This window comes from Lepisosteus oculatus, chromosome 4 (genome assembly GCF_040954835.1).
Source record: "Lepisosteus oculatus isolate fLepOcu1 chromosome 4, fLepOcu1.hap2, whole genome shotgun sequence".
NCBI lineage: Eukaryota > Metazoa > Chordata > Actinopteri > Semionotiformes > Lepisosteidae > Lepisosteus > Lepisosteus oculatus.
The window spans coordinates 32,541,715-32,674,098 of record NC_090699.1 but is presented as its reverse complement, the minus strand read 5'-3'; the positions used below and the strand labels follow the sequence as shown (position 1 = coordinate 32,674,098).

At 35.9% G+C, this 132,384-nt stretch overlaps 1 protein-coding gene and 1 long non-coding RNA gene across 3 annotated transcripts; one reads left to right on the top strand and one right to left on the bottom strand.

The window, feature by feature from the left end:
* Window positions 1-23,030: 23,030 nt before the first annotated feature.
* On the bottom strand, window positions 23,031-91,232 carry LOC107077343 (uncharacterized). The gene is made up of 4 exons (XR_001478391.2): window positions 91,144-91,232; window positions 35,748-35,823; window positions 26,771-26,864; window positions 23,031-23,771 (listed from the first exon to the last, which is right to left on the bottom strand). It is a non-coding gene; the product is annotated as an uncharacterized lncRNA (long non-coding RNA).
* A 104-nt stretch (window positions 91,233-91,336) lies between these two features.
* Window positions 91,337-129,869, top strand: LOC102682903 (rab11 family-interacting protein 2). 2 transcript variants are annotated; one of them, XM_069189086.1, is made up of 7 exons: window positions 91,337-91,502; window positions 92,056-92,455; window positions 109,315-109,709; window positions 112,103-112,493; window positions 115,847-115,937; window positions 120,743-120,963; window positions 126,818-129,869. In XM_069189086.1, the coding sequence occupies exons 2-7, from the start codon at window positions 92,103-92,105 to the stop codon at window positions 126,864-126,866; spliced, it is 1,500 nt and encodes a 499-aa protein (XP_069045187.1). In that variant the 5' UTR covers window positions 91,337-91,502; window positions 92,056-92,102; the 3' UTR covers window positions 126,867-129,869. The 2 variants fall into 2 exon arrangements, with proteins under 2 accessions (XP_069045187.1, XP_069045188.1); XM_069189087.1 differs by having other exon boundaries at window positions 91,337-92,455; window positions 126,818-126,909; window positions 128,651-129,869.
* Window positions 129,870-132,384: the final 2,515 nt, after the last annotated feature.

Here is a 132,384-nt window from a genome sequence, read left to right as displayed (position 1 = left end):
TGGATTATTTTAATTAGTAGTCAGAATGAAAAAAATATAGTATTTTAGATCATTTGTTTCCTGTTCTGCATTGGGCTAGTCCAGAGGGAAAACAGTTACAGTATGTAATCCTCACCAGGATAAGTGGCTGATAATGTATAATGAATGGATGAATCTTTCCTCCACTCCACTTCCATTTTTGCTGAGTTTAAAATGGCAGTCTTCATAAAAATATTACTATTTAACACTGCTTCCAAGACAAAAGCACAACAAACAAAAAAAACAAACAAATTCTCTATAAGGTAAAATCCAGTAGCCATTGCTTATGTTTTATTCAATGTGGACATATAAAATATCTGTGATGGACTGACTTCCATTCAGGGTGTATCCCACCTTGTGCCCATTGCTTGCTGGGTTCCCTGTCACCCTGTATTGGATGAAATGGTTAGAAAATGGGTGGATGGATACATACAACATGTAGTGTACTTGTATTTAATAAGCAAAACCAAGGATTGTTGAAAGAACATTTCACGGCAATATCTTAAGCCCTGTCCTGACCCTATAACTAAATGACCCTATCAAGGTTTTCTCTACCTAAGGACATAGTAGTGGTTCCTGAGCTGATGGCATGCCATGAGCATAATTCTGTGATTGGAAAGGGCCCTAGACTACTGGTGGCTAATTTCTAAAGTTTATCAATAGCTACCAGGTAGTGGCCTGAAGCTATGGAAGTCAACAGTGTTCCAAATCAAATCACAGAGGGAGAACTAATGTGGTACTGTAGCTGTCAATGAATAGCTGATCAGATGAAAAAATGTAATGTTTAGTTTTGTGTGCATTCATGTTCAGTCCTTGTTATTGTGGTTGTATGCTGCTAGTTAAGGCTTTCGTAGAAGGTTAGTACATCAAGGGACTCATTAGTTAAAAATTATCCATCTAAAATTAAGATATCCAATGTAACTCTAGACAGTACTTAAAATAACATTTCATATGGTAAATGAATAAGAGAATTGCACTTATAGCTTGATCTAATCAAAATATAGAAGATAAGTGGGGTCAGGCCTAATTTATACTGGGATAGGAGACCTCTAAGGCAATATAGGTTTGGACGACCAGTAGGTGGCACACTTCCCTTTGTCAAGAATTTGCCCATGAACACCCTTTTGTGGTGACTGGAGACAGTGTGCAATGGGATGTGAAGTCCTTTTGATGAGATGTTAAACTGAGGTCGCACTGCTTAGTCGTTAAAGTTCCCATGATACTGTTCAGAAGTTTAAAGGTTTGATCTCAAGCTAAATTCCATGTCTTGCTCACACAGTCAGGCCATCCTAAATCCACACTTTATATAATATATAATTTATAATGGGAAATTACACTCTGGATGGGCTGTACTCCTCTGCAGGGGGTTCCCGGAAACACACAGGGATGATGCAGCTATTAATTGATGCTTAAACGCGTCTTTAAATCTTTGAAAACATGTATTGGAAGGCGGAAGGAAACAGTAGGACCTGGAGGAACCCCACATGGAAACGGAGAGAACCTACAGTGAGAACATCATTTAAGGCATTCCAGTCCAAAATCAAATCTGGGCCCCAGGAGCAGTGAGGAGGCAGAGCTCACTACCACACACTACACTACTGTGCTGTCTATGTAAATTTCCCCTTTAGATCAATTGGTGATGGGTGCTGAAGCATTATCTACTTGCAAATAATTGTTCAAATATGTTATGTAATATAATGATGATAAAGCTAAAATGCTTGTGCACTAAAAAATACCAATCCAGAATGGTAATCCCTTAGGTAAAAAATAGTACATTACATAGTACCCACTGGTAGCAGGGAAAGCTGTCTATCTGGTTAAGAGATGGTAAGTGATCCTTGATGATCACTGAAGTGGTTTTCACTCCTGGTTCTCGTTTTTATTTTACCTCAGTACTCAGAGACTTAGAATTGAGTTAATTATTGACTTAACTGTTCCTAGCTGCAGCTTTTTCCACCTCTTTAAGCCGGCGTCACACTACACTACGTTTCCTAGTATTTTCAATTGTGGGCTTCTTTAACATAATTGTAAGAAAATCACAGAGTTTCAGAGAGTCGCAGCATGCACCAGTTACCATCAGTTGTGTAGTGAGACATCCCCACCAACACAGTTTTAGTGCTTTTAATAGCCCCTACAACGTTCCCCAACTCGCTACGAAAATATCAAACAGGTATGATTTTCTCATAGCCAGTCGCAAGTCTTAGGGGTGGGCTCTTGTGGCTGCAACAGTCAACAGCCAACAAGCGCTCAACCGGAAGTAGAATGCATACAATGCTACTGCAAGGAAAGAAGGAAAGCAAGTGTTCTAGACTGCAAGTGGAGGAGAGGCTCGTCGAACTCTGGAGCCAGCACAGATGTCTGTTCCATGTTTTGTGTTTGTCGTTTGTTTACATTCGTGCGGTGCTCCTCCTCTTATTCCAGTGTTCTCCACATTGATTGGCTGCCAAAGTGAGGTGACCTTACAGTACTTTTGCGGTGCAAAATGACATTTGGAACTGTGATAAGTCGTGAGGTAATCGTGTAATTAGTCACCCCCTGCGATTCCTAGTCGTATAATTTGACACCCTCTAGGACAGAAAAGGCAGCGAGATTCGGCAACTGCAGTCATTAAATTTGACATGCTCTCCGACTAGAAGTCATGTCGAGTCCTGCAGCGTGATGCCGGCTTTAGCCATTGGGAATTGGGAGTTTCCCATAAAACCGCGGACAGCGTTTGATGATCCACTAATGTAGAAGAACTGGAATGAAAGTCTAGCTGAACAAAGGAAAAAGAAACATTCACAATTTTTAATTTTTTAAATTGTGGTATAACATTTGCACGTCCTTATGAGTATCAAAATTATCAATGAGGAACATATATCAGTCTGTAACTGTGTAGTTTTTTTATTAGAGAAATATAAAACCTCTTTGCATATTTGACTATACCACACTTCTACTTCCAGCCTTGTATTGGTCCTGTATGTTTTAACAAATATGCTAAGATTAATTCTTCATTACTGTACACACCAGGTCCCTGGAGGCCACATCCAGACTATTCCACCTTTTCCATTTCTCTTCTTCAGTTAAATGGTAAAACACAAACATCCACAGGTTTCCTTACAATTATGCACCTTTAAAATTAAAAACAATAGGCACCTGCTTGCTTTCCTTTGCTTCAGTGATATTAATGCACACGAAGGGCCTTTTTTTTTAAATGGCAAGGTGATCAGCATTCGTTCAGGAGTCCCACTTCCTTTTTATTCTTGCCACATCTCCACTCCATTCATTTAAGCTCATTTGAATTAATTGCAGCCGACACTCTTGATGAAATACAGTGCTGAATGCCAATGCTAGCAAACAGTGTGCAAACATATGGTTCTTTAGAGAAGGGCTAAAAGTAAATTAAAGGTGTATTACCTCCCTTTGGAGAGCCTGAATTGACCCTCTTTGTCACCTCCTAATCTATTGTGAAAAGAAGAGTCCAGAATGCTAATTATATTTTAATTTGTTTTAGATTCTGTAGAATCTTGGATTGGCAAAAATGCCAACAGTTAAAATTAATGCTAATATTGCTAATTTTATTTTTATTTCTAGGAAATTTAAAAGTTACACCATTCTAATAAATACTACATTTTTACTGCATAAAATAATTGCCATTTTCTTTGAATTGTGACCATGTTTGAAGCAGAACTGTCCAGTTGGAACATTGACTAAATAATAATAATAATAATAATTGCTTACACTTATATAGCGTTTTTCTGGACACTCCACTCAAAGCGCTTTACAGGGGTTGGGTTCTCCCCTCCACTACCACCAATGTGCAGCATCCACCCGGATGATGCGACGGCAGCCATAGTGCGCCAGAACGCTCACCACACATCAGCTACAGTATCAGTGGGGAGGAGAGCACAGTAATGAAGGAAATTCATAGATTGGGATTATTAGGAAGCCATGATGGGTAAGGGCCAATGGGAAATTTGGCCAGGACGCCGGGGTTACACCCCTACACTTTTTGAGAAACAGCCTGGGATTTTTAATGACCACAGAGAGTCAGGACCTCTGTTTTACATCTCATCCGCAGGATGGCGCCTGTTTACAGTATAGTGTCCCTGTCACTATACTGGGGCATTAGGACCCACATTGACTGCAGGGTGAGCGCCCCCTGCTGGCCCCACTAACACCTCTTCCGGCAGTAACCTTATTTTTTCCCAGGACGTCTCTTATCCAGGTACTGACCAGGCTCATACCTACTTAGCTTCAGTGGGTTGCCAGTTGTGAGTTGCAGGGTGATATGGCTGATGAGCAAAAACACCTTTCTATGAAGGTCAAGTATAAAGTTCAGTTCTTGGTTACACTAACCAGGAAATGCACAAGGGTTGTGAGAGAATGAGTTTCATATTTTGAAAATAATGTATTGACAGAATAGTTTTCCAAAAAATATTTAATCAGTGTGACAATTGTTAATTGAGAGTCAAATCAAAATGATTGAATATGATAAAATATCATCTCACCTGAAGAAGGCTCCATGGCCGAAACGTTGTTTTCTTTCTTTGCTTTTCAGTGTGGAATAAACCTATTACTTGTTCCTTTATGTATGTTGTAGCCAATTGTAGACTTCTGAGTGATGAAACAATCTACCACTCAATGGTCCAAGCAGCATGTACAGTACAGCACAGTATTCACAAAGTGCAACAATGACATCAAATCAACACCACAACAGCATATGAAAATAACAGAATTAAAAGAATAAAGTAAGTCCTAGAACCTTGATTTTCATCGCCTAATTAAAATTATGCAAAAATGTACCCTTTACTCTCACATCATCTTATGAAATAATTACAATTTCCCAAGAGCTTTCACATGAGAAGCACCCTTCCACTAATGCAGGACCAGCTCTGAGAACTTTCATAATTAGTGTAAATTGCTTTTGCAAAATAACAGCAGAGGGAGTGAATTTTGACATGCTAATGTCTTGGTTCTACATATAAAATTTCATTAGAGTGATGGGGGGGAAGGAAACTATAAGCATTGAGCCATTGTGTGGAGAGTCTGAGCAGAAAAGAAAGTCAAAGAGTCTCCACCCAGCCCTGGGATGCGGGATTAGAATAGGGTTTTTTAAATAAATATTTTCTGAACAGGGTTTTCAAATTGATTGGGGTTTGCAGGGGATTTCACACGATGGTGTTTTCTTAACCCTGACCCCCCCCTTTTGACAAACCTGGCTCACAGTTGCTTACTAATTAGATAAAGAACTAGGGAGTGGATTATTCGGAAAAAAGAAAGATGCCAGTTCTCCTGACCATGCTAGCAATTTCAAGTCATCATTTAAATTATTTCATGGTTATCACTCTTTTCCCCCCTCTACATTTTGAAATGGCAGACATAATGACAAATACCATTGATGTGTAGTTCACTGCCAATACATTACAAAGGGGGTAGGCAGAATTTTGATCCTACACACTAAACAATCAGCAATTGCTGATTCCTTCTCAAAGACGGTGGGATAACCACCCCATTAATAAAATATTAAGATTATTGTAAGTGCTTTAGACTAAAATTAAATTTCATAATATATTGTAGTGTAATTAAGATACATGTTCAAACTGAATTTGATGAAGCAATTTGATCACTTAGTGTAGAATTGTCTATATTGTGTGTATAATGTTTACTGTGTGAATTTGTCGAAATGTACATATTTATAATGATCAGGTTTTTATGAAAGTAATCTGTTATTATGGATGCTGCACATTGGTGGTGGTGGAGGGGATCCCCATTACCTGTAAAGCGCTTTGAGTGGACTGTTCAGAAAAGTGCTTTATAAGTGTAAGCAATTAATTAATTATCCAATGACATTGTTACTGTGTTCACTTTATTTTAGCACGGTCAACTAAACATTCATGACAGTTCTAGCATAATATCACTTGAAAAATGCAGCTAATCATGCATTTTTTGAATATGCAAGCAAAATCACCATGACATGTTTTACTGCAAACTGTTTTGTGCCAGGATTACAGGAGCATGAAAACATTAAACACCTCAGGACATGGCTTTGCCTGGTATCTTATTGACCGTTCTGAAGAGGCCCCAGTTGGCACTTTGCTGTGACAAAACAGCCAAGCTGTACAACTAATCAATCCAAGTTTTTAGAAATTGTTGAGTTAGCGGTTATCTCTAAAATCTGCTTTAATTGGTCCCTCAAGAGACTAGGACTAGGGTTGTGGAGGCCTCTGCTGTATACATTCTGATGTAACTTTGAACAATGTGATGTGCATTTGCATTAGGCCATGACTGAACGCTGAATGTTGAAATTCCTTCAATAAACAGTTTGTTCTGATGTATGTATGCTGAGGGCAGTGAAATAAAAATACAAATGTTGTCAGTACCTGAGTTCAGTTCAGGAAGTAGAGTTCAATTATAAAAGTTATGGAAAAGATAAGTTGATACATATGATTGAAAGATAGCAATAGTAAAATCTAGTATTTGCAAAAGGGCATTACTTCAAATCCTAGTATTAGTACATAAAATTCAACTTTATTCAATGTGTGTGAAAATCTTAAAAAAGCTGAAGGGAATATTAAAAATGCATCTAAATCAAGCCTATAATTGTCACGCCCTCTGCAGCCAGAGGGCACTCCTTCTCTGTCCTGTCCCTAGTTTCCGGTCTGCTGTCCTTCCTGTCCCTCTCTTTCCCTTGGGCTATATATTTCCGGGTCTTGCACTCTGTCCTCGCTCAGCATTGACGTTCGGATGTCCTGAGACCCGCCTAGCACCAGGGCGCCCCACGTCCGCTCGTTAGTCCCTTTGGACGTCCATGACAATAATATTGAAAAGTGTTGTGTAACTGTTTGTTTCACTCATACATTTCAGGTCAAATGGGTTAAGTGACATCACCTACCCCACCTCTCTGATATAAGTAATTTAAGTGCATTTACTCCTTTGCGGTACATCTAATATGATTAAGTGGAATTGTGAATTTTGTTTTGGCCAAAAAACCCTTTCCCTCTTCTTTTGTATCAGTTTAATCTGAAGGACAGAACTGAAAGATAACATAATCAGTCATTTTTAATGAGCAAAGGCATACAAGCCTCTACATCTCTTCAGAGCAGATTAATTAATTATAGTAAAATATGAGCACTCCTTGGTATAAAAGACCAAGTTGACTATGTTCTTTTTGTAAATTTGATTACAGCATACTTTCACTAAGGAAGTATTGCAGTGATATACTGTATTCCATCTTTCAATACAGAAATAGATTAGATTCCTTCTGTATAGGAGAATGAGGTGATTTAAGAACTATGCTCTTTGAATCCTTCTTAGTATGTTTTGCAAAATGTATTACATACAGTAAATATAACATCTACTTCACTGGGCTGGGGAATATTAGCACAGGACTTATTTCACCACATAGAAACAGCTCTTGCTGCTAACAGGCTTTCACAGAGCCTTGAGTTCTGCTTGCCGTTTAATGCTGATTAAGCAGTACAGGTTTACAGCAAGGTTGTAACTAGTCACAAAAAATGAGTCACGTCTTCAACATGAAGTTGTGGAGCTAATTCTATTTGAGTTTAAACCTACTGTATGTAGTTTGAATGTTTACTCCTTACTTTGATTTTATCAGATTTTATTTCTTGGAAATTAGAATTATAATTCTAGATTATAGAATTACAACCTATCCATTTAGAATACAATACTGAGATGCACAATAATCTGTTTTTCTCTGACTTTTGTGTTTTCTCTCCATGGTAAATGAATTACATCCCTTGGCCTATTATAAGCAGAATTTGTCATTGAGAAATCCCCATTCCTCTATGCTGATTTTTTTTGGGATGTACAGAAAATAATGCCTGAGCCTGGTCAATACCTGGATGGAGACCTCCTGAGAAAAACTAAGGTTGCTGCCGGAAGAGATGTTAGTGGGGCCAGTAGGGGGTGCTCATCCTGCGATCTGTGTGCGGTCTATACTATACTATAAAAAGGTGCCATCCTTCGGATGAGATGTAAAATCGAGGTCCTGACTCTCTGTGGTCATCAAAAATTCCATATCTTATTTAGGCATTAAGATTACCCCAGAGGTCAGCAATATAATCCCAGAAAATTATATCCTGAGAAGTTATATCTTGTCAAAGCAGAATCACTCATTGGACCAACCTCCGTTATCAACCTTAGAGGTTATCCATCATCATTGTAATCTTTAATCTTGGAAGACAGATATACAAGAAGACATATCTGAGGAAGAGTGGAGGGAAACGTGTTTGAAAGCTCAGACTCAGACTGTTAATGCTAGTTTAAAACTCTTACAGTATAAGTGGATAGGAAGATTATATATCACATCACATAAACTTCATCAATTCAATCCAAATATTCCTGACTTATGTAATAAATGCAAAGATATCAAAGGCACGCTATTTCACCGCATGTGGGAATGTCCGAAAGTTCAGGGTTTTTGGAAGTAGGTATTGCATATAGTTTCACAGATTATCGGTAAGAAATTGCCTCCTAACCCTAAATTATGCATTCTTAATATATATCCAGAAGAGCTTAGGATGACTAAAAAGGAGTGTTCATTTGTAACCACCTGCCTTTTGGAAGCAAAACGAGTGTTTGGAGACAGGAAGAAAGTCACAATGGTTGAAGGGGATGACTTCATGCCTTGCACTGGAAAAGATTACTTACCTCCTTAAATCAAAAATGGGAGAATTCAGAGAGATGGTATTAATTTTAAAACTTTCTAGAGAATCATAGGGGTAACATCTAGAGAGAGGAGGAGTAAAGTCTTAAATTAGGGGAATTACATTATGAAAGGTAATACATTTAAGCCTTGTATACAACATGTATCTATGTTAAAACAAACACCTATGTGACTTATCTTTTTAATCAGTGCCATTGTATAAGCTATTTGTAAATATGAAAACTGTCTGGATGTTTTCCTTTTTATTGTTGTTTTCTTTTGTTGTTGTTGTTGTTTGTACATAGTTCATATTTTCTAATTTCATATTTAATATGGAAAAACCATAAAGATATTGTTTTAAAGAGAAAATTCCATGGCGTTTCTTGAAAAGAGTAAGGGTGTTACCCCAGCGTCCTTGCCTTTACCAGTCATGGCCTCCTAATAATTCCCATCTATGAATTGGCTTCATCACTCTGTTCACCACTGATATAACGTGTGTGTGGTGAGTGTCCTGTGCGCACTATGGCTGGTGTCACATCATCCAGGTGGGTTCTACACATTGGTGATGGTGGGAATGACTTGTAAGCACTTTGAGTGGAGTGTCCAATACATAGTACATTCCTGGACCCAATCCTAGTCATCAGTGGGCACAAGGAAGGATTCATCCTGGACAGGATGCCAATCCATCACTAGACACACAAACAGGCACACACCAGGGCCAGTTTTCTTATAATAATAATAGCTTACATTTATATAGGGCTTTTCTGGACACTCCACTCAAAGCGCTTAACAGGTAATGGGGACTCTCCTCCACCACCAATGTGCAGCATCCACCTGGATGATGCAACAGCAGCTATAGTGCACCAGTATGCTCACCACACATCAGCTATCAGTGGGGAGGAGAGCAGAGTAATAAAGCCAATTCATAGATGGGGACTATTGAGGCCATGATTAGTAAAGGCCAATGGGAAGATGCCAGGGTTACACCCCCTACTCTTTTCAAGAATTGCCCTGGGATTTTTAATGACCACAGAGAGTCAGGACCTCGGTTTTACATCTCATCCAAAGGACAGCTAGTTTTTAGGACCCACATGTACCGCAGGGTGAGCACCCCCTACTGGCCCCACTAACACCTCTTCCAGCACCAACCTTGCTTTTTCCCAGGAGGTCTCCCATCCAGGTACTGACCAGGCTCACACCTGCTGAGCTTCAGTGGGTTGCTAGTTGTGAGTTGCAGGGTGATATGGCTAATATGGTAATAGATGCCCTTTAACCTACTAGTATGTCTTTTAAACTGTGGGAGGAAACCAGAGCACCTGGTAGAAACCTACAGTGCATGAACACAGGAAGAGTGTAAAAACTCCACACAGATAACATCCATGGAATTGAACCCGGGGGCCCAGCTCTTTTATTTTTTACATGTCTTAACCATATGAAATGATTGTTCTGGCATTTAATATTGCTATTGAGATACTGCATAAAGATATTAAGATATTTAAAAAAACAAATAATTGAGACAATATAAATCAGGAGATGATTTTATTTGTAACCTGTGAATACATTTTATTGTGAATGTTATTTTATTAGAATCTGTATCATCTGTGCCTGTATTTTACTTGAGGTTGACCACTACATTGAGTAGAGGGCCATGCTGTCTCATCCACATTCCTCCTCAGCTGAAGATGCGTTCCACTGTTGCACTAAATCAGGAGTCGGTAGCCTTTCAGAAAGGGTGTGCCAAGATTTGCTTATACACTTGTTTATATGGATTTACATGCCATTGATACATTTTTAATGTCAATAATAGCCCTACTTACATTTTGCTTAAGAAACCTCGATACAACACCCCTGTAACAGTACCTTAAACATTGTCCTGCAAGTGCAAATATTTAAATTATTTAAGTGGATTGACTTAACACGCCAAATCCTTTTATTTAGCTGGAATTCTAGACAGATTATCAATCTACAGTTTCACTGCATAAGCTTACTAATCAAATGGTTATATTCTTGAACTAGCTTACACCCATCCATTTTCTAACCACTTTATCTCATAGAGAGTCATGGGGGAGCCCTAACCTATCCCTGCAATTAATGGATACAAGGCTCAAGGCAAGGTACACCCTGGATGGGACTCCAGTCTATTGTAGGGAAACAGACACAAACACAGACAGGCACACAATTACAAGGCCAATTTTTCCCCAAAGCCAATAAACCTACCAGTATGACTTTGGACTGTGGGAGGAAACCCACACAAGTATGGGGAGAACATACAAACTCCATGCAAAATAGCTCACAGTTAAGCTAATAATATCCTTAAAGTTACAAATATCCTGAGAAAGCTGCCATTGTGCTTCATGTTTAAATGTTCACAGAAGTATGATGTCTGAAGTCTTTTCTTCATTGTTAGTATTATATGGCTGGCAGAACACAGACTCCCCCCCTCCTCCCCCAAAATACACACATCTGCATTATAGGTCTTGAAAGGAGCTCAACATCAATGGTTTTGTCTTGGATTGTGATGTTATGACTTGCTTAGTTTGTGCTCAATAAAGATTATAACTATTTTTGGACAGGACTTCAGCTAAGTAAAGATTTGTGAGTCAGGGCAAGTAATTCGATGACAATGACTCTAATTGAGTCAAGTCTCCGCAAATTGTGGCTCATGTCTAATGTCATTGTTTAAGTAATGTAATTACAGCTATGTCAGAACTGTAATCTCTTAACAGCTCTGTTTTATAGTGCAGAAAAGGGAAGCTTTTTTTTTTTGTTTGAGGTAGTAAAATATTCGGACTGAAAATTGTCATGCATAATTTGGGGTAAGAAGTGTCAGAATTTCGTCAAGTGTTGAAGAAAAAACATTGCATAATATTTTCTGAAAAGGTATCTCTCATTGGGAGAAAGCTTAATGAAGAAGAAGATTAGTAATGCACATTGCTCTGAACCCCAGTGGTGAAGCTTTGCACATTGACACCTGCATGCACAAAAAAATTCACCTCTCCACCTCATTTCCTCTCATTGAGCCTTGAGGAAACTTTTCCTGGGAAATGGGTTGTGTAATAGCTCATTAGACCCGCAAATAAGAATTAAGTAGAAAACAACACCACGGATCCAGTAAGCACATAGCTTTATGTGTCTTTTTTTTTTTTCCACTGTAGGATTTTCAGATATGTAGTTATTGCATGTTACCCAGTTCTGAAAACCGGTTGTAGCATCCAATGTAAACAGAGTGAAAAAGGCAAGCTTGCTCTCGAGGGCTGCTTTTTGTTACTATGATTAACAAAAAGATTCGGATTGAGTTTTATTGCAACTATTTTGCAGCACTTGGCACTTAACACTCATTGGGCCATATTTAGAAAAAAATTGTTGTTACCTTTGTTTATAACATCTTTTACAAAACGAGAAAAGGGCAGCACTCTTGAATTAGGGAGTGCTTAAAATGTGAGAGTTGCTAACATGCGAAGCAGTTCTCCCTTTCAAATAAACAAATCTCACAGATACTTGAAGAAGATGGTTTGTTAACACACTGGACATGTATTTAGCAGAAAACAAAACTTCTTAAACTTGTAGTTTTGGGTTTGCAGTTACTGTGGTTTAAAATGTTGATTTGACTCACTCTATCCAGGTTGTCGTTGTCTCTCTGTGAGACTCTCCGAAGATCCCTGTGCCTTATTTGCCATAAAACACCCCTGTTAAATGTTCTTATCTTAAAGTTTGTGATATATAAAGGTGAAAACGAATGAAATTATAGGTGGTGGAGCAAAACATAGCATACAAGGTCCCCAGCCTTCTACAACTTCTACTTTGGTACCCAGATCTACAAACAACTCCCTCTGTCAAAATGTGCCTTGGGCAGGTGAGATTTGCTGTCTAAAAACCAGGTGTTCACCTGTAATTATTTACTTATTGGCAGACTCCGATTGCTAAAACATCCGCTGTTGCCATTTAACAATGATTTACTCACCAGGGCATATTTCTCCTCCCACTGCCAGCTGCTTTGTGCCTGCAGCGGCTGCCTTTCACAGGCTCCTGAGACTGCCGGGGGTGGCTCTTTGTCATTACTTGATTTGTTGGCTGGCTCTGTGGAAACTGCACTTGCTGCTTCCTGTGTCAGTGTACTGAAGGGCCTGAGCTCGGATGATGCAGGAGCCTGAGCTCCCCACACGAGCTGTTGGCCCTGTGATGGTCTTTACAGTAGAGAAACAATGTGGACGGAGGGGTTCAGTGTTCCCCGTGTTTAGTTTGCTGTTAATCCCCAGCTCTCAGTGGGCAAGTGTCCTTTTGTGTTCACATAAACCAAAAGGTAAATATTAAAGTTTATTCTTGAGCTCGTCTTTTAGCAAGCTTCTTTTGTGTATTTTGAAACATTTTGTGTTCTTCACAGAGATCTAATTAGTGTAATTACAATCATTTGCTCGAGAACATTCCGCTCATCCACCAGCTGGCACAGCAGGTATAATATAAAATTTCACTTAATGGTGTATTTTACTTACTCCTTTACTTACTTTTGAGTCCTCTGAGGATCTGAAATTTTCATACAATACAAAGATAATTACTGCTATCTATGCACTATGTGGGCAATATCTATAACATTTGTTGAGATCAGTTCTGTTATTGAAATAAGCATGATTTTAATAATTAACAGCTTTTTATATTCTACAAGACCAAGAGACCAGAGAGATTTGTCCCAGAATAACCAGAACTTATCTGATTTAGCTAACCAAGTTTTGTTACAGTATGTTAGTCAAAGTTTAGTCGCAAGACAATGTGTAGTCTTCTTTCCCACCCGAGGAATATTTGATTTGACTGTACAATATTTCACTAATGAGCATCTCAAATAGTCCCCCATATGTATGAGTGTGTGGGCCCTGCAGTGGACTGATGTCCCATCCAGCATGTACAGTATCTTGTCTTGTTTCCCAGCCTGACCTGAACCTCAACCCTATATTGGACTAGATGGTTATTAAAAATGAGGGGATGTCTTAAATAGATCTGAAAAGGACTCTTGAAAAGACATTTCATTGCAACATAAAAATTATTGTTAACAAGAGGAAGCCATGTTGTTTATGCAGTTCTATGTTAGTAGAAACTAACTGCATTATAGTCTACATTGAATTATTTCTGGTGCTATAAATGTACATTGTGGTAAAAGTACAATTAAATACACCTTTTTCTTTTTAGTGCTTTCTAAAATTTAATGAAACGCAACATACTAGTTCAATTTTAATTTTTCTAATTATTTTGAAATGTAAGCTAAATTCCTGGGTGATTACAGCATTAACAAATGCTGAGTATAAGGGATCTTTTCTAGTCTCTGCAGAGACAACAGCTGACAATTCAAGTTTGGGCATGTTCTCTATTACTTGATGGACCTAGAATGAGACCTCAGCAAAACAGTCAGTAATTTAATTAACTCTTTCTTTCCCTGAAGGCTGCAGAGAACAGACTTGATGCCTAGGGGCATGCACATGGTTGGCTGTGCGATTGTTACTTGTTCTGCTGGTGCCAGGGCCTCAGCATCAGGTAAAGATCACCTGTGGGCCCTTGTACACACACATGCTTTGAAAACCAATAGCATAATTTCCTGGTGTGCATCCTTCTCCCACAAGGCAAAGGTAACACAAGTCATGTGGACTAATCCAAAAATAGAACTTCATCAGATGGCAGCTCCCAGAGACTCCAAAGGGGGCAAGAGGGAAATCATGTCTGTCTTTTTCTTGGCAATGAGAGATAGGCTGCACCTCAGTAGAACAAGAGGATGGGTTAACTACAGTAGGAAAACTAACCCTTATTTTACCTGCTTGTTTAGGTTTTTCGTTGGTGGCTGTTTCTGCTTTGTTGTCGCTAAAAGCTCAAGGCCTTGTACCTTCTAACATTTATTCAAAGTTATAAAGTGGAATTTGCTGACCTAGGTGAAATGTTTTGCCATTCTCCCTGTGCTTTTTGAACTGTACAACATTATTTGCCTATATTCATTTGCAGTTCATGAAGATATTTCATTCTATATCACAGAACGTACCTTGCCTTCTTGTAATGTTGCACACCACAGGGTTAATCTGATGTAATAGTTCATAATGAGAAGAAACTCATTTAAGCCAATCCATTATTAATCAGGTCCACTTCACTTAATTTTGAATGATTGACATTTATTGCAACACCCTGCATGAACTTTACATTGCATATACAGTACATAGGTCTTGGTTATTGTCTGTTACAACCAGGCTATACACTTTTTCATGTTGCTTATAATTGGCTTCTTTTTGCAAGACTTCTCCTGGACAGCTGACGTTTTAAAAATATAAATACATGTGCATACTATTTCAGTTAAAAATTGTGCTTAATCAAAAATCAAAAATCAGGCTTAAAACAAGATTTGTAATCAATGGTAAAAGAAAGCAGTGAATATATAATAACCGCAATCTGGTAAAAAAATCCTATGAGTTACATGAGAACAACACAACACGCAAGTACTGTATATGACTAAGAATAAATTTCCAAAGATCAATGACCACTGTCCCCCAGTGTGCAATGTTACAGGTTTGTTTTTCTGAACAGTATTTACTGTACATACACTTGTTCTGCGTGTGTGTATATATATAATGTGTCAACTAAATAAATGTATTCAATTCCATAAAATATATGAATTCTGAAACTTACATGAGTTTCCATTGTTGAATCTTTCATTTGAAATCGAGAGCTTAACATTATTTTTTGAAAAACATTCCTTGTAATACAAAAAAAATCATAAACAAATTGACATCTTAGCAAGCTATAAACAGCTGTCCTCGTATCTGGCAGTTTTGCAGACGCTTGAGTGACTAAAAATCACAATGTTTTTCCAAAGCTACTTCATTAATTTGTGGTCTGGTATTCATTAGAACAACAAGCCCTAGGGGAGTTCTTACAGCTTAGCTTGCATTGTAACAGCGTGAGTTTGGGGCTGAATTTAATGTGGGTGCATTTCTGGAGTAGCGTCGTCAGGCAATTATTGCCAACCTGGACAACGAAAACGCACAGCTTGAACACAACTCAAAACAAAGTTAGATCTTCAGTTTTCTTTGGCGATTTGTGATAACCATTTGTCTTGTATGGTTCCAACACTTTCCCATCGGGAATTTCCATAAAGGCTTTTTTTGACCTGGAATCAACGAACAAATAGAGATCTCTCTTGGGAAATCAAGAAACAAGCAGATACATGTTCAGACCTGGAGAGACTTCTCAAGATGGTTAAAAGCAGCATTGTACACGCAGCACTGATGGAACTACACACCGCACACAACACAAACAAGTCTGGGGACCTAAAAGAAATAATGAAGCAATTAGGTGGACAATTATAAGCACCTGTGACACTGATTGCTCTATGCTTGCTTCATGTGTGTTTTTTAAATCTGACACTAAAGATGTCCTAATGTTGCTACGTTCTTTTCTAAAAAGGCCTATTATGAAGAAGAGTTGCTAAATGTAGTATTGATGTGGAGGCAGTTCATATTAGGGATACAAGTCCGTTGCACAGAGTGAATTGCGTCATGTATTATTGAAGTCTGTGCTTGTATAAACACAACTTTTTAAAATTAGGGTCTCCCTTTTTCCAATCCATTAAGGTTAATGCTGTTTTAATTAGTACTTGATTTGAGGCCTATTAGATGCAATTTATTAGGCCTTTTTAAGACCTGCAAACTACAACATTGCATGGGATTAATAAGACAAATGACTCAACAAGAATTAGCAGCTGCTGTCTTAGACATAAACCTGGTCTCCATCTTTATCAAGTGTAACCCGCTGTTTATTTTTACAAGTGCTTTGAGTCACATTAAACTGTCTAATTGCTAGAGTTCTTCCTTTCTGAGATTGCATCACTAGTCTTTCTGATTAAAAAATATACTCTTCAGCTTGTTTGAATTATTTATTGAATAGAGAGCCATTTGTAAAATGTCAGTGACCATCCCAAAAATATGAATCCTAAGTTACACATACTGTAGTATTAATCAAATTGCGATCAGGAAATATATCAATATTAATTACTTAAAACTATCAATTCTAGTTAGTTACTTTCTGTTAAAGTGGAGCTTTTGCTTTTTGAGCAATAAACATAATTTATTTAAATTGTGATACATAAAAATATACTTGATCTTGAAATAAATGCTTTTGAGTACAACTTAACACTATCAGTAATCAGGAATTTTGACAATGGTATGTATAAACAGCCATTGATTTTTTTTTTCACATTTGCTTTAGTGCTAATTTTGACATGATATTGAAGCTTTCTGATATACGGAAGTATAAATTCCAGTGCAAATTTGGAAGACTTATTCTATAACTTCTACTTGATGGTCATATGTTTAGCTTATTAATATCCATACTGAGTAAGACATTTTATTGTGTTGGTATTTATGCTTGGGGAAACAGATGTGTTCAACCAAAAAGCACTTATCAACAGACAATGATTTGTACCATTTATATCCATAGTGACTTATTTCTATTAATATCTTTTTGGAAATTTTAAAAAGTAAAACACATTTTCTTCCATTATTATTAAAATCCATTATTTTCCAGTAAGTTGTTTACCTGTTTAGCATCCACATACGTGCTTTCTCATTGTTTTGGAAATGTTTGGCAATTTGAAAAATGTGACTCTTCTCACATTCTTAAGAATGACAGAATCATATATTTATTTCTTTGTTTTCAGTTTTGTGCTTTCTGTGCTACAGTACTGACTTCTTGGTCATGTCATTATTGTACATTTGAAAATTTGTTTTTCCATTGTCTTATCTGGCTGCTTACAGGGCTAAGTTAAAAGTAACATAATATAATTTCAGTATATTAAACTTAACATCTTCAACCTCTGTCTGTCTACCTACAGGAGATACTTCAGGAGTTACTTTTTTACCCTTAAGGTTATTTCTTTGTTGTCAAAGCCGATACCCCAACTTCTTTCATGAAAACGGCTGGATGAGATCCCCAGATCACATAAGCACTAGCAATCAAACAAGGCAGACTGGCCAAATGACTTTTCATTTGTAACAGTTTTTATGTCCTTATGGAATCTGGATTTAGATTTGCCCCATCTACCCTTTTTTGGCAGTAATTAGCTACAAACCACATAACAGACTACATGGATCTAATTAACTTCCTTTATTATGTTTTTATTCTCACTATTTGTTGGAGATGTGGTATGAAGGCATTTCAGAGTACCGTTTCTAATACTGACAGCATCATTTGAGGTATCTGACCAAACAAGAACAGAAGTACAAATAAAAAACGGACACTAGGCAATATAATAAAAACGTATTTAATTAAAATTTAGACACAGAAATGTCATAAAATAAATATATTATGACTTAAATCCTTCCTATCTTGGCAGCAGCACAGTTTTGAGATTAACCCCAAACATTCCATTTCCTTATTGGTGTTGAGCCATTTTAAGAGATATAAAACTTCTCAATTTACTAGACCTTTGATGAACATGGTCAATTAATGTTGCTTCCAACCCTAAGTCCTTCTTACACTAATGAGAGTTTTCAAAGGTTTTGGAATGAGATAACTGTGATGGACAATGGGACCATAGGAATTGCTTACAGACAAACTACACTGGATACATTTGATTTTGTCTGGTGTCTGCAGCTTAATAGGGGTGGTCTTGGTTAGCAGGTGGATGGGAAGTCACCATAAAATACCAGGTGCTGTATGTTGGTGGGAGAATTGCCTTTAAGACTGAGCACAGGAAGCATTTCTTTATGCCACTAGTTGTGAAATCTGGAAAAAACTGCCGAGCCATGTTAACAAGAATCAGTTGGATGAAACTTTTGATAGTAGTACCAAGACAAATGTTCTAGTAAAAGTACTATAAATCTTATTAAAGTGAATGTTTGGCATAAAATTGGCATTGCTTGTTTTCTAGGACATACATCACTTTGAAGAAATTGTTCCTGAATAAACCCCAGTAAAGTAACAGCTCTAGTAAGTTTCAACAAAAAAGTAAAATATCAAAATGTATATAATAATAATAATTGCTTACACTTATATAGTGCTTTTCTGGACACTCCACAAAGCGCTTTACAGGTAATGGGGACTCCCCTCCACCACCACCAATGTGCAGCATCCACCTGGATGATATATATATCAGATAGACTCTCTTTCTTTAAGAAGGAAAGCTGTTTGTGGAACCTGGTCTTATCTCTGACTCAGAATTCTGTATTCCAAATATTAATTTATAATTGTATTTGCGCTTTGAGAGAACAGAAATCATTGAGAGAGAGTATTTGACCTTGGGATCCGACTTTGATTTACGGTGATCATTTGGGATGTTTTCTTGGGTTTCATGTGATCAGTGGGTTGAATCATCGGAAAGTATTCTAAGACTAGAATGTAGGCCTTGCTAAGCCTCGAATAGGTAGCCCTTCCAGTACACAACCACTGTGCCTTAAAGAAAATGTAGTTCAATCTTTCTTTCTATTGTAGTAAGCATGTACTGTTAATATCAGGTTTATTTCCATGAATTGAGAAATGGCACTGATAGCTGTGCCTTGGGGATTTAGTTAAAACAAATTTATGAATCATTATCAGCATTATTAGAACTGTTTCCAAAACTTTTAAAAACTAAACGTTACTAAGGTTGCTAGATGTTGAATCGAATTCATGATTAAAAAATCATGAAGCCTTTTTTTCCTCATGGCTTGTCCATAACCATCATTATTATTAACCTTATTCTTCTACTACTACTTCTACTAACAATACTTCTGTTTCTACTGAACAAATAAATTCAACCATCTACATTCTTTCCACAACTCTAAAATTCTGTATTTTAAAATTATATTTTCCAATGATAATTGCCAAAAGGAACTGCAAAAGGAAGAATGTTCATCATTTTATGTCATATTAGATTTCTCTCTGCAAAAGCAAATAAAAGACATGCACATAATGTAGTTTAAAGCCAAAATGTTTCATAAAAACATATTGAAATAAGATCTAGTTCTCCGTTTTTCCCTGCTTGAATCTTAATTGACTTAATGTGCATGTGACTTTCTTGTGTGGTTTGCATTTTCTATGGATAATCTTAGAGAAATGTGAACCAGTCTAGTACAGAGACAGATACCTGCTATGGTTTTTCATCCGGAAGGAATCACTTGTGAAGTCCTGCACCATGTCACCCTCAGCATTCTGTAAATCATCCTGAGCAGAAATGCCTCCAGAAGGGAGATGTTTAACATGAAAATACTACTTTGTTCTTTCTTGGGGGGAAAAACTCATTTAAACTTGTAACCCCCTGCAATATTTCATAGTTGGACAAGTCCCAATAATTTCCAGAACTGTGCATTCTGGTGCAGACCTTGACCTATACTACAGTTTCCCCAAACAAAGTATAATTGGAAATAAATTAAACCATAAGAGAGCACTCAGAGAAAATCCACATTTGTGGAGCTGCATTAAGAAATTGCTTGTAAGGCTAGGAGAGCTAAAGAAAATGCACCCATGAGAAATAAAACTGACATTTAAGACAGGTTATCTTTATGGATTATCCAATTGTTTGGTAATTTTGAAGTTCTTTTGCATAAAACTTTCTCCCTTATTAGTCTGGGAGAGTAATCATGAATGACAGGCCCAGATGATAATTTTGTAATAAAGGCATTCTGCAATATTGTCACAAAGCAAAATGTAAAGAAACAGTTATGAAAAAAGGAAATGGTAAATGGCTTTATATAAAAACTGAAGTATGTCTAAGGTACAGTATAAACATGACCATTTCTATTACTCAAGAATAATTTCTATTTTATTACAGAAATAAATCACTTGATGATGTCTGGACTCTCAGTCCATGATGTAATTTATTATGGTCATTAAAAAAGAAGATATCCTCGTACCAAACAGAATATTTTTCTCTGGATCCAGGATGTATAATTCTTTACCAATTTCTTAGTGTTTTCATTTTAAATTTGTTCTGAAATTCATCAATTAAGAAATGATGTGAAACAGTATTATCCAGATGTTTGTCCCCCTGGCAGATATTTTCTTTTGTTGATGAAAATCTGTCAGCCAGATGACGTGTAGTTTGTATATCAATAACATCTCAATTTAGGACACTAATCAGTGGCTTGGTACCCTGCACAATCTAAGTGTGTATTGAAAACTTTGTTTTTATACCTATTCAGTAATGGCACTGTGAACGTGTCGGGAGCAATGACACCTTTTTAGGACAAAGGGGGCTACTAAAGACATTCGTACCAGGTCCTTTAACCCACCATTACCACTAGATGGTGTGTGATAACCACATGTACTTGTAAATCTGGAGGAAGCCCTATCCCAAACAAGGCTGTGTATACAGTAGATTGCCCCACTAGTATCTGAAGTTTATCAATTGCACGAACAGAGAAATGCATTTGCTTTTGTTGTCTGTATGTAATTATTTATGCAAATACAACTCAAAGATGTGTGTATACATACTCCTTTAAAAAGTATTTAACTTCAGTCAGTATAATTTGCTGTAGACTGAGTCATCATAATATAAAATGTATGTTTGAATACATATATTCAAGGGACTTTTGCCCCTTTTTAAAAGCAATTCAAACACCTATAAATATGTGCTGTGACAAACAGATACGTCTGTCTAGGAAATATTTCCACAAGTTATTTTTTGCATTTGTATTTTACTCAAAGTTGGGATTTTTTACTGTGTATTGTGGCACAAAACATGTTTTTACATTCTAATATTAAATTAGAATTTTATTGTCAATGTTGTGGACAAAATGTGAATTGCTTTCTTTTCAAACTTAATATTGATTAATAATCTGTTTAGAATAATAAGATTACAGTATTTTCAACTGCCTGAAATATACTGCCTGTGATTTTTTTTCTAAATAATTGGATATTGAAATTACAACAATTTAGTAAAAGCAACTCAGTTATCCTTAAGAACATTTGAAATGGCTTATTTAGCTGGAAAAAAATATTTGGAGAGTTAAAATGTTAAAAAAATGTTTTTCCAATTTCAATACATAGTTTTTTGTACAGCTCTGAATACACAAATACACAGATATTGTCAGTTTCACATTGTCTGTGTTACAGTAAATATTTTGCAACTCTTTCATTCTGCCTAAGTGTTTTAACAGAAAGCAATACTTTAAATGGAATCTGATGACTAAAGGGGATGTCAAAAAGCTGGACAGCAAAAGAAAAAAAATCATATCATGACAGTGATTAAAACATTGGAATATGGATATGTTTTGCACTCTCTCCCTTTTGAGTATTTTGCTTGCTGCATTTGGGCTTCTACCCAAACCTGGATAACAGTGATCTCTCTGAGAAACACCTGGACGACATTTCAGATGAGATTATGCATATGGTAATTATGTTCTAAAAAAGTTTTAAAAGTCTGCATGCTTTTTATACAGAAATAATTTTCTGCATTGGAAAAATTGAAAACGTGCTTATCATCATTCCCTGTGTAGTTATTATTTAAGATCTGTGTACTTGGGTATTACAATGTATAAGATACATCACTTTTATTGCCTATTTATTATAATAAATTTGCTTCAGCAGCTATTACATGATCTAAATTCAAATTACACACTAAAAAAATTCTGAATTTAAGTACTTCTGATTGCATTTGTGAGTCATTTTTGATAAACTAAATTATGGAACAAAATACATTATTTTAAAGGCAATAAATATGCCCAAAAATATTGAATAGTGAAACTAATCATGCTTTTAATTCCCCAGGATATAAGTACACAATATTCCTATTGTATTTTTTCTTCTATTTCAGTGTTCACTACTAATAATTTGTTTGTCCAAAGAAATAAAACAAACTGAAGAATGTTTGAATGTCCCACTTTATTCACACAGATTTAACATTTTTAATAATAGATATACCTTTAATGGGTATTCCTCACTTTTATTCAGAATCTAATCTTTATTCACAAAACCTTTTCTAATGCAGCATTTGAAATATGTATGAATAAAAAGAATTATGTACAGTTGTTGCTCCTTTAATTTTCTTATATGAATGAATGTTGTATGAATTTACTGTATCAAAATGAGTGTTGCAAAAAGCAAAGAAAAATTAAATGTGGAACTAAGATGAAAGATCAGATTTGAACTCAGAATAACTTAGGCACTATTTAGATATCACTGTAAATTCCTAGCTCCAAAATTGAAAGATTACAATATTTAATTTATCAAAAATCATATGAATTACTGTACAATAAACTGCATTTCACATAACATCAGAATTTTTTAAAGCACATATAGTTTTCATTTTAACAGATGTATTTCTAATTAAAAAATAAAACAACAATTTCAAGTTTCTTTGAATTCATTTATATCTTTATTAACTTTATCCAATTACAGTATATTCTTTAAAATTAACCACCACTGTGACATTTAACAAGCATTCATTGTATGATGTTTGTGGATGGACTATAATCATCTGTTTTTGTTTATTAAATGTATCTTTAATAAGTAATTTATTAATTGCTCACTGGTGGGACAAATTAGACAAGTCATTTGAGTTAAAAAGCAATTACTAAAACACTTAAAGGAACATTGAAGGTTTTGGACTTTAAAGTGAGAAGTGCATTTTGAAATCCATTCTAACATAAATGTTTTTATGTACTAAAATTTTTAAATACTAAAATGATAAGAAAAAAACCCCACAAATTCTCTGGATATATTTCTTGCCTGTGCAGATGAATAAGGTGAAAAGATCTAACCCAGAGTACTGTTTGTTCCTCAGTTGTCAAATATTTTTTGCCATGGACAAATGACAAAATTCTCAATAAGAAAGCTCATAGTTTTGAATCCTGCAACCCCTGCGTTAAGGTGAGAGCTACAGGTTGCATGAAATCAAGAAAGCTCATGATGTTACGTAAAATCAAATATCACTTCACTCCCTTCCATTTCCACAGTTTAAACAAGATATTTTGGATAGAAATTCACAGGCTTACCATGCGTGGAAGAGAGAAACCTTAATCCCTTGTCAATTGTAACTCACCTCCCCGATCCTCACATTTTTTCAGTATAATGAATGCCTTCAAACTATTTTAAAAATAAGACCTTACATGCAGTCTGGAGCACTGGAATGACATATCAGGAAAATCACCAATCAGCCATTGAGCTGAAAGGTAAACAGAGAATACAGAATGGTGTCAGCCTGCTGATCTTAAAACACTAGTAGGGAAGGCATGCCTGATGTCAATGTAATATACTGGCTTATGAAGTGTAAATAACAAGATGGTTAATGGCACTCTCATCGATGCTCAGTACTTTCATTGCTTTTTTCCCCATTCGCTCTCTGCTGGTTCAAATACCATTTAAATCACAAATCAGCAGGCACCATCCAGATGCACTGTCTTTAATACCTTTGCATTGCTTTATACTTTAATCTCATTGACCTTCAAAGCAGCAGGTACTAATGCGTAAGATACAGTACAACACACTCCTTCAGAAGACATCCTTTGAATACATTACTGTATGCATCGTAAGGGGGCAAAATCCCTCCAAATAGAGCCACTTTACTGGGGGCTTGATTGAATTAATATTTGTACTACTGGAGTGGGTTGATTTGCAGTGAGAAGAGGAGGCAGTTGGTATTCTAAGACATTTGATGAATGTTCTAGTTAATATTACCTATTTTGCTGTATGTTTTTTTTTACGACTCGATGTATTTTTGACTTTGAATCAATGGTAAAAAAATCAGCCAAAAAAGCAAATACAATTTTTTTTACACACCACATCCTCAGTTGCTGTGTAGCAATCGGGTTCTCCAGTTGTCATTTCAATAATTACGATTAGGTTTTTAATAGCAGTACAATAAATCTAGATTTCCTCTTTTAAATATATATACACGTTGACTATTCAAATATTTATGGATAAATCATTACCAAGTTTAAGAAATTCTCACGGGTTTTGAAAACCACAGATAAATTGTTAGATTTGAGTTAGTACAAATTGATGCTGAGTTAATACAGGAATTTGGGTTCTTTCTCTATAATGCAAATTGCTTGTCAAGTGTGAGTTTGTAATAGAAACATTTTAATCCATGGGTAATGACATTAAAACAATAAAATATTTTCCATTGTAATCATAATTATGCAATAATTAATTTAGCAAAAGTTCTGGATTTTTTTGAATTTAGAGTATACTGTGTTTTTGTTGTCTTTCTTCAAAAAAATGTCCTTGGATTATGAAGCCGATACTAACAGTACCTTACATAGCATTTTATAGTCAACATACAGAATATAGAATGCAACACCACTGTAATTGTAAGCAAAATATTTTAAATCATTCTTTCTGCTATTTTTTAAATAACATTCCATTTTTTTTAAGTGAAACATTTAACATTACATAATGTAATATATTCAGAAGGACAATTATTATTAAAAGCATTAGCTAAGGCTATATTTAATAATAGAATTATTATTGCAATTGTACAAAATACAGAATTGTTAGACACATTAAGATGCTACTTGTATATTAAAAATTGTTGAATATTGTAGTATGGTCAAATTTAGTTAAATAGAACACTATTAATTTTTGGCAGATCAATGCAAAATCACAGGGTTATGGTATTAAAGACAATGGAAAGAGTAAAAAAAGTTAAGAAGAGGCATGGAACGAATAAGAAACATTTGGTTTGTAGTTTAGAGAGTTTGAAGCGTTGTTCTAAGAAGTTTCTTGTGATCCTTGTATCATTAAAACCGTTCTATTCAATTTCAGACAATGTGCTTTCCAATTGTAGTAAAAGTAAGGTCTGAGGGCTTCAACAGGCTTGAGAGGGCTCTTGTCTATTTAAAAGCAGTACCAATCCTTTTTTGTCCTCCCAAAGCTTTCAATAAAATACTAAAGCATGGTAATTTCAAGCACAAATTTGGAGGGAGTGAATCAAAAAAACTTCAAAGGTAGGAATTGGAAGCAAGCTAATAATGGAAATTCTGCTTTCTGTAGCTGAGCTGTAAAGAGTTAAATTGGTTAATCACAAATCAGGGCTAGAATGTTTCCTTTTGGACTCTTCCTTATTGGAAGGTTCTCACTTCATTTTTTTTAAATACATTTGGGAGCTCCTCAATAAGAAGTAAAATATTTTGTCATGTGCTATGGTTTCAGGAAAGTTTGGAAAACCTTTTCAAGGTTACACACTTAGTGAAACCTATTTGAGCTAAAATGAAACATGGTCTACAACAGCAAAACAGAAATCCACAGTGAACACACCACTATATACATTTGAGAAGTTTTATAATTGCAGATAGTTACACTGTCTTAAAAAGTGCTCGAGCTTGATTCTAAATGAGGCTCATTACTGTTTGCTAGTGAATACGTTTAGTTATTCTGCACTTAATGTATGCATCTAAGAGATATAGAGCAAAAAAAGTGATGTCTGAGACTTTTTAAAATAATCTTTTAACACAAACGTGTGTTTGTTGATGTTGCTTAAAAATATTATCCTCTTAACATGTATGAATTATCTGTAAACCAAAAACACAGGTGACATAATTCTAAGCACTATGTAAATGGTTGGATTACTTACAATATTGTTTTTTGTGATCATTTGATTTTTTTGTCAAACTATCCCTTAATGTTGGAGTGTTTTCCCCATTTAGGAATAGTATTACTGTAGAAATCTGAATGGATCTGTCAAGCTGAATAGGTTACAGGTTTCATTACTCATGTTACTAGATGAGAATTCAATTTCTGCTCCCAATATATGATTCAGATTAGCTTCCATCCATTGACTAAATGGAGATATTCGATACTGTCTGCTTGTCAGAACTAGATGGTCTCTTTTAAACTTTTCTTTTTGATTTTGACTTTTTACAGCCAAAACTTGTCTTTGATTTTTTTTTACTTCAGCCGGAACAGACTTTAGACTCTCACGTCAAATGACCTTGAAGTCTCTTTTGAACTTGTTCCCTTCCCAATTTGTCTGAGCTCAAGGTTGCTTTGAATTTGTGTTTTCCTTTAGTTGCATCACCAAACTCTGCCATAAAGACCACACTTGAAGAATAACATCTGTTTTTTTTTTTGCCAGGCCAGAGAGATTTTCTGCAGGAGGGAAGGGGGGGGGGGAGAAAAATTAGGCTGAAAAATCAAAGCTGATGGATAAAAATATAATTTTACCTCTTTCTAATCCTGGGCTTCCAGAAGTGACCTTTGATCCGAGAGCATGTGTGGTATGCTGAGCAGATTTGGTCTAACTTTCATTTCCTTGATCCTGTAAGGCAATAATGAAAACACTGCTATCAGTACCCCAGTTGGAAACATTCTTAGCCTTATTTTGAAGCAAGTGCAGTGGTGAAAGCAGATGCATGATGTATGGGGCTGAAAGAATAGCAAAGTGCAGCCAACCACAGTCAGGGAATGATGGCCCACAGCACAGCATGATAAAACATTACAGAACAGTCAAGAGTATTTGCAGTGCAATTTCATTATTCTAGCATGAAAAAAATAGGTTAGCCTACATATTTGCTGTATTAAATTATCGTTATCTTTTTTTTTTTCATTTTATTACTTTAAGTATTTCTTTGGCTTAGTGAAAGATGGCACATGTAGCCAAGATTTAAAGAAAATCAGCCAAACCTGAAATACAGATATTGACGTATTTAAATCTTGGCAAGCAATGGAAAGAAAACAGGAACAATCAAAATGTTTTTTTTTTTGTTGAAATCAAGAGAATTATGAAAGTAATGTAATTTACAGAATGAGATTATAATTACTGCATCCTGAATGTGCAAAACATATGAAGTCAATACAAGAAGAAAGGCTTGGCCAATTTGCCTCTCATTTTCTTTTAAAATTAAAGAACACTCATATTTTTTAAACCAAAAAAACCTTCATTTTGTTTTCCGTTCCTGGATTTTACTTTGCATTCCAGATGAACTAGTTAAAATTCCAATGACCATCATAACAAATTATCACATTAAGCAGCACAAACAGATGGACTAATATGGCAATTAACAGATTACCACATTTTGCTTAAAACACCTTGTAAATCCTATCAGTACATCATTAGTGCCTGAGTTATTGTTCTTTGTTTTTTTGTGGCATGTGATTGGAACAGTATGCAACTTTGGCTTACCCTTGTGTTTAAATCAGCCTGCAGCATGAGGGAACAGTATATTAATTCATTGTAAGTGAAAATAATTTACTTGCACTATTAATACCACTACATATTTCCTTCACTTTTATAAATATGTAAATCTTTAGGGACTCACATCTATACAGTATATAGAATTACTGATATATTTCTGGCTTCTTTTTTAATGTTTTATACGAGATTGTATCAAAACCCCAATAAGGTTCCTTACATCTAAACAGGATTAAGTACTAAATCGTCTAAAAGTTTGTTCCTTTCATTGTAACTGTGGTACATTTCTAGTTTTTCATAATCCATACAAACTAATAATAAATATAGCAAATTATATCTTATCCATAATAAAGGCTGTGATGCATACAGTGCCTAATGTAATGCTGTTTTCCTTATTTGTCTTTCATTTATTCATTTGTATTAAAGAAGAAACTGTGTATTTTGCATTTTTCTGAAAGGAATTCCAATATACAACCTGCTTTGACATTTATGGAACCTGAAGCCTCTTTTTTGCATTGAACAGGTATTGCACAGGTCAACTTGGGCAAGGGAATGGAAATGAGAAACAAGCCCAGCTTGATTTTTAGGGAGATTAGGAAGGAACCCTACAAATTGGGAAAAAAATGTGCATATGTTTTTGTATTATATTTGCCAACACTCTTTTTGAAATACGTGTTGATATAAGAAAATATTCAGACAGTGGATTTTTAAAATCTCATACACCAGTGAAGAGAATCCTGTGCATGTGTGCTTATTTTATTGTTTACAAGCCTTTTCCACGACCAAAGCATTAAAACACAGTGAGCTGGCTTGTAGTAATTAGGAGGTTAAATGGCAGTCGGTGAAGGGAAAGTGGCCACACAGAAGGATACACCGGCTCTATAAGTCCTTTGGTAGTCAATCAAGGTCACTGGTCAGGGTACTTTTCAGGAAAAGTCAATTTCTCAAGTACCAAAAGCAGGTGGTGTGCCACTCTGCAACTATTTACTGAAACTAAATCAAGGAAGTTAAAAAAGCAAAGGTCATAACCCACAGGAAGAACTGAGGAAAGAATATCCCCTTGTCTGTGTTTTTAACCCCTTTCACCAGCCGCCTGTTTTCAATGTATATTGATAGAAAAGTTCAGGCAGTAAATTTCAGAGGGGAACGTGTCAAAAGCAGTCACTACAGTCTTGAATATTAAACATTCGGTTAAAGCAATTAGAGGTGGTCAACAAGTGAAATTTCTATATGTGATTTTGTGTTTTGTAAATTTTCTCTTTGATATGCATGAACCCTTTTATTAATTTGGTTCTATTCGTATCTTCATTGATATTTAATGGAAAGCAAACTTATTATCCAACCTTATCCATTATTGACTTGAGAATTTGTAGTATTCTCTTTTTTTACTGTTGTACCACAACTAATCATGTACCCAATTTTTTTTTAATGAAATGAAAATCATAGTTTCAGAATTAGCTTGAATCCAATCTGATTTAAATATACTTTACACTGATGTATTCTGAGTAGTTGAATGATATATTTTGGGTTATTACTGGCTTCAGTGACCCAAACCATGATATATTTTCATAACACTGATTACTTAAAATATTTAAGTAAAACATTGTGACCCTTTTATAATGAAATACCCTGATTGAAAAGGCAAAATGTAAAATGTGAAAGGATTTTTTGGAAGATGGGGGGGAAAAAAAGGCTTTAGGTTTATCTGACGAAGAAATATGTAAAAAAGCAGCATAAAATGTGTTTTGGAGATAAAAAACACATACTTTTAAATAAATCATTTTGTGGCTACATTGGCTGTGAACACTGCCTCCTATATGATACTAATTACCTTCTTCTTCTTCTTTTTCACAGCCTTAGTCCCAGACTGTCCTGGGGTCAGCTGCTTTGGTTGCTCTTCTCCATTTGTCTCTGTCGAGCACATCTTCCTCACTCACTTCACATACCTCCATATCTTTTCTCACACAATCTATCCATCTCTTTCTAGGCCTGCCTCTTCCTCTGTTACCTTCCACCTCAAATTCCATTACCCTCTTTGTTACTTCCTCAACGTCCCTCCTCATGATATGTCCATACCACCGTAACCTCGCTTCTCGCATCTTCTCAACCACATCCACCACCCTACATCGTCTACGGATTTCTTCATTTCTGATCTTATCCTTCATTGAAATCTGCAGAATCCATCTCAACATCCTCATTTCAGTTCTTCTCATCAAGTTCTCTTCCCTCTTTCCAACTGCCAAGCATTCAGCTCCATATAGTAATACAGGTCTAATCACAGTCTTGTACATTTTGCACTTTAACTTTCTGGGAATTTTCCTGTCACAGATTATTCCAGTTATTTCTCTCCACTTGTTCCATCCAGCTTTCACTCTTTGTTTTACTGCCTCCAGTGTTTCTCCTCCCTTTACCAGTTTTGATCCAAGGTATTTAAAGTCATCAACTTGTTTCAGTTTTCCTCCATTTGTCTCCTCAACATTGGTCATAGTATCTCCTCTTCTCTCCATTACCATTATTTCAGATTTTTCTGCTAATTACCTGTATGATACTAATTACCTGTATCTTAAAAAAGAGAGGAATTTGAGCAACAGGATTATTTGATTTCTTATACTCTTTCAGAGTCATTGCCTAATTTGTGCCGTGCACAGTTCTGGGGTCTATTGATCTATATAAGTGTACTTGTCTTCTTGACAAAACAGAAAAAAATATGAATGTTATGTGTATAATAAGGATTTATAAAATTAATGTATAGCATTTAAGGCAAGGCAGGCTTGGTCATGGAAGAATGTTAGAATCCTAGACAATGCGTTCAAATGCTTATAAATTCATTTAGTTGTTTCATGACCTGCTGCTTTATGATCTTACAATAAAAATTAGTTCACATATTGAAGAGGTCCTCACATCCTCTCTCAATCCAATAACAAGAAAGCTCTCACCTCTTTGTGTTTGCTCATGTTATGAAATGTCGTAAAGCTACTTCTTAGCTACTTAATTTTGATAGACTCCCACTCAAAAGTGAACCCATTGAGAAGAGTTAAATCTTTTGGCTTAGGAGTCTGGAAAAGACTAAAATGGGAAACAAAAAAAAAAGATGATCATTGAACCCCCTCAGGTCAGATTCTGCAGAGGTCGAGTGACAAGCCTGAAGTGTTTAGCCTCAAAAATAAACAAACAGGGGGAAGCACATAAACAATGGCCGCCGCACCTGCAGGAATGTCAGTTATGTTAAAACGTGTTTTATCCCTAGGCAAGCCACACTGGTTCACTTTTCACCACCACTGACCACGTTAACCAAGGCAGCTGCTGAGGCTGTCTGGCCTGGAGCAAGGTCACGGAACAGACCAAAGGAGACAGAGAAAGGATTGTTTTCGGTCTTGTAGCAAAAACATCGTCAGAGAACCTCTTTGAATCCCAGCTGCAGCTATGTCCTTTTAGCTGATGACTTGACCTGAAATTAACACTATAGAGGGCTGCTCTCCCAGTGATTAGTGGCCTTGCTGTTTAGTTTACTACCTTCATCCACATCTCTACAGAACTCTGTACTTCTAGCACTCAGCCTTACAGGTTGTACGCTAAGAATACTTTTTGGGGAAAACATATTCTTGGTACAAATTAAACTTGATTATGTGGAGGATAAGTAAAGGAAATTGTATAACATCTTCTTAATGGTTCATTTGTAAAACATGTTTCTCATGAAATAAAAAGCGGATTATTTGTACCTATTACTAATTATAGTCAAAGACCTTTAAATACTATCGATTTTATAGAAGCATTGCAAACAAGTGATATCTCTGGGAAATTCACATTCACTCAAACTTCAAATTGCTTGCACACTAAGCTAACTTAAATCATAACATAAATCAGACTGTACCTGAGAAATCATGATATTCTTTCAGCTGACAAGCCAACCTTTTTACAGGGATTCATTTATAGCTAAAGCGACTGATATAAATTTATTCATATCAAATAAAGATATTGTAGTCAATTAAGTGTGAACGTATTCCTGAAGAGTCCCCGTAATAAGATGAATATGCAAATATGCATATTAAACTTTTAAAAGCTTTTTTTTGTTTCGATGAGAACAATTTTTTGATTGCAGCTGTTGGAATGTTTTACCAAGTACAATCTGTGGCAAATTAATTTCTAACTGTATGTGAAACTCTCAATTTATGGCCAAAAGCAGTTTGTATTTTGGAATTGGAGATCAAATATTTTTTTGGAGAAGCTGTTTCCAAAAACAGGACATAAATGTATGAAAAAAGAAATGTTTTTGAAATAATTACCTTGCAAAAACTGTTTGTGAAGAGTTTCTCTATTAATTTTGTATCAAGTAAGGTATATGCAAATATTATCTGAATAAAAACTGAAACAGATTTCAAGCTGTTATAAATGCATGCCTAAATCTGTAGAATAACATCAATCAAGACACAGCAGAGCTTTTTTTAGGTGTTTGAATAATTTCCAAATTGTTTGTTTTCCGAACAAGAAGTCCTCTTTACCTTCACAGTGTTTAACATATGTCTTCATCAGATTGTGCTTTGTAACACAGTGACATTGTCTGTATGCATACAACAGTCTTTTACATATTCTTTTTTTAGTTAGGAAAAAATCCATGTCAATTTTATTTAGACTTGTATCAGTCCCAAAGTGACTACTTCCTTTTGTGTTTAACAAGATCTTTCCTTTTACTGTTCTTTTGAAATTGCCAAAGATTATAAGAAAAACAGACCTACTGTCACTCAAGAACTTTATTGCTCTTTGACAGCTTCACTGTTAAACTAATCAAAGGATACTTTTCTTTTTCTTTTCTGTTCACCACAAAGCCAAGAGAGCTGAAAAAATGCCCTGTACCTGAGACAAATTTTAGAATAGGAATCCCTGAAATTAAAAAGAAATGCCTCCCAGGCTAGTGGGCTTGGATTTTCACATCAAAGGAGAGTCTTTTTTCATTTTATCTACAAATAATTTGTTGGTGCCAGTACCATATTCATGCAGTGCTGGTCATTTCTTATTCACATCTTCAATAAAATGTAATGTCTAGAGCAGTTCATCTGAATTACAGTATGCACCTTTTAGAAGAAATGTGTCAAGTACATCAATTTGACATGAAGAGTTATGAGCAGATGACCTGCATAGTGGTTTCTGATTATTATGTATCAAGCCAAATTCCTTTTCATGCTATAGGAGGAAAATATCTAAAAGTCAAATAATTAGTGAGTATATAGGTCAGATTGTATTGCGTACCAATGTTTTCCTCATTTTTATTAGGGAGGAAGGGATTCCTTTATGATACACAGTGTGCTAAAAAGATGAGACGAATATAAATTCTGTTATGTGCTCAAAATATCCTAAGCTGAAATGTAAAATGGGAAATTGAAAAAAAAATTGAAAAATTAATCAATTGATTAATCGTATACCAACAAGGAAACCTGACAAAATACTGTAAGAAAGAGCCTGCCGCCCTTTAGATTATTGACATGCTTGTAGAAGTTGTCGGAGATGAACTTGGGTAAACAGCTGGAACTGAGCAATTACTTTTTTCAAAGGCAATAACATCTTTAGAATCTGTTCTGGGAACAACCACAAAAAGCTTCAATCATTAATCATTCATAGACAATCATTTTTTTTAACTTAGATTCTGAATTGTGTGAAGTTTCCCTTAAAATTGACCTTTATGTGGTGAATCATGAGACATCGGAGTATGTCACTGAGCTCCTTATTTTATTCCTGCTATTGTCATTCTTGTTTTTTTCCATCATGACCCCACTGCATAGAGACATTGGGGAAGAATGACAGTTAGATGACAGTGACTGAATGAGCTATAGCATCCCAGAGCAATGCCATCTGCAGTATGGTAACAGGAATGCTGACCGAGGCTATGGGTCTCAAACCAATTAAAAATCTTAAACAGGAGTTTACCATTCACACCAAGGAAATGGAAAAGCTCATTATGTGTGTCTTGTCTTCATCTAGTTGACAAGCAGAATGACCTGAATGACTTTGAGAGCAGGTCATGCCACAGCAATATCCAAATGGTTAACTTACCTGAAGGCATGGAAGTTACCTACAGAAATCTAGCTGGATCTTTTGTGTTTCCTAACTTCCTTTATGTCCTATTAAGATCAGCAGATCTCATTGCATCTATGCCTGCCTGGATCTAATAGGCCCTGGACCTTGCTGTTCAAACCTCTTTATTTTACCAATCAGTAGGCTAAACTACAAGCTACTGTACATGTCTGGAACACCTGGACAATAGAAATTGCTGGCCATTGTTTTTACAGAGTGTATTAAACTAAAGCTTTCTCTGTGGTCTGACTCCGGAAGGAATTGATACCTTTCTGATTTATCCTATGAAACTCAGCATTTTACAAGGTGGAAAAAAATCATTTTAGTCTTCCTCTCAAGCAGAGTCTTTTCTGTCCTGTCTGTCCTGCCATAGGTCCAGAATACCAATGAAGGAGGCTCTTCGGTTTTATCTAACTTACTTGGATGACACTGGTTAAAAATGGTCGTTAAAAATCTACCTCCCCACAGATACATGGTTTATGATATATCTATGAAACAGTCAGTGATCTTTAAGGGCTATAAGATGTCTAGAGTTGATGGCCTCTTAATACTTTAATATCTTTTTAAACAAAGTTTTAAAATTTAATATGGTGAAACAGCAGGATACAATACTTCTATTAAATTGCAGAAAATGCCCAAAATATTTTGCACAGCTAATCTAAAACTGTTATCTTTTAGTTTTCCATTGGATTCTTATTTGAAGGAGCACTGTTCCATCAATTTTCCCCTGTTATTGCTTTGTATTGCTTATCGAGATCATGTGGTTAACAAAGGAATTGGAAGAAAGTAAAAAAATGTACAGCTAAATCTTTGGCTTCTTTGTCTGCTTCCAAAATGAGTAATTGTCAAACTGGGGTGCTTAATGGAAGTCTGAGGGTTTAACAAAAGAGCATACTAGAAATAAGCTGTTGTGCAATTTTTCATTAACCAGATACTTTTAATTAACTATTTTACACTCATCAGTAGATATGCTACAGCAAACAAGTAAAATGTAATGTTAAATGCCATATACTGTAGATGACCTTTAGAACAAGTATATCATGAATAGTAATTGAATACTTTAAATAGTTTTATAAGATGAAAAGGAAATGGCAACATGTTCCAGGAGAAAGGAAGCCTAAATTTACTTTTGAATTGTATCAGCATAAGAAATTCTAGAAGATAGGCAATGTGGATTTAGAAAAGGTAGATCTTTTACATTTTTGAAAAAGCATGGAGAGCATACAAGAAAAGCATATGGTTTGCCATAAAAGATGAATAAACTGAAGAGTACACACATCCGTGTTTGTGAACACATTTGGATTAAGAATTGATTGGTTAATAAGAAAGAGATGAGGAGTGATTGTTAAAACTGGAGTGGAGTTAATAGTGTATTACAGGGATCAGTGCTGCGTTTCCTAATTTAAATCAATAATAACAATGTAATAAGAATGAAATGAAAGCAGCAAAAACTGTGAAAACAAACAAAAACTAATCTTATACATAATATTTAATGTAGGTATTTGCAGAGTATTTTATGTAGCTGGAAAAAGCCTGAACTATAAATATAAGTTAGACACAGAGCCTAGAGAAGCTACCCATATGTAGAGGAGTCAGCCTGCCACTAGAGGCCAAGGAGGGCATCTATAATGTGTAAATAGATACACTGGGTGTAAAAGAGCTCTCATGGTCTTAGAGGTGATTGCGTCTTTTATGCAGGCAATAGTTTATTCCTTTTACACTTGAACAGATTAAACTATGAAGAGACTTGATTCAAATACTCAACATTCTCAAGGTACTGTATGGATACAGTGGGCTTTTTAAGGATTAACAATGAAACATTGTTAGAACACATACATTTAAGACTGATATCCAGACATGTTGTTGGGGCTCAAATTGAGTGTTGGATATCTAAGATACTTAGCAGCTAAATGGGGAACCTTACAAAATGTAGCAAGTACTTACCAAAGGAGCCAGGTGGACCCAACACCATCCCTTTGTTTGTTTTCTTAGGATCTCAGGATAGTTTTCTCGGGATAATCTAAATCAGGAAAATGAGTATTAAAATGTATTGCTGAGAACAATTGCTGAAACTTGAAAAATGTAAAATTGCTACTTGAAATTAGATATTGTTCATTACTTTTTGTTAAAATCGTCTTGTGAAACATATGCAGTGTTCTTCAAAATACTCGAAGAATAGGGAAATTTACCCTTTTAATAACAGACTTTTGTCAACCTGCAAGGAATAAGGAATCCATTTGAATTTGTAGCTTTAAGCTGAGTCAGCTGTAAGATATTACTGAAGCTAATTCAGTATCCTTTCCCAAGTGCACTGTTCACCTCAGAATGTCTAATAACAAGCTTAGGTCATAAGCAGTGTGTGGGGAAAAAACAACACTGCACTTCCTTGTCATGTTTGTGTATGTAAAACTGAATATTGGCCATCTATGTTTAACTAGAGGTCATCAATATGTCCAGGGCCAGCAGCACATGATCCAAACAATTAAACATGATTCAATGAAGAATGAACATATTTAGAAATCAGCATCCTGCCATTCTTGAATGCAAATATGTGGCACACAGATGCCCTAGTCTGTGGTGTGGCTTTTCTCTAGAGAGAGCAAGCTGTTGCAGTGGAGGATAGAAACACAGGCCGTGACACTGTTTTGTACCCCCTTGCACATGAGAAACAAAGTGTAAGAAATAATAAAATGAAAGAGTCGATCCTGCGTATTCTGATCTCTCCATTTTCTTTCACAAGTGGGAGTCAGGGCCTGCCCAGAGTGCTTCAGAACCAGGCAGAGCTCTGGTTTGCAAACACCAAAATTGAAACTCACATTAAGTAATGGAAATAACAGTTCTGAAAAAAATGTATTCACAAACTATTGGTGTTATTTTAATTATCGAGAAACAATTACTGCCAATACTGGGATCTAGGCTGCAGTCACAGTGATTTGATTTTGTATCACATTAAGCCGTTCAATTGATACAATTCAAGCCATCTGGACAAAACAAGATTAATGAGAGCAACTCCCACTTCCAAATGAGAAAATCCCAGTTATATTAAAAATAATAATGATACTAATAATGAGTACCAGGTCAGCAAAACAATCATCACTCAATGAATTATGCTATCAAGGTCTTTAGAGAGGATTCCTTCAGAACTGTGCTATTTAGACAAGACTATATGTGAAACACAGGCCTTCTCTTGCACTTCTTCCTTCCCTTTGAAAACAACTGTTCATTTGAGTTTATTTAGCCAAAGAATAACAACACAAAAATGAGTTTAGAGTAGGCCACTTCAACTTCAGAATAGTTATTTCCCCAGGATGTTTTTACACAAGATCATTATGTCTATGAGATTGCAGGATAAGAAAAGGACATTATTTTTTGATTATCACAAATCATTTCTGTACAATCTGCAACCTCTTTAATAATAATAACAACCTCATTTTCTTAATCTATTTTCATTACAATTCCTAGTTAGAAATGGAAATAAAAACACGAAGAATAATACCACTTTCCAAGTTCCAAAGGAATCATAATGATGTTAAATTTTCCTGGACATCATGACAGAATGTAAAAGAAGGCGGCAATGTACTGTATGTGCTTACCAGGCTTGTTTCTGATTTTTACACAGCAGCTACAAGATAGAGCAGCTCGAGTGCTGGCCAAGGGACAGACAGAACCCCATCATCACTGCTCAAGGAGTCACTCTGTGTTCTGGACTTGGGAGCCACACACCAGCTCTGCCGTACTTGCTGAAGTACTCCGCCAGTTAAAAACCACCCTTGAGGACTCCAGAAGTAACTGGTAATTGACACAGCCTTGATTCAAACCAGTGGTATCCTTGTCAGGCACTTCTGTCGCTCATTGCGATGAAGGATATGGTAGGTGAGCCACTAATTTTTCAAACTCAGTAAAATAATTTTGTTGACTAGTTCTCCTATATTTGAGCATATACTAAAATGAAATGTTGAACAGTGTTTAGCCAAAGCACAATTTATTTATTCAAGTAGTCACAGCATACTGTAATAATAATTATTATTGCTTACACGTATATAGTGCTTTTCTGGACACTCCACTCAAAGCGCTTTACAGGTAATGGGGACTCCCCTCCTCCACCACCAATGTGCAGCCCCACCTGGATGATGCGACGGCAGCCATAGTGCGCCAGAACGCTCACTACCCATCAGCTGACAGTGGGGGGGGAGAGCAGAGTAATGAAGCCAGTTTATTGATGGGGATTATTAGGAGGCCATGATTGGTAAGGGCCAATGGGAAATTTAGCCAGGACGCCGGGGTTACAACCCTACTCTTTTCGAGAAACGCCCTGGGATTTTTAATGACCACAGAGAGTCAAGACCTCGGTTTTATGTCTCACCCAAAGGACAGCGCCTGTTTACAGTATAGTGTCCCCGTCACTATATTGGGGCATTAGGAACCACATGGACCACAGGGTGAGCGCCCCCTGCTGGCCCCACTAACACGTCTTCCAGCAGCAACCTTAGTTTTTCCCAGGAGGTGTCTCATCCAGGTACTGACCAGGCTCACACCTTCGTTGGGTTGCCAGTTGTGAGCTGCAGAGTGATATGGCAGCTGGCATGCATCTTCATTATGCTTACTGATATCAGTCCCAATTATAAAGTTACATTTGTTGATTATTATGTAATATACTATAGGTCTTAGTTCTGAGTTACCAGGAATGTTCTCATGGAAATTATATTGCCCCAGAAACATCAATCTGGTTACCAAGCCTCAAATTGTGTATTTTCTGTCTGACCTATTTTTACAGCAAAGCAAATAACTACTATTAACAGCACACAAAACTGATTTCTTGCCACTGTTGAGCAACTGCTATAGATGTTCATTTTTTAACATGTAAAAATCGTCATTATTTTGATACCTTGTCTTCTTCTTACATGCCATGATGCTTTTTTGCTATTTCATATCAGGAATAGGCATGTTATGAGAACTTGCTTTCACTCTTTATTTAAAGTTTTAGCCACTGTCTTCCTCTCCTGTCCACACTGTGTCTTGACACATCCACTAAAGACCAAGAAATGTATACTGTGTCTGCATTTAGACACCACTTGTCAGTATGCCTATCCCAGGCATAATTATTATGCTTTCACTCTGCCAATGATAAAAAAAAATGCTGCGTATCAAGTTTTCAGGGTGTCAATGCAAATGTAATATGAATAAGAATCATTAGCTATATGCATCAGATTGAAAATGACTTGCAAATGTATATGATTGTAATTGCCAAGGACAGGCAAAAAGTTAATACAGTGCTGAATCAAGATTCTAAGATACTCTTCATGCAGTGACTTTGTGAGCCATTAGACCAGAGGATGTGCATATATAAAGAGGTTTCATCTATGTCATTGGGAAGGGCTACGCTCAACTAAAATAACTCCTGTGAGGTGAGTTTTCTAAGGAGCGTGTGAGGGGTCAGGTGTCTGAGGTTAGAGTCTGCCAGGTCTTACTGAAGCTGTGGAGAACCCTTTGAGCAAGATTCAGCTGTAGCACAGCCAATCAGTCCTGGTACAGAAACACACACAGGTGGTGACCTTTTTTGCCTTAAAACATCTTGAAACCACTAACATTCAACGGAATGTGAAGAGAAGCAGACTGTACAAATCCAAACTAACACTTGCAAAAATACCAATCAATACCAGCATTTTTTTCTTTCTTTTCCTGACCTAAAAGGGTTTAGCATTTCAAAATACTTTTTATATATTTAACGATGTATGCATCCGTGTTGATAAAGGTTTCTGGAATGTCAGTTCAGTTTAATTTGTTTTTCAGAACGTTATTCCTCCAAAAGTATTGAAACTGTTTATTATAGAGCTTGGGAAATGAACAAGTCTGATTATTCCAACCAGCCTGGATGGAATTTTATTTATGTAACTTTATTTAATTTGGCAATTGCTGTGGCTTTCTCAAAAACATTTCTTAGCACCTGCATGAACCTTATGTGTGTATTTAAAAGCAAAAACAAAAGCACAGATGAAAAATATTTTTCTTTCTCCCTGATGGGTTTTTCACAGTGTCATCTGTTTATTTTGACACGTAGGAATGACTACATATATTGTAAGGTTGGGATGGATGGCACAGTGGTTTGTGAAATTTATGAAGGGGTAAAGGGTTCTGCATAAATATTGATTTTGGCCTTTTGTTCAAATGCTATCCTTTTCCCCAAGGAAATCATACTATCCAAACTAGCATCTAGCAATACAAACCACCAGCAAGAACTTCTTGTTTTTTTGCAGAGGATTGACTACGTTTCTGAAACAAAGTTTACATTTAAATCGGACAGGGTATGTAGTAGCATAGCCTTCTAATTATGCAGAAGAGTGACTAAATGAAGTGGCCAAGTCACTAAATAAATTTTTGTATTTCAAAATTTCTAGATATATTGATCTAATGGTTTATACATTTTCTCTCTCTGAATATTAAATACAACCAGAATTTCTACTAACTGCTTAAAAAGACCTATAAAAGACATTGAAGTAAAATAGTTATACAATGTCAATTTAATTTATTATATCAGTGATAAACTGCAAACAATTTGAAGTTGAAACATATACACCATCTATCCTTGAACCAGGTTACATATTTTTAAATTGAGGCATAATTAAATAATGATGCAGTTCAATTTAATTGACGTCTAGAGTTTGCACGTTTCTATACATGGAGACCCATAGAAGCCTGAATGTGTACTGCTGTTTAATTTATGATTTCATTCCAACTAATTATGAATTGAATTCCAGGGGTTTACCTGTATGATAGACACTTTGACAGCAATGCATGTTCCATCAGTGCAGTTTTTTTTTTTTTATTGGTGTAGAGAAGAGACACAAAGCCTGATATTAGTAACAGTTTCTATAGGAGACTCGTAAATATTGCAAGGGATTGGGCTAAAGAGAGTAACCTAAACCTTCCACAGACAAATGAAGATTAATGAGTACATTTAAAAAAAGAGCCTCATTACAGAACAATTATTGTTACACTTGCTTTGGAAATCTTTCAGCAAAATACATTTTAATACGTTTTTAAAGGTTTAAAGGTTTTCCTCCCTTTGCAAGCTCATGCAGATGTTGAAGTGTTTGCCTTTGGGTGAATCATATCCATCGTAGCTGACATGTTTACTTCTTCTTCCTGTTCTTTGTCATTCTTTTATCAATTAAGTATAATTTCAGAACAGTAAGACAATATGGAACCCTTCCTTCATTGTACAGTACCACCCATCTGTGTTCATAGTTGTGGCTGTGGTCATAAGTAATTACAAAACTTGAGAATAATTAGAAAAACAGTGATTACAAAAGGGGACACTTTATTCTAAATAGAAAAAGCTCTGTATTATACAGTATTTTGTCTTAGTTTCCCTGACCACTCTAACAATTTTATAATACTTTTTTCTTTCTTTTTATTTTTTGTGGAACTTATGAAAAACCCTTAAAAATAAATTCAGAATATACTCATTTTTTCCTAAAATGTCACACTTTTTTCCTTCAAGGTTTAATTTTCTATGTATTTCGTGAATCTTCAGTCGTAAATTTCACTGAGAAATGCACCATATGGGATTTACAAAGAGCAATAGAAATAACAAGTGGCCTGCAAACGTATTGCACTTTCCACAAAATAGTGTTTCATACTCACACAAAAGTGTGTGCTGTTCTCCTAAATGTACCCTAGTCACTATCATACAATTCTAAATATAACTGACAGTGGCTCTCCTTTTCAAAACATCACCTATGTGCCAGGCTTCTCATTTTACAGGCATTTTGTTAACTGGAGTTGTGAAATCAAATTAATGAACCCTACATGTTAAGAAAAACAAGACATAGGCAAGGCACTCATTTTTGCAGGGTATCCCCACCCAGAAGTAGTCAACAAGTCACAGTGCTAGCCTTGTGTAAAGCTGAGTGATTATTCCCAAAGAATACTCAAGCATAATGCTATGGAGGATTCAGACACCAGACGGCGAAAATAGACACTTAGTGTGTGAAAGCAAAAGGACCTCCTGAGTGTGAAACAAGCTGAATTTAGATGTGTAAATCTGACAGCATGCAGTCTCGTGGCTTTTAAAATGTTATTATTAGATTAGACTATTAGACTGCTTGTAAAAAATATTTCCCTTTTCTTTTAACAGTTTATATTTTGTTGTCATTGTTTTATTGTTATTCAATTTTACACATTAGATAACAGTTAATGAATAAAACATTAGAATATTTAAAAATCTATCAAGATTTTGCAAATCAGCATGTTAAAAAAATATTTTAAGTTTATCGACTGTTTTTAGATATTATACTTTACAAGAACAAGTGACAGTTTTCTGCTTAATATATACCTAGAAATGTTCTTGAATCATTTTTACAACATTTAAAGTATGTGAATATTTTTGTGCATTTTATTTTTTCCTAAAACATTTACAAAGGGCACTATAAACCTTCACCTATTTCTAGCTTTCTAAGTGGTCTTGGAGCCTGTGTGTGATCTGAGGGATGGAACTTATAAATACTTAAAATACTCCAAGATTGTTCAGGCCTTGTACCGCTCTTTAGAATTCCATTTTAAATACAATCATAATCACATCAGTCTAAATATTTCAGAACAAATGGTAAATGTGAAATAACACAGAATAAAACCAAAACCCTGTGATTTAGTATGAAGTTGTTATAGTTTTCCATAGACACACAAAACAACTAAAGGAAAATAAAAAAATAAGATAAAAATAATCCACTTTAATATTTTTGATCCATGTAATGATATATAAAACTGAATCATCATTGTTGATGTGCTAAAAGCCTGAATGTTTTTAAAATAGGAATGAAAGTGCTCATGTCACTAGCAATTTATGACTTACTGTGCTGTTACAGTTAAACTCTGAAAGTCAATATCTTACATTCTGAAAAAAAAAACCTATTAATGTAAATATTTTAGGAATATTGCACAGAAATTTTGGAGGGCAAGAATACTGTATGCAATTTTTCTACAATATGCTTGTGATTTTCCATCTGTCCACTTTCTAACGGCTTCATCCAGTTCACGGTCATGCAGGAACTGGAGCCTATCTGGGCAAAGGCAGGATACACACTGGACAGGAAGTCAGTTCATCACAGGGCACACACAGACACGGGTACGTGCACCCTCACACCTAGGCCAGTTTTCCCATATGTCAGTTAACCTACCAGCATGTCTTTGGACTCTGGAAGGAAACCAACACAAACACGGGAAAACACACAGCCTCCACACAGATAGCACCCCAGGCCCAGAATTAAACCCAGTTCCCCAGTGCTTTGAGGTAGCAATGCTAATCACTGCTCTACCCCTTGTGTTTTTATCATATACTATACAGCAGAATAACTTTGTCAATCATTTAATTTGTACTTCATCTGAACACCAGGAGCTTCGTTGTCTTGATTTGATCTATTGTGCTTTTCTAGCTTTTGGCTTCTGTTTTTTCCAACACGTTTTAGCTCATTATAGGTGACAGAATTAGAAACGCTCCCTCGTTGTGTGATTGTAAATGCACAGTTTAAGAGAATACAAAAGAATTTGCAAACCTATTTTTAACCAAATGTCATTGACATTTCATTTTGTAAAACATCACTTCCAAAGGGAATATTTGACAGCATCACCTGCAAGTGGGGGAAATGCTTCTCACCATTCAAAAGGCAAAACAATTGACAAAAATTGACTGCTAAATCCACACCTTCAAACCCTGCAGAGTATTTCGAAACAAAGATAGTGTTTAGAGACAGTTCAACAAAGTCTAATCAAACAACATGTTTAATTTAAGAGATCAATGAGCCACAGTTAAAAAGAGTCAATTTAAAACAACTGTCTCAGACTCAGCAGTCAGATAAATAATTAAATTAATTAAGGTCTTTTACAGTTGATTATACAATACAATCACAACATTAAAGGTTACCTATAACCAACCTTGGAGTCAGCTTAGAAGTATTACAACTATGTAAGTAATAGGGTTAAAAAAAACAGTTATCTAGTCCTAAACCTTTGTTTGGGATACAAATACCCTTCAGAAGTAGTTAGTTTCTTTGACTATCCATGTCTAGTTATCCCAGTTGCAACAAAATAAACATCGGCATTTGCATTGTGTTCGTACAGTATATCAGGAACTAATTGTAAATGCATGTGGAACTAAGTGTGAGATGGTGGAGGGGAGTCCCCATTACCTGTAAAGCACTTTGAGTGAAGTGTACAGAAAAGCACTATACAAGTGTAAGGAGTTATTAAATATTGTGGATGCACAACTGTTAAACGCTTAAATCTCCAAAATAGAAATTAAAATATAGCAGTGTAATTTCACTAATGTTGCAGTGTAATTTCACTACTGTTTCTAAATGTACAGTTTATGTAAACAAGTAAACATTTGGTTTATTGTATGTTTTAATCAACATTGAATTTTAATCATCTTTGAAAATGATTGTGTATTTCTTCCTTTTGGGTGAGTAAAAGTTTATTTAATCAATTTCAAGTTGTGATAATCCATACACTTCGGTAAAATGCAAAATCGTGAGGTCAGTGTAGCAGACGAAAAGCCATCTTCCAGATAGCTACTGTACATACTGTGCTACTTGTCTTTATGTATGATGGATTGTGTTGCTAAGAAAAAAGTGTACAGGAAAGTTTATTTTTCTCTAATAGACTTTAACAGAACACCTGAAAAGAAGATGGCCTTATCTTAGTCTTCGTATCTTGTCCTTTACTGGTTTATCTTTCTGTCCTCACTGTAACTGCAATCTGGCACTACAAAACAAGATCACTCCACCCCTTTCAACAAGTCTATGATAACAACACCCAAGAATTGAATGTACTGTACTGAAAAGGTTTATTGGATGTTTAGTCATAGTAAATTTGGCTCAACCTTCTTCTCTTGCCAAAAGCCTGCCCCCTGGCTGTAGGACAAGGAGGCTGGGACTCTCGTGCAGAGTGAGATGTGAAGAAAGCAGTCGTTACAAAGGTGGAGATGGAGTGGAGGAGGGATGCAAAAGAGAAATGTGAAGGACAAAGGGCTTAAGTATAATTTTTATAGTTTTTTCTAATTTAGGAAATTATATCAGAAATTATTACAATTTATCACAAAAGAAGCACACTGAACTTGGCCCTGGTCATCCCTCCCATGCTTTCATTGTAAAATCCATTAATAATATGTTGGTATTTTTGGCAAGAGACAAAGGAACACTCAAAGTACTATACATGAGATTAAAAGCCTTTATTGCCTTTTTAAAAAGAATATTCAAAAATTGACTTAGTAGTCAGCTAAAATGAGTAGGATAAATGTGTAAGGGTAAAAATAAAGAAAATAATTTGGATGTTATTTCTCTCTGTGGACATTTCTTCACTTTGCCAAGAAGGGAGGTGATGGAGTTTGGTCTTTGTTTCCCTACAACTTATTCTACTACAGCAATAGCAAACACCTTTGCTACTGATTAATAATACTCCAATTTTCTTACGTTTAGAAGCTTGAGCCAGATTCCAGAAGAGCCAGGGGCCTCCCTTCAGGTCAGACCAGCTAAGCAGATAGGTTCTGGCTCTTCTGCATTTCCAAACTGGGTAGCAACATGAATGATGGAAGCAGAAGAATACCAGACACAGCACAGAAACAATCCCAATCTCTGCAAATAAAAACACAGTCCTTCTTTTAGCATTCCTATTCGAAACGCCAACTAGATGGGCAATCCCAATTGGCATGTTTTCGAAGGATTACTACCAAGAACCCTCACCTCCATTCTTCAAATACATTTTTTGCTTTTTCAGACATGTATCATAACATGTTAGTGTTTGAGCAGTCTCTTTGTACATATGTCATATATTCAGGTATCCATTCTATGAAGACAATAATTGTAAGCATCATTTTTATAAAGCACCTTAAATACAAATTAACTTCAGCTGTACAAATCAGGAACAGAGGTACCGGTTATCAGAATTATAGATACCATTTTCATTTCAGTGTCATTGTACAATATTAAACATTACCCTTAGTGCCCTTATTTAAATTACCTGAATATTTGAATGACCATTTTTCTTCTATTAAGCACCGCCATCCTTGCTCCATAAATCAATTTTTACCTTCCGTAGTTGATGGATGCCATGTAGAAAGTGGTTAACTTTGCTTTTTTGTTTTTTCTGTTCATGATGCAATACCAGTGAACATTATTTTATTGTTGTTGTTAATGTTATTTTTCTCAAAGCGATGTCACTGGCATCACTCGCTGTTTCTCTCATTGCTGTACAGTCACATATGAATTACTCACTCATGTCTGGTGCTGATGCACTTTCAGTTTATGGGGCTTGAATGATAAATATAAACATGAATTCTGAAAGTGCTAACGTCTTAAGATAACTTCCTTGATTATTATAAGACTTTGAAACCATACCGTTCCAATATTGAAAAAGAATAGTTAGAATTTTAAGTAGCTACAAATTTATTATATGCAGATCAGTAATGATTATGGCAAATAAAATTCCAGTTCTGGCTTTAGAGAAAATGGCACCATGAGCAAACCTTTGCTTTGTATACTTGCTTCAAAAGATTATTTCAGAAAGGGAGCTTATTTACCATTTCTCTTAAACAGCCCTTGCAATTGATACACAAAACCAAATTAGCTGAGATAAGATAACCTTTACCCAAGACGTTTATTTACTGAACACCCTCTTGGCCAAGGCCTTGCAGACCTAACCTTGGTGCCCACCCATAGGGGTCAGCCTTGTCAAATGCAAACTTATTTGTAACACTGTTATTTGTTTGTAGGCACTGAATTTGTCATTTTAGCCCATGTATGACTTGCATACACCACCTCAAAATTAATCACTTTTTCAACAACAGCCCAACACCTACTTCTTTCAGGAAATGGCTGGATGAGATCCTTGGACCAATTAAGTACTAACTACTGGACAGGCTACATGGGTCAGATAGCCTCTTCACGTTTGTAACTTATTTGTTCTTTGTACATACATACATATATATATTGCATGCCTTTAAAATCTGTTCTGAAAGTTGAAAGTGATTTTTCCAGGGACTGCTGTGAGCGTGTTTAAAGATCACCATTGAATTCAATAGATTTTAACTAAATTGGATCCACACTTGCATCATTAACTAAAATGACAGGAGCTGCTTATGACTTTGTGGCACACTCTGACAAGCCTGTTTTTAATGATTGTCTGTCAGAACAAAGTGAAGCAGAATGAAGTCCCAATAAATGACTTTGCTTAAAAAGTGGGTCAGAAATGTTTCATCTGTAAAGCTTGGCTAGGCCAGTTCAGTGATTTTGACTGGTGCCTGGAAATATTGTTGGGTAAGGGTGAACAACCCTCCGCTTGTTTGAACAAGTCCTTCACAGCCATTTGTTAAAGAGATTTTCTTGTTCTCCCTCTCATTTTTTATTTTTTAGAATTTGCAACGGCTTAACTGGTGGCCTTTATTCTACAGTACTTAATAACAAATTAAAACCCAACTCTTTTTTTTAAATGAGAAAGCCGAGGAATACTGACAAACGTGATTGTACCAGAAAAGAAATTAAATGCATTAAGGATACTGTACATCACATAGAACCTGCTCCACAATTGGTGCTAATTGGCAGATAATCCGGCACTTTCAGCTGCTTAATTCAGAGAGGAGGAAAGTGTGGGGAATAAGCCTGAGATGCTGCCTACAGTGGCTGAGGTCAAATCGCATTGGCAGTGAAGGATAAGCCCCGCATTGTTGCAGCTTCCGCTCAACATGACCTTGATTGTGCCTTATTCTCTGGTTTCCAATCCCTGTCACCATGCGTGTTAATAGGCACAAAATTAAAGCTTTAAAGATGGAAAGCCCCTCACAACTTGACAGACATTGGAAAGGCTCTGCGAAGGTCATTGTAGATGAAGTTGTTTTGGAAAATGTTTCTTGAAAAATGTAAAAGTCACGGTCGGTGTTTAACTTTACATGGGCTCTGCTGGTTTTATCAACATATGTTTATTTTTGTGCAAGTCTCAGGTGATTTCTTGTTTTCACATGCTGGCCTGTGAGGTTATGGCTGTAAAATTGCTTAAGTAAATTTTTGTAAAAGAGGTGCATGAGATAAATAATTTCGTTCTTTGATGTTTTCTTAAAGTTTGGTATCTGAACCTGATCCATGCTTGACGTGTGACACAGGCCTTCTATTTTGAGATGACACTTGCATAACATCTGTTTAGTTTAGCAGAATTAATTTCTTCCTGTGCTTACATTGTTCACAAACCATTTAATAATTCTTCAGGTAAAATTCTTCAGTAAAAAGTAAAGAAAATGCCTAACAGCTTAAGAATACAAAACGTGGTAAATTAAACTGCGCATATTCAGCATCAGGAATTTAGATATGTCTTTCTGACTTGGTGGGTGAAACTTTAATGCTAGTCTTGTTGTAGTGAACCAAAACAATAATTTTCAATTTGGAAAATAATTGGGAAATTATTTAGCTAATATAAATACTGTATATTTAGAAGAATTTTAAATGTTTTTAGAAGCAAACAACATTATTTGTACTTGTAAATGCAGTGTCATCGGGTTATCTTACTAACTGGCTTAATTAAATAATGAATTCTCTAAGGTCAGTTAGCAGTCATAATTAGTTCAATTAAACTTTAACCTTTGTAATAAAGACAAGCAGATTATTTTTGTTTTTACACGGCTGTGTAGAATAGGCCCCATTTTTATCTAATTTTATCTGATTATTGTTTCTTATTTTCTTGTTTTTTTCTCATCAACATAAAAACCCTCTCTGAAGAAACTCACTTTTATAACCCTTATACAGTATCACTTCTGAAAGTGATATGAATAATCCCACAACCAATGAAAAATGGGTTTGAAAACATTGAAGAACAGATAGCTTTCATGGTACAACTAATTAGGTGCATGTCTGGCTTGCAAAGGGAAATATGCCAAGTACAGACACTTCTAAAAACAATTCCATATACAGTAAATGCTTCAGAACATAAATCATGATTTTCTTCATAAAGAACTGAGCCTTGATCTCTGATGTGTGGTTACCCAAAAGAACAAATTATGTGTTTTTATTTTAATTTTAAGAAAGTATTTTCTTCAAAGTGGTTGCCTTTGCGTGTTTTCAGTTGGAGAAAAATAAAAAGTCCAGAAGAATGCAAACGTTCAACAGCCTACACCTGTATAGGCAGCCAGTTTTTCAATAGTCTGAGGGGACTCTCAGCCTCGTACTTGCCACTATCATTTCCCACGATGGGAGCGCGCCCCCTTATAGACCTACAAGAAAGAGACGTTTCGGCATCATGTTTGATGGCGACTGATTTGCATTAGAAAGGTCTGGACAAACTGTAACTTGTGAACTGATCAAAAGACCGTGGATATCTTTAAATACATTGCTTTCCCTTTGACACTAAAAAAGGCTCTTTCAGCTGGTCCTCACAGAGGTGGCCTCTGGGGCTTTTGAGAAATAAGGTTAGGAAAACCCAGCTTCTCTAATGATATGCTGGAGTCTGCTTTGGGGTGGAAAACTTTAACACTTTAATGTGTTTCCAGAAGAATGCAGACTGTTGTGGTCTGTGCTTGGAAGAGGTGCTGTAACATTGTATATTTACCATTATAATATTGTGCACAAGGATTCAATAACAGAAACAATTGCAAGGAAGGAGAAATAGATCAAATCTCCGCACAAGTGATTGCTTTAAATCCCCATATCAAGCTGTATTTGGAAAAAGTTAGAAAATAGTGTGTTACAGGTAAATACTGAAATTCTATAGTCTCATATCCATGTCCGGGCTAATTTGGGTCATAGAGTCCCAAGACCTATGTGTGATAAGAGGGGATCTAATTTGTTATTGTTTTGAATCTGCTGCTTGTATTTTGACTGGACTGTGAGAAAGTATTAAGCCAGGAGAATGTATTTTGCAAATTCTGTGTTCTCAGTAGGAATTCTCAACTTAGACAACCAATCAAGTGTTAAACTACAGAGTGAGTATTTTGTGAAGTTGGCTGCACATCTGCCGAGATCATATTTCTGGTAACAGGCAGAAAGAGAAGGGGCAGGAGTGGGGGGAAGCTTACTTTTTTGTTTTCTCTCAGCTGGTTTCATTTAAAGAACACGGGGGTCAGGGGGTCATATCATGACCTCATCAAATTAGCCCCAACTGAGCGAGGTGTTTAGCACAAGTTAAAGGAAGTAATCTGAAGGACATTAAATGCAAATGCGATTGCCATGTGCTTACTTCAAACATGCGGGCTCAATCCCCACACATTCATCCCAAAATTAGTTGCATGTCCAAGTTGGTCGGTAAAAAATGACAAAGATTTAATCTTGCCTGCTTTGTGCCGAATATTAACCATGTGAAATAAAATCTAATTAAAATATATATACAAAAGCATAAAGGTTCTCTGCAATTAAAGTTTTTCATTTGTGGAGATACCACAAATATTTGCCAAACACTAGCTGATATCAGTAGTCCTCATCTGTAGAGTCGGGTTATATTTTTCAGATGATACATTCTACAGGTGAATGAAATTGCCCAATTTGAAAGGAGATATGCAGTATATGGCCAGGCAATTTTGTGCCACAAAGCCTGCAAGCAACACACGCGTCTCTTTTTGTGGTTCAGAGGTCTCCTGGAGCATCAGCACACAGATTGTATTCATCCCCCTGGGCTGAGGTGCTGGCAGGACCATATGGTTGTACAGAGGTGCTAATCAGTGTCTGTCTGTGGAGCACTGCCAGTGGCTCTCTCCACCTTTCAGGGCAGCAGTGTGAAGCACCTGCATGGAGTTGCAAAGCGCCTCAGCCTGATTTAGGTGGCTTTTATCAGATTTAGATCTTAAAACATTCTCATTCTTACCAGCTAATCGTATAATTTAATGATGAATAATTAGTGATCATGATAATAGGAATAATCATTGGTAGTATCGACATTCCTAAATTGTTGTAATCAGCCATGTTTAAAAATAAAATACAGATCAATAAAATTGAGTAAAAACCATTAATTAAATTGAAGCTTTATTTTATTGCCCTTTATGATAATCTGTAGAATCACTTGAAAAATCATCTAGTTATGAGTTCTTCATAGTGCCAACTCTTCAGAGGTCTTGAGAACTAAAACACAGTCTGCCTTGTATATAAAGAATGTCATGTACATATTTCCTTGAATGAGCAACAGGCATACTTTTCTCAGAAAAAGGTATATTTTGAATGCAAAGCATTTCCATTATATATCACATTTTTATAACAGTGTTATTCCATATAAATTGAGAAAATGTAGCCTACAGATCTTATACATTACTGAACAGAATATCAAAACCTTATCTGTAATTATGACAAATCTGTTTTTTTATGATTGTGGTAGTTTGTGTTCTTGTTACATATAGGTGTATTAACTGTAGTATTCTAAAATAATTTTGACAATAGCTCAGCAAATGTTTATCAGTAACCATGTGCTGTATTAACATTTTGAGTGATTTTACAGAATTTCCTCTATTTGTATTGAAAATTGTTTAAAAATTATTATAATTATTAAATTTTATCATTTATGTAACTTTGGATGGGAGACTACAACATTATTTGATTTCTATAATAAATTCATGAAAAGATGCTTTATTCCATATTTCCCTTAATGTTAACTAAAATAGAGAATTGATCTGCAAGATTCAATATTAGGCATTATTATTTTTATTATTATTATTATTATTATTATTATTATTGTAAGCACTAGTGTACATGGAGAATATAGATCAAGGTACATATTGATTTTAGTGTTAAAATACTCCCTGCTGTGGTTATTAAGTCACCATGACAGCACTGGGAAGCTGAGAACACATGTAGGCATGTGTTAGAGACACACTAATACCTAATGTCTACTTAAAATATAGGACACAAGTCTTTCTGGCTTATTAGGCACATTCTGCAGGGTTCTCAATTCCAAGTGCACTGTAGACCACATTTAAAAAAGGCATTATTTAGAAGAGAGAAAATATGCAGGCCTGTAATCTTTAAAAATCTGTTTAGAGCCATGAGTGATGTCCTGGTACATTTTTCAACACAGAAATGTATAGCAATATCATCCTGAATAATTTATGGGCTTTAATTTTTTAACATCTGGTTTAAATCTTTGAGTCATGTGATATATAGTGGTCCGATTTGCCAACCTTTTCTTTTTGATATAACATGGCCCGACACAGGAGCCTTCAACTTACAGAATAGGAGATTTTTAAAATAAAGCCAAGTTCGACATGTACAGTATATAGCAGGTTACCCTAATGTAAATATTTTGTTGTCTGCCTAGAATAATAGATAATTATTAAATAATTTCTTGTTACACTTTTATGAAAGAACACAATAAAAAGTGTAGATGCTCAATGTCTTTTTAAAACAACTTACAAGTACTTACAATATTTCTTATGAAATTCTATTATATTATTATTGCATGTAACTTTGAATGATTGAAAGTAATCCATCCAAACAAAATGGACAATTATCTTTTGCTCTTAGCTGACCTAGTTATTGACCTAAAGGATCTAAATAGTCAACAAACCAGGAGGTGATCAATAAAGCTATACAGCACTTCATTTCAGTTTTCCCTGTAATGGAGGGAACTTTTTGATACCACATCTCTCCTGTAGGGGAATGTGAAAAGGTCTTGGTTGATTTATAATTAATTAATGCACTCTATACAAATAAGAAGCAAACCTCTTTTGGATTTAAACTTGTATTTGTGCATCAATTATGAACATATGGAGACCACACAGATGTATGGATTATGGATCCAATAAACAGTACATTATAGAATCATACCTATTGTTATGGTAGTATTAGCATGAAATTTTAAGAAAAGAATAGGCACTCCCAGAAGCTCTAAGAAACAAAGATTTTACTTGTTAATTTAATATAGCTGCAATTATTTTCTGTCCCCAAAAACATTCACTGCTCCACTAAAGGACCATATTATGAGCTGTGCATTATATCAGTTTTTGTTGCATCTAGTCTTAACAACTCATTTCAATAAAAACAACTGGTTCAGCTTGCTGCTCCTTAACTTGCACTGAAATAGTTAACTAGCCATGTCTTTTTAGTTTTACATAAATTTGATTAAAAATCAATGTAAATCAATAATGATGGGTCATTTTAGAAGAAATGCATGGATACTGTAAAGCATTTGAGCTGTTGACTTCAAAATGCAAAAAAAAAAAAGCTTAGGTTTGTACCACTAAAACAATAAGATTTATACAGATTACACACTTAACATAAATACTGATGAATCAATCATATTAAAATGAGCAGGTATTCACAAAAGGGAGAATAGACACAAACACACCAGAATTATATCTAGTTCACAAATGTAATTGGTAAAAACATCTTGATGGGGTAATTAACATTTATATGGTTCATATTGAACCACGGACTAAACATAAACTAAGGAAGAAGAAGGTTTCCTAAATTGCATAATAAAGGCTTGACATTTATACAAGGTTTGTGCACACTTCAGAATTTGCATGTTTTTTCTGAAGTTACCTATAAGTATAATACAAAAGAATACATGCCTTTGATTTCTAAAATAAACAGTGCATTTATTTTGTTAAAAAGTACTTATCCATGTTGTGTGTGAAATTGTATAAATGACGACTAAGTTTTAAATCCCCCCCTTTTTAAATCCGGCTCTGTCAATGACAAACTAATCAAGCGAGCAGTGCTGGCACCTTGTTCATAAGGCTGAATGAATAATTGTAATGAAATAGAAATATTCATTAATTTAATTACAAATGTATGTTCTTACTGAAATGAAACCGAATCACTGGATGAATCTGTTTTTTAATCACAGTAAGGACTTAATTGTTTGCACATTTTTTAAGCAAGAAAGAACTTAAAACTCTTTGCATATTAAAACACAGCCCTGTAGTACATGCCATGCATTAGTGGGTGGTATTTTTTCTTCATCATTTAAAGGCTTCTGGTGGTTAAAGAACATGATGCTATTCTCTAGATTATCATTCCTTTTGACCTCACATTACAGAGTATGGATGTGGCATTTGCCAGCACATATGCAAATAAATGTCATTTCTAATTCCAGCAAATAAAGTATGCAAATTACAGTACTAAGGTTGCTAATTTATTTATTTTTTTAGTCTTGTCATGATTATTAATCACTGAGAATTTTTAAATGCTTGTCCTCAAAATATAACTTTTGAAAGGCTAGTTGTTTCTATGTTTTTCAGTGCTTATTTCACGTCAGTTCATTGCTCGCAATAAAAAAAGAGATGACTCCAGAAGTGTCAGCTCTTTCAGTCTGGTTCCATATCTCATTATCCCATGTTATATACCAAAACTGGTGTTCTATTAGCTTAACAAATGTTCAGCATCTGTGCATATCGAACAGCTGCAGACACCAAATAGACTTGTCAAAGCTTTTGACAAACTTTTTTAATATTCTCACATTAGCATAATTTATGCAATTACAAAACATGAACAATAGGTGACAGTATACTGAAGCTGGAGCAGCTGCAGCAACTGGCCACTGGTGACCCTGAAAAAAGAGGGTCTGAATAATCTAAACCAAATATTAGTGTACCGAATAGTTTGCTAATGTTAATTGTTGGTCAGCTTTTTCTTTTTACCCAGTGCCATCTTTACATGGTAGGAAATGCAAAATTACAATGTGAAAACCTATTTCAGCACAGTATAAGAAACAAGATTTTAAAGTATTGAGTCATTCCACTCCATCATTTTTTCTGTGTTGTGAGCACTTGCAGGATAGTTTAATGATTGTTTTCTATTCGCAATAGTTATTAGCCAGAATGTTTTATGACACAAAGGCCCTCATTTTGATAACTAGGGTGCAAGGCCGAGGGCATCATGTATGTAAAGTCAGTGTCCCAGTGCTGGAAGGAGTGAGTTGCACCAGGAGGGTGATTTTGCAAAGACGTAAAGCCTGTCAAAAATTAAATGTAGTGAAAAAAGCTTGTATTAAGTCAATCAATATAGAATAAAAGGCAGAATTTGATGGTCAGCCACAAGTCACTAGTCCACACTTTAACTACAGGGCATTTACTACTGCAATTATATGATACACATAGAATATACAAAACCAACACGAAGGTTTTACTTTGTCTTGTACAAACAAACAATGTATGAGTTTTAGGTGTCTCTGCAATTAACCCTATACTGTATATACTGATTTTATGACATTACAAAACATTCATTAAGAAGTGAGGTAAAATATAATTAAATAAACACTTTGGCTGCAGTTTTTAAACTATAAGCATTTAATGTTGAAATCTTTGTCTTATTTAACATAACACCATTCTGATACTAGTACACATTTTAACAGAATTGATGCTCTGACAAATAACGTATGGCTTCAAATGCGAATGTGAATCAGTGCTTGTACAGTATGTGCAAGGAATACTGACAAGATATTTATTCAACACTTCATACATGTATGTCTTCAGAAAAATAGATTTTAGATGTTGATTAAATGTTCTTGACATTATTTTGATTACATGATCATGAATGACTGTGATGCATTTAATGTGATGTGTTTCATACACACTTAATCACTGCATGAGGGGATTGGGCAAAGTTAATGTATTCTGTTGAATGTTAAAATAAATAAAGAAAAATACAAAAAGGAATCAATACACCTTGCTTATCAGAAGAGCACTGCCTTAATTCCTTAATTCCTTGTGTGATAGTCTGGGCAATAGTCACTACAGACTTCTATTTGTATTTGGAGTATGTTGACTGCACATTACAGTATCTGTCATGCCAATGAAGATCTTTTAATTATAGCTTCTGACATCAACCTTGTCACATTTCTCACAGCATGTACAGTACTAACTCCTGGACCTCACTTGCTGCCCTTTGTTGGAAACATCCAGAACTAAAAGAATTCCAGCTGGAGAATGCATGTCCTTATTCTGATCATTCGAGATGAACGTGAAACTTATGCAGTGCATGCCTTACTCTCCAGACTTGAGCCGCATTGAACATTTATGAGTATGCTCATGCTTGTCTAGGGTCACAAAGAGGAATAGGACAGAATCTCACAAGACAAAGTACGGAATCTACAGTCTGGTAAAAAGCATGTGTCGCATATGTGCAGTTTGAAATGGTGGCCCCACACACTACTAGTCTGAGAAATAACTGAAGGTCCACTATTGATCAGCTTGTGATCAGCTACTGATCAGTGCAATACTTTTATTGCTAGAGCTCTAGCTGATGAGCCCTGAATGCTATGCATCTCCTTCAAGTCTACCAAGCCAAGCTTGGGAACCCCAACACCAATTGATGGTTGTGACTTCTTCTAGATGGTGAAGACCTCCACTGGGGGGTTACTAGTAGGACACTGATGGCCATTAGTTTCAGAAGTCAGCACGTTTGGCAGAAACTGGCCCTCTGTCACTATCCTATATCGTGAGAAAGTATCTCGATTAGACTTATATCTGGGATTTATTTTCAGAGTAGTAATTGATAACAAATGAGAAAATAAGGAGGTTGCTAAATGGTTTCCAAAAGGAGTGAACATGGCCAACTCCTGGGGATGTGGTGCTGTCTATTGCAGCTTCAGTACTAGTGTCTGGGGATTTCTGGGATTGCCTTTTGCCACTCCACGACACTGATATTCACAGAGATCATTATGCGAGCTCCCTCAACCTGATAAACAAAGGTGTGCCACAACTGACCATATTGCACCTTCATCACCTCCTTCAGCTTTCTCCCACAGCATTCCATCCAACCAAATTACGCCGCCGCCTAACCCAGTCCACCTAGTCTGCATTCACTTGCAATTCTTTCTGAAATCCCTTTTGTAATGTAACAGGGCTCAGTGGCCCACAGTATGTATTTTTGGTTCATCTTCCAAAGGAATATAATATATATTGCATGCTCCCGACGGGTCTCCACATTTTCCACGTGCATGAACAATTTCCCCTCCCCACTAAGGGTTTTGAGTGGCACTAAGGGTTTTGAGTTATTTGGGGCAACAGGTTTTCCAGGGAGCTGGATACATCACAGACAACACCTATTACAGACCTGTTACAGACAGAACTTGGAGAAAAGACAACTGATGCTGGATTAGTAGACTAAATTTGTGGTTCTCTAAATAAACTTTGGGTCTCAAAATAAAATGACATGATGAAAATAGCACTGCCTCACTGTTTCAACACAGAATTCTTTCTCTTGTCACAGACCTTCAGGTCCATGCTGTGTCTGAGGTGGCAAGACAGTTCAGCACCCTTGGATTAATCTTGGATTCCTCCACTGCATGTTGGGATGTAGTATAGAAGAGTCTGTGCAGCCTTCGGAGAGGCCATTCCCAGTTCGTGCACAACATTGCCCTGAGCTCAGATGTTTCTAGACTCTAGCAAATGTATTCAGTGCCAATCATTGGTATCATTGGACATTGGACAACTTGATATCTGACTCTCAACTGTGGATGCAACCTCACCTCTCATCTATTTGGGAAGGTAATCTGTCAAGAACCCTTAGTCAGGCATCACCATCCATCCTCAGGTGGTAGTCATGTTTATTGCCTGCTTTGTTTTATGATAATGGTTAGAGAGTCCACTGGATGTCAACACCATGGCACACATCGTTGGATATATACAGTATGTTCAGCTTTCCATTATCTATTGTGCTGTTATTTAGAGTGCTTAGGCACTACAACACAGCCCTATTCTTATAGGAAACAGTTACTCTAGCAGTGGAATCTGGACTGTGGTCAGGATCTGTGGCACAAATTAGAGAAGGTTTTGATTGTGGTCATCATGAATACACATATAGATTTGGTTACGCATGATGACAGTAATCACTGCACTATGAAGGTGTTAGGCTTATAAGACCACATTCAAATGTGCATGCATGGACATACAATTCAATTGTTTATTATAAAAAGATTACATTTTTGTGGAGTAATGACACCATTTTTGTGGAATATTTTAAAGTAAAATGTGTCTTATTTGCCCTAGTCCATGATATCTATCTGCAATTAATGGTAAGACACCGATGGAATTGCATGATGTTTGTTTTCAAATACAATGCTCTATGAGACCCTGCTGAAACCACAGAACAGATATTGCTGTATTATAAAATTGTAAAGTAAGGTTGAAATTTTTAAGATTTCCTCAATGTTTACGGTATGTACACTGCCCAGACTCTGTTTTCATATATTCATTTATCGTAAAGTTGATATATCATAAAGTTTACTGCCCAGTTTAAATTGAGAAGGAACTTAAGCAACACTTGGTTAGATGGAAAGTGGACTGTTGGCTCTTAGTTCCCAATGTATGAGAATGTTAAGGTAAAACATTTTCAATGGAACAAACTGTATTGGCTTACTGTATACGAGACATATTTATTTCCAAACCCTGATTAAGGCAGCTTTGTAGACATTTGAAAATCCCAGGGTACTTATTGAACAGCAGGGACTGTTGATCCCTGAGCCCTTGTCAAACTTCCCCTCAAGGCATTGCCTTTGCCCCCATGAGGGAGTAGGCCTCTTTGTAATTGAGCATGCATTTTAAAAGAGCTGCCCCCCTTGGATAAATATCTTCAAAAAGCAAAGGGATCAACTCTCTGAGGCACTGCTACCAGAGCAATAACATTAGATCAATACACATTTTATTCCTGCTTCAATGAATAGCTGCTTCTCTGGTTTTTTCCTGCTGGACAATACATTACAAGCTCAACAAGAAACACTGTTGAGATTAAGGAGAAACCCTTTAACATGTGCAACAAGTGACAAAGGAAAGAATGAGTGGCTAACCTGCTGTTTGGATAAACAGGCTACTTTATCAGCTCATATAATTGCTAACCCCCTTTATTCATTGTCCACCATTGAAGGGTGCTTTGCCTCCTCAGATCCTACTAATTGCTGACAGATTTGATTTCTCAGTGACAGCAGGAGCTCTGTTCTTGGCCTTTACATCAAGTAATTGCTTTCTTTTCCCCTCTTCTTCTCCTAAAACGGAATTCCCTTCTCCCTGCTTGAACCCCTTTAATGGTTTCCTTCTATGTTATTAAATCCTCACCATTTAAATCACATTTAGAGATGTTTTGAATAACTGATTCCAATTACCTAGGCCTTTGCTCAGAGGCAGCTGAAAACGCAAGTCATTACTTGCCCAGACACTGAGAGATACACCTTGTCTGCAGGTCCCAAGTGGCCTTACACTGCACTTTAACAGAACAAGGTGCTATCTGGAGTTGCTGGAGGTAGATGTACAGCTTCTCTCCAACCTTTCCAGCTTGTAATTGGTGTAGGACTGTTGGGCCCTGAACCTCAGGGACCTCTAATGTGCATGTTACTCACATGGATTTTATTATTTTTCTCACAATTTCAAAACGTGCAACACAATCCTTTGCAAGGCATTGAATAGTTTTGTAATCAAAAGGCTATATTAATTTACAAAAGAATAAACAATTGGACAAAGTACAACAAAATAAAAAACCAAGAGTGACACACACTGGCAAACCATGGTATGATGAATAAGACCATCTATGACAAAACACTGGGGAGTTTGGTTAATTGGAATGAATGCCGTAGCACGCCAGAATAAACCACAGTGATGGAATAAATGGGAGAAGTTAAACGATATCAACAGTGTTGTAAAGACTGAAAACAAAAGAATGGGATTCCAAAGGGGCTGTCTGGTAGAAATCTCCATGTACTGCCTGAAGATTCTAGGTCTGACCCTGCAAGACTTTGTTGCATAGTTACTGTAGCCAGTGGGCCAGACTGGGTTACAGTGTTATATGAGTCGCACTGGGACTGAGACAAGTCTCTTGTGCATCATTGACTCCTGAAGCTGCCCAGGCCTCTGCAGGCCAGTAGTATCGGTCTCTCTGCTATCTCTGACTTATAATGCCTATGTTTTAGAAATGTGTTATAAATAAATTCTATAACAGTCTAATTTAACAATCTCTATCAACTTCTCTGACACAGTTATGCAGAAGTACATCTAATGTTTTTAAGCTACAGAAGGATGGATTATTTACCTATTACAGACCCTAATCTGGCATCAATTCCCTAAGGCTCATTGCAGTATCGTTTTACCTGTCAGGGTGTTCAATGTGAATCTGGAACTACATGCAAGATAATGACATACAGTATATCCTTGTTCACTCATTACGAAATATTAATTTGGATTAAACTACATCAAAATGTCACGCATTTCAAATATTGTTGGAGAACATTTTGCCAGGTTGTATATTATACATTTTTCTCTAAAAAATGCTGAGGAAGCCCTACTGTAAACAAAAGATACAGCCCAGGATACTGAGAATGCCCAGGATATGTTGTGTTGTTCAAAATGCTGAAGCAAGTATCCTAACAAACTCTGTCTACATTACTCAGCTATTGACATCTCTAGACTGGCTCCCAATACATTACTGGATTGATATCAGTCATGCTTATAAATGACCAAGTCTTAAGGAGACTAACCCCATCTTTTCTGACTAATTTATTGGCTCCATATATTCAAGGTTGATCTCTCCGGTCTTAGATGGCAGTTATCTTGGACTGAAAATTTCGAAGAAGAACTTTAGTGATGGAGCTCTATGATGGCACAGTGGGTGGCACTGTTGCTTTCATGGACCTGCATTTGAATCAGTGTAGTGCAGTCTTTCCATGTCTGCATGCATTTTCTCCACCATCCACCATTTCTTCCTATCACCATCCAGTTTAATTAGCAACTCTACATTATTCCCTCTACATGTATGAGTGAAAGAATGTGTAAGTGTAATAGACTGGCATCCCAGTAGAGTATAGTCCTACTTTGTGACCTGCCAGGCTAGGCTGTGGGTCGCCATGACCCCCTGAGAATAAAGTGGTAATTGATCGTGAATGTTTGGTGTTAGAGCATTCTGTTATAGGGCCCCTGAACTGGAACACTAGAATGACTGCTATCTTATGAAAAGAAGCTTCCAACTGTGTTATGGTTTGTAAAATCAAGCTGATGATATATTTTAGCTTAGCATATACTGCCTTTTATTGTATACTTTACTGTTTTATACCATTATTGCATTTATGTATTTTACTTCATGGATTGTTTATTATTTCATTATACAGTACATGCTTTGTACAGTTCCATTTTTGCTGGTTTGTCATGTGTTCACGTGAAGTGCTCTGTACTGTAGCAACCTGTTGCAAAGGGTGCAATGATAAAAACTGCAAATGCTGTCAATATGTACTGTAGAATATATATAAAGCCTCTACTAATAGACAAAACATAAACCTAGTGTATAGTTCTAGAGCTTTAGGGATTTTTAGTGTTTTTATTAAATTAGTTGTATCAGTCCGTATTAATGAAAATATTATTGAAGAAGAGAGGACTGTTATCAGCAAAACACAGAGTTATTACAATGAGCCCCAGTTGGAACAGCTCCTGCAGGTGTTAATGAATTTTGAAAGGCCGACTCTTCCTTTGACACACACTGCAAGGTTACTAAATATTCCTTCAGTCCTAAGAATCACTGTGCCTGTACTCCAGTGCAATTCCCTCACTCTTGTACCCATGTCTTTGTGGTGTTCTGTTCTATGGAACCTATGCTACCATTTATTTTAGCTAGAGGGCTCACTAGAATAGCTCAACAGCAGAAACAGGATTTCCCAATCACTAGGAACAATAAAAACTAATTATCCTTGCAACAAAAGTGCAGTTTATTTTCACTTAACACAATTAGCCATAAACTGAATTTGAGTCTGTTCCCGGTCTAAGTGCTTCAAACATGTTCAATTTCTGTGCCAATTATTCATAGCTACTTCCAATGATCTTGTTTTTGGAAGAAAAAAATGTTTTTTTTTTCTTTTTAGAGGAGCTTTGGTATATTCAACATAGAGGTTTAAGGATATGTCACAAATATGTTGCAGAGCATTCGTTATAGACAGATGGATGGGGAGATATTTATACGACACTTAAAATAATTCAGGTAAATTTCCTCTAGAAAAGACAGCACTGGATGGACTTGGCAATAATTCATGCTGATTTGCTATGCAGCATGCTACACAAATAGCTGTTGTGGGTAAAGTGTGAAATAATTTTAATAGGCTAAATCCATACAAATAGGAGAAGGAATGTAATTGAATGCTTTTTAATAAAATCTGGAAATTTACCCTAATTTCCTCTTAGCATTTTAAATGAAGGTTGGCAATTCACTCTCAGTTACCAAGAATTTATTTTTCAGGCCTGAATTTGATTACAAATTGGCTTCCAATTTAAGGTTTTTCATTACATGTACAGCATTTTTTGATCTTACAACATATTAAGCGTGGCCAATTAGCCCAATAGTTACCCTCCAATTAATCATAAGTTTGATTAAATATTTGTTTCCTTACTGAGGTTGTTTATGCTTTTTACAACCTTGGCTTTTTTTGTGTATTTTGGAAATTGTTTAAATTTACTTCATTTTACGTTCTGTACTGTATGTCATTATTTTATGGACAAAGTGAATGACAGGATACCATATTTAAGATATATATATATAACTGATTAGGAAGAAAATTGAAGTATATTTTTCTAATTCTATTTACAATGTTACTAACATATTGGAAAACATTTGTCATTCAGTTTTACAGTTAGATTTCCCTAGAGGAAAGTTTGTAAAGAAAAGGCAAATTGCTAAAAACATTAATTCTAGAACTTTCATTAAATAATTACATTATTGATATAATAACATTATAAATATATATGTAATCCGGTATTGAAGAACATCTAATACATACTGTGTATACAGTACAAGCCAAGGTATTCCTCATGTGGGGCTGGATTTTGTTTATAGTATATCTAAAATGAAAAAAACTATCTGGCTTAAAAGTGTTTAATAGTTCTAATAAATTTAAAATTGCCTACGAAATGGGCAACAGTACATTAAAAATTAGGAATCAAGATTAAAAACATTTTTGAGTCATCCTAAGCCTGAGCATAATGTGGTTCTGTTCTTTAACATGGAGCACTTACAATCACAAATCGAAACTGGCTCTTTGAGTCACAGCCCAATTTATTGGAGAAAGATACAGTTCCAGAAAGAGGAAAAGAAAAATGTACAAAAAGCTGCCAAATTCCTCTGTCATTATAACTCAATTTTAATAATTTGCTCAAACTAATGTCTGATAAGAATCACTAAAATTCCACAGCTGGCAAAACTTCAAAACCTGGCAGTTCTTACTGCTGTGTACATAAACTGTTTCACATGTTCACGTATCTCAACAATAAAAAACGTAGACCTTTTTAATGAGTATTTGTAAAATGAAACAGGAACGTGTTTTAATGCTTATGGCTGCAAATTCTGATGTAAAAGAACAGAGTCGTGAAACAAAAGAAACTGCATTTAACATTGGCACATTGGTAGTTTCAGAATGATTGTATATTTTCCTTATTCTGGAAGTTAGTTGTAAAATATGAACTCCAAGATTCCTGTAACTGCCAAACATATTCAATTATTATTCTTATTAATTATTGTTATTATTATTTTTATTTTTTCTTCATTTTCAGGAAGGAGCATTTTCTGGAAGCAGGCACACGTGCCTACGCTTTACACAGACCACTCCTCATACTGTAGTCAGCATGTCTTTTACAACTGGAAGAAAACCTGGCCAGGTTTGTCATGCAGTGCTGTATTTGCAAAGTTATTAATTACAAAGTAATTTAACTTCATAAACACAATATTGTACCTAACTTTCAGAATCCAGTGGGTAGATAGTACATAAAACATTTTTTTCATTAATTTAGTGTTGTGAAATGAACCTGCAGGCATATGTATTCTTATTCTTATTTGGGAGCTCCAGCAAAAAGAAAGCTCCCTTATTAAACACCTGACCAGTGTGTTTTATGTCATATAGCATTATTGTGTAACTGATTATAAATCCAACTTTTTCATGTAATCAAAATTACAGGTTTCTGTTATGTGTTCTGCTATGCTAACAAAGTATCATGAAAGTGTGTGTTTTCCACACTTTCTCAGTTGTCTGAATCAGATGCTGAATGTGGAAATCACCTTTGCCATATATATCGCACTAGAAAAATGCTGTGTCTGTTTGGCACCAGGCCACAACAAAATCTCTTTAAAGATGTTTAATAATGCAACATGCTTTAAATGAGCTGTTGCACAAAAATTGATTCCTTAAAACAGAAAGGTGCTTAATATGCTTTTGCTTAAGTTCTTGTGTTTTAAGCTTCTTTAGCAATCACCATTTATCAAATAGTTTGAGTTTTTTTATTGTTTTACTGTCATTTTTTAAAATTGTTGTAAACCTCTAGACATGCCTGAACTTCATTGTACAAACATTTTGGCTCATTGATTTTTTTTTCTCCTATCGCTGGTGTAAGGGACTCTGAGCTTTATTTCAAGTGGCTTCTTAGAGGTTTAAGACTTCCTTTGATGTTTTTAAATCTGGTGAGAGATTGAGGGGATCCCCAATTCCTCTAGTTTCCTTTAGTTGAGTTCCTGTAGTTTCAAAAATAAAGAGGTCTGCTCAGACATGACTCATAAAGAACTAAGGAAAGTATAGAAATGCATCTATAACAATTGTGTCAGATCACTACTATTTCATTGCTTGGGTTCAGAGACAACAGAAGGTAAAAAAATATAGGAGATGTATATGATAAGGCTTAGTGCAGACCTTTGAATGGTGAATGGTAAATTGCTAAAGGAAGATATCATCAAAAAGTTGGAACGTAATGCTAAAAAATGCAACAGAACATATAATGATCAGGTCTGAAACAGCTGAGAATGAAAATCTAAATGCTTAACCCCCAAAACAAAACAAAATTCTTGAATTTTTTGTAGGTTCACATGTCCTTTGTAATTTCATTACCTGTTAGCAACAGGTATTTTCTTGCAGTTATTATTGAGTTTTACAATGTGCGATATTTTAAAAAGGAATATTAAACTCAGAATTACAGAGGCTCAGTTTTTTTCGTTGTAATTAGCAGTAACATACTTGAATCATACACGTATTTTGTTTCTTTTGTCCCCTAGTATTGAAGTGTGGTAGAAAGACCACAGACTCCTCAGAACTTTAGTTCTAGTAATTTGCTGGATGTCTGTCTTTTGGGAGTCTCTTTGACTATAGCTTTGACGTGTGCTGTAAATGTGAATTACACTTTGGTGGCTCAATTAGTCAAATGCCTTCCTCTGGGCAGAAACCCATACATTGCAATGAAATTGAAACTTTTTGTGCTTTGTTGTGTTTTTATCTCAAAGTAGTGCAGTGAAATTAATTTAAACAATCTGGAATTCCAGGAGATGTTAATGTCTTTGTTGTTAAGGATAAACAATATTTTTATTTTCATTGCTGGCAGGTTTAACCGCCTCCAAGAAATCTTACAATGTTGGGTGAAAAGGCAGATGCTCTTAGATCCCACCGGGGTGTCGTCATTTCCAAAAGTGTTCTGCAGTTAAGTTACACTTTGCTAGTGCAAAAACTGTGACAGCATTTCTTTCTGTATTTTTTATTTCTAAATACAATGGCTCAAATTCTATTTAAATATTTGTATTGACATACAGTATCTTTGTTATCTTCACCCTTTTGAAAATAATACATTATTTCAATCAGTAGCTTTTACAACAGAATTATTATTTTTTTTATTTTTTTCTGAATATTTCTCATTTGCTTCAGTCTTTTGACACTGTGAAAGGTCAGGCATATTCATTTTTGTCCATCAAACAAGTGACGGATTGCTAATGTCATCTAGGTAACCTTTTTTGGCTTAATACCTGATAACCTGAACATGGTGTGATGCAGAACTTTGCATTACAACAGCTGCAGAAGGTATCTCCTTCATGATAAGAGCTGCCCTTTTTGTTTTCTTTCTGCCCTACTATTAAAAGTGATGGCAATACTTTTTGTCCTTTTGTCCTTTAAACCAGTTACTATTTCGCTAGATGATCACCACAGAATTGTTTTTTTAAAAAAAGGAGGAAAAACACTGAGTGTAAAGAGTCAGTGCAAAATAAGACTTTTGCCTAATAGTTTATGATTTTTGTCAGAATGTTTTGTTTTTATTCCCAACAATTTCTTGAATTTTTAACTTAAATGTACCAAAAGAAATAGGTTACTTTCAATTCATGCCTAGTTTTCTTTTAAGCCTTCTGTTTCTGTGATTGAATATTTAGATGGTATAGGTAAGCAAGCCTTATTCATTTCACTGCTTAGTATCTGTAATGAATAGAACTTGATATGACTCCTGAAACTGTAGTTTTAATAGTCCTCATTAGATTAATACAAATAATTAGGATTTGTGGTTTGTTTGGTAAAGTACTTTACATGGAACAGTTACAAGGAAGATACAAGATGCTTTAGTGTGTCACAAAGAGCACGGATTATTTGTACAACGACCAAAAAGCCCATGTCTGGTAAATAAATGCTTTAGAGAAGGTCAAGAGAAGAAAACCTCAGTTCGTTCCTGAGCTGAAATACATGTGCTCAAATGATGAATTGAAAGACCTGAAACTTTCTTATTCATATAGACGCTTCTAAACAGTTATGTCTTGATTGTACTGTGGCTCAATTGAAAAATATAGTTCAATATGATGACACCTCAATATACTGTAGTTAATACACATTTAAAGGGATTTTAATTGAAAATCCATAGGACACAGGATTTACACCAGTGAAAGGGCTTAACAATTACAGTAGTCGTCATGGAGAATTCTCTTTTACACTTGTCATTGACTAAAAGAGATCTGGTCATGTTTATCTAAATTTCAACTCGCATCTGCCCCTTTGTAATCATATTGTTTTGTGTATGCTTTTCCTAACTAATACTGTGTGTTTGGGATTTTGAAGATAGGTCATCAATGATTTTTTCAGAGTCTTCCGAAACCACAAGTTTTTGAATATTAAACAAATCCCAGCAACAGAAAACCCATATTTCTGGTAAAGTGATATCTTGCACTACACTTTCCTTATTCAGTATACTATAAGATATTTTCCAAGATGAAAACCTTCTTAAGGTTTATTGATATCAAGAAGCTCTCTGGTGCTTCTATAAATGCCATTCTGGTCATGCATCTTTCATGAATTCTTACTAATACACTTCTAGAAAGTCTTAATCAGTGTTTAACTGCAAATGGGAATTTGTGTTTGGAACAAAGTATGTGGATAGCTGTCATAGTGATGCAGAGCCCTCTGGAGCCCCTTCAATAAGTTTTTGAGTTTACAACATACTGAGCTAAACAAGAGGATAAAAAAAAGCAAAAAGGATCCTGAAGCAAATTGCTTTCAGAAAAGGGGACTGTTGAAGTTATCTGTACCTACTATGCCTTTAAAAAATAATAAGTTACCTTTAACACCAGATGGTTTGAATAGCTGTGATTATCTAGCTATTTGAACTCTAACGAACAAATCAACATACTGCAAGGTCATTTTCAAGGATATTTGAAAGCACACATTCTATTATTTTACATTTCACATTACAATGTCAATTTTTTAGCATTTCTCTGGCTCTTTTCCCCTCAGCTTTGAAAACTGATATTGAGTCAATGCAGGGTGATGTCATGCAGAAACATATTTGCTCATATTACATGCACAGATTTTTTTCATTCTTATTTGTTACCATATTAAGCACAGAATATGCACCTATACTCGGACTCAAGAGTGAAACATTAACACAGTAAAACTAATGACAGAAGAAATTTCAGAAGAAAGTTGATCACCTTGTAGAACATGCTGAATATTATATATCTAAAATACAAGGTGAAAATTATAGATATTAAGAGGGAAATTACTAGTACATGTACATTTTGTCCCATTTATTTTTGAATAAAAGATTAGGCATATACATCTTCAACAAATTGCATTGCTTTTCTTATGTATAGTCTAAATGTGTCTTTTTGAAGATACTCCCAAAGGCACCCCTATACAATGCAGAACCCATGAATTTATATCCAATAACATCTGCGTGCATTCTGCTCTACCAGCACTCATTTTTCAAGTTACAGCAATGTATTTGTCGTTCCTTTCTGTAGACCTTGGAATTAACACATCTGTCCCAAATTGTTTCTCTCTGTTAAACAATTTTTCAACATTTCAATCTATTATTACTATGTGCTTTTATGTTGACTTTTCTAATGCAAATTTATAGGCATGGCATCACTAGTTGAAATTAATCAGTGAGAGTGCTGCGTAGGTTCAGTCCACTCTGTTGTTTCCAGCAATAAATTATAAATCATTTCCCGCCCACTTAAATTCTCAGTATACCACAACAATGTATAGGTTTGAGTACCCGCATATGTTTCTCTGAGGCCACATGCAAAAATGTGAGAGTCAAATGAGAAATTTTTCTCAACACTGAATTTAGGGCTATTATAAAAATATAATTGTTATTATATAATTTAGGGATCTCATGCCAGAAAATGAAATGGCACATGTAGACTAAAGTAGAATTGGATAGGAAATGACAGCTCTTTACTTCATGTGGCATTAATAAGACTTTCAGTGAATTGCACTAAGTGATATATAATATTTTCTTTCTCATTTTTAAGAGACAATCCTGTCTAGCTCTGACCTGCAACACGGTTATAATTTTTTCCACATAGTCAGTGACACTGACATATACAGACTACATACAGTACGAACCATTTTAATCATCACATCTATCCCTAAAATCTTCTGGTGTTTCACTGGCTGTCGCCTGGTGCAAGAGCTCTTAAGGAGTATGTGTGTTAACTTGTTAACTGTTTTACTATAATATCCTCTTAAGGTCCAGAGAATTCCTCTGAAAACAGATATACTGAAGGGAAGGATAGCCAAGCATTTTCAAGAACCATCAGCATGGATTAGATCCATCTAACCAGTCGCAGGAAATCAATATAAAGTAAAAGCTGATAGGATACAAAAAGGATTTAATGAACATAAAATGAATGACACACTAACCTACTGTACCTCTACACTAAAATATCCCTTTAAGATGTACTGTAGGAAGTGATGGAAAACAGTATATTTGTGAGGGTTGTGAATAGAAAACTGAGCAAAAGGACCCTAAATTAACTAATTATGTATTTGACCTTCACTAAAAATGTGCTTCGCTTTTCTGGTTGCCAAAATTGTCACAGAAACATCATGTTTATTGACTGTGCCTGATCTGCTGCCGTTCTTTCTTCACTGTGGTGGAATACAAAGCTGTGCAGAAGGCTTTGAACTGCGGATATTTGACTTGGATAGCAGAAAACCCAGCTACTTCTCTTTTGTTAATCCCTTACGTTTTTTAAATGAAAGATTAAATTTAACTGGTGATTAATAAGGGATAAATAAAACGTGGGATAATCCACTTGCATGTAATGCAAACCAGAATTACAAAATTCTACAAACATACTGATTTTAATACAGGCATCAACAGATAAAAATAAGGCTGTCTTATTTAAGATTTATCCTGTGGAACAGCGGTTCCTTATAATTCTGGATATTACATGAGGTTCTTTTTGCTTGGTGGTTTCCACAATGCCTTGAAGCATACCTCCAGTATTTGATAAAATTTCCAGTATAGCATATGGCGGCTAATAGAACCATTTTCAGAAAATAAACATTTCAGTTTTGGTCTTGCTTGATATCGGACACTGGCATCAGTCACTGTAACCAGAAACTGATATTAACTGGGAAAGTGCACCTTAATGGGAGTATCATGGGCTCAAAATTTGCCCACATACTCAAATTGATTATTCTTTCCCTTTACAGTAGAAATAACTGTGTCCTGAAATATTTCATTGAGAAACTGTGAAAATTGTATTTGTTAGTAAAAATTAAATAAATGTATGGGAGGTGGTGGACAGGTGAAATATAATTAGGAAAGGAAAATTTAGAATTACTCTATCACTATGTGTTATCTGACTTCTCAGTTCAGTTCAGCTTATTCTCTTCTAACTATAGGACTTCTCTGAGCCTTTTTCATTGCTGTGCTCGAACAGCCCCTTGTTAGAATAATCGTAACGTGCGTGTGTTCTGATCTTGTCCACCAATGGCTCAAATATGGTTAATTATTGCCTTCCAAGGAGTTCTTCTATATTGGTTTTACATTTTTATTAGTATTTTTCCTGATTGTTTTCTGATGTTTCCTGATTTTCTTTTTATATTTCAAAATTTATTTTTTTTATTTTTAGTTTTAGCTTCTTCATTGGAAGAACAGGATCAGTTTCAGTAAATTATTAAAGCTATAGTCAATGCAAAGTATCATGGACTGCACAGAGATCATTTATTTGTATAGGCCTCAACTAGAACTGAAATACTGTACTTGCTTATCCTAATGCAATTTTCCCTGAAATAAGTAGGGATGGGAAACTGGGTAAAAAATTATACATCATTTTCAAATACAAATTTGTCTAAATTTAGTTCTTGTGATGGACAATTCATCCTGTTTTTGTTGTTTCTTTTTTATTTTAGGGAACTGAAACTTAATTAAATTAACATAGCCATTAATGTATCTAGCTCTAAATAGGTTTATTAAAAGATTGAAATAATATTTAATTATCCACTTTTTATTTCCTGTACAAAAATAAGTCTTTTTTCACATCTTATATTATTCCCTTCAAAAGTTGCAGATATAAATGCTCACTGATACATATTTTATTCTCGACAGTTCATATTTTGATATACTGATGTAAAATTATTTACAGTGCTTATAAATATGTGTCCAAATTGTGTTTAAGACATATAAAATTAAGTAAATTACTAAAGAAATAAATTACAAACTCTGTTTTATTAAAATCTGAAATAATTTTAATTATCTGTACTTTTGAAGGTATAAAATAGGCAACAAAATCAACAAAGGGATAATAATAGTTAATAATTGTAAAGTGCTTTTCATCCCAGATGAACCCAAAGTTTCACTTCATAGCAGGGAATAAACTTGTATCTATGTTACCTAAGCGATGTGCTGTAATCCAGGGCTCCGCCTCCACACTGAACACTCCCCCACGCAATGCCACAGTGTGGCAGTATGCTCACCACACATCAGCTAGCAGGGGGGAGGAGAACAGAGTGACGGAGCCAATTCATAAATGGAGGATTATTAGGAGCCCATGATTTGTAAGGGCCGGGTGAAAGTTGGACAGGACACCAGGATAACACCCCTACTCTTTTTGAGAAATTCCCTGGGAGTTTTAATGACCACAGAGAGTCAGGACCTAGATTTTAGATCTCATTTGAAGGATGGTGCCTTTTTTACAGTATACTGTCTTAGAGATCTTAGGGAGACTAGAATGTGCAAGCCCAAAGTGGAATTGAGCCAGTAACAGTACTAGAGCAAACAAAACCATTTAGTGACTGAGTAGTCAGGACGCTGGTTCAGCGTCTTTCCAAAAGGAAAACACGCCTTACAATACAGTGTCTCCCATTACTGGGCTAGAACACTGGATTGGAAATTCTGGTCCAGGATATGGAGTCTGGGAACAAGGGCCAATGGCTTATTGCTCTCGTCAGCCTCGGAGCAGATTCCTGCAGCCAGGCTCACAGGGCAAAAGGGTCACACGAAAGAGGACGGGTGGCACTCTGGGGAGGAAGGAGGAGGATGATGAGGGAGGGGATGAGCCACCAAAGTCTGGAGATGTGCTTCCTTCAAAGGCACAGTCGAGGACTAAGGGGACTGGCACTGATGCCAGGCAGGTAACTCCCAGACGGGACGGTCGTCCTCAAGGTGCATCTGTTTCCGGGCTGATCGAGGAGTGCACTCCTCTCTAGGGAACTGGCCATGGTGTGCCATCGGGGCGGAGTGTAGAGATATGTCAGTGACCGGGCCGAGAGATTAATCTGCTGAGATCTGCAACGGTCTCCTGACCTCCAGTGCACACTCAGCAGACCGAAGAGGTACTGGAAAGCAGAGCACAACGAAACTGGAAATCAGGAACAAAAAGGGGCTCCGGAGTGGGGTGAAGATGTCAATGCCAGATCACCAAGGAGCAACTAAAGAGGGTTTAAATACCCTCAGAGCAGTTGCTACTGTGAGAGCTCTTACTAAAGCCAGGTGCTCTGCAGCAGCTGTCTCCATAGCGATCAGGGCAGAGCAGAGGCCTGGCTGCTGGCCACTGAAACTGCGACACGCTCTGCTGGAGAACAACATGAAAGTGCGCTCTGAAGACTGCAGGCAACTGGTCATTGACCCCCACAAGCAGATTCATGGTCAGAAAAGATTTGATTCTACAATCTGGCTTCCTAATAATCCCCATCTATGAATTGGCTTCATTACTCTCCTCTCCTCCCCACTTGTAGCTGATGTGTGGTGAGCGTTCTGGCACACTATGGCTGCCGTCACATCATCAAGGTGGGGCTGCACATTGGTGGTGGTGGAGGGGAGTCCCCATTACCTGTAAAGTGCTTTGAGTGGAGTGTCCAGAAAAGCGCTATATAAGTGTAAGCAATTATTAATTATAATACTTTTTTCAGGGTAGTATCATCATTAAGAAATTTAAGGGTAATATTTTGACAGTCTTGCCACGGAGAAGAGGCAAGTATATCTTGTCACCACAAGTGGTTCGGGAAGCCGCTATGAAGCCAAAGATATCAACTGGAGATTTTCAACACAAACTGGTGTCTTTAGCATTCAAATTGTTGAAAACCACTATTTACTGTATGGCACCTGCATTCTCGGTTGAAGAAGAAGACTTTTCTGAAGTGGAAACACAAAGATTACTCTTAATTTGCCAAAGTACATCTGCAGGTCTTATAATCATATGAAACAAAAATTTAGCTTTTTGGACATAATAATGTTTAAAAAAGGTGAAGTTCATTACTGAGAAAACAATCATACCCCTTGTAAAATGCCTGTCATGTTTTGGGGTTGGTTTATATGTACAGGTCCCTTGATAAGACAGGGATTTATAAACTCCAATACATAACAGGAAATTTTGGCCAAGCATCTGGTTTCCTCTGCCAAACCCAGGAAGCTGAAGCTTGTCCAAACATGGACATTTCAGCATGAGAATGATCCAAAACATACATCCAAATTGTGAAATTTCAAAACTCCCCCCTCCAGAAGTGCTTGAATCTCATAGCACACAATAGGACAGACTTTGTCAATGCAATTCAAGTAGAATTTACTACAGGTGTGAGATTAAATGTGACCCATTTTTTTTCTGGAACTAAATTAAGATTACTTTTTTATGTGCAGGACACAATATCCAGTCCCTTAGGGGAGTTTTTGTACTTATTTTGCCTAGTATATACAGTACATAAATTTGGAGGGCACTGTATTGTGTTTTTTATGATGCGATTGTGATTTTTAATTTTTTTTACAAAATAATGACAGTTGGGATGTTTCAACTTGTTCTTACATCATTACTTATTGTCACAGCTGTTTTTTGTGCAGAAATTACTAATTTCTGTATTTTATCTCTAATGGGTAAGATACTGTTAAATGTATACTTCTCATGGGAACCATCGTGGATGCATGTATCACTCTAATCTAGTGATACAGGGAAACCAGACATATCTTCTGGTCTTATCCTTGAAGAAAGACAGTTTTCTTGGAGTGAAAACCTTTCACTTCTCTTCTGCCCTTTGGTACACACGGAACACAAAGGGCAGCTCTTATCATTAAGCTGCTTTGTGCCATGGGTGTAATAAAGGAGTCTGGATCACATCTCTGTGGGCTAATCTGTTATCTGACAATGAAAGGTAACCTAAATGACATTAGGAATACCAAGTGCTATTTGATGGACAAGAACATTTATGAACTTCTAGGGTTCCAGTAAACTGGAGTCAAGATGGTATTCTGGGATATACAGAGATGATAATAGACTAATAATTACCTCTGCTTCTCCCAAATTTTATAATAGAAAGTAAAAAATTAAAAATAAATATGCAGATAGTATTACTCAATTTGAAAATGATCAGTTCCATCATCTATCTGTTCTATCATTATCTATACACTCTAACAGTCTATCAGTATCTTTTTAAGAATAAAAACTTCAAGCTGATTCTTCCTGACGCATAAAGTATAAACATACAAACCACCTACTGTATGAATACATTAATTTAAACTCTGCTTAATACACAATCTTTGTTTTCAATGCCTTAAACTAAGTCGTTATCAATAGCTCCACTATAATTGAGATCATTTTAATTTTTAAAAAATGTTTTCAATCTGAAAGACAAATTCACATTATATCATTTTGACATAAATTATTATGCTATGATGCCTTCTGAATACTTTAATTGAAGTTAACGTGCTGCTTAATATACCAAACTTAACAGTATGGGACCTTTCATAATACAGGAACACACTAAAATGTGAGTAGGTTAAAGAAAGGCACATCTACACAGTGCTTCATAATAAGATTATTGGGTTTAGCTTTAATTCTTTGATGGAAGAGGGACTTAATGGTTTTATTCTTCTTTTTTGCAGGAAGGCATAATACTTTCCCCCTCTTTCTATATTCCAGACTTTTAGATGCATGCTTGTGTTTCCCTTAATATTTTTACATGAATTACATTTGCATGTAATTCAGCTCAACTCTTGTCTCAGAAAGCAAGTATACTTTTACATTCATATTTTTGTAAATGTACATCTTATGAAAATATTAATTTAATATTTTAAAAATGTCGCTTCAGTGTTATACAGCCTTCCTGACAAGAGTTTTTTTCTATACTTAAGCTAACTTTTTTTGTAAAAAAATCATCAGATGGGCTAATGCTAACTGAATTAAATTTAGTTTTAATTAATAGCCATCACTGTAATTTATGAACTGAAGGGCTAAAAGCAATCCTTAATGAATTATTTATCTGTATGTAGTTATTATTAATATTATTTTTGTTTCCAAGGAAAGTTAAAGGTTTGCAATTTCTGTCTAATGTACTTGAGTAATTTAAAGTAATCTCAAATGTATTTAATTAAATCAGATTGAGATTTTATTGTTCATTTTAATCAGTAACACCTAGAATCAGTTAACTAGCATGACTTATTCCTATACTTAGAGGATTGCCATTTGCAGACAGGTTAAAAGAACTAACTGAAAGAAGATTTATTCCAATGTGCAGATTACCATAGGAATCTAAATGATGGTCACTGTTCTTCCTAATTAATGTTAAAAAGAATCTAGTTGAGATAGTAATCAAGTGATGTCCAACAAGAGATACCAAAGTGGGGATTATCAAATAATTATCAAACAAGTGGCAAGAAAACTGTGCAATCACACTTGCAAATTACATTTAATATCATGTAGGTAGCAAAAACCTTAAAATGTTAATGTATGAAGGGAAACACACAAACTTTAAGAAATTCTATGAAAAAAAGACTTGGGTGTTCATTATCACATCTTCTAGACAATGGGGAAGAGCAATGAAAAATCAGAACCACATCAACATAAACTGTGTTTAGGATTTGTAAATATTGGTCTCTTTTAATCTGTCCCAATATTGTTACAACTATTATAAGTCCCTATTGAAGTGTCTTGAAGCTTCTATTACACCTGGCTAGTATTAACATTGCCACTGTCAAAGCAAGAACACTAGATCAGTGATTCTCAAACTATGGTACGCGTACCCGAGCGCCTCCAGGTGGTACGGCATATGACCCTGGAAATTTGTTGTGTGTCCTGAAAAATTGGGACGGGTTTTCATATTTTCTATTTTAATCAAATTAGTTTGTATCGAATATGCAGCCTACGTACTACGATACAGCACACACTAATATTTGAGTGGACACAAGAGCTACTATGTAATACTATGTATACCATTGTATAGGAATGAGTGCTACGACCATAAGTGACCAATTTTATTTTTCAAAAGTTATCTCCAGGAAATAGGGAGGTAGGAAAATGTGTGTGCTTTTTTGAACAATGCCAACCTTGTAAGCACAGGAAAGCATAGAAATGCGTACTACGAACGTAAATGACTAATTGTATTTAAAAAAGTTATCTCCAGCAAATAGGGAGGTAGGAGAATGTGCATGGTTTTGGAACACTGGCAATCTTGTAAGCTCAGGAAAGCGTGATAGATAACAGAAAAACATTTAAGGACTGTTCTAGGTAAATCTGAAAAAAATACACCAAGCGTATCTGTGTTTTGCTCCCATGCTCATGTAAAAAAACTTCTTTTAACTTCTGAGACGGACTTCTGAAATGGAAATTTGGAAAAATGCAAGCTTGCAGATTGTTAAAGCAGGTAAACCCCACACTACTTGGCAAAAGAGCTGACACATTATGTGTGGAGAAAAGGCTGCTAAACAGCTCGACCTGCAGCCCCCTTCGAAAGTCACAGTTACTCGTAGAATTATTGATATGGCGGATGATGTCAAAATACACTGATAGAGCTGGTTAAGATGAGCAGATGCTTTACACTGCAATTAGATGAGTCTGTAGATGCCTTTGATTTGGCCAATTTGCTCGTTTACGTTAGATACATGGGTATGTTCCATGAGGACTTTCTGTTCTGTAAGCTGCTACCAACAGGAACAACAGGAGAGCACATATTTCAGCTTCTGAATGAATGTATCGAAGAGAATGGCATCAACTGAGAACAAATGCTTCAGAGTTTGTACAAACGGTGCTAAAGCGATGACAGGCCGACACAGAGGTGTACTTGCACGAATTAGAGAGGTTGCTCCAGATATGAAGTGGACGCACTGCAGTATCCATCGCGAGGCCTTGGCCATCAAGAAAATGTATGCAGATTTAAAATCTGTTAGAATCTGTTGTGAATTGTATCAAGGCTCGACCAAAGAATTCACTGCTTTGCTTGACTAAACAGGCTCACCCCTCTCACTGGAATGGTGCTTTTTTATTTTTAATTGTTGTTGTTCCTGTTGTTATTCTGTAAAGCACTTTGAGAAGCCACCTTTAAAGGCACTATATCAAATAAAGTTTATTATAATAGTTTATTATAATATTTATTGTATTTGTGAGTGTGTGCACGCACGGGCACTCATGTTGGTCAGTGAGATTTTCTGGGGTTCCTATGAGAGTATGACTTGTGGGTTGTAATTGGATGCTTTGGTTTGATCAGGGGTGGTACTTGGTCCAAAAAGTAGAACCACTGCAGTAGTCAATCAGTAGCTGTTGATCAGCTTTTCAGCCACAGTAACTGATAACATAGGGAGTAGTCTGGCGATATTTCTGAGGTGAAAAAAGATGTTTTGACAATATGCTGCACATGTGGGTCGAATGTTAAGCCAGAATCGAATATCACCCCAAGGTTTTTCAATTTAGACTCAAGCTCAAGTACAGAACCATCTTCAGATAGGGTTACAGGATTGGCTTTACAAAGTTGATCAGGGGGGAGCCAATAAGCATGACTTCAGTCTTATCACAGTTAAGATGAAGGAAATTTTGAGTCATCCAAGTTTATATGTCAGAGATGCAATTAGATAGAATAGAGACAGCCACATCAGTGTCAGGTTTGGTATGGATGTAGATTTGAGTATCATCAGCGTAGAAATTATAGCTGAAGCCATGTGATCTTAAAAGCTGACCAAGTGGAAACATGTAAATGCTGAAAAGCAAGGGGCCCAATATTGAGCCCTGAGGAACACCAGATTTAACAAGACCAATTTCAGACCTATACCCATTAAGATAGACAAAGTGACAGCGATTAGTGAGGTCAGACTTAACCTTTTGAGAGCAATGTCAGAAACTGCTAACAGTCTCAAGACAAGAAAGTAAGATGTCATGGTCAACAGTGTCAGAAGCAGCACTGAGATCAAGAAGGATGAGTATAAAAAGAGAACCAGAATCAGAAGCTATTAGAAGATTGTTAGTGACTTTGACCAGGGCAATTTTTGTGCTATGAAGTTGACAGAAGCCAGATTGGAGGGGTTCGAAAAGGTTATTTGCCATGAGGTGGTTATGTAACTGAAATGTGACAGCACGTTCTAGAATTTTTGCAAGAAAGAGTAAGTTGGAGATGGAGTGAAAATTATTTAAATTGTCCAGACCCATGTTAAGCTTTTTTGGCACGGGGGTAATGACAGCAGTTTTTAAGGATCGTTGGTACAACGGCAGTGCTCAGGGATTCATTTATAATGTTGAGGACAATGGTACAAAGAGAAGAGAAACAAGACTGAAATAAAGTGGTGGGAATGGGATCCCACCACTTTACAGGTCCCACCACTTAACATCTGTAAACATAAGAAGGAAGGCAAAAAACAATTCAAATATTGTAAAAAGAATAAAAAGTAGTTTTCCTATTTCAAAATACCACTAGAGGCTTAATTTTCCTTAGAAAATAAATATTCAGTTAAATAAGTTATTACAGGGGCAGCACAGTGGTCAGCATTGCTGCCTCATAGCACTGGGGCCCTGGGTTCAATTCCTGGAGTGCCATCTGTGAGGAGTTTGTATGCTCTCCCCGTGTTCGTGTGGGTTTCCTCTAGGAGTTCTGCATGCTCCCACAGCCCAAAGACATGCTGGTAAGTTAACTGGCTTCTGTAAAACTGGCCCTGTTGTGAATGTGGGCGTATTTACGTTTGTGCCCAGCGATGGACTGGCATCCCAGCCGGGGTGTATTCCGCATTGCGCCATATCTGCTAGGATAGGCTTCAGCTGCATCCCTGACCATGTACTAGATAAAGCAGTTAGAAACTGGATGGATAAGTCACTGGTGAATCTTACGTGTGGCTTTTTATACAACCCATCATCATGGCAGCTCCACAATGAAACCTTTCAGAAGAAAAGAGATCAGGGCAGGTGTGATGTTTGATAGGCTTCACAAGTGACATTAGTCAGAGCCTTGCCATTCTCTTACCAACAAACTCCATTTCATGTTGTCGATTTTATTATTTGCTTAGATAATATTTTAGTATCTGTTACATTTGTTAGAGCTACAGCTATTACATAGGTTCTCTACATTAAGGTGGACTAATTGTTTCTGTTCAGTTATTTACCGATTAAATGTTATTTTAAGATAATAAGTAAGGCACCGGGAAAACAATGTAAAATGTGAAGCCACTGTGATCGTACATTGGTGTTTTAAAATATACATTTGTGTCAGTCAACAAATTAGTGATACCCAAAAAAGAAAAACGATAAAAATATAAAATCTTGTGGACATCACAATTTCCCCTAATTATAAATATTATATAAATACTGCAATCATTCATTTTCATTTAATTTGTGTCAATTAGCTGTTCAAGCAATTTTACATTGTAGTTCATTATAAACATCACAACATTTATTCAACAATAAAGCAGTCCTTCAGATCTGTTTAACTCAGTTTCAGGTGAGAAGTTATTTGATTCGTGAATCTCAAGTTTTGACTGAGATTCACAAATCCCTCTCTAACCTGGAACAACTGTTATAGTTGTTTAGTAAAAAAATAAGGCTTTAAATCTGAAAGTGTTAGAGATTTTTTTTTTCATGTCTTCAAACAACTAGACTTACATTTCAATAAAAAATGATATTTGTTTTAAGAACACGAGCACTGGATAGAGTTACAGTTTTGGTTAGAGCTTTAATGTGCTTCTGCTACCACATAAAACAAGAACCTCTAATGTTTCCATGGGGAAATGTATTTCCCGTTATCAACTGTAGTCTCCATGTTTGCTGCCTCTGCTTTCTTTTATTCGTGTTGTAAAATTCTTATTTTAATGCACTCTCCCGTGAGCCAGCACTCAATAAAAATCTATATCAAGAAAGGCCATATTGTTCTACCTTGCCAGAATTCTGCAATCTAACCTCTCTCTTTGCTGCTGTAAGCATTAAGATTTTGCCACAGTCGCTGCCAGAAACTATATTAAAAACAAAGTGTGTGCTTGGGAAAATTTCTGCCTACAGCCAAATCAAAAGGTGAACACCTGGAAAGTCAGAATTGCAGTCGGAGTAAAGAGTAAATCAATCCTGTCCTTCACCCAACTCACTAATTTATTCCTTTTAACACTACTTGAAGTGCTAAGATATAAATCCATCAAATTCCTATTGTTAATATTTACTTTATTTTCTCCAAACCTCACAAGTTAGAAGCCAACAGTAATTCAGACGTAGTTTTATGTCTGTAGTAAGACAAATATGTGGGCCTTCACTGGTACAGGGTTTCAGTAAGGTTAAAAAGATGAAGCTGTTGGATCTCCTTAGGGGACTGAAGGACCTACCACAACAGAGAATGGAAATGGATTCCTGGAAAAAATATTTATGTTCCAGTTGGTAGATTAGGAGAGAAATTTTTAAGAAACCTTCTTGACCCAAATACCATTAAGTTGTCTAAATATATATATATATAAGGGGAAGACAAATACAACATAATGTTTGATTTCAATGTACAGTACAGTGGTTAATTATTATTTTCAACACACATTTTGAATGGCTGGAGTCTGCAAAGGTTATTAAGATAGTCTCTGCTCCTTCTAAATTGTGAGTGGATCAAAATAGCTGTTGTCCGACTACATTAGGGAAGACTTCTTCAAACAAATTTAGGATTACTTCACCATAAAAGGTGTTGGATATACAGTAAATACCGCACTTAAGTCAAAAAGACAAGTATCCTCAACAGCTTGGGTATATCAACTCTAAATCTCATTGTAGAAATTAGAATTTTGTAAAAAGGTACAATGTGCCTTACTTTGGTTTGGGGATAAAATCTTTTAGTTACATTTATACAGTACCAGAACCTAGTCAGTACACAGTACACAGTAGGTGTAGTCCAGAAAACTAGAATTGCCTTGCACTTAAAAATGTAATCTCTGAAGTCATTACCATATTGGGTATCGGGTGATAATTGTCAAAAATGTTTTAACTGACTACTTTATGATGCTTAAAAGTATCAATAATCTTATAGTTTCCCAGAATGTTAGAATGCAACATTACCATCAATTTGCCATTAATTAGCAGTGTTTGTTAATAGATACAACTATAGAAGGAAATTGTTTAAAAATAAGCCCAACTGTCTGAACTTGTTTTTGCGATCCATGTTTGGTGCACACACTGAATGGGATAAGCACAGCTGTAAGTGTCCCTGTACATTTTTTTTTGTTCTGCACTCAGTAATTTGTAGAAGTAATTTCAATGCTGCCCAAGTATCAACAGCTTTAAATTTGATATACAACTAGAAGTATCACTATAGTATTAATTTGCAGTTCATGTCTGACAACTGAAAATTTATCGCTTTTACCCAGAAACTGCCTTACGTGCCAGCACATTATAATGATCAGTTGATATGTATAAAACATTGATAATGTATTTTAAATAATATTGAGTCTGTTAATTTTAAGGTTTCTCCTTATAAAATACTCTTTTCAGCATTTATTATGCATACAGTACATCTTTTATTGAATGGAGTGATCAGACATTCCACATTCTTCCCAGATTGGCACAAAGCACCAATTTGTTAGAAAGCAAATATACTTTTACATTCATATTTTTGTATATGGACACCTTATGAAAATATTAATTTAATATTTTAAAACTCATTTCAGTGTGATACAGCCTTCCTGACGAGTTTTTTTCTATATTTTAGCTAACTTTTTTTTGTAAAAAAATCATCATATGGGTTAATTCTAACTGAATTAAATGGAGTTTGAATTAATACCCATCACTATAACTAGGGCTAAAAGCAAGTACTTTGTGGACCCTAGAACACGGAGCCCAAATAACCAATATAAGCACAGAACTTTACAGGTTTGGCTTAGCATGTTGCATGTGTATTAGCACAGTAAATGCAGCTCACAACAAAGGCTTTTATCTTTACTGATTATAAAACAGTTTCCTGGCTAAAAGGTTAAAATGTTGTATGATGTCCTCTAATCAAGATACTCCTTTCCTATACTCAAATTAACTTCTGATAAATGATGATAATTAGCATGTTATTTGCTTTTAAACTCTCATGACAACTATGGCAGAAAAATGTTTTATCGGTGTATTATTTTTAAAACAGCAGATGAACTTTCTTCCTCTTTGGAAATCTCTGCAGTGCATCTGATAATCCTTCTATTACATCACCACACCTGAATGGCACGTACGCATTTATTCTTTAGCACTTTTCATTAACATACCTCTAAACTACCCCCCCACACACACACATACTACCACCATCATATATCCTTTCAACACTTTTAAAAAGGTTAATTTAGATCCTGAATTTGATGTGAAATCCCTCTAGGGGAAGCACATGTGGGCTGTACTATGTTGTAGACCTCTAGATTTCCTTAAACTAGTTCAGGAAGGACACCTGTTCTTTAACTCCCTCCAGCAATGACCTCACTTTGCTGATGTCAATTCCATAGCATCTGGACTGCTTACTTATTCGCATAGGCTTCTGTTCCAGACTTCGAACAAAGTGCACACACAATGCGATATGGCCTTTTAAAACCCTTTTATCTCAGAATTTGTTTTGAAGCCAGGCTTTTCCCTTGACATCTTAACTAGAAGGGCTTATGTGGTGCAATTTTCTGTTTCTTGACATATGGTTTCACAACAATATTAATAATATTAATAATAATAATAATAATAATGTAATAAAAAGCAATAATGAACAAATTTAACTGTTTAGACTGTCTCACAATAATGGGCATTTATATGTAATATCTTGATTTTGTATTTATTATAGAAATATTTTAGTTTTTATTTAAATGCTGGATTTAAATTAGTCATAAGATCTCCTCCAAAGGCTGATTTTCATATGGAAAACCTTTTTTTTTCCAGCTGTATATTTTGTTTGCTGTACCAAACAATTAAATAAGACTAGTTAGATAAGTTAGTATACAGTGGTGTAAACTGTGAGCTACATAATTCATATTTCGATCTTCACTTAAAAGGGGACTCCTTGTGTTGCAGGAAGATTTTATGACTTTAATTCATTTCTTTATTTGGGAACAAAATTGCATTAAAAACATGATTCAATATATTTTTTCCTTCTAAACAAGCTAATTAAAAAGCCACACTTTTATGAGTACTGAATTTAACTTGACATTTAGAATTTAAAGAGGAAAAATTCCATCTGTATGTTTCAATTTTTTTTGCTCCAGTTTCCAATAAAAATAGCAGAAATACATTTTTTACAAGTTAAAACTGTAAAATTTTGCTGTGGGTTATTAAAGTCAAGAAGTTGGAATTTTTGCTGAACCCTATTGCTATTTTTGTCTGGAGCCTAGTGCTCCTGGAGGGATCCCCTTTAGAGAAAAGGTATGAAGCAAGGTCCCAAACAAAAACCGATCCACTCAAAGACTCTCATGATGGTTCCAAGAGAGATCAGGAGAACTTCACCAAGACCAAGAATGTCAGGACCAAGTGGTATTTGCTGGCGAGTTCTCTGTCACCAGGACACATATTTTCTCTGAAATGGCTGATTGAACCTGCCATTTTGGGATCGCCACCTGCAGGGTGAAGGGTGAGGGTCAGGTGCCAGTATGGTTAAAAGAGGGATGGGTTATGAAGAAATGGACTCCAGCAATGGAGACCGGCTTTTGGGACATGCATTGTCAATTCTATTGCAGGGAAGGAGGTGGGGCTGCTGGAAGAGGTGGAAATGTACCAGGTAGATGTGGTCAGTCTCAGCTTCACTGGCCATGGATACAAACTTCAGAATGGGGGTCTTTCCTACCTTGAAGTCATACCAGTGGTGCAGCCTCAGGTGCCAGTGGAGACATACTCCAGCTCTTTGCTCTTTCACAAGATTTCTTTCAATACATTAATATGATGGATGTATTTGCTAAAATGTTTTAGGAGTTTGCCAATCTGGTCTATCTTCACTAAGATTACATCACTAACTAAATACTTCATGTTTAGTAGCTGAAGCTGTAGTTAGGATGATTGTCCCTCATTCCACATTTAGTAGGACTGCCTAATAGAGTGGTTCATTGAGTGTCAATGTGGGATCAGGTTGCTCAAAAAACATCACTTAAGGAATTCAGACAAAAGTTACTTCCTAAAACTAAATTTAAAACATTAACTTTATGTAGACTGTATCAGCTTATTCTAGTCTTTTGACAAAGATCTATCCAGGGTCAAAAGCATTTACCGTTTACTAATAACAAATATACTAAATAGTAAATACATTTACTTATGATAAATATTAGTTTTATTAGATTATGTAAAAATGTTTAGAGAAACCACAGTATAGCCTATGTAGTTGTCTAATTCCCTTATTTTAGTTTTTTTTACACTTGCAATGTTCTGTATGATTAATTGTCACAGCAAATTGGAAATGTATTTGAAAGAGTTTAAGTGCAATGATTGCACTGATATCTTTATGAAATTTCAGCTGTGATCTGTACACATCAAGATCAACAGACACTTAAACATTCAGAAATGGCTGAAAAGCAATTTAAAAATAATGCTGAGATAATTTTGCAATCTTTTAATAGATATTTTGACAAACGATGGACTTTCTTTGGCCCTTGTGTTTTCCAGAGATATTAAGTGTTCAGTTAATGTAATACCACCTGTACTGCGTTACAGATAAAGTATAAACCAAAAGCATATGCACAGATTCAGTGAGAAGCCCTTCTGAAATGTTACAGGTTAAGACAATGGATAAGACTCCTCAGCAGGTCTCCTGCTGCTATGCAATACTTTTTCTTTCCGTTTTTGACATTTTATGGGCTTTACTTTTGTTCCTTTGGAGAGTTTAGTCATACGTTATATATAGAGATTTATGACAATATATGGGACAGTGTTTTTATATATGTTCTATCAGGAATAAGCAATAAATGGATACAGATGACTTTGGAATGTGAAGCCTTTTATGTTTTAATCCTGTGCTAAAGATAAGCCTATTATTAAGGTCTTAAAGTGCAATATATAAGTGTGGTATACAAATTGTTAAATTAAACAATGGCCTTGTGACCTCCATTCTATTTTTTTAAATAGGCAAGCTGATACTTCAGTAGGTATATACCTGATAATGTTTTTTGCTGTTAGAGTGTATAATATATACTTAACAAAGACACAGTCAGATACAAAAGTTATTGAACTTTTGCATAAGCTTTTCAAAATATGCACTATCCTGTGTATTAACTTGGGTCAAATTTATTTAATAGAATCAATTTCTGTATATAGGATTATCAAACAAAAAAATATAATTTGCACATTATACATTTTAATCATGCACACAAATAATGTATATAATTACAGCTGAATTATCTATTAAAAGTGAATAAATTAGTTGGGCAATTGACATACTGTATATTGAAAGGTGTCCACGCAGAAAAGCTGTAATAAGAAAAAATATTTTATTCTGAAAATGTCTAACTGGAATTTTGTTACATACTGTAGTTAGGTTTCTGAGTGGTGGCCACATGGGCCATGTTGGGGGAAAAAAAATATTTCTGATTATAAGTCACACCTCACTGAATAACTATGAAAGAGATGCTGGTGTTTAAACAGCTGTCACTCATGACTTGCTGGGCAAATTCCATCATAACCTGGTGATGCTCCATCATAAAATGAGCTGCAATAAAATGTTTACCAGCAGTCTTGAAGGCACTTGTCAAAATGTTGTTACTTGTCACAGCACCTTTTTATTGAATATGACACATTTAAAAAAAGTGCTTTGTATAGTATATCACAACTTATGGCTTTTTTAATTAGTGGACACTAGCTCAATAGATTAAGAGCATTTTAATATGATGGATGTATTTGCTATGTTCCTGTAGCTGGTGATATACATATTGTATAGCCATGCCAGGGTGCTTCCAAGTGTCTTGGAAGCAAATGTGTTTGGTTAAGAAATACTTGTGAAGTGGGGTGTCATGTATAACTATATATATTCAAATGTACACCTTATCTATACCCTGCAGCCCCTGACAACAAACATTGATGACACCAGTAGGGGATACCTAAAGTTCTGTGCTCTACCTCTTGCAAGTACTAGCAGAAGTAGACCACTGCACCTTTTATTCACTGTGCTTCAGTGATGAAGATGATAACATCTGTGCTCCAAGCACATTTCTAGTTGAAGGGAGAAATATGGTGCCTTGGTTAAAAGGCAAATCCTATAATTATTTAACTAAGTGTGCTGTGGGCTCCATACTCAGGGATATTCCACTGCAATATGCTTAATCTGTGGTCTCTCTGACTGGGAGACTTTTCGACTTTTTAAATTGATAGGCAAGGTCAAAATTTGTATGGTATTTGTAAAGGTTTTGTGCATAAATGCAACCTTTTAATCTCAAAATTCAAGATTTCTTAAGTTAAAGACTGTCTAAAAATATATTATACTATAACCAGATAAACGCAATCACAGCTGTGATTCACTGGCATATAACTTCAGATTTTGGGTGTACATCAGTGATTCGGATAACTCTTTGTGGCAACCTGGGCCGTTGAAGATCAGCCCCACCTAATGCACAGCATGCTTTGTGTGAACTGTACACACATTCAGTAAAGTGCTAGCACAGAAAATATGGATGCACAACATGTCAAACAAAATTAGCAACTAACAAACTTTAATTCTGTCTTGTCCAGAGGAAATGCAGCCCTACAACACCTCAATACCTCAAGCAACAATTCTGGAATATTGTTTCAACAAATTAAAAGGTAATAAACTATAAGCTTCCATATTGTAGCCTTTTGAGCTACTTGTTGAGTACGCTCTCATTTCTTTGTGTTGTTCTAGTACTGAAATGCCCCTTATTTCTATTTGGAGTAACTAGAACTGTAAATTTGCATCTACGTCTGGAATATTTGGTTTGTTAAAACTCAAGTATGATCCTCAGGAATTTTTCAACAATAAAATAGCAATTTATACAAACAGTCCTACACATGTGAAAAATATTAGGATAAAACATAAGCATTAACATTTTCGCTTCTTTTTTGTTAAAATTGAGTGATTTGTCAGTAAAAGCCAAATTGATACTTTTTTTAAATGTCTCAGCAATGCAAGCTTAGAGAGGCCTTAAGACTGGAATAACATCTAATAAAGCTATGTATTTACATTTATATTGCACACATTCTTATACAGTATTTCTTACAAGAACAGTCCTTACAATTCAATTTTTAAAACAGATATTTAATTGATCATTTATTTTCATACTCTAAAATAGTCACCCCTTTTGTCAATGGCAATGTGACTGGAGCAATACTCATATTCTCTTGCTCAATAATTCTAAAATTAGTTGATCATTGTAAAACACAGTGCAGTGGCTAAAGAGTGCAAAAAAACAAAGTAGAGCCCTACTTAATGACCTGTTTAATGAGACTGAAAACTAATTTTAGTCTGATAATTCTAATGGTTTCCAGTAATTCTACAAGCAAACTGATAATTACGTGGTAATGTCTCATTTCAGCAAAACAGACAAAAGGCTTGCTGATCTCCATCATTGAAGACAAAAATAGTCAAATGTTCAACCATGTGAAAATACTAAACATATAGAATTCAGAGACAAATTACACTCAGCATTTCATCTTATGCAAATGATTCTGGTGCATAAGAGATTCTGGCAGGCTACAAAAGGCACCAGATCAATGTCATGACTAAGGAAGAAAAGTAATGAGTTTTCAAAACAAGACCACCTACTGTGTCCAGTTTTCTGTGTTGTAATGTGAAACAAACTCACACACAAATGACTTGCGGGTATATATATTCCGTATTCCGTTTATCTTCCAGGCTGCTCTTCTGCTGTTCATTGTGAAATCCAGATGTTTTTAGTTTCAGTCCTGGTACTGTACAATATATAGAATGTCAGGAGAACTAGGGAATGAATTCCAGTCCAAAATCTCTTCCATAGTGTTCTCCAATAATGTTTTTACTGTTTCAGATACTACATAATATTTTTTTACGCCACATTAGAATAGAGTGGCAACAATTGGTGGATTAAGTAAGTTTCATTTATCTTCCCTTATATATGTAAATTGTAATTTCAGAAAGTAAAAACAGTTAAAAGGCCACTCATTCATGATTTATCTCAATAATGCATTTAGACAGCCAGAAATAATGGAAGTTGCATATATTGGGATCTAATGATTCTTATAGGAGTAGACTATCACTGTAGTTACAATGAAAATAACAAAGGTCCCTTGATAGTCAGGTCACACACTACATGAATCTATGTGCTAGTTTTCTACATAGTCGCGTACAGTATGTCTAACACCTAACACAAATACCTGAGCAGCAGTGTTGAACCAGAAAGGCCAATTATGATGACCTGGATTGTTTAAATTCACACACCCATATTCTTTATATGATGTAAAAACACAAAAATGGTTTATAACATTATAAAACATTATTTTTTACATTGTTTAGGCAATCCAGATTAAAACACAAAAAGCATGATGATTTTGTTAATGAAAAAATTGATATTTTTAAATTTACCCCAAAAATGTACTGAGTAAATGAGTTCTGCTTTACATTGCTTTATTAGTCCTGCTCTGTTTCAAAGCTCACTGCGGTCCTTTTAAACACAACATGTGTTTTTTATTTAGGAATATTCACATTGTATTGGATTTATGCACCATTTAGATGGACGTGCTTGAAATGTTGTAATATTAAAAAGCATTCTTTTAATCATGCTATATCAGTCCAATAAACAATGCATTCACAATCAAAATCTTGGCTTGGGGAGACACTCGCTCAGCCACCGCAACTTTTAGTGTTCATGTACTGTAACACTCCAAAGGCAATCAATATGATCAATTACAAAATAAAGTAATTGACAGAAGATCTTCTTTGAAAGCAAGTTAAGTTGCAGATTTGTATTATGAATCGGATGGCATTTAATATAGAACTCGGATATTCTTAAGAATAATTTAAGAAAAGTGCTAATGATAAAACAGTGACTGGAACATCAACTTACAGTAGAATAATGGCACCAGAACAAACAATGTACACTAGGACAGACAAACAATGGGCTCTTTTCAACAAAACAAACTGAATTCAATTGCCCTCCTGAGATGAATAAAGTATTTTGAACTGAATTGAACTGAAATAATTTCTTGAAACTGACAACCATAAAGTCCACGTGCCAGTCTTATGTCCCCTTTGGTCAAAAGCTGAAATGTATTCAGAATAGGGATAAATGTTTACATTGCATTGAGAAAGTGAGCTGCGCAATAAAGAAGTGCATGGAACAGTAAGGGTATGTGCTTGTCAGAATTGCATAATGTTACTGATGATAAGATCATCTTACCTCTCCTGACACTTGGCTATCCTTTGAATGATTTTTTTATGTTGGTGACTTTATACTGGATTGATGAGTTCTGCTTTCGGATTCAAAAATGTGGATAAAAGAACAAAAATAAATCTCTTCCTTGGAGAAACCTACAGTATATATACAGTATATAAGTGCAGTTAACAAAAATATATATTTGCAGGTACAAATTGGGAAAGGCCACCTATGAACAGGACATGTTTGATGTTTATCATATATCAATGATAATGTTTATCCTGCTGTATATTTTCTAGGCCACTCATTCTCAGTCCTAGCCTTGAAGGACCCCTGTGTCTACTGTTTTTTTGTTCCAACTATCTCTTAAACACCACTGCTTATTTCTTCCCCATTCATGCTTTCTTTTCTGAACTGAGGCCTCTAATTCAACATACCCTAGTACACTAGTTCTTGACCATGGTCCCATTGAGCTCATAATGACAGGTTAATTTATTTCAAATTTCTGTTTGAAGTCCTTTATTATTTTATTTCATTTCTTATTATGTGAAGAGACTTGTAATCCATACGAACCCCGTGTTAATTAGTTTCAAGACTGCCATGATTCAGGTGTGCTAGCTGAAATATAATCAGTCAGACCAAAAGCAGAAGGAAAAACACTGACTCAAAATCGGAGTTACAGTTTGTGATAAAATATAATTCCCACTTATGTATGACCAAGTTAATAAAATTCTTTGCATGGAAAATGTTGTAAATCATGAAATTTAACTTCAACTAGGGTAGTTCTGAAACAGAAAAGTTAAATCAACAAGTAGATCAGTTACAAGCATCGGTTAGCACAGGTAAATAAGGGCAGGCAAAATAAGTATACTTGAGAACTAGGATTGAGAACCACACTGTTCTAGACTATGTCTGAAAGCAATTACCAAATATAAAGTGTTTATAGTGAAAGGCTTAGAGCTGAAATCGAGAATGTTCAAATTATAGTAGTATATAGTTGTAAGACAGTGTTAAAATATTGTGTCCAGTTTTCTAGGCAATTTACTGGACTTAAAAGAACATCCTTCACTAACTAAAAGAACTGAACTTGTGAAATCTTAATCTTAACAAGTCTTAAAGCATTGTAAGTCTTAAAAGTGTACCTTTTTAATATAAATATAAATGAATGAAAAGTGTACCAATGACCAAATTATGCTTGTGAACCCAATACCCTAACAACTTCCAGGAAATGATTGGATGAGACCCATGTCAGATATTAAGTCTTAAATCTCTTTAGTGCACACCTGCACGTTGGACCACCAACTTCTTCCATCTTTGTCTCTCGACTGTTATAGTCTCCAGTTCCTTTCCTTCTACTTCAGCCCTTTCTAAATCACTGGAGATTGTCCCCTGCTTTGCTGTTCTGGATTTTGCATTTTGGTACCTGCATTTTCTGGCTTCCATCTGATGGCCCTATTTGACAAATAGTCTTTATCCATTCAGTTAACTAGCTAAAAGCTACTAAAAGAGCTAGATGGAGTGAATGGCCTTGGTTTCTAACTTGTTTTATTTGTGTCCATTTATGCATTTGTACATCCATCTAAGACACAATTTATGGAAACCCAGATTATGACATGCACTGCACCATTTAGACACTTGTACAGTGGCAATTATATCATCTGACGAAAAACATAGGCTCTCAAACAGCAGTCTGTGGGTTTCTGGCCAAATTGCACACGTTTGCCCATTTTTTCAAAATGGATCACAATATTTTTACATATTTTTAAGCAATACAAAATGTGCACCATATTGCAAAGTCATGATATTTTGAGAATCACCGAGTTCAAATAACACAAAAATGATGCTATCTTGCAATCTTCACAACACAGCTACTGGCACAAAAAGAGAAGTCAGGTTAACAGATTGCCCACACTTGCTGCTTCAGTATGTCATGACAGAATGGTATTACTTCTACTGTTTGCATTGTTGCAGTAAAACAAAGAGGAAAGGTTAGAGGTGTAACTGAAAGCATTCATTTGGTAAATGTTTTAATAGCTATGCAAATGAGGGACAGATTTAACAAGTCAATGCACAAGAAAGTTGCTCTGTTTTTAGCCTAATTTAAAATGTTTTTCCCTTTTCTGAGTACTTAAGTTTTTGTGTACGTTTTACGTATTGCCTATTTCCCGCTGATTTCAACAATAAGGTCAATTTGTTATAGTTTTAGAATGCTAATCTATTAATAATCATTTGGTTTAATGTATTAAAACATTTCCAGTGTAATTAAATAGTTTGAAATTGCTTGCATTTGTTTGCATTGAAGGTTTTCGGTACTTTTTAACATCCGCAGTTTTTTTTTTCTTCCTGCACATTTTTATTCAGTCGTTTTTATCAAGAAATACTACCACAAACACGCAGTACAATGCTTACCTTATCAATCAATAGTTTATCACTCCAACAATTGCAGTTTAGGAAACGCTCTTTATCAGCTTTTCTTTTTTTCTCCCATCCCGCACTTAGATGAACTCAGATGCAGCGATGGTTTAGTTCCTGAAACTTTCTAGTTTCCCTGGAAACCGAGGAGGAGCATGAACTCTCACCTCTGACTGCATCAAACAGAAATCAACATGGAGAACTAGGAAGTCACCACTGGTTTGTGCGGATCACATTGCACAATGACCTGAAATGATTTATACTGAGGATGCCAAACAACAAGACGTAATAATTGCGTACAGCTGTGTTACGATAACCGGACAATATGTTTAGATCTGTGGAAAAATGATTTGGAGGTAACAGGATCGGGGTTGTTTTATTTTTTGTCGGTGCAAAATCTGGATGGCAAGTGTATTAATTATACATGTCTTACTAAAAGATGAATGTGATTTATTTTATGTGTGATTTCGCTGTCAGAGTGTAAGGATGTCGTTAAAACATTTACTCCAAGCATTTGTTTATATCTACATTTAATTATAGATTTATTCTTCGTTTTAAATGTCATCCCAAACCAGAATATACTTAGAAAAGCACGGATTTCTGAGATAATCTTGTGATTGGGCCAGATGTGAAATATACTGTCGACTGCTGGAGAAACAGTTTTCCAACTTTTTTTTTATGTTAGGAGTATAGCCTAGATCTGTTACGTGAGAGTGCTTAATAAGAAATGACACTGTACACACTGGCATTTTGAAAGTTAGAGCCTAGTTATATCTGATTCACGTTCCAATGGCTTCGTACAGCTGTTGAGTATGGATTATGTAATCTTTTATCGATATGCATTGTAACGAACCATTTATAATGTTTTAATTTTGTTTTTTACCTTTTTGTGCCATCATTATCAAGCAGTTGACTCTTAAATAAAATTAAATAGATTTTTTTTAAAAAATTGAACAATGTCACTCGCAGAACAGTCCCAAAAGTGGTTTCCAACCCATGTACAAGCCACTGTACTACTAGCCAAAGACTTAATACCCAAAGGTAAAAATGGCTCCAATGATGCTTACACCATCATCCAGCTGGGCAAAGAGAAGTACTCTACATCTGTGGCTGAGAAGACTCTTAATCCAGTATGGAAAGAAGAAGCTTCCTTTGAGCTCCCTGGTTTGCTTCTTGAAGGCAACCCAGAAATCTATGAGCTGCACCTCATAGTAATGCATAGGTCTCTTGTGGGGATGGATAAATTCTTGGGACAGAAGGCCATCAACCTCAATGAAATCTTTGATAACAAGGAACGAAGAAAAACTGAGTAAGTGCTGCCACTACTTTGTACACAAGCATTTGTTTTGTTTTTTTCTCCGAAATGAAATACAGGTGCACAACTTAATTGAGGACAACCTGATTTCCAGAGAATGGTACTGTATGTATGGTAGGTGACAAGAATAAATTAAAATGTTGTCTTTGAAACCCATCCAACCATCCAGCCAAGTTCTTTAAGCTTTGAGACAGACAGGAGGCTTATGGAAATACAGTTTCATGAAAAATCGAATAAGTACAGTACAAGTTAATGAAAATAAATTTTCATTCATCGAATTGTCTATGTATTGGTATTTGATTTTCATTTATTTCACTGTGTGAGTGTCTAAGCAGATTGTAAGTGTGTTTTATATTGATCCGGGAGATGTGTTTGCAGTTGTCAAAAGCACAATTATTAATTCTCAAGCTTCTCTTTCAGGCATAAATTCCATTAGTAGTTCATTCTGTACTCTTGAGTCAAAAGCCAGGTGAATCTTTATTTGGTTTATTAGTCTTTACTCTTAACATTTTATTTCTGAATTTAGTGCCATAGTTGTAGGGACTGCCTTAATATGCGCAGCAGTTTTAGCCCCACAATGTTTGTGTACTCAGTGTTTGTACTATAGCTAAGTGAAGTGAAGGTTATTCTTCTTCCTGTGTGGGGGAGGAGGGCTTTCACCTTGCTTGCAGGAGAACTGTCTGTTGGGACCTCTCATTCCAGGAACTGCAGACTCGCCTGCTTCAGATCACCCAATTAGAATTTTGAGTGGTGATCTAAGAAAGCATGACCCGATTTCATATCAGCTACTCCCCTGCTTGAATTTACTGTGAGAAATTTGACCTCCACTTCAGCAGTGCTCATTTTCAAGTAACCTTGTTACGTCTCATGCAGTGTGATCCCCTGATTCAGAATCTCTGCTTACTATTTCTTACTGTAATGCATTCAGTTTCGTATTGTCCATTGCTGTTTACTGTAAGTAAACTTTTGCTTTAACAAAACTTTTTTTTATCCCCTTAAGATTATTTGAAGGAGAAGAGTGCTCTCTCTGATATAGGCATAAACTGGTATTGCATTAGTATTCCACAATAACATCTCTTTGCAATTTCAGTTGTGAATCCTCTATCAGTTGTGAAGACAAGTGTAACTAACTGTATTCAAGAATGCAAACAGATTTATAAAATCCACTGGTACAATGTTAATTTCACACCAGCAAACAACCTCTCTACAAACTAAAAAATAAAATTTTGCCCTTAGATTTTTGTGTAAGCAACTAAACTATTATTTAAGGTCAACACACTATTAAACAGCTCCCTTAGAAGAATCATGTAACAGACCTCCACTGATGTTCACTAATACATTTCCATCTGCTGGTGGTTTTACTAACCACTTTATAATGATCACATTGTGTGCAATCACAAGACTGAGTTTATCCAATTTTCATTCAGTATTAATATTCTGAGAATAAATATGATGGTGCCTCTAGTATTCACTTTTTTAAACTAAAGCTTTATTTACCATGGGTTTAACTCAATAAAATAGAAAGTTGATTCTCGGATTAAATGGCTGATGTGTGGTGGGCGTTCTGGCGCACTATGGCTGCCGTCACATCATCCAGGTGGATGCTGCACATTGGTGGTGGTGGTGGTGGAGGAGGGGAGTCCCCATTACCTGCAAAGCGCTTTGAGTGGAGTGTCCAGAAAAGCCCTATATAAGTATAAGCAATTATTATTAATTATTATAAATAGTTTAGGGTTCCTTTGGAACAGTTGAACAGTTCAATTTCCACTGAATGGTCCTCAAGGATCAGCGCTTCTTTAACTGAATAATGTATTTATTAAATTGGTCAACCACTTAGAACTGTTGCTATTTTTTTAAAAAAGCTCAGTGTGACCTATGTGATACAAACTGGTTTGGAGCTTTCCTGGACCAGGGAGTTGAGATTATTAATCTAAACTAACAAAGCCTTGCAGATAAGAGAAGAATTTGAAACGTGTATGAGGAAAGACATGCAATACTGTAAATTTAGAAGGAACTATTAATCCAATTTGTACAGTCTCCACTTTTTTATAGTGTGTCACCGCTAAAGCAGCAACACCAGCAATTGTGTCTATGCCTCATTTCTAAACTTGCTGAGTCTTCCTGAAAGGCTAACAGTTTCCTCATTGTGTAGTCAGGATTTAAATTGCTTTAATGTCATGATCAATAGATGGTTTAAATTATCCTTATTCTGTAGGCATCACAGTAACATTCCATACTGTGGGAGTTTATATTTTTAAAACTTGCTTCTTTGCAGCACAAATCAATAATTCTATAATAATAATTCCTTACACTTATATAGCGCTTTTCTGGACACTCCACCATAGCTTACAGGTAATGGGGACTCCCCTCCACCACCACCAAAGTGTGGCCCCTCCTGGAGGATGCAATGGCAGCCATAGTGCGCCAGTACACTCACCACACATCAGCTTTCAGTGGGGAGGAGATCAGAGTGATGAAGCCAATTCATAGATGGGGATTATTAGGAGGCCATGATTGGTAAAGTCCAATGGGAAATTTGGCCAGGACACTGGGGTTACAGCCCTATTCTTTGCGAGAAATTACCACAGAGAGTCAGGACCTCGAAGGATGGCGCCTACGGGTCACTATTCTGGGGAATTAGGACCCACACAGACCATAGGGTGAGCAACCCCTACTGGTCCCACTAACACCTCTTCCAGCAGCAACCTAAGCTTTCCCAGGAGGTCTCCCATTCAGGTACTGGCCAGCCTCACACTGGTGGATCTGACCAAACCTTCACTGTAATAAATTCATTATTTTTTAAATTAAACAAACAGAACCACATGTATATTTGACTAAATCCACCAAAATGAATGATGAGATTAACTGTAAAAAGTAGTTTTGAAAAGTAGCTGTGGTTATACAGTACACCTAAAATAATAGAAGACATATTTCTAAATTCATACCATTTAAATTCAGCAGCTTCCTGTATTGTTCTAGTTGGACCAGTTTTCCCACTTATAGGCTACACCCAGATGAAAAGCTGTTAGCCAAGTCCTTGAAAAAGCAATGTTTTATTCACCTTAACTAGATCTACAGCATCTTCAAGTAGATTCATATTTTGAAAAAAATGGCACTACAAGGTCCAGGTCTTTGTCTTTGTATGTAAAGTACAAAGGTTCTGATTTGTTTATTAATGGAGAATCTGTCACAGCTTTGTCAGTAGGCTCTATTGCCATTGATTTTCAAGGGTTATATTTAGAAGAAAGATGTGCCGGCAGAAATGCACAGTATGAGGAAGCTTTCATGCCATGAGTGTATTTGTTCATGCCTTTGGTCATTACTTTTGTCCCCGAAGTGCCTTAGGAGCTTAATTTAAACTGTATTGTAAATTGTTAAGGCATAATAATGGTTTGTTCAGAAGAAGGAGTTTGCCTGTTGATACTTTAAATTGTGCTATGTTGCAGCTCTTGATCACAATGAGCACTACACTATCTTCACCTCTCAACCTGTACTGTGTGCTTTTGTTTGTTGTGGTTTTGAGTATTGAAACGAATGAGCAAAGTTCATTTTAAAAGGGAAATGGAGTTATTTCATAGCATGGGCGCTAAAGTAAGACACAAGAGGACAATCTGGTATGAATGGCTGCTTCTCCATCTAGATGTTCAAGAGCCACAGCTCTTTGGTCAAATGAAAGAGTTTTGCCAATTGATATCAAAAAATGAAAAAAGAAATCATTTTGTAGAATACAGTTGTACTGTATTGTGTACTTTTTTTCTGACTGGCCAATGGATGTCTGTAGTGTTCTGCTTAAAGGGAGGCAGTCTGATTTGAACTGTGATTGCTGGTATGCTTTACTTCATATCCAAAAATCCAACATTATCTTCCAAGTGAATAAACCTAAGTTTGATGTGCATAATTCGTAGGTGTACCTATGTGTACTTCATGCAGATACAACAGTGATCAAATCTGTGGAGAGCTTTCTTAGCAAGTATCAGTGATAATTTACTGTGTGGGTTAAACTTTAGCTCAGGTCTCTCCTATAACTGTATAGAAACAGTGTATTAGCATATTATTAGTGTTGTTATAAACATAATTATTTTAACCTTTTAATAACCTTTGTATTTTAATTTTCTATATTTTAAATACATTTAGGAGAACTCTTGCAGAGGATTAATAGAGGAGAGCATAAAATATGGAACACCTAGTTTAGAAGTAAAACTGTAAAGTTGACAGCATTCAAGAGCAATAATGTTCTTTTCCTTTACTGATACTTTTTCTTTAGAAAATGACAGTATAATTTCTACAATTCTACTATGGTTAACATGTACAGACCTGGCAAAAGAGCAATGCTATTGTACCTTTGTGAATGTAGAGAATGTTTAAAAACAAACCACGCCTAATGCTGCAATTAAATGGTCTTAAGAGTGGTGATGCACAGTTGAAAGTGCTTTAAAATCATTGAGGGACACCCTTTTTTTCAGTTTAAGATGGATCACAAATCCAATTTAGTATACTACTGTATTTCCAACGAAAATTCTGATGAAACATAAATGAAGCTGATGAACCTAGCTAAGAGAGTAGACAGTAGATAGTAGAGGAACAAGTAATAGGTTTATTCCATGCTGAAAAAAAGGAGAGAGAAAACGCAACATTTCGGCCGTGGAGCCTTCTTCAGGTGTGCTAGGTGTCCTTCTTCAGGTGTGCACACCTGAAGAAGGCTCCATGACCGAAACGTTGAGTTTTCTCTCTCCTTTTTTTCAGCATGGAATAAACCTATTACTTTTTCCTTTGCAGCCTACGCATGGTGACGCAGCTACCCACCTGAACTAGTAGATAGTAGATATCTATCATTGGCTTGTATTGTGCTACCGTTGGACTAATTGGACTAGTTGTTTGCTTTCAAACAGCTAAAAGAACAATGTGTAGGAAATAGTAGGACTCATACTGTGGAAATTAATTGTTAGTACAGATCAGAAAAGGTGTCTTAGGAGCACTACAACCTGAGCTGAGCTTCTTTTAGTTTCTACATTTCATACAATTAGAATTGTAATCTACAGTAATACAGGTTTATAGATGTGATGGCAACCACCACACAAACACTTTCTGTGCAAAGAATATTTCACCTATTTGGCCGTGTTCTCAACAACATTGTGATGTCTTTTTAGTTTTATGATTAATGAGTTGGGAACACAGATACTGTAATTATGAGAATTATTCAAAGTGGAAAGTGTTATTATTTAAAAGAAAGTTTGAATACACTATAGTGTTAAAACTCACATGTACTCTATTTTATAAGCACACCCCCCCTTCAGTACAGTACAGCTCTCATAAATAATTTTGTGGGTGTCCTCGTATTCTTATAACTACAATGGTGTTAAGTTTCCCAGATGTTTAGTATCGGCTCTTGAGTCCATGCAGCTGGTAATGTAGACGTTTTTAGATTTTAGATTAAATTAAGATTTTACCTTGTGTGCATCATCCTAGAGGATATTGTATGTAACTGGGTTTTTAGTAAGATTCTTCTTCATTTTAAAGTAGTAATTAAAGAGTACTGATCCCTGTTCTGAACAGGAGAGTACAGCGGGTGCGTCCTCTGTCCATACAGAACCTCCAGAATTTACTTAAGGAAAGGAGATGGCATCTGTTTTGTTTTCAGGGGGACAGAGTGTAGATATGAATAGTCAGCTGCTCCCTGGGTGGATTAAACAGTACAAAATCAGTGCTTTTCTTTTGCTGTTGTTTGCATTAGTGCAATGAAAGGTAAGGGCCAGACAGCATTGGGCAGGTGGCCACCGAGTGTCATGGGAGCTTTCCTTGAGAGCTCTGCCCTCCATGACACTCCACTGTGCATGTCAGCCAAGTGCCATTGCTTTCATTCGACAAGCTGTGCAGGTTAGGAGGCATAGCTCTGATATCTGGACTGATGTCTGCAGGGGGTTAAAGCTTGTGTCTTGCCCTCCAAGACTGAGGAATTAGAAGACTTAGGCCCTTACCTATCAGAATCCAGATGTTTGCCTGAAGTTGATGTTAGACTTCAGAAGGGCTCTTTTGTGCATAAAGATAGATCCATTATAGCTACGCCTGCGAAGACAAACGCAACCAGTATTTCACATAGGCACTGGGGAAATTCAGTACAGAAACTGGAAAGCCGTGGTATTTTTCTAGGTCATGCTTGCCATTAGGGAGAAAAAATGTTTTTGTATAAAATGAGCTTGCCTCTGCAGTTCCAGTGGGAGAATTTTTCTAAAGGACATGAAATGGAAAGGAAAATTGGACTAATGTTTAAATATTAGAAAAAAGGTGTTTGTTAAAGCAGATATTTGTTCCTGAGTTTGCCTGAAGTCTCCACTGAGAAAGTATGCAGTAGCGGTTCTGTTTCTAAGGATGTTTCTGCCAGCAAATTTCAGCCAAAGTGCAAAGTTTCTTCATCTTTGAAGCTAACAACACTAAGACTATCTTATTTGTAATATATTTATAATGTACATTTTTTTAATTGAAAAAATAATCACCATTTATTTTTATTGTATACCCACCGAATTTGGAATCACCAGTGGCTTTTGCATCTCAGTTCACAATGACAACCACCGTACCCACTCAAGAAGAGTGTTGAGGTACAGACAAGCTCCTCTGACCCACCTGCCCATGAAACCATCGTCATGTGACATGTTGTGAGCTCAGCAGCAACATATTGAAGGTTCAGCTCTGATTTGGAGGAGAGGCGTATCCCCTCACTGACATCGAGGCAAATCTGCAAGCTCTCAGGAAGTCGCAACGGTTTCGTTGGAAAAAAAGAAGCCCTAGCTGACTAATCAAAACCCTACCCCCTGAGACACTGTGCCAGTTATGCATGATAGAGGCTCAAACTCGTGATGCCTGGCTCATGGAGCTCAACCTGACCAAGCTGTAAACATTTAATAAGAAAACTCATATTTCTTCCGTAGTGCAAATACACACATCTCTATGAGAAAGAAGTGTGTGTGTGGCAGAGAGCAGTCTTACACGTTCATGTGAGAACAAAGTCAATGACTCAGAGAAATGATGTAGGGACATTCCCACAATGTACGTTTTTTTTTATTAAACCAAATTACGTCTTTTCAGTCAAAACTATCTGTCTTGGTTCTGCTTTCACCCCCAAGTCAGGTTTAATTTAAGTAAAGTGGTGAAAAGTCAATAAAAAGAAAAATGGGGGTCAATAGGAAAACATAGGAATAGGAAGAAACAGAAATTGGGAAAATTTGAGAGTGAACTGGAAGCAGAGCTCACAAGCTCACCTTTTATTAGTTAGCGACTGTATTTGTTTTAACATTCACTCCTAAAAGTTCACATGGCGCATTTATTTATCAAGCCTACTCTGAAAGCATTTGCACGCATGCATCTGCATTATGCAGTACCTGTTTGTTATACATGACTGTGCCAGGTCTCCATTTTGATATTTGTCATTGGAGCACAAGTGATTAAAACCTCCGGTAATAATTCCAGAGGCATATTTGTTACTGAATGATTTGTATTCACTAAGCATTATTACATGTTTGCTTTGCATATCATAATGCATAGACATCAGCTAATTGTATTTTCCAGTTGGTCTTTTTTATTCTGATTTTAGGAAAAGCTTTCTGTGCAAAGTATGTGTATGGCTAATAACAATGTTCTGCTTATAAGGTTTATTCATAATTGCTGTTCTTCTGGATCTTGTTTAGTCTTAGAAGAATGTGTAGCATTTATAAATGCTTACAGTAGGGCTCAGTATACCACAATTTTCCACAACTGGGGTGGCAAATTTGAGTAAGTAAAATATGTTTTAGGTGTTGGAAGCTATAACTTTTGAAAAAAGTGGTCCTAGTGCTGTTAAATCTGGGTGCAACTGTTATTACCATGTTAACACTCTGTAACATTTTTACAGAGTCTGTACTGCACAAAGTGCCTGCTGATCTGTCTTAACCTTTTCTGTGTTAACACACCCAGAAATAGATGATAAAACTGGTTAGACCACAGCAGAGCACCAGCAGGGGTAGAAATAATGTCTTGCTGTGAGGTACAAATGTTCCACTGTTGCCTCTGTCATTCAGTAATTATGTGCTGCACTGTGGGATGTGTTTAAGGCACTTCTTGCTGTAAGACTTACTCTACCTGTCATTTACTGTAGGGAGCCTAATATGAAGTACAGTGTATGGTTTACTGTTTCAGACCTGCTTTCCTCCTGAGTAGGACAATAATAACTTTATGTAAGCTGGGCCTTACACATTGAAGAGGATGACTTACTGAGGATGACAGTGTTTGTGAGTCAGACGTGTGTTGTGAAGTGACTCTGAGTGGCACCTAAATTAACACAATGGAAGCGCTTTTTTCTGACAGACTACATTGGTATTTTCTGTTACCTTTTGGTGGTTTACTTCAAGTTTTCTCATTTAATTCAAATTTTCTAAATAAAAAGTGCTACTTAGAAAAGGTGTCCTCATCTGTTCTTTTCTGAAGATAAAGTATATAATGTATATGACCAGATGAAAGTAAACAACTGAGCAAAAAAGGGCGTCTTCTGCAATATGAGCAAAAACAGGTTTCGTCACTCGAGAAAGAAAGCTAAACATGTCATTGAAGCTGGTGTTAAAGAAAAATGGAACATTTTTGTTTTAAAGTTTTGCAAAAGATTGACTGTTTATTTTTTCTTCCTACCATCTTTTTGTCACACTCCATTTCCTCTTCATTATTTTTTCACAATGTGGAACTCCCACACAAAAGGGCTTCTGAGACTTCACTTCCTTCTAGTTTGTTGTTGCAGTAAACATAAGGAGTGCCATATGAACTCTTCATCCGCACTGGAGTGGACTGTTCTGGGCATTACGACTGCACAAGCCTTTTCCAAGTCTTTATGTGGATACAAAAAAAAGACTTCAAGAATATGGATCCAGAACCCTGAGGTTTGCCGAGTCTGCTGCGGTACACCATCAAAGATTTTCTATGAGCGTGGTCTCCATCATGTTGAATTTCTAAGACAAGCTGGTTATATGTGCAGTTTCATTCTGCAGTAGCTTTTAAAATATAGGTCTTTGTAATTATTTTCACAACATATTACTTGAACTGTTATAACAGTCCTGGGCCCTGGGTTCAATTCTGGACCTGGGGTGTTATCCTGTTGCCTCCGGGTGCTCCAGTTGGATCCTACAGCCCAAAAACATACACGCACGCTAATTAGCGTATGGGGGAAATTGGCCCAGTGTGCTTGTCTGTGTCTACGTGTCTGCCCTGTGATGAACGTGCACCTTGTCTTGCGCCTGTTGCTCGCTGGGATAGGCTCCGGCTCCCCCACAACCCTGAATCTGAAGAAGCGATTAGAAAGTGGATGTATGGATATGACAGTACTATGGTAATACAAACACACAAAAACCTTTTTTCCTCATTTACAGTAAAAACAAGACGTATCAATTCTGTAGGCCTTAAAAATAGTGCTAGTACAGATTCTACAGTTTTTATGATGAATTGCTTCTAAACATCTTTTAAGTATTTTTTTTTATTTTAGAGAACAATACATTGAATGAATTATAAGGTGGTTTATAAAGGGCTGTTGTAATACACTGCACCTGAGTTGCTAGAAGAAAGTATATTGCATCAAGAAATATATCTGCAGGTTGTTCAGTCTGAATAAAGACGGGGGTTCTTAGACATCTGTTGTTGAAATACAGATAAAAGCACATCAACTCTTGAGCATGTTACTGCTTCTAATTCTCTCATTTTTTTCTACCTTTTAAATACATAGCCTCTTCTTTTTTTTCCCCACAGGGTATTTATTACAATAAAGTTAATGGTCAAGAAAAAATCCTAAATTGATACCAAATTCGCTCTCAAGTCTAACTTTAAATTCAGCAAAGCCACCAGGATTGGAGCACAGAATGTAAACATGTGTAGCATAATACAAAACTGGAGAAAAGATGCAGCTTTATACAAGGAGTTATAAATATATAGAATAAAATTGTTTTGGTGTTGAATACAGTAAGTCAGGTGATCTGGGTAACAGTTTGTTGGCTCTTCAGCTGTACTATGGCAATTTTGCATTCAGTTATTGTTGCATAATTTTTCGCAATTTCATTTCAAGAAATAACTGTGAAATGGTTTCAATGTAACATGTTCTGATTGTTACATTTAGTTTTTGTACAACCTAAATTCTTTAAAAAAGAAAGGGAAACCTTCAGTTCCTATGTCACTCTACTCCTTTCCCTGCTGAGAAGCTCTCAGTTGAAGATATTGCCTTATGTTTTATTTATATAATGTTAGCAAACAAGGACAATGCTGGCGTCTGTGGTGACACACCAATTTCAGGTCACAGCACTCTGTGGGCAAGTTCATTTGAAACCCTTTCCCTGCCTGAGTACGCATATTATAGAAGGGATATACATAATTCCCTAGTAACTGGTTTGGCGGGGGTCACACAAAGAATCTCAGATTATATGCCCCCATCCAGACCCCATGTAATAGGCAGCCATTTTTTAAGGCTTGTGTTTCTTAAGATGTCCTATATGCTCTTCATGGTATAGTAGACCTGTTGTTGGCATTTTCAGTTGTCCTGAATATAAATATACCATATTTATAAAAAAAGGTTTGTAGGAATTCAATTTATATTTAATTCATATAGTTAATAAAGATGTTATCTTAGTATTTTATGGTTTGAGACAATCCCTATATTACAGTAATTTGCTCTACATTACATAACAAAGGTATACTAGTTTTGTTGTTACATTTTATCTACACTTGATGTGAAGATGATTCACTATACAATACTTTACAAATTATATACTTTATACTTAGGTAATACTTAATTGCCTAATCCTCTGACAGTTTGTTTTTATCTTGGGTTGTGTTTTACTCTATTACTAATGTATCTCTCTTGCTTTTTTTCTTCTAGAGCTTTCCCCCTTCCGTGCCAGTGTTGTAGAATTTCTTTATAGACCCTTATTTCAAGCCCACTGTTGCCCATTTTGTTTGGGTATATCCCATAGTGACAGTTTAGAAAGTGTTTGCCATACAAAGGTCGGAGAAAGCTTAATCCTTCTTCAGCACACCATATTCACTGCCTTGTTCTTTCAGATTAACATTTCCTGTGTGCTTGGTGCAGGCAGGAGCACTGTGAAAACCACCGATATGGTCCTGCTCTAAAGTTTGGTTCTGAAGTCTTTGCATTTGTTCCATTCAGAAAGCATGATGCCGGTATCATTTGTCCTGACATGAATAACATCAGCTGAGTGTTCACATGCCTGAACTAGGAGCCTGTCTCTTTCTTGGATGATGTCAGGCACCCTGGAGCCATGCAGGAGATGCCATATTAGTGCTCACTGAGGGTATTTGATATGTTGGTGAGGATAGTCCCCAACAGCTACCACGTCTCTTTGTCCTGTGTATAGTCATAGATTAGCGAGTATGAAATGGTCATTTCCTGTAATAAATATTGTTTATTAAACTATATTTCAGTATCAGGTCATATTAAACTGTACTGAATGCTGACTTCTTCCAAATAAATAAAGAATCCATGTGAATATGACTGAGATTAGATGGGAGGTGCCAATACTAACGTTTGTATGTACTTATTAAAAGCTGTTGCATGGACTAAAGTATTTACATACTCTACTTAACCTTATCAAATGTTCCCTTTTTGGATAACCATTCTGGTTGATTTTAATCCTGAAAGTACGTGAGAGATTTCAGAATTTTGAGCCCTCAACATATATGTATAATGATTACAGTATATGAGATAATTGTTCTCTAATAATAATTCTCTAGCTTATTTTTAACAGAAAAATAAAGTGTAGCCTTTGCAATGGTATCTGTGAATTGTAGCAGTGACAAAGGCCTAAGAACTTACACTCTTTCCTAACACTTACATGTTACAAGAAACATAACAGAAATATTCAGCACAGAACAATTGTACAAGTCTGAAATATTTTTACCCATCTAATGCAGGACCTGCCTTTTAATTTACCATAAAATGGGTAAAGAAGGTCCCTTGCTTTTCCTGGCACAGGGCATTTTCCATTTATTTTTTTCACCATCTCTTGTGATATAGTGATATTTTCCCATAATGGGTGGTTTGAATTCAGCTGGATTCTTGCCAAAACAGGAATTTTATCTGCTGCTTTTTACAGATCATCTTAAGTGAATATGTTAAGCCAGCTCTAAACTTTCTCAGAAGTGCCTTTAGTTTTTTATTGCTTCAACACCATTTGTTTTTGACAGTTTTTTTATGAGCTTCTCTACTTAAACACCAGGATGCGTACTGTGTTCCCATAGCCCCTTGTCAAAGTGTCTCTTTGGAGATAGTTTGGGTCCTGAACAGCAGGAGATGTTGTCAACACCTTTGTAAGTGCTGTTTAGAAATCTAACAGAGCCTTGGAGATGAGAATGGCCCTATCATGAGCTATGCACATGATCTACTGTTGTATGCTGTATTGAGCAGTAAATCAGCTTTATCCGGTGATATGTCTTTAGGGGGAAAGTAACAGTGAAAAGTGGAAAACAATATATTATCTTGGATTCTTGAGTGTAATTTTCTGAGCTACGGCCAAGCTTGAATATAAAGTCTTTCTATAGGAGTTGTACAGCAGTAGATGTTACTTTTCTGGGGAAAATGAGTTCAGGCCCTTCCAAAATTTACTGTAAGCTGGATTGAACAGCTTCTTTTTAAGGTTAAAGCTACGTCTGTCACTGACATTAACTTTCTCAAAGTTCCAAAGTTCTCTTCATGCTGTTTAATTTCTTAATACCTAGTATATTACCTTCTTAGTAGGTATAGGGGATATCTTTTACATTTTGTGTTTTTTTTTTCTCTCCGATTTCTGGTTGTTGATTCAGAAGATTTTGGTTGATTATTACGTTTATTTACATACTGTATAATCCAACCCAAAGATGAAGGGGTCTAAACTGATGCCAAGCCATTGAGGTTCAGCAATTAATGGCTTCGTAGGAATCTTTAGTTGACATTGTGTGACACAGTGAGATCAGTTAAATTATGCTGAGAAAAAAATGTCAATCAAGTATAATGAGCCGGAAGTGAAAGCCCAGTTTCATCATGGTTCAAACACATTTCTGAGAGCTTTCCTGTGTACTCAATCTCCCTGTTTATTGCAAAACAACCACCAAAAAATCATCCTGGGATAAATAATGAGTTTACTTTTTTAACTCTTAATTTGTCAAATTCAAAGTCTCCCTAAAGAATTGTTGTTTCTTTCTTTTTGTTTAGTTCAAAGATGGTTCTTATCATTAGCAAGGTATGCCCTTAAAGACATTAATTAGTCCTAAATGCACTGGAAAAAAATACATTTTAGTATGAAATCCATATGAACGTAAAAAGGAAGTTTAAATGTCCTGTCATTTTCTGTTTATTTTTGTTTCCTGGCCTATCATATGCATTGTGACTCATCTTTAAAGGAAACCACTCACATGTACAAAATCTTGTTTTTGTAAATCAGTACAGTGATTACAGTAATACTCAAAATACTGTACCAGGAAAACAGTACTTCCTTGTTGATTGAGTGCCTGAATGCATGCCCAGGGTATCTTGTTCCAGTCCTGGACAAGAAGGGCCTAGAGACTTAAATTGGCAAAGGTTCTGTGGAAATGGATGACTTTTCAGTCAGCATTCGGATTTGTTCTGAAAGTGTTCAGTTTTTGCCTTGTCAGGTTACTGAGAAAAGCACTGGACCTATTCCGATACTATAAGCACCTTCAAGGTTCATGAATGTGTGAATAGTGTTGACATTGACATGACAGACATATTTAATGTTATGTGGAACTTTGGGGAAAATGCAAACCATTGTTGGATTTATAACCTAAGTGAGAAAATTCTCTGTTTCCATCCTCTGATAACAGAAAGGGGTGTCCATTAATAGTACATCTTTCTACCCTAAACTATCTTACTTTCTTCACCTCATTCATAGGAGAGGGTAACTCTACTCTGACCAGAGTGTGGGTGGTCCCCAGCATTGCCTTTCAGCTGGTAATGGTCATACAGTTTTGTAACAGTGGTGTAGTGGAAATGTACCTCACCTGTCTTTCAGCCTCACATTTCAACTATTTGACACTCAGCATTCCTACCACATAGCACTTTCTCATTACTTTGTTGTGGTTCTTGGCAGCATATGATTGTCTTCCAAACCAACAAAATTACAACGTTACGGCAGTCTGGCTTGGCAAATCTTAAATCCTTAAAAGCAAGCAAGAAATCCAACAATATGACAACTGTAAAGGTCTGCGCAGGGCTTATGGTGTAACATTCTATTAATATGTAGAACCTGAATGTGAAATAAATAGCCTCATAGTCCACAGTTATTATTTAGAGCACAAGTGCATGATGTTACAGTAAATCACATATTTCACACAGTTATGTTGGAAGTAATTGAAACATTTGAGTGGTGCATGTTTAAAGCTAGACAAGGTTAGTTCTACACTGAGAAGTAGAAAGAGACTTCTAAATTGTCAGCTTTGGAGTTTTCATGTGAGTCACAGTAAATGGTTGTGCTGTGTTCAGCGTGTAAATAACCTCTACTTGTTCTTTTGCAGCATTCAGGTTAACACAGCTCTCCACTGGAACCTTTTCAGTATATGAAATGTTCCATTCAAGGCAGATAGCACTACCCGTCACATAAAAGGAGTTTGTAGCAATGGTTCACAACCATGGTTTGTCTTTTAGCTTTTCTTCCAGCTGATTTCTTAATCACAGGCTAATTTATTTTAGTATTCTGTCTGGGGCCTATTTTTTTAATTTGCTTTCATGTTTTGAAAGATCAAATGGGATTTGTAGTTGGTGTCAATGCTGTACAATTTTCTGATTTTCAGAAGTGACTTTATTCAGGTGTGTTTCCTGAAATGTGACCTCTGCAGAAGGATAAAAAGCTCACTGTGGTAGTATTTGAGACAGGACCAGTTTGTGATAAATTAATCACATAACCTTGAAGCTGGGAATTTTTGAAAGTCAGAAATAAGTGCAGAAACAAGTTAACTAAAAATGTATACAAGCAAGAAGGTCAATTAAATCCATCGATCAGCAGTGGTGATTTAGAGCTCTGCTAGAACAAAAGGCAGCAGACTCACTGGTTCCGCTGTAAGAGATCTTTTGGAAGTGACACAGAAGTGGACAGGGCAGTTTTCCAGATGTGATGAGTGTTATGCAGTAAGACTGGATATTTAGTCCCATCTCCAATTGTTGGACTTTCAGTGGGGACGGGAGTCTGAAATGGTTATTAACTTCATGCTGTATAATAGCGTTAAGCATATCAAAACAATTTTAACTGACCAGATTGTTTCATGGTCATTGGTATAAATATTACAGAGTCCTGTTTTTAAATGTAATGCAATCCATTTCACTAACATGAGATGGAATGCCATGCAGTGTTAGTGCTTTTAGTATAAAATGAATTAACTCAACCTTATTTTTTTAAATCAAACCTGTGAAAAGGGTTTAGAACAAAAGCAGCTACCCTTTACTTGGGCAAAGACCAAAGGAAGGATCAGTCAAAACCAGATTTAAGGCAGCAGTGAATGTCTTATAAGAATATTATATAAATTGGCCTCCTCTCTTAATGATTGTACGTCACATTTCTTAACATGCATCATTTCAGTATTTTCTGTCTTGTGTTTCAGGGAAATGGCATTTAAGTTTCACCTCTTTCAGTATCTTTGGGATACAGTACATCTGAAGGTCAAAATGATTAAAATAGTACTTAACAGTAAAATGGAAAGGGCCTGACAACTGGAAAATATACCTCATGTAGATAAGATGAAAAGGGGGCACTAGCTTAGAAGTACCTTGCAGGTGACTCACAGATCTGTACTCTCTTGTACCTCTACTGTAAGGACTTACATAGTCCCACTTCCTATCAACATAAAAACCCACATTTGAAAAGATGTTTTCTTTCAGTGTTTTCTTTTTTATTCACAATTCCTGTTTTCTGACAGGTCATTTCTAAACTTCGGGTGCCATTCCTTGAATTTTTAAATATTTTAAAAATGCTTAGCCTTGCCAACACATTGGAAGTAACATCAGAAAGCAATTTGGCAGGTTAAGGAGAAATACGGAGCCATTCAGCATTACCGTATAACATTTTTTTTTTCTAATTTAAGCAGTCCTTCTTCCTTGAATTCAGAGATAAACAAGACTTTTAAACTTAAATAGCAAATGTAGTATTTTATCATTTGTAGTTGTTTAGAATTGTTTTGGAGCTAGTCATCTGCTATCTCAGTAATATTTATTAAAGGGCTTTATACAGCAACATCTGTTTTTTGGCAGCTTTTTTATGGATGGCATAATGTACAGGAGGCTTTATCGCGAAAAATGGGAGTTAAAATGACACCATGTTGAAAGGAACTCTATTTCTGTAGATGGATATATCAATTTTAGCTGTGCAGGAATTTCTTCAGAAGAAGGAGATTAGGAAACTGAGTGACCACCTGACCTCATCCCAATAGAAAACACGTGGCAAGAGTTGAAAGCGAGGGTTAAAGTCAAGCAACAACCAATGAGAGAGGATAAATGGAAGAGTATTCCCACCTCATGATAGAAGTAAAAGTATACTGGGTGGTATACAAGGTTAAAGGGAAAACTGGCTAATGAAGTTTTGAATTCGAGCTTGTTGTTCCCTATTTCTCATGCTTATATTTATTGATAAGTACTGCTTTTGTACTAAATTCTCAATGTGTTTATTTTTTTTCCTTAGCTGTGCTTTGTAAATGTAATTGACCCTCTGCATGATTCACAAATGAACTTGCGTGATTGTAGCCCTAAACTGGATTTCATGAGCCCTACATTTGCAGTACTGTACTGTATGTAAAACATGCTTATTTGGCTATTCATTTCTTTCATTGACGTACTTTCCTCACTTTTGTATTTTCAGCTGGTATAGTTTGGAGTCCAGGCCTGGAAAGAAGAGGAAAGATCGGGGGCAGATCCAGGTCAGCATCCAGTTCATGAGGAACAACATGACGGCCAGCATGTTCGATCTCTCCATGAAAGACAAGCCCCGCTCGCCTTTCTCTAAGCTCAAAGACAAGGTGAAGGGCAGGAAGCATGATGGGATGCTCTCCGACACCTCCTCTGCCATCCTTCCGCGATCCCTCCACTGTGACACCGACTCCCAGCTCTCTGAAAGGGATCGCCACCTCAAAACCAAACCTAAACGTACGCTGCTCCTGGGACCACAGAAGCTTTCCGCAGCCCATTCCATGTCTGATCTCATCGGCTCCCATTTCCGCCCTAAGCTGGATTCCATGAATTCAATCGAGGAGAGTGGTGAGTGCCCGAAACAGTTTAGCTTTTACTTCTTACAAGTTTTGCTTACTCCTTCCAACGTTTTTCTTTCACCTTGGTTATTGCTGTATTTGTGTAGAATTTGCTGCTTTCACTGTTTCGGTGTCTAACTTGACAACTATGTTTTTATATAGTATATTTATGTTTAGTGGATCATGTCAGTTAAATCAAACCTATCAAAGATGTTTAAAGCACTTCAAATATGTCTGTCTTACTCTCTGGTAGATGTAGTTACAACATTGCACGTGTCTTCGCTCATCAAATGAAGATAAACCCAGGGTTAAAACATTGCAAACAACAAAAATAAAGAAGTTGAGGTTTTTATGAATTAATAGTGTTCTATATAAATAAGAATCCAAAAATTAGAGCAATGATCCAATTACAGAAACTGGTCAACTGGAGTGCAGCACTACAGTTTGTTGGTTTATTGGTGAAATGAATCTTATTGCTTCATGGGTCTCCCTGCCATTAAGGGTGTGCCAAATGTCAATAGGCTTTTGACCTGGTACCAATATAAGGAAAGAATTAATTACCTGCTAGGGTCTGTTTCTTTTAACCGCTTATATGCACTGATATTATTGCTTCCTGAATGTTGTGATACATAAACATGCATAAATAGTGAGATGTGCACATAAGCTGCATTGAGCAGTTTGTGATCTCTCTACTGATTAACACACAAAAATGTGTTCTAGAATATTTTAAATTTTATGGAAATAACTGGATAGCTAATTTGCAGACTCACTACACAGATTCCATATGAAAACAACAATATTGATAAAGACACCTCACACCTGAAGAAGGCTCCATGGCCGAAACATTGTTTTCTTTCTTCTCTTTTCAGCATGGAATAAACCTATCACTTGTTCCTTTGCAGCCTATGCATGCTGACCCAGCTACCCACCTGAACTATATTGATAAAGATTTCAACACAACATATCTAATACACTACCTCAAGCTATATCAACCTATTAAATACAGGAACTAAAGAAAAGAAAGTGGCAGAACTAGAGGACCCTCACTAAAGCATCTACCATTGCTTCAAACACCAGGAGTAAGATTTTAAGGAAGCCAGGGCAAAATAAATTATAACCCATTTAATGGAATTCATATCTCAGTATAATCAGTTGTTTTCAGTTTTAGAAGACCCTGGATTCGTTGTCTCCTTGAGTGTCTGGAACCTCTTTATACTCTACCCAGCAGGAGGTTTATGTCTGGCCACCCCTTTTATTACTTTATTTTACTGCTGCTAAAAAAATCAGAATGGTGTTTTATTATTATGAATACTACTTTTAGTACGTAACAAACCACAACAGTTTCTTTTCTGCCTTCTGTCTTGAACTACCCTGCTTGTTACTGCATTTGATTTCCGTTTCAAAGCTGAAGCTCAGTTGTGTGGCAAATTTGTTGGGTTGAATTTTGCACACGAAGTTACAAATGTTTGTGCTGATTCTGTTGTGGTCAAGTTAATGACATTGACATGTTTATCATTTAGTTGATAACTTCTTAAGCATTAATTAGGACGTGAAGGTGTGTTTCTATTTCACCTTTTCTGTAAGCACAATCGCAAAACGTTTTATAAAATGGATGACTATTCTTTTTATTACTTCCATGCATCCATCCATTTTCCACATGCTTTGTCCAGTACCGGGTCACAGGGTAGCTGGAGCCTATCCTGGCAAGCAGTGGGCGCAAGGCAGGGTACACCCGATACTGGACCATCACAGTACATCACAGGGCAGACAGACATGAAGACACACACACACACACTCACACATGGGCCAGTTTTTTCAGAAGCCTTTTAACCTACCAGTATGTCATTTGAAAGTGGGAGGAACCACCCCTAAAACACAGGGAGAACGTACAAACCCTTTGCAGATGGCTCCCCAGGAACTGAACCCAGGGCCTAGCGCTGCAAGACAGCAATGCGCCACCGTTTATATTAGTTTTCTGAACTAAATCCACCTCTTGTACTAGCGAAGGTTAAGGTTGTGGAAATCAATATCTCTTCCTGAAGCACACAGAGGGACTAACAGCGCAGTAGGGCTCCTGCTCTGGCTGGGACACCGGTCTACTGCTGGGCCACGGAGAAAGGGACTACTTTGGATGACTGAGCTAACGTGACAAGTAATATTTTTTCCTGCAAATGCAAAAAGGAAATATCGCCCATAAATTTTGATAATTGTGTAGTGGAATGTAATGGTATTAGTCTTGGTACCAGCTGATATGAGAAAAAAGTAGGCTAATAATATTGGCCATAGAAAATCTTAATTCCCCCTTACTGTCATTTAAGGATGCTGATTATTGACTTACCAGGTTGATAGTATAGGTCTGTGTGATGTTAACTAAGATGGATTTAATTGCCTCGCCCTTCACAGGCAGTGGTGGCTCACCTCATCGGAGGTCTCAGAGTGAGGTGCCCTCCAACCTGCCAAGTCAAAGTGAGAGCGAGGGTGGCCAGAGCGACCCCTTTGCAGACATCTCTGACTCGTTGCCTCAGAAATACGCCACCCTCCCACGGAACCGAAACCCCTTCGAGAGTGAACAGCTTACGTACTGGGACAAGCCAGAGAAAAAGGAGAAGAAGGAGAAAGTCAGCCTCCTGGAGAGAGTTACGGGGAAGAAAGATGGCAAAAAGATGAGCAATGGAGCTAGGTCTGGCAGCTCCACTGACCTGCGCTCTCCGAATCCTTTCAGTGACGATCTACACAGTGATACCAACCCCTTCACCTTCAACTATAAGATTAGCAACACAGCTTCAAAGATAAGGTATGTGTACTATTGTTTGAAAAAGGTATTTTTGCTTCCATTTCCATTTTTTTCTGAGTGACACAGTGTGAATGCTGCTATTGTACATATAAGAAAGTAGCCGACAAGCTGTGTGCATTACTATACTGTGAAGACACAGCAAATTAATTTGGTAAGTTGTATCCTGCATTTCTTAGAGAGTTAAATAACAAAGTAGAGCAGCTGATAAATGAGATCAAAACATTCTTGTAGATAACCTGTACAGGTTACTGAATATCTTGCATGTAAAAAGGGAAAGGATTTTTTTATCATAACTATATTAAACAAAAGATGTCCCTGAATATGCCAACTTTTAGATTTTACTCTGGCATATTTAATTGTGTTTTTATACAAAGAAATATGCACTGTATTTACCAAAAACTACAGTAACAGAGAAAGAGTATAATGTGACCTGCCAGTCAGTGTGTTATCTTATGTGGAGGACAGAATTAAGAAATCCGGAAATCTTTAGAAGTGTAGGGCAGAGGTGGAAAGACCCTAATTTAGACTTTCCCTCCGCATGCTTATGAACCACATCATGCACTGTAAATCAGATGGCCTCTCCTCTTTGGAAAGGTCACTGAAGCCCTTATTTCAACAATGGCACCATGTGAAAATTTCTCAATTTACAGTACTTGACAGGCGCTACCGGAGAGCCCTGTTTATCTGAATGAAGGTGCCATTAGCAGCACTTTGGAGAGACTGGGCATATTAACAAGGCCCTCTGAGGAAGACGTAAGGTAATTAACAAGATCCACAGAGATACAGGCCAGTCAATTAATGAGTTCTTCTCAATGTCATCAGACATGGAGATAGATGTTGGAGATGATTTGGAAACCACATAGGTTAATGCTGAGGTTGACTAAAAAGCAAGGTAGCAAATGTGCTGTTGAATACCATTTGTGGAAAAGCTTGATACTAGACTGAAGGCTTACATTTTTTTGTGTTCTGTGAGAAACTAAGACTTGTATGTAACAACACTCTGATATTAGAAACATACAAGTATACAGTATTAGTTATGGCAATGTACTGTACTGAAGGTTTCCTTGTGTTTTTCCTTCCTGTAACAATTATTGATTGTGAAAGACCTGCCATTGGCTTGTCGGCCTGTTCTGACTGTATTTCATATAAAGAACCCTACCTTCAGAGATTACATGGACTGACTTTAGAACTAATCTTTCATGCATAAATTATAAATAATGCCAAAATCCAAACTGAATCAGAATAAGGAAAATGTACTCCATGGTTACTCTTGTATTTGGTACTTTTTAAAGGAATTAACTTAGCTCTTGTACTGTATAGCTACAAGAAACTTCCAAGTTATAGAAAAACCATAAAATGGAATTATTGAATTCAATTATTGAGAAGAAATTTGGCTGCTTTACTGGTTTTTCTGAAGATTGTCTTTTTACTGTTTTATTGGAATATTAGTTTGAGCTAGAGAACTCTGCATGTCCGTGTATGACAAATCTTTCTTGCTCAGATAAGAATGGCAGATACTACCCTTTCTCTTCACACATGTTTGTATTTCATAATGTCATGGCATTCCATTAATAAGCAAGTGACTGGCTTTTAATCAGGGCTGTTTTTCTGATTAAAGTTCTAGATTGAAAATCAGTGTTTCTAACACTTGCTAACTATAATGGTTACAGGACACACAGTGAAACACCTTGCCTCGCCACTGATTGCACGATTCTGTCATTTGGACTAACTTACTGGGAGCTGCAAACAGTTTTGTAAACATACAATTTACTATGGGTATTCATATTTGATTCCAAAGGATAAAGAATATTGTAAAACATCTTCAAAATAAATGTATACGTCCTGATCTTAAAGCAAGCATGTGTACATTCATACTAGCTGTTAATCACTTCTTTAAGTAGTATGGTACCCAGGATGTTATGAGATGGGATCTTTTTCCCTGCCCCCGAGCTATGAGCTACCTGCCCTCATATTCTCATGAGCACGGAAAGCTCTGTGTCACACAAGTGTATCCAATAGCTTGTCTGACATGGGAATGGCACTTTTTCCATTGAAAAGACATTACAAATTGTCGCCACACTTCCTTGAGTGGAAACGTTCTCGGTTTTCTCCAGAGCTAATTTGATCCAGTCCACTTAACTCATTTTTTCCCCTCTGCGGGAGATCAAATAGAATAAAAGAAAAGAAAAGGCTTGACCCATGAATGAGGCAGTCCGTCACATCTTTGACACATCAATGCAAACATTAAGAGGTGAACTGAGAGGGAGGTCTCCTGTCTTCAGAGTTCACACAATGCATGATGAAAGAGGTCTCTCATTGAACTGCCTTCTACAGGGAGTAGGCCACTGCCTCTCAGATCATTGTTACAGCCTGGGATAATGAGAATTTGCCAGGACCTGCTTCATGGACCACCTTCTCTTTTAGCTTCTGCAGCTGTGACCTTCCTTGTAACCCGAACTCCCTCTTGTTTCGTTTGAGCTTGCTCATGAGCTGGCTTGAGTTTGGCTATTCCTATACGGTGCATGTCTTTTCACCTGTGGAGAGGAAGGATTTTGAGTGTTCATGATATATGCATGTGAAACTGTAGAAAAAGCTAAAGAAAGAGCACTCTGGGAAACACAGTTTAAATGATTTCTTGCCAAGAACAGGCTGACCTAGAATCTGGATCAGGTTTTTTCTTTGCATGTAAGAATGAAAGGGCCTATTTTATAATAGTAAAACCAGAGAGCACTGATATATGAGGGTTTATGTGCAACGGTAGAAAATCACCACAGTTAAATGAAGTAAAATTAAGCATTGCTAATAGAAATAGTGATGATAATATCTCGCTTTCTACAGTGGGTTATTGTTATTAAGAGAAATAAGTTCCAAACTTATGTTCCCTCTCAGGCAGTAGGAATGGAATTAAATTGAAATGAATTGAATTCATGTTAATGAGTCTGAATTAGTGCACCAAGATCAATAGAGGGAGGAGTACAGAAAAACTGTGCCCCAGATCATTTTGGTATTAGATTTCTTTGGTTTGTTCCTATTAAGGGAAAGTTGGATTGGCATATCCACCTATGTGGGACTGAGAGACATCACAGCAGCTAGAAGAAGCTGTGAAACTGTCTAAATTCAGCATTATTTCAGCATTATGCATTATGAAAGTTGTTGTAACTTTCGTTTTTCACAAGCATCTCTTTTCCCTTAATCATGCAATGCCACATACTGTATAGCAATAGATGCAGCACAATTAGAGCTGCTGAGGATGATCACCAATAAAGAGTGAATGCGTAAAATTATCTTACAAATTCCCAAACAAGTTTTGTTTGTAAATTCTGTGTAATTTATTTTCTTTATTTTTTATGCAGCTCCAATTTAAAGAAGCCTATGAGCAGTGAAGACATCAGTCCAAACAAACACACGTCACCGAACAAGAAAGAAAATCAAGCCAAGAAAAAAGTAAGAAAGTACATGTCATTTAATGGGTGCAAATTAACTGATTTATTAAGATAATACTAATTATTTTGGAATTGCTCTGTCCTGCAGTTACATCAATTGTTTGCCACTAAATAACCCTGAGGATATAAACTATGTAATGTATCACACAAAAAGGACATTACACTTTTCTTTACTTTTGTTTTGCTTTAAACTCATCAAACTTTCTATTTTTCCATAAGATGTTTTGTTTAGTAGTGAATTTAATGCCTCAGCTCTAGAATACTGTGCTGTTAAGGGTGAGAGTTGTTGAAATGTAACATATACAGCCCAAAATCACAGTGTGCATTTTACAGTAACAGTGGAAAAACTATATAAAAATGACCTTTTTGGCATGCTGCTCCTATTTTCTGGTGACATGAAACAAGTCTGACCATTTACTGTAAATAGAAGATAAAAACAGTTTAATAGCCAATGTTACTGTTAAATTCTAATTATGCCTTACGATGATTAGCATAAAAGTAAAACAGAAAACGATTTGTCTACCAGCTGGGAGTACCCCATCGCCAGCTCTCCTCCGTTTGTTTGTTTTGCCACTATTTTATCTCCTTTTCACAATTTACTTGAGGCTTATATGGAAAAGGACTGGTAAGCTCTAGGCTTCAGGGCCCATCCTACTTTCCAAGCCTAGACTTCAGAAGAGCCACTTTGGAACCCTATAAATTTCATATAATGTACAGTAACTGGTTATCTTTTCTTTTCTAAATCAAGCCTTTTTATTGGACAATAGTAAATGTCAGGGTATCAGGGTTATAGATGAGCAGGTTTTTGGCCTTGCATGTCATCATCTGACAGTTCAGTGTGCTTCATTATACATCCTACACAAGGTTTTATATTTTTGCCATTTTTAAGGTGAGATTTAAAATAGTTCCTATTGCTGCAGTCTTTTTAAAAAAAATTGTTTTTCTTCAGTTTTTACAATAAATGAAGGGTTTCCTAGCATGGATCATTTAAAACGGAACTGAGAAATTAGTTCTCAGACCTGTTATTAATTCTTGGTAACAAAGTTAATAAATTGACAGTATAGAAAAAAAATGACAAATATCGAATTCAGCATAAAAGCGTGAACTTTGTGAAAGTCTGTAAGTCACCATGTTGTCGCAAACCCTAGAGTGAGAGTTAGCACAAATTCCTGCTCACTAGTCACTGTAATGACTAATGTAATGCGACGTTCGAACGAATAAGTGCAGGTTGTGCAGATGGCATTGGAAAAATGTTCCTATATGATCTTCATGCAGAGTTAGTAAGTAGTAAGTAGTATTTGTTAGCAAAAGGTGAGGGCAGTATTTCTATTGGACTAAAAGAGATGGTTTTATAAGTCTGCTTGTTAACAATGTAATGAGGCTGCTTCACCAGAAGTTTTGTTGCCTCGTTCTGAATTGCAGAATATGGCGCTGCACTTATCTGGAAATTTAGTCTATTTTGTGATGTAAATTGGAGGTACACGTTACTGTGTACATTTGACTTTTGTTGTAATTTGAAATGCCAACTTTTTCCAACCCCAGGATATAAAAAATAGTATTGTAGTTTCCTTTTAAAGTGCTCACACTAAATTCTTGCATCAATTCAGTATCAGTTCTTTGATAATATGCATACTGTCGATAACATTTTTTGAGTCTTTTCTTGTCACAAACATTTCTAAAAATAGAATCAGTACATGACCACTCATTCCTGACAGAATTTGACTTTGCACTTTACACTGAACAGAAAGAATGTGAAAATCCCAGACCTTCTTTTGTATCAGGTAATTATCCTCTTGTTTGTAAGTGTGGAAAAAGTCTGATAATTTGCAATTAAAACCAATACACCTTTTAAAACCTACAGTAACAGTAACCTACAGCTGTGCGAAATAAGCAGCTGCACCTATTTTAAGAAGCTGAGGATTTGGAAAACTGATCGTCAGAGACAATTAATTTATGTTTCAAGATATAAGGATTTGGAATGCTTCTTAAAAAATGCAGTTGACAAAGGATACATCCAGAGAAAAACATCAGACAAATCCTATGCTGGATGCACTTGGATCTGATCAAAACAACTTTCCCAGGCCTCATGTTTCCAGCAGAAAACGGAGCATAAAATCAGAGAATTTTCATTGCCCTCTTTTGTAGGAAGCAATGAAAATCTTCCACGACTAATTAAAGCTGTCTAGAATGATGTTGTGAGATGCCTTTTACAGCCACAAACAAGAGCTTCAGATGCCAGATAAAGTACATTATTATGTTTTTTAATCACTTAAGCAAAACAGCTGTTTAAAACACTGCTCACTTTTAATTGGATACTTTCTTTGGCTTGTTAAACATCAGAAATTGATTGCTGGATCCCCTAGCTGAATCATCTTTGACATTCTGCTATAAGTGCGCCATTATCTAATTAACAGTTGAAAACAATGGCCATTGTCTTTGATCTGCTCATAATTACAGACTGTGTAAAGTTATTATTGTACTCCTCCAGGTCATGGGATTTATTATCCCGTACTTCTTCATAATTGGAGCTCGTTGGTGAAATGTGACGTGTAAATTGCCTTATTTAAGAATTTAAAAGTGGAAAAGAGAAAGAAAAAAAATAAATTGCTTTTGTGCTTCAATGCGTCTGTAACACTAAGTATCTTTAATGGCAATTATTGTTATGCTAAAGGTGTTAGTTTTTTAAACTTCAAAATAATTGCTATTTACGCCATTAGTATTTTTTTCTAAGGGAAAAAATCCCCTGACAGAGTGTAAATGATGCAGATGATATAGACAATTTTACTTGTATCTTCTCATTATTAGCCCCTGAAGTGACTTTTAGTCTGGATAAAGGTCATAATCTCCAGGTCTTCTGAGGGCCTCCTGTGAGTCAGTGCCAACATCTGTTACAGTGTGCAAAGCAATGGCCAGCTGAAAAGGCAGCCTGAGTGCTTAAAGGCCTAATTAAGCACTGGAGGGAGGATGGCAGGAGATGTGAAAGTAGCTGGTCTAATATTCCCAGAGCAAAGTTCCTCATTAGAGCAATAATGAGACAACTGGAGAATGCCAAGTGTTCACCTTATCTCTTCTTCTCCCTCTCCTTTTTCTTTCTTTTGCATAGATCCTTTTTATAAGACACCAGTCAATATTGCATGTTTTACTGTATGGTGAATATTTAGTTCAACTTTTGCAAATACGTTGGGAACCTCTTTGTCAATTTATTTAATATGACTTTGTTATTTTGTCCTCAACTATATCATATGCATTACAGTTTTCATTCAGGTGACTGTTTGGTCAGTAGCTCTTATGCAACTCAGAATGTTATATGTGACAACTGTTTTTTTTCATTTGTGGAAAAGAATATACAAAATATGTTTTCCTTTGTGGTACTTGATGCATGTTTGAATCCTATAGACTGTTGTTTGTCATCTCGAAGCAGATCTGAAATTATTCATGCTATCAAAATTTACACAGAAGCTTCTGAAAGTAATTTTCCAAAGCTCGTTGAATGGATGTATAACAGAAAAGCTTTTGATTGCTCTCCATGCAGAAAGCTTTTAGCACTTTAAGCCATACAACACCGATGTGCCATTGGCCTTGAATTATTCTTGTCTTCCTTTTTGTCTTTGTTTTGAAAAATCCCCTAACTTGGTGAAGATGATGGTAAGGTAAATTGGGTTTTGTGAACCTTTTTGTGTCAGGAGTTAGTCAACACATCCATCTCTTTGAGCCTTCTGCACAGATATGTCTAGGCAATAGCAGAGTAATAGTCCCTCTCTTAACTGACAAAAGAATATATCCATAGTTATGAGAAATTCCCTTAACAAATCTCCCTCACCCGTCCTGCTTGTCTGACTTTTTTAAGCTGTGTGTTATTTAACTTGTTGTTGCTGCTGTTCTGTGTTTATGTTTTAGGTGATTGCTTTAATGTCCTTGTATTAGAGCATAATCTGTTTACGCCATGTAGTTGTATTACAGATTGAAATAAAGTAACAATGCAAGTTAACTGGAGTATGTTCTCAACAGGAATGATAACTCTACCTAATTAAAATGTTTTAAGCAGTTCTAAACTCTCTTGTCCTTCCTAATGAGTTCTGAAAGGTTTCTTTTGTACAGAATATTGCTCCCAGATGTTCCTCTAAATAAAGAATAATGATCTTTATTTTATTTTTTTATCAGTCCAGTAAGTTTGGGAGTGAGAACTTCATCATCCCTTTCCCTTGGGAAAAAAATAAATCTGAAGTATACAGTCTTAATAGCACTATGTGTCTGTTCATTGCTTGAAGGTCAGGTCATTTATGGGGTGGTACTGTTTTGTGCAATTGTATTCTAAGATTTAAATGACAAATTAAATGGTGGAGGATTTCATGAGCCAGACTGCATGAATACTGTTTTGAAAATAAAGAGAACCATGTCTTTAACATGAACACACTGGAAAAAAAACTGTAGTCACATTCCTGACCTGTGCAGATTTCCACCTTTCACATGGAGAACTTCAGAAAGTCATATCTTACATATGGTCCGATATAGGTCCAACTTTTAAGAAGTTGTGTACATTTCTGTATAGTTATTCTTTTTCTTATAGGAGACTTATTACTTTCCACTAATGTAAGAGTCTAATTTATAACTACTTAAATTCACCAAGGTAATTATCTGCAACTGTTTGTATAAGATATTGATTTGAATATTTTTCCTGTTTACAAATATCCATAATCTGCTTTCTATAGCGCCAAATACAGGATGTGCTCCATTAGTGTGTTTAGGGAATCTTAACACTTATTGAAGAATATAACAGATACATCTCTTTTTGTCTTCAAACTGCAGGAAGAAACCCCAGCCAGTGTACACTCATACAGCAACCTGTCTTTTGAGGAGGTGGTCCAGGAGCTAATCAAGCAGAAGGAAGTAGTAAAGAAAAAAGATGCCCACATCCGGGAGCTGGAGGACTATATCGATGACCTGCTTGTTAGGGTCATGGAGGAAACTCCCAGCATTCTGCGCAAGCCCTATGAGCCTACCAAAAAAGCAGGGAAATTCTCCAAAAAGTAAATCAGCAGAACAAAAGCTAGGTTTCTAAGGGTGTAATATACCGAACCATTGTATGAGTTTTTGTTTGATTCAAGACAAAAAAGTTCAGTCTACTTGGTGGTCACGCCATTTGCAAACCAATGTACAAGGCAAAAAGGTTTATAAAGGAACTCTTGCATTAGGAGCCATGAGTATCACCATCATGAAACAGGCAATTGCATCTTTTCTTAACATACAGTTGGTTTTAACTGCTGTCCTTTCATTGTCATCACTGTCAATGATAGTAGTGTGAGGAGTGTGTGAAATGACAGCTTTAATTCTTTGTAAATCATAGTAACCCAGAGGAAGTCTTAGAAATCTGACCTTTGGAGATTTCAAGCAGTTTAAAGTGGTAATCGTTGACAAAGCATCTGTTCTCCCATGGTATGGAAAAGTATTAGCAGTCAATATATTTCAAATCTATACTTACAGTATACATTGTAAGGAGATTAGAGGACTGAATTCTGATGTCACTAATTACCGTACATTACTTTGCAGAGCAGGGCAGTGTCGCCTCTCATTGTGAACAATGAATGATTTGAATTAGTTTTTGCAATTAAAACTGTGAGATTTTTAAATAGCTTCACTGATTTAAAATTCCGACAATTATAGATGGTTAAAAGTAATCTTGCTTTTGTATCCATGAAAATTTCTCTTCTGTTGAATAGGAAAACCAGGACTGGTGTGGAGCAACTCCATATCGTTGTTTGTTTCAGCCACTGATGCATTCCTTTATTTTTTCAATTTAAATAAGCACACAAAAGAAGCAAGTCACAAAGATTATTTTCGTGAGCAGGTTCTTAGAGTCCTCTTTCTGTGCTGAAAAATAACTCAGTGTTGAAAAAACTAGGGCTTTTGAACACTACCAGTATACTTACATGCTGTTTATACTAAAACTGATATATCATTTAAAAATGTTTGTAGTATTAAGTAGTCTTTAAAAAGCCAAGGCAGTAATAATCAGAGACCATGTGTCAGTGTGTATGTCTTTCAGTTGTGTTAACTAATACCCATAGTTAACACTTTGGAATGTTGTGCTTAGTCTTACACATTTTGACATAAATTAACCAGAATTCTTACATTTTGCTACAAGGTTTTTTATGTGATTTGCATTTAAAGCCAACAAAAAGAGGAACAGAAGAAAGGGTTAGAAAACAGCCAATGTATCTTTGAAACAGTTTACAGTTTACATACACGATTCAGAAGTTTTTTTGTTTACTTTTGTTGATTGGCTAAGGGTACTATTAAGTGTGTATATAATAAAAACATTGATTAGCAGAAAAGACAACTAAAAGCATTGATTAGCAGAAAAGACAACATATCTGGTGAAATCCCATTTACAGGGTACTTTTCTTAATATCACTCTTTCTGAACATTGAGAATGTAAAAATAAAAAACTATATAAATAAGTACTCCAAAGTACTCCTGTAGGTAGCTAGTGTATGTCAGCATGCGTAGGCTGCAAAGGAACAGGTAAAAGTTTATTCCATACCGAAAAGAAAAGAGATAATGTGTCGGCTGTAGAGCCTTCTTTAGCTTCTTCACACCTGAAGAAGGCTCCACACCCAAAACATTGCGTCTTTTTCTTTTAAGCATGGAATAAACCTTTACTTGTTCCAAAGTACTCCATGTTAGTGTAAAGAAATAGATTGAGATTGAGAAATGTTTGAGCTACCTCCCTTCTCAGCCTTTGGTTGAGATAAGACACTACCTGGCTCTTTCAATGGGGCTCACAGTTGAAGTGTTGATGTTGCACCTTCCATTCCAAATACCAAGTAAGCAAAAAAAAAGCTGCTTGAAATTACTTTTTAGGCAAGAATTGCTTAAAATTAGCTGTTTTAAACTATAATGTATTTTAATATAACTATTATGTGCCCTTACTGTGTGGTACTTTAGAAATAAGAGCTTAAGAGTTAAATCTGTTACATGAGACAGTGACACTGTCTTAAATCATTATTGAGGTACTCCAGCTCTATTACGTTAATTGATTGTGGCAGGTACTGGAAAATTGACACATCATTAAGTTTTGTTTTTAAGAGTGCAGAGTATTTTTTAATTAAGTAGTTTGAAAGAAAAACATAATTTCACTGATGTTCAATGGAGAAATTAAATTAGACTGATAGAGGGTAACTCAGTAGTTACAGGTTTTGGTTTATACTTATTACATAAAAGTGGGGAAATTAAAAAATGTTATGCACCTTGCCAAGCAGGACATACAGCTCTGTACACCACTACTTTTGAAGTTTTAGTCTAATGTAGATAACATTTTTTAGTTTAATGTCAGTTGAAGCAGGATGGCTGGTTTAAATTGTTTATTACACTGGTGCAGTGTTGACTTAATGTCCTTCCACAGAGTGTAAGTTTAAAGTATTACTTTTAATCACACCCCACAATGTTGTAAGGTGACATTCGGTGATGTGTAATTTACAAACAATATATTTCCAATACATGTTTGTTCAAATATTTTTTTTTTAAAATATATATCCTACTTTATTTACGCTTGAATATTCTTGATGGCTAGTTTCTTATTAGAGCCAGTGCTGATCAGTAGCAGAGCTCTAGGAACTTCACATCTATCAAATAAGAAGTAATTAATCTTATATTACGTCCTGAAAAATACTTGCATAAGTTACAGAGGTAGGTAGGTTTTAAATGAGGTAACAACAAGGTGTACATCTAGTGCTGTGTTTTGCATATACTTACTATATTTTGCTTTACGATATTAAAATTAAGCTCAATGAAGGTTCCAAATTTAACATCTTTGTGATCCAATGACTTTGCAATGTGAGCTGTGTGTGAGTTAACGTGCACATGTTCTGCCCATGGGTATGTGCTTCAGCTGTCTTCGGCAAGCTCCGAAGTCTTGGACACATTCACTGAAGTTCTTCTTACAAGTAACCCTGAAATCTCCAGTAAGCAAATGACAAAGCCATGACTGGATGAGCTGAAATCCTGTCTTAGGATGTTGCAATATCCCACATACTCATCTTTACTTGCTCTCTGTGTTGTAGAGAGCTCTGTGGTTAAGTTCTGTGGAAGTGTAGGTTTTCATTTTCATCAGAAAAATGTTGAAAGTGCAGAGAAAAGGGAGATGAACAGAGGGGACGAGTGGGGTTTTTGTACAGGTGAGAGAATAGGAAATTGAGGGGGTTGGCAAGAAATAAATTAAAACAAATTTTACTTACAGTAACTAACTGTAAGTGACTTAATGGAGTGCCCCCATATGTGTCCACATAAAGAAGCAATTTATTTTAACTTGAATGCTGGTAACTGTATAGGTACAGTAAATGGTAAAGTTACTTTGCAAGTGTACTGATGCAGAATATTTCAACAGTTCAAAGTTTTTTAAGCTTAGAAATAAAATTTTATCAAGCCACTTTCCTCAACAGGAAAAGTGGATTTTTCTTTTTTTAGGGTTAAGGAGACTATTTTTTCATTGATGCACTTTGGTTATTGTGAAAATATCATGTATTTACTTGAAAACTCAATCATATCTGAGTCTTCCAGCGCTATATAATCTATTATTTTTCATTTACATTTTTAATATCTTAAAACCATAAATTGTATTATCTTGCTATTTCTAACTCATTCGTTTATGCACAGATATTGTTGGCCAACATAGTGGAATGTGTTTTTTAATACACTAAAAAATATTGTGGTTTACTTTTTCTCACCAAAGCCATCAGAATGAAAAACACCTTGACAAACAGCAGATGTTGACAGGAAAAACAGATGTTTATTAAAGTTTATAACACTGTCAGTAGAGCTGCTTGAAAAAACAATGTATTATCTCTCATTAGCATAACATTCTCACAAGACACTTGTTGTATATCTAGAGGTTACTTGAATTCCCAGAGTTTGTTTCTGTTTTAACCCAGTGGAGTCCATTTCCCAGGCCACACAATGCAAGGCCTATGGGTGACACTAATTGTATATAATAGCGTTATCTCTCTGTTCCTGTCTGAAGTGCAGGTGCATGTAATCTCCCTCAAAATCTAAAACGCAAACATATCATTACTGATGCACAGAGAAAGTTCCCATTTGAAACATTAAAAAGTAAGAGAAAAAATACAAGTACATATCACTAAAGATTTTACAGTAATTTACAGTGGACAAGGTCTGCATGGTTATGGAACAGAAGTGGGGAAAGAAGTGGGTTTTGTCTTTAAATAATTACCATTAAATTAGGCAGGTCTGTTGAAAACAACATTTACCTTTGATATCATATTTAATCTGCCGTGAGACGGTTGTTTTACAAGACTGAGTATTTGCTTGCTAAGTTTGTTTTATTCTTCTGGCCAATCATACTGTACATTACCAGAATCTATATGTTTGACAATTCACTCATGATTGAGCGAGCTTTCCTGGTGCTTAGAAAAGAAAAATAAAACATGCACTGATTTCCTAATCTTTTTTGTTAACTACTTTCAACAAAGTGCTTCCCCGTATAGCATTTGATGCTTTACAAATAGAAGGAAAAAACTATTGTTAAAACAGCTGTATTTAAACAAAAAGTCTTCTATTTTGAAAACAAGAATTTGAATCTGGACTTCACACACTAGCAAAATTGTATTGGATCTGTAATTCACTCCAGATAAGGTGCCCAATATGGGTTGTCCAATGTACAGTATATCACTCGTATCTTTTAATCTATTGAAACTACACAAAACACAGCAAATTATAGAGTTCCTTATTACTGAAAAAGCAATACAGGAAATGCATCTCCACATGCAATTAAAAAATATAAACTTATCTCTCAAGAAGTGTAGTGAAGTCAGAGTGAAATAGAATGCTGTTTTAGTCATGCTTCCTTTCCAAAAAGTAGAGAAGAAATTATTTGCTCTTTTAAATCCTTGGAAAATAGGTTTAAAAAATATAACCACAAAAAGTGCTACTGGCAAACATTGGTGGTTTGAAGGTTTAATTGGATCGCATGTAACGGCAACACGTCTCCATTTTGCGGTCATAAATTTAAACCTGTGAAGTTGACATAACATGTTGAAAATGCTTATATATCAATTAAATAAAGCAGGCAGTCTCTCAGACTTTGCCAGTGAAGCAAGCTGTTGACTTCCTGCTTCTTGAAAACGCTGACTAAAAAATCCTTCAAGGAATTTGTACTTTTGGGCTAAAAGAGAGGCTGAATTCAGTCATAACATACTACTGTTAAATTCCTGACATTCTTATATTAGGTACAGCAAGATAAACATTCGTACATATATTTCTTTCTCTGTATATAGTAATATATTTCTGACACTTTGTCTATTCCTAGATTGAAATCTGAGTTATTTTGTTCTTTAACAATATTACAATATATTTTTTCTATGTTTTGTCTTATCACAGTAAATGTGTGGAAAAGTAAGATGTATGTACACACAAATTAAAGTACCTATTTCGTGGTGATTGGTAAGAGAATACATATGCATTTCTCAAACTATAAATTGTGATTATGTCATTACAATTTAACTGTGTATTAGGGAAAATCCAAAACCTAAAAGAAAACTAGACTGTAGTTGGGCCTAAAGATAGTGAAGATTGTGAGAAAGGTGCAAATGACTTGATTACATTTTTTCAAATAACTGGATTTAAGTCATTTTGTAGACTTTCATTTTACTTGACAAAATCAAGTTCTCCTTATTAACATTTCCAAGACCTATGCATTTTGTTTTTTTTAATATGTACTATATATATTCAATTTGTTTTCTTTTGTTGAATGATCTGCTTCCTGTCGCAGAATTGTGGTCCACTGCTGTTCAGTAGTGAGTGTGGCATTACTAGATGTTTCCTCAGCTTTTGAGGGTGATAAAAACAGACTTGTTTGTTTTTTTTTAGAAAAGCTGTCCGACTGGTCAGGCTGAGAAGAATGGGAAAAAACGAATAAGAAGTTAAACATGACACAAGATTGTATCACATTGCTTGGGCAAGTATGTCCACAACTGCCTAATTTAATGAGATAAAAGCAGCCCGTAATCACACACAGTACAGTACCACCTCTTGCTTTCTTTCTTAATTTTCCCATCTTCAAGTAACATCAGTAGTTCTGTGTAAGGTCTAGTGTGTGCTGTAGGTTGCATCCTAGGATGTTTTTCATACAATTTGAGCAATTCTATAGTTGTTTGTTCCAAGATGTTAGCCGTTAGTGGTTTTCCTATTTAAGTCTCAGAGGCATTTGACAGGTAGTTCCCTGTCTGACTTTTTTCCACTTGCACTTACAGGTATATAATGTATAACTGCTTCACACTTTTTTAATGCAACTGGAAATGGTACTTTAATCTCTTGTGTTTGAAATATTTTCCATAGCATTCTGTAGTTATGTAGTCAAAAAAAAGTATTTACCCTTCTGTATGAAGTGTGCAAATTAATAATGTAATAAATCCTTGCTTTTGTATGGTGATTTTCATTCTAGAGAGTGCCAGAGCATTTTCCACATACAGTGTACTTTATCCACCACTGAAGTACAGCACCCCCTTGTACGCACTGCAGGCAGGGCAGGTGAAATTAGAAATAACCTTACTAATTTAATTAAGGGAGTTACTGTAGGAAAGTGATAGTACACAGCCCCAGAGTGGAATTTAGCCAGGACATAAGGGCTGACACCTCTGCTATTACAAGCAATCTCATAGGATCTTCAATAACCACATAATCACAGCTTAATGTCTCATCCAAGAGACAGGACTTCCTACAGTACAGTGTCCCCAGTCACCATACAAAGAAATTGGTTTAGGAAGTCTAGTACAGAGAGAGGGGTACCACCTACTGGTTTACCAACACTACTTACAACAACAACCTGTTGCCACCTCCATTCTTAGGAGATCTCTCTAACTAGGCCTAAACTTGCTTAGCTTGTGAGATCTTATCAGATCTATCTACATGGTGATAATGCTTCTGCTGTACATATTAGGGCATGAGAGAAGTAATAAAGTTATAATTAATTCAAAAATAAAACACTGGATATTCAACTAACTGTTTGACAGATAGATACTGGTTGTATCTGTAACTTACTCCTTACTGAGTGCCTAGCACGTACAGTATTCCTGAATTTCTGACACAGTGTCCTGAAGGGTTTGTCCTGTTGTGGATTGTGGCTGAGAAGTATTTTCTTACTCTGGGTAAAAACATTTTCAAATGGGGGGTTGGTATATATTTGGTATATGTGAATGCACAAGACTCCTAACTCAAAGTAGAGTAAAATTAGTTGTGTAGCTGTACTCCAGAAATATCACTTGCCATCTTACCATCTCTCTTCTATGTTTTAGATTTTATCAGCAGTAGTTTCTTTGATGCTATGTTTGCTTATTCTAGTTTTAACAGCTTTCTAAAATAAATAATGGAAATACTGTAAAATAGTATAAATAAATAGTTCTAAAAAGGTATTTTTAGATGAAAAAAATCACCTCCCAACTAATTGAAGTTGGAATGCTCTGTTGATTTCTGGTAAAAAGTTGAGCTTAATCTCACGATTAACTACAAATTAGTACGTTTTAAAAGGGCCGTGGGATGTAAGATAGAAGAATCACAGTGAAGGATAGGAAAGTGAAGGTCACAATAAAGTGACTTTGGAAATGATTAATTAAAACTACTTTATTTCATGTTTTATCCAAGCTGACAGAAAATAGTAGAAAAGGGATGTAAACTGTTCCTTTTGTTCCTTTTGTACAACTACAGGGCACCATACAGGCACACTTCCCAGATAACTTCCCAGCGGAATCCAGTGTTTTAATAAACAGGATCAAATGTATTGCTATACTCGTGTTTGTCTGCAAAGCATGTACAGTATGTGTTCATAAAGGCTCTCCAGCTTCATGTATTACACAGAGGGTTTAGGAGCAACAACTCCTGATTTAGCAGCTATGCTGTAGCTCTTTGTCCATATCTTGTCACTAAAGATTCTTTCCAAAGATATATTTTTTGCTTCATTTTCTGCTTCAGGTGTTTCTCATTTCATTATCTCTGAAGAATTCCAGCTATCCAAAGCAGACAGGCATTCTGTCGTACCAAAATTGTGAGAAAAGTTGATATGCCAAGTGAAGTCTTTGGGAGTGTGCAAAGGATAAAATAAGTAGAAATAAAGCAGTGGAAATATGGGATTCTGATGTTCTTAAGAATGACAATACTGACTTCGTGAAAGAGTGGTCACCCAGAGACAGTTTTGGTCATTCACTCTTTTGCTGCACATATCACTGCCAACTTCACTGGTGTGCAAAAATCTTAGACATTTGGGATATCATCAAGATATAAAAAATCTACAGTACCCATGTTATGAGAATGAAGAACGGCTTTTGAACATAGTATTTTACACTGTTATAACAACTATGGATTAGAAGAAAATAAATAAATATCATATGATACTATATCTGTTATTTCAAGAAAACAAATGAACAGAGTTCCCAGTGGAATACATTCTTCTTTACAAGTGGTTGGTGTGTGAAGTGTCTTCTAAAGAAGACCTGATGTTTTTTTTTCATGGTATCACCAGCTGTCTAACACTGTCGGCTACTGTACATCCAACTTTTTCACCAGATTTGCTTGAAAGTTATTTTGGAGAACTGAAAGAAAGTAGTTCAGCAATTAATAAACGCAATTGTTTTTTTTTTTCCATAATAGGACATATGGATTTTGAAGGGTCTGTTTTTTGTTTTCAAAATGCAAAATTCAGTACAGTCAAATACTTAGCATGCAGCATGGAAGTGTTGAAAAAAAAATTAAGAAGATTCTCAGAGATATTGAAACTTTACTTACAGAATATTTAAGGAATGGGTGATACCTACAGTATAAAGACATGTTAAAGGTATGATTTATGCAATAATGATATTAATACACAACAAAAATGATTGTATTGCTCTTTAAAATAAACACTGTACTTAATGAAGCACAAAATACTCAAGACCTGTTTATTGTACTTCCTCTTGTCATGTCTTCATTTCAAGTTCCTCCATAGGTTTGATAGTGATATGCCTTTTCTAAACATTAATGCAGAAAACTACTCTTGTGAAGCTTTAAGAGTTGCATTTTTTTCTGCAGTGCAGTTCTATAGTGTTCTGTACTAGTTTTATAGTGATCTAGACTACAGTAAGTATTCATAGACCCGGGTATAGTTGGTTGTGCTACGTGAGTGCAAATGATCCTTTTGAATTTTTCTTTTTTTTTATTAAAGGTCAATTGCAGTACTTGACAGTGATGCTGACTATACTGTTTAATCTTGTTACCCTACTGCAGTATTTTTGTAAAACTAAACGTTTGCATCTGTATTTTTAAAAACGTGCTGTAATATCTTGGACATTGGAGATAGAAAAAACTGGCACAGAAGTACTGTCCGAACTGAGAGGAGGAGGAAATCTCTGAAAATGAACAGACTTTGGTCAGAAGAAGAGTTCTCAGTTTTACTCCTCTGTTAAAACAAATATACAGTGTGCAGTCAATTTAAAAATTAATTGAGAACATGAAGATGCAGTGAAATGCATATCCCTTCCCACACGCACAACATAGATATTCCTTTTCTGGTCATTAGCACTTTTATTTGTGTCTAGGGTCCCAGTGTAAAAACATACCATTAGAAGTCATAGGACGTGTAATGTATGTATGCGCTAAAGCAAATAATTTTAGAAGCCCTCACAAGTACTGCAACAGACAGTGCATACTGTATACAGAGCCTTGTTAAAGTATTCACCCCCTTCACATCACAAAATATTTGGAGTTTACCATCTGATTTTGTTTTTTTTCCAGGGCAATGGAATTTTTTTGTACCTATTCAGCCCTTTCTAATGGTTTCTAATTACAGATTATGCATATGATTTTTAATCAAATCTCGGCTGAAACTGAGCCATTCCTCTGATGGTGGGACTTGTTAAAGCAATGCTGTGCACCTTAGCTAATCTAGGTTTACCAGAGCTAAGGTAATGTACATCTAACATGAACATATTTTAGTTTAGGATTTTTATTTTATTTTTTCTCATATGTAACCTAGAAAAGTGTTCAGTTTGAACATCCATCTTTTGATTAAAAATACCCACTTAAAAAAGTATTTGGAATTCAACCAAATGGAATATCATTGGAAGGGGCTGAGTAATTTTGTATGACACAAAAAAAATCCATTGTCAGGGAGAAAAACTAAATAGCAAGTGGAAAACTCCAAATGTTTTGTGATTTATTATTTTAATTTTTAAAAATAAATTACTATAAATATTTAATTGATTTCTGAAAAAGATGGGGGTGTTTGGGGGCGTTTTAAAATAAAACCCAGATCTCCTAATCAAGTCTTTTTACTTAAAAAGACTGTTTCGTTGCTTTTTTTTCGATCATCAGCGATGCTGCTGTAACTAGCAATGCTTGTTCACAGCAGAGAATGCTTCTTTTCTGGTGCTGTTTTTGGAATTGTTGGGAAGAAATTCCCATGCCTGGCTTGCAAAGAAAAAGGCATCTTCAGATAATTACTGGTGACAAGGTTGCTTGTTAAATTCTCCCTAATTTGCTTATGTTAAAAAGGAGCCCGTGTGAAATCTTTCGAGACAAGCAGTACTCGTGTTGTTTACTACTGCATGGCTTTGTTGAGGGATATCATTATACCTCTTGAAATAACAGGTTAAAACAAGACCCCTGGTTGGCCAGGGACCTAGAACTTAAATGGTGTTCATCACTCAAGTATCTGTCATTTTGAAAAGATACTAACGCTTTTACTCACAATGAAATCGAATAGAGCTTAGCTAACCCAGAGTTTACTAATGATTCAGTGTGCTTTCTTTCCTGGATCATGATAAATCAAACCATATGACCAGGCCCAGTAAACTCTATGGCCTGAAATATTTGGAGTGGAGAGAATCCAAATTGCTTCTGACAATGCTTTGCATCCTTGTTGCTTGCTATCCTTCCATCAAAGAAGCAGGCTATTAATTTTTCACTTTCTGATGCTATTATTTAGCCACTGCTAAGGCAGAGGGTTTGTATTTAAGCTATTGGAAAAAGAATGATCATATATTCAGTAAATCCAGCATTTCTTTTAATCTTGTGGAAAGTATGAGTACAGAGCACTGCTTCTTTTTATAAATGCTGATGGAGTTTTCCGTTACAAACTGCCCTGCTCAAAAATAAAACTGAGACGATACTCAGCGCCCTGGATGTGGCAGCATGCCATGTGAATGTTCAAAAATTGATGCATTTAAGTTAAGAGTGCAAAACGAGATGGTCAAAACAGGGAGGTTTTATTTCAGTTAAACTGTACTTCCTTGCTTTTAAATCACCATATGAATACTCCAGAGATGTTCACTGTAGAATATATTTTCCTCACACAGTTTTTTGAAACGTGAAAGAAGCAATAGCATTCTTGTCTCTAAACACATGTAAAAAACAGTTCTGTTGATGATTTTAACCTGTTAAAGAAATTAAATAGCCATTGAATTCTAAAT

What these genes read in the sequence shown, in the direction of transcription:
- LOC102682903 (XM_069189086.1), top strand. Translation starts at nt 92,103, where the DNA reads ATGTCACTCGCAGAACAGTCCCAAAAGTGGTTTCCAACCCATGTACAA. An exon ending in GAATTCAATCGAGGAGAGTG is followed by an intron (nt 109,710 to 112,102) that starts GTGAGTGCCCGA and finishes CGCCCTTCACAG; the next exon opens with GCAGTGGTGGCTCACCTCAT. An exon ending in AAAATCAAGCCAAGAAAAAA is followed by an intron (nt 115,938 to 120,742) that starts GTAAGAAAGTAC and finishes TTCAAACTGCAG; the next exon opens with GAAGAAACCCCAGCCAGTGT.